Source organism: Emys orbicularis, chromosome 8 (assembly GCF_028017835.1).
Source record: "Emys orbicularis isolate rEmyOrb1 chromosome 8, rEmyOrb1.hap1, whole genome shotgun sequence".
In the NCBI taxonomy this organism is placed as follows: Eukaryota; Metazoa; Chordata; order Testudines; family Emydidae; genus Emys; species Emys orbicularis.
In genome coordinates, this window is record NC_088690.1 from 104,673,001 (window position 1) to 104,807,724 (window position 134,724).

Below are 134,724 nucleotides of genomic sequence, written 5' to 3' on the forward strand. Positions count from 1 at the left end.
CCGGCTCTGTTCAATATCTTCATCAACGACTTGGATATTGGCATAGAAAGTATGCTTATTAAGTTTGCAGATGATACCAAACTGGGAGGGATTGCAACTGCTTTGGAGGACAGGGTCATAATTCAAAATGATCTGGACAAATTGGAGAAATGGTCTGAGGTAAACAGGATGAAGTTTAACAAAGACAAATGCAAAGTGCTCCACTTAGGAAGAAAAAATCAGTTTCACACATACAGAATGGGAAGAGACTGTCTAGGAAGGAGTACGGCAGAAAGGGATCTAGGGGTTATAGTTGACCACAAGCTAAATATGAGTCAACAGTGTGATGCCGTTGCAAAAAAAGCAAACGTGATTCTGGGATGCATTAACAGGTGTGTTGTGAGCAAGACACGAGAAGTCATTCTTCCGCTCTACTCTGCGCTGGTTAGGCCTCAACTGGAGTATTGTGTCCAGTTCTGGGCACCGCATTTCAAGAAAGATGTGGAGAAACTGGAGAGGGTCCAGAGAAGAGCAACAAGAATGATTAAAGGTCTTGAGAACATGACCTATGAAGGAAGGCTGAAAGAATTGGGTTTGTTTAGTTTGGAAAAGAGAAGACTGAGAGGGGACATGAGAGCAGTTTTCAGGTGTCATAAGGAGGAGGGAGAAAACTTGTTCACCTTAGCCTCTAAGGATAGAACAAGAAGCAATGGGCTTAAACTGCAGCAAGGAAGGTTTAAGTTGGACATTAGGAAAAAGTTCCTAACTGTCAGGGTGGTTAAACACTGGAATAAACTGCCTAGGGAGGTTGTGGAATCTCCATCTCTGGAGATATTTAAGAGTAGGTTAGATAAATGTCTATCAGGGATGGTCTAGACCGTATTTGGTCCTGCCATGAGGGCAGGGGACTGGACTTGATGACCTCTCGAGGTCCCTTCCAGTCCTAGAATCTATGAATTGACCGGGCATGCTGCAGCTCCTTCTTCTCTTGGGACTTTAACAATCCACAGTAGCCGAATGAGGCATCTCTTGGTCTGTTTCAGCTCACACATACAAGCCAATTCCAACCCCCAAGCAGTTGAAGGTTCGACCGACTTTTAGCAAATACCTGGCATTCAATAGTAAAGGACTGGATGTGAAACCAGCTTTCTCACCAGAAGGAGAGTTTGAACGGCTGGCTGCTCAGTCTGGACTGTATGAAAGTGATGAACTTTAATGTGAAAAGAGGAGGAAAATGCACTTATGTAACAGACCCATATCCTAACTCCACATATATGCAGTTAAGTGGCAGTTGCTCTAACTAGCAAACATACCTTCATATTTTATTTATAATTTGACTCGTGCACATATTTCCTGCTGTTCTGATTTTACCAAGGTAGTACTCTATTTGTATGGATTGGTGACTATAGCAGATAACGCTCAACTGTTGTATTTTAACTGTAAAGCCTAAGAAGCCAGGGCAGCTGGTGATTGATGAAAGTGTAGGTTTAACTACATCTATGCTCAGTTACAAGGAAAAGCATGTTTATTTGTACTGCTTTAATATCACCACTCTCAGTAACACAACTTTGTGCTGCCTGAATACTAAAACCAAATAGATTTGAATGTTTTTATGTGGATTTATGTCAAATGCAAATAAAGTACTAAATATAAAATACAGCTTGATTATTCTGCTTTATTAAAACCAGGAATTTTAGATGTTCAGTATCAGACAGCTGGTAGGCTTGCAAGGATGGAATTTTTATCTTTTATCCCCACAACACTGTAGTTTCTCTTGGGCAATACAAACTATCTAGTTACCTGCCTTCTGACAGTGTTTGGTAAATAAAACTGCAAGCACAGTATTTGTGAACATTTGTTCAAGTAAAAAGCCTTCAGTATTCACACCCCTTCAAATTTGTTTTCCTTGAACGTTCACAAGTGACCTGGTCGCAAAAATGTTTGTGGAAAGTGGCAGTCTCATAGATTTGTATACCTGTTAACAAAGGTTAGAATTTTAATGTAAAGTATTTGGGGGCCCATCTTGAAACCTGTTTTTGCTCTACCTATTTGAGTTTCAATCATCCAATAAAGAAGCAGAAACAATATACCATGCGACTTGAATGACCAATCTCACACTCCATAAACAGAGAGGAAATAACGGATTACATACAATAGTTGACTTGGATAATTCAAATAGCCCACAGGACTGAAACATGTTGCACATTGTTCACAACTTGTTCAATAAAAAACACGTTTCATGCCTAATTCACAAACTATTTGAACTTTGCCCATTTCAAGCTATTAACTTTTTAATAGCAGCTGTCTGATTTAAATTTTTTTTCTTCTTAGATATGGAGTAGAGCTAGACTTTGTACTCTGCAATTTTCCTTTAAACAGATGAACAGTATTTACTGGAAGCGGGGAGGCAGGCAGTCAAAACTACCCACAGCATAGAATATATAGCAACCAGGAAGTCTCCACAGTGGGCTGCATGCCCAGTAGCCATAAAGACCACCGCACATGCTGTGACAACAGCACCACCGTACCCTTCCCTCCACCCCATTGAACAGGCTGTTAGGTTACAGCAGCTCAAGGAAGCCATTGTTCTTTCTGTTCTCTCTTCACTACGGCTGACCCTAGTTGGGGAACTAATCTAGTGTAGACTGTTGTGTATATGGGACGTGTGTGTGTGTGGTTTTTGTTTTTGAGGGGAAACTTAAATCTTGCTGTGATTATTATTTGTATTACCATAATTCCTAGAAGCCCCAGTCATGGATCAGGATCCCATGGCACTAGGTGCAGTACAAACAAAGAACAAAAAAAGATAGTCCCAGGGAGTTTATAATCTAATGAATAAACCACTTTTTAATCTAACTCTGTCACTGCAGGAGAGATCTCTGCCATCTGTAAGACATTGTTCATGTCCCACTCTAAACACCGCAGTCTCTCTGTTCTGGTTTATACAACCCTAACACGAAGGGCTTCTGGTCCATGACCGGGACTCCTAGGTTCTAACTCAGGGGTAGGCAACCTATGACACGTGTGCCGAAGACAGCACACGAGCTGATTTTCAGTGGCACTCACACTGCCCGGGTCCTGGCCACCGGTCCGGGGGGCTCTGCATTTTAATTTACTTTTAAATGAAGCTTCTTAAACATTTTAAAAACCTTATTTACTTTACATACAACAATAGTTTAGTCATATATTACAGACTTATAGAAAGAGACCTTCTAAAAACGTTAAAATGTATGACTGGCACGCGAAACCTTAAATCAGAGTGAATAAATGAAGACTCGGCACACCACTTCTGAAAGGTTGCCGACCCCTGTTCTAGCTCAATACAAATAAATAAATAATAAAATGAAGAGCCTGCACATATCTATATACACACAATTTCTCTTCTAGGCCAACTATTAGACATCGTCTGATCCTGCTATAGGAAAATGAGATGTCCTACCAATCACCAAATGTTTTGTTGGAATTTATTAAAAATAGGCAACTGCCAATTCTTGGCTTTAGAACTGGAAGGGCTAGTTCTGCCAAACTCTGCTCCTACATCTATTCAAACGGTATTGAGGACGCTGGAGCAGGCACCACAGTAAACAAAAACCCCTGTTAATGGTGCTCTACTAGGAACAGAAGTTGCCAAATGTGGAAAGTGTTTTTAACTTTCTGAGGAAATGACACACTAATTGTGTGTGTGCTTTTATGAAAAGGACAAGCCCAAAGCAATGGTTTGTATATTAAGAACCCTTAGCTCACACTGAAGTCCACTTGTGTTCTCCTCTCCTCCCCAGCCTGCCACTACACAGGATTTTCATAAATCCTCTGACTTTCTTGAAATTGAAAAAAAGTCAACCAATCTTAGTCCTTCAGGCTAAGAAATAGTAGGTGCTATGCTGAAGCTCAGATTAGATGACAATAATGGTCCCTTCTGGCCTTAAATTCCATGACCAAAAAAAAAATCTTTATTCCTCTTTTCCTGTGATATTGCAAATACAAAACCAGACACCCACCCTAAAAACAACGTAAAATCAAGTTTCATGCTAACATTGACCCCTATTTCACTCATTAAAAGTAAATGCTGGCTGGAGCAGGAAACTGGTGATTTTATCAATTGCTATTCAACAGGCACATTTACGCAATAAAAATTCCAAGTATTTTGGTGCCCGAATAACTTTTCCGAGAGAGTGAGCTAATGCTCTGTGTGGGGTATCATCATCTTGGGCTAGCTCATTTTTATGAATGTCCCAGAATAGCACGTTTTTTTTTTTTTTTTACTGAGGATCAATTATTTGGATTAAAAAAAAAAAGAGAGAGAGAGAGAGAGAGAGAGAGAGACCGACCAGATAGGGACTCAAACCAAGATTCTCTCTCACAACTGGTCTTCTACCATTAGAGATGGCTGTTGCAACAGCATACATCGGATAGACAGAACAGTGATATCCTAATAGTGCAGCTTATATCAAACTGAGAAAGAAGTAGCCTGGAAACAAAACTGTAAGAATGAGGGGTATTTTTGTGGCACTAGCCTGTACTGTGGAGTCCAGGCCAGACTGGGCTGTCTGATGGGGCATCCAGGACTGTATGAAAATTCCCAATTGTACATTTTTATTTATTGTGCTCTAAGCACATAAGCCACGGGCGCTATGTATTCACCCTTATCGCAGTAACTATACCAGGACCCTGCATGCATTACAAAGTGCTTAAGCTCAGATTTAAATACATTCTAAACAATAAGGAAATAAGCTTGTTAAGCACCAGATGGGTGTATATTTTCCAGTCGCTTTGTGACTTTCATCTCAATTCATTTTATTGTTATGGTCCAGAGTCTGATGATACTCCAAGTGTTATTTCAGTTTCACAATGGAGTAAGCAAGAGCAGAATCTTGCCCTATACCGTAACCACTGAAATTAAGCCACCTCTGGAGTGAGAGGGCAGACAAGTAACATGCTGCCCAACAAGGGAAATGGTGACTAAGGACCCTGTGGAGAACTCCAGTCTTGCAAGAAGTGCCAAATGTCCTTAAAAGTCCACAAAGAGCCTCACTTCTGTTTAGGGTGACCAGATGTCCTGATTTTATAAGGACAGTCCCGATTTTGGGGTCTTTTTCTTATATAGGCTCCTATTACCCCCCCATCCCCGTCCCGATTTTTCACACTTGCTGTCTGGTCACCCTACTTCTGTTTCATCTGAAGGATCCACAGCCAAGAAAGTACAGAGCCTTCAGCTTATTTACCTTGGCAGCAAGAAGGACAAAAGAGCGTGTCTGTGCTTTGATTTCCACATGTGGCAGCACATGCTCAAAACAAGGCTGCTTCCAAGCCAGCATGACACAGTGACAGCTGAGTAAAGCTCACGACCCCAAACACCATCCAGGCCAGAACTACTGCAAGCAGGGAGCAACTTCTCCCCATGCTTAATAAGATAAAGGGGGCTCTGTGCAGGAAGCCACCCTGACAAGGGCTAAAGTCGCATCCTGACTCCCTTCGGCCCCCTCTCTGCACGGCTGGGTTCCCCCATTGCTACTGCCTGGGTGTGCTCACTGGACAGCCCCAGCTGGAAGGGTTCCCCAGAGGTCAGGCGGGACCAAGCAAACCTGGCCCATCCCGGACAGGTGTTTGCCCAGCCTGGGCTTCAAAGCCTCCAGGCCTGGGGGATGCCAGCGCCTCGGGCGGGCCGTCACTGCTGGGGCGGCCCCGACTGCCCCCGGCCCGCTTCCCCTCCCGGGTCTGTTGGGATTATTACCCCACTGCCGCCCCGCCCGGCGGCTCGCCTCGCCGCGGAGCCGGGGTCGGGGCCCGTTTCAGGCTCGGACGAGCCCGCAAAGTTCGGCCCGGCCGCAGCGCGAGCCGCGGGGCGGTTCGGAGCCGGGCGGAGCCGCTGGGGGCGGTTCGCAGCCGAGTCGCCGCCATGGAGAACCCGAGCGGGCCGGTCGGCCTGGAGGCGGCGGAGTCCCGAGCCGAGCGGCGGCCCTCGGGGACCCGCAGAGTGGGCGGTGGGTGAGGGACGGCGGCGGGGCGGAGCCGGCGGGTCCAGCGTCCCGCGGAGCTCAGGTCCCCCCCGCCCAGCCCCCCCCCCAAACAGTCCAGCCCCCCGTGCACCCCGGCCCCCTCCATATACCCCAAGCTAGCCCAACCCCCCCCCGAACAGCCCCAGCTCCCCCCACCAACCCAGCCCCCCCCCAACAGCCCAACCCCCCGTGCACCCCCAGCTAGTCCAGCCCCCCCCCAACAGCCCAGCCCCCGTGCATCCCCAGCTAGCCCAACCCCCCCAAACACCCCAGCCCCCCCTGCACCCCAGCCCCCCTCCATATACCCCAAGCTAGCCCAACCCCCCCACCCAGTCCCCCGTGCACCCCCAGCTAGCCCAACTCCCCCCGAACAGCCCCCCGCAAACAGCCCAACCCCCCGTGCACCCCAAGCTAGCCCCCCCGAACAGCCCAAACCCCCATGCACCCCCACCTAGCCCAAACCCCCCGAACAGCCCAGCCCCCTGTGCACCCCCAGCTAGCCCAACCCCTCCACCAAACCAGCCCAGTCCCTCATGCACCCCAAGCTAGCCCAATCCCCAGCCAGCCCAGCCCCCCCTCCATATACCCCATGCTAGCCCAGCTCCCCTCCCCACCAGCACTGACCTAGCCCAGCCCTGGCCCCGTGCACCCCTAACTAGCCCAGGCTACTGTTCACCCATCTAAACCAGCTCATCCCTGCGATGGTTAACATGTCCCTTCACAACCTGTGGGGTCTGTCCCTGCACCTCCCATCATTGTGAGCCCAGCTCAGCCCAACTCTGCCCTGCTCAGTCTAGAAAGCGCAACCTACCCATCCCCTGCTCAGCTCATCCAGTGCCCTTCAGACCCGATCTCGCCCGTGGCTCCCTCTCCCCCATGCCATTGGCCATTCCAGGCCTTGCGCAGTCCAGCCTAGTCCCCCCAGGGCAAGCCTGTTATTGATTATTGTGTTTGTACAGCAATAACAATGTGGTAGGCACTCCCAGCTAGGTCCCTGACTAAGTTTAGAGGGACCGGGATGACTTATAAACAAAGAAGAGGGGATGGGATTCAGCCAAAGCAGTGTCCACCCCCTTCCCATTCCTGCAAGTGCTTTACCCGCCATCCCATTCTTTGGACAATCCCAGAAGCTCTCACACCGACTTTCTGCTTTGTATTAGCAAGAACCCAACTCTCTACTGCAATGTCATGGCACTAAAATGTCCTTAAACAAGCCAATAAGGAATCAGATCCTGAAAAAGCCCCAAGTACTGCACCCAACACTCAAAGCAAGGGAAACTCCCCGATCATGCACATTCCTCTGATTTGAAAGCCCCTTCTTTCACTGCATATAAGAATTTGAAAACATATTTGGGAAACCTCAGGGTTAAAAGGGGTTTCACTTTACAAATGCTAAAAGGCCTGAGGATTTTCCCTGCATAGTTGGAACCTGGTTTTAATTTTATATTTCTGAGAATATGTATGCCCCTCCTCTACTTCCCTGCATTATCTTTTTCATTCTGCTTTTTATTTCACATGGTTAGGTATTGTGAAACCTCGTCTGACCTATAGCAGAGAGCTAGAAATTAAAACTACCCTTCAGGAACTGCTAATCTACATCATTTTCCTTACAGATCTATGTATATGTAAGTCCACCAATGAACTAAATGAATTGTAATGCATTGTTTTCAAATATTTTTTGGCTTACAAAGAGAGCTACGCCTCTTTCAGTGTATAACATTGGGATAAGAAGGCTGAGAGTTACCACCACCTAGGGCTGGTCTACACTATTGTTTAAGTTGATGTAACTTGCATTGCTCAGGGGTGTGAAAACCACATCCCCGTGAGCGACGTAAGTTACATTGATTTAAAGTGCTGTCCATACCACACTATGTCGGCGGGAGACTGACACAGCTTCTGCCTATCACCAAGGTGGGGTAATTATGCCCATGGGAGAGCATTCTCCCGTTGGCAAAGCACATCTTTACCAGACGCACTACAGTGGCCCAGCTGCACCGATGTAGCGCGGTAGTGTAGACATGCCCTCAATCTCCCACCCCTTTGACTTTCAGCCAATGGTGTGGTTTCATTTGCAAGTCCCCCGACAAAATTTTTCTTCCAGAATAACAGTTAATGAAGATGGTACCCCATTGTAAAACTGAAGTAACGCTTAACTGAAGTACCATCAGAATCTGGACCATAACAGTAATATGAATTGAGATGAAAGGCACTAAAAAAATTGGAAAATATTTTAAGCACCAGAGGGGTGTATACTTATTTCCTTTTATTTAAATACATTCTAAACAATGACCTTTGGCACCTTGTAATGCATGCAGGGCTGCAGTATAGTCACTGTGATAAGGTAAACAGGTACCCAAGGTGGCTTATCTGCTTAAAGTATATTAAATGAAAGTGTATAATTTTCATTTGCTTTTAACAGACCAAAAGTACCCCCATTTCTAGATTGTGTTTCCAGGCTACTACTGTTCCAGTTTGATGTAAGCAGCACAATCGGGATCTCACTGTGCTACTGGCAGTTGTCTTCATCCTCAGACCTCATTTTACAATCAAGCCCTTTCTTTCTCGCTAGTGACATTTGGCATGGTGAACACAGACATGTATTACTTGAACAAAGTTATGTCAAATCTCTTTCTGGAAACTTCTGTGTCTGAGACAGATAGAACTTCCTTCAAGAACATAGGCAGCATGGTTGATTTCTGGAAGGTAAGCTTCTAATTTGAATTGTTTTGTTGGGAGCTGACTAGGAGGGCAAGCTTTTAGTGTTATTGTGCAGCTTCAGAGGTGTTAGCAACAGTGGAACATTTTGTATACAAGACTTATCCAGACCAGAAGAGGCATTGTGGTACAGAAACCAGTGTAGTGTCTCACCAGCTGGAGAAGGGTTGAACAACACTAAGTTTGTAAAAGATCTGAGTACAAATATAGGCATTTCTGATAGTCTCCGAACAAACAAACACAGTGAGGCATTGATAGACTAACCTAACTATAGGAGGGGTGTTCATCATTGTTCTTTACTGCTCTTGGTCTCAGGATTGGGATAATCAGAGGAAAACAGAAAAGGGATTACTTTGATTTTACAGTTGTCTCAATTTTCAATTGCAAAGAAATGACTTTCCTGGGGTGGGTTAGCACAGGACAGGTCCTACCAGCTCAGCCAAGAGGAACTTTCCCCTTGATTACCTAGTTTGCCACTGGAATTCCACTTAGGGTATGTCTACACTGCAAAAATAAATAAATCCCTGAAGCAGCGCGTCTCAGAGCTCGAGTCAACTGTCTTGGGCTCTCACCATAGGGCTAAAATTAGCTGTGTAGATGTTCCCTCTCAGGTTGGAGCCCAGACTTTGAAACCTGGTGAGGAGGCAGGGTCTGAGCACCAAAGCTGTCCGGCCTGAGCGGGAACTTCTACACTGCTACTTTTAGCCCCATAGCACAAGTCCAAGTCAGTTGACCCGGGCTCTGAGACTTGCTGCTGTGGATTTTTCTTCAGTGTAGACATATGCAGTAAAACACCTGCACCTGGCCCTTATCAGCTGACTTGGGCTCACAGGGCTTGGGCTGCAAAATTGCAGTGTAGAAGTTTGGGCTCGGGCTGGAGTCCAGGCTCTGAGCCCAAACGTCTACAGTGCAATTACATAGCCCGCAGCCTGAGCCCTGCAAGCCCGAGTCAGCTGACACGAGCGAGCCATGGGTGTTTTATTGCAGTGTAGACATAACCTTTGAGTCAAAGCTTTGGTATAAAGCTGGGTGCAAGATGTTCACACAGATTTTTACCACTAGATGGGGGACTCAGCTCAGTTTGCTATAGTATCCAGGCAACATTGGAAGACACAAAGATTGTAATTCTAGGACAATTTTTTTTCCTAGTTAAGATTTAAAAGCAGTGGAATCTGATTACAAGAGCAATCTGGGGGACCCATGCCCCCCCCTTTGATCACTACAGTTGGAGCCGTAGAATTCTGAGCTCCCCCAACACATGTATTAATGCAAAGTCTCCATCTTTCAAAAGACAGAGCAAATTGTAATATGCATTCTAGTGCCAAGCTGCATCAATCACATTTTTATTGGTTCTGATTAGCACTCACCCAAGCTGTAACATTCTTTATCAGCAGCCAAGTGGCCCTTAGAAAGGGAGGGGGGCGAACTTCTTTCCTGCCTTCAAAAACAAAGTCTGATCCATTTGATCAAAAGCTCTATTGATCAATGTAAGCCAGGAGCAAACCCTTAAGTACATATCAGAACTGGTCTTTGGAAAGTCAGATTTGATCCAAATAACCAAATGGTCATTAACTGTCACAGTTCAGGGCAACTGCACCCATTTCTCTCTCCATGGTCCAGCAAGGGCACCCACTCTAGGCTCCCAGCCATCATTCTCTCTTGAGCGGAAACCTGCATCTTTCTCCCTCCTGACAGGGTTTTTTTCCAGGCGGCACAGTTCCCTACCTACACTGTGATATTCCCAGCAAGACAGTATGCCCAACCATGCCAGCAGGGCCGGCTCTAGGCACCAGCAAAGCAAGCAGGTGCTCGGGGCTGCAAATTTGCAGGGGCACAAGAATCCAGCATGGGAGCTGAGAACCAACAGGGAGCCCTGGGAGCTGTAGTTCCTTGGTTAGCTCCCTGCCTATAGAGCCAGCCCTGGAGCAGGGAAAGAACTACATTTCCCAGCATTCCCTCGGCCGCAATTAACAGGAAAGGGAAGGAGTGTGGAACTGAAACCTCATGCTGCAGCTTGCTGTAAATGGTAGGGACAGAGCCAGCTCTAGGTTTTTTGCTGCCCCCCACCCCAGCCCTGGGCTCCCCCCGCACACCTGTGTTGCTCCAGCCCTGGGCTCTCCCCCGCCCACACCCCCTGCTGCCCCAGCTCTGGCCCCCACCTGCACCCCAGCCCTGGGCTCTCCCCCCACCCGCATCTCCTGCCGCCCCAGCCCTGGGCTCTTCTCCCCCCCTGCACCCGCACTCCCTGCCGCCCCAGCTCTGGCCCCCACCTGCACCTCCTGCCACCCCAGCCCTGGGCTCTTCTCCCCCCCCCCGCACCCACACTCCCTGCTGCCCCAGCTCTGGCCCCCACCTGCACCTCCTGCCACCCCAGCCCTGGGCTCTTCTCCCCCCCCCTGCACCCACACTCCCTGCTGCCCTAGCTCTGGCCCCCACCTGCACCTCCTGCCGCCCCAGCCTGGGCTCTTCTCCTTCCCCCCCCCCCCCCCGCACCTCCTGCCGCCCCAGCCCTGGGCTCTCCCCCAAAGAAAGAATTGGGTGGACTAAATGGACATTGCACCTCTCTATCTGAAGCCTAGCAAGGCAGGTACGTGGATCCCACTAGAATTTAAAATGAAAAGTAAGGGAGGGGAGGCTCTACTAGACTGGGCAGCTTTAGATACAGTACCAGGCACGTAGGAGGATTTACACTTCTGAGCCATGGAAGCAGAAATTGACTTTTCTTTTCCAGATTTAGCTAATATTCAGAAAGGGAATCCAGCACCTGCCTTCCAGATTCGAACACCCTCAAAATTCAGGAGTGCTCAAGCTCAATTTGGGCAGCTGTTACTTCATTTCTCCCAAATCAAATATACTGATCCACTGTAACTTGCTGTAGAAAAAGTAGAATAAATTGAGCAAGAAATGCTTCCCAGTGATTATTAGGACTGGAATTGCTATTTTCAACAGTTTTTTTTTTTTTTTTTTTTTTTTTTTTTTAAGGTTTAGTTTTATTTGTTTAAAAGGAAGACAGTGATATTGCATTGGCAAATTCCCCATAGAAACAAAGAATGGAACAAAAGAATAATAAAGGCACCTCAACTTTTCCTCATTTATGTAGGACAGTCTTATAATATGCATCCAGATATCCTGCAGTCACACAAGCTGAAAATTGTTCCACTTTACTGAAGTTCTGTAACCATATGGGAACCAATCCTGTCTGTGTTCTGTGCACATCCAAAATTCCTGCTGAATGACTCACCCTGGGAGCGAGTTACCAGTGACCCATGGCTGGGGCGGCAGGAGGGTGCAGTGAGGGGGGGGGGGAAGCAGCCAAAATTTTTTTTGCTTGGGGCAGCAAAAAACCTAGAGCCAGCCCTGCATGCCAGTGTCTGCACTTCGCTTTCTCTTCAAAGGCCATGAACAACAGGATTGCCAGAAGCTGGGAACGGGCGACAGGGGATGGATCACTTGATGATTACCTGTTCTGTTCACTCCCTCTGGGGCCCCTGCATTGGCCACTGTCAAAAGACAGGATACTGGGCTAGACAGACCTTTGGCCTGACCCAGTATGGCCATTCTTATAACCTATCACCCTTCACTGTTCTTAGCTTTTGGAGAACAATTAGGTTTTCTGCCCTAACTTGTAATTTCTAGCCTTTTATCTGAGAGCCCTATAAGGAAGATTGATATCTTAAAAAGCTTACACTGAAAGTGGCCTTTCCAGCTTCTCTTATCTAATCTCATTATGTTATGTAGTTTGCAGAAGGACCCCTGCTTGACGGTCTGTACTGGGACACATGGTACAACAACAAGACATTGACCAGCCACAAAAACAGCAGTCATGTTTACTATGAGAACTTACTTTTAGGAGTGGCCCAGATTCGTCAGCTAAAAGTCCGCAACAACACGTGCGCCATCTATCCCTATTTCCGAACATTTCTGAAAGAGTGTTATCGCGAATACCGCTATTTAGCTGAAGATAAAGCTGATTTTGGTCTAAAGAATGGGTCTGTGTAAGTACTGTAGTATTCCACTTTGGATTTTCTTACTATTTACTTTGGATATACGTTTATAAGACATGTAGGGTTTTTAAAATCCCATGACTTTCAATGGGAGTTGAACACTTAATTAAATGTTTTTCAGAATTCTACCCATAAAACCTGAAAAATGCTCAGTGCAATTTCCATTGTCGTTGCTTTACTGCACAGATTATCTCAATGATCTAACCTTGTTATTTCTGAGTTGATACAATTATACACACACACACACAATGGGACAAATTCTTCACTGATTTACATTGGTGCAGCCCCACTGATTTGGGTGTACACCAATGTAACAGAGGAAATTGGCACTATAGATGCACAGTTAAAGGGGAAAAAAAAAAAAAGACTAGGGACCAAATTCAGCACTGGCATAAGATGTATGCAACTCCATTGATTTGACTGGAAAAGCACCAAATTATGGGAGGCCAGAATTTGAGCTGACCTCTTCTGGTCTGATACTAATGCCATGCAGACAGAGGTAAAGCAGGCTTTTCAGACCTCCAGAAGAATTCTTCAGCCATTACTACAACTTTTACTTAGGATCATTTAAATCTATTTAAAGAGAATTTAAACTGGATTACTACAATAGCAATAATCTATGTGTAAACATGAGATGTTCCATTTGGATATAGAAGGTGTAAGCTATTATTTCATCTGCTTTATCATGGGAGAAATTCAAGCTCATAAGTAGATCTGTCTTTAATTTGGGTAGTCAACACATTCTTCAAATATATGTAAATCTTCCAAGGTCAAGTCTGTATTCCATCTTTCCTAGTGAGGAAAGGATCATTTAAGAGCCTGGACTACAGTCCAAAATACAGTAGTGGTTGAGTGAAGCATAGGAACTGGAAAAGAATTGGATACATTAGAAACCTCTTCCAATCCAATTTCCCCATGAGGTGAACTCCTTTATTTCCTTGTCTCCAACAGATGGACGTATTCCTCTGCCTCCTCATTAGCCCCCTGGCACTGGGGAGCCATTGGCCTTTACAGCGGCGGAGGATTTATGTTCACCTTACCTAAATCAAGGAGTGAGAGCATAAGGAAGCTTGCGTTTCTCAGACGTAACGGCTGGCTCACTAGAGGGACAAGAGTCGTATTTATTGACTTCTCAGTGTATAATGCCAACATAAACCTCTTCTGTGTAGTCAGGTCAGTGCTTACATTTACTCCATCTGAAATCCCATTTACTAAGGCATTATGCTTCTTTAAGGGTGAAATAAAAGGCTGTTTACCTCCAGCACACCCTGTTCTGTGTTTCTCACCCAGCAGTTGGCAAGACAGCTAATTCTTAAAACAAGAGCAAATGTTTCAACCCAATCCTTCAGAGGGTTATGCCTAGCTGTATAGCTGATTATTCCTATGGGGCAGGACTTGACTGAGTAAACTTTTGCCCCATCAGAGCCTTGGGTATTAGTCTTGTCATCAGCTACTGAAGGAAAAACACAGAATCCTGAACTTAGGGCTTGGCCGAGTGTCTGATCTGCTCAGACACCATTTAATTAAGATCAGTGCAAGCAGATGGAATATTTTAACTGACAGCACCTATTTGGATTGCGTGCCACATGCTTTTCTTGTTTTGTCTTCAGCCTATTCCATTACACTCCCTCTAAAGATAATTCTCAGTCATCCAGAAAGGAAGAGTTAATGGAAATGGGGGTTGTTAAGCTTGCTATTTTTACACAAGCATTTCCCCTCATTGGATCATGTTTTAATTTTAAGGACAAAGACTTAAAGTGATGCTGTCTGATCACTGAAACCAGCAACCAATACAATCCTGTCTAATTCACTTCACAGGTTGGTAGTGGAATTCCCAGCCACTGGTGGTGCTCTTCCTTCGTCGCAGTTTTACTCAGTAAAGCTTCTCAGATACGTCACTTATTACGATTATTTCCTTGCCTCTTGTGAAGTCATCTTTTGCCTCTTCATCTTTGCTTTCATCATCCAAGAAATTTTAAAAGTTAAAAAACTGAAAACAGAATATTTTAAAAGTGCCTGGAGCTGGCTGGACATGCTGCTGGTATCGGTGAGTACTGCCCAGTCCTGGCTTCTACCTGCAGGTTTGAGATTTCCATCAAATGGCCATTGTGAGATGGGACAGAGATGGCCAAGAGAGAAAACAGCCCTGATTCAGTTCTTGGTCACAATGGGTCTATCCAGTTTAATACAGTGACAAGGCCATGTTGTCCAGTGCCCTACCCACTGGATGAGGGCTGGGGTCTATACCCAGCTCTGCCATGGATGCGCCAACTGCGGGCAAGTCACTTCCCCTCCCTGTGCCTCTCTTGTCTATTTCAACTGCAAGCTCTTCAGGACAGGGAGTGTCTCCAAGGGTTTGTACAGCACCAGGGGCCTCTTGATGCTACCATAACGTAAATCAGTGATACCTCATCTGCGGCTCTTTAATGCGTCTCCTATGGCTGCTTGCAGCACATGATATTAAAACACTGTGATTTAATTAACAACCAATCTGGATGCTTTTACTAGATTATTAACCAATTGTAGTTGATAAAATAACAATACTTGGTCAGTCATTTTACTGTGAGAATTTATATTTAATATATATTCATTCATTGTTTCATTTACTATTTGTATAATTATATTTATAATATATTATAAAAATAGTAAACGAAACAATGAATTCACACGACTGTGGCTCTTCTGGATAATGTTGATCGCTAATTTGGCTCTTGAACCACTGAGGTCTGAGTATCACTGATGTGAATGATTAAAAATCTAACAATATAGTTTGGTCATAAATTATGAAACTGAACTAGATGTGGTCTGTGGGCTTCTGAAGCCTGATCCAGACGTCAGTGGGAATTTTCCCATTAAGTTCAGTGGACTTTGAATAAAGCCCCTGGCGATCTGCCAATGCAGCCCTAAGGCGGGAAAATTTGGACATCCTTAACATACAACCAGAATGTTAGTTTGTTGTGGGGCTGAATCCTGAATCTGTGCTCAGGGCCGAACTGGCCCACGGTGTGGGTTTTCATCACCCATAGGACAGGAAACACAAGTCTCCGCTGATGGAATTTCCCTTAAATAGTTCTGTTGAAGAGGTGGTTATGGGGTGTCACACCCCCACCTGACTGGCAGGGAATTCAGCTCCTGGAACTCTCAGATCCTACACACTGTTTCCTGATCCAACCCAAGCCCTCACGGGAACCTGGCTCTGATCGGAATCAGTCTCATATGGCTCCCTCACCCCAGATCCTCTATCAGAAGATGGTCCCTAGCAGACAATTCAAGGGGGAAGTAATTGAGTACAGCCTACTTACTCATCCCTTATACGGTTGGTGGGGGACAGTGCTCGGAATCACGCCTGTCTGACCCTACAGAGCCTGGTCCTGTTGGGACATCCAAGGAGGGGCTTTATCAAGGTCAAGAAGGGCAGTGGTTAGGAGGAGATGGCACAGAGGTGACCCCTCCCCCCTTCAATGGGCTCCTTCCCTGAACATGCCAGCTTGACATCACGCTTCCCACGCTTGTAACACATTCATGTACTCACTTCTTCACTCAGTGTTCCTGATTACTCTTGCCAAGCTGTAGCGAGTTTTAGGCTAATGATCATGCAACTGGGCACGATTAGAGCACTGAAGATGAGAGGGGATATCTGGACCGTAGTCTGACTAGCCTCTGCTTTTATTCAGCTGTCTATCTTTGCCATTGCCTTCAATATGTACCGTACTATAGAGGTGTCCTTGCTGATGGAAAGCCTGCTCTCTAATGCCTATGTGTATCCAGACTTTTATTTCCTTGCATACTGGCAAACCCGTTACAACAACATGATTGCTATCAATGTCTTCTTTGCATGGATAAAGGTACCAGTTCTCCATTTTCCTATCTTGTACACCAGAATCTTAGTACTGCTAAGTGTATTGTAAATCTTTGCTCTTACATCTTCAAGGCTGAACTGCAAAGGTAGAGCTAAAAGCGACAATTCTGTTTATAAGATTCCAGAAGAGGAACAGGGTATCTGGCTGTTTAAGGAACCATCCCCAAGGGCAGTCACATGTCCAATCCTTACACAGCCGTAGTCCTTCTAAAGACAAGTTTCACATTTTGGACCCCATGGCTAAAAGCCCTGTCTCCTATACAGAATCATTGGCCTGCTAGACTGAGTGGGGAATAATTGTGCCCAAACAGTGTTTTAAAATTCATTTATTCCCTAGACCTAGTTTAACAAGGCTCTGACCTGGTCTATACTGATGACACAGCCATGATAGCTTTTAAATACAGTTTCAGCTATTTAACAACAAAGTTCATTTTGTAGAGCACATAAGGTCTACTACTGGGCACAGTGCTTTAAAAGAAAGATATGGACAAACTGGAGAAAGTCCAGAGGAAAGCAAGAAAAATGATCAAAGGTTTAGAAAACCTGACCTATGAGAAAAGTTTAAAAAATTGGACATGTTTAGTCTTGAGAAAAAAAAGACTGAGGGGGAGACCTGTTAACACTCTTCAGATTAAGGGCTGTTACAAAGAGGGTGGTGATCAATTGTTCTCCACCTTCACTGAAGGTAGGTCAAGCATTAATCAGCTTAATCTGCAGCAAGGGAGATTTAGGTTAGATATTAGGAAAAACTTTTGAACTATAATGGTAGTTAAACTCCGGAATAGGCTCCCAAGTGAGGTTGTGGAATACCCATCACTGGAAGAGGGGGGAGGGATAGCTCAGAGGTTTGAGCATTGGCCTGCTTAAACCCAGCGTTGTGAGTTCAATCCTTGAGGGGGCCATTTAGGGATCTGTCTGGGGATTGGTCCTGCTTTGAGCAGGGAGTTGGACTAGATGACCTCCTGAGGTCCCTTCCAACCCTGATAAAAAAACAAAAACAAAAAAAAACCACACAGGATGGACAAATACTTGTAAGGGACAGTCTACATTTAGTTGGTCCTGCCTCAGCATGGGGCGGATGTGGGGAAGGGAGGATGGACTAGATGACCCCCTGAAGTCCCTTCCAGCCCTGTATTTCTAGGATTCTATTATTCTAAAAGTGTCTGGGCCAGATTCTGTGAGGGCCCTGAGTTTGGCTTCCACTTGTACAGACAAAAATTACTCCTGTAATTTTCACTGATCTATATTTCTGGCTCAGGCATTTGTAAAGTGCCCAGCACTGTAGTAGATAGGTGGCTACAAATCAGAAAAGTGCAAGCATAAGGGGAGGCATTGGGAGAATAGAAACTGCTTCCCCCCCCCCCTTTTTTTTTTTTTAAGTCAGGCCCCAAGCATTTAAATAAGCTACAGCAGACTGTAATTCATGTGCCATTAAGGTAAAGAGGGGAAGTTTGTGGCTCTTGGTGCCATTCAGTCTGCCTGGCTGCTGACCATCACACAAGAATGCAAATCTTAGACCAGAGGTGGGCAAACTACAGCCCGCGGGCCACATCCGGCCCGCGGGACCGTCCTGCCCGGTCCCCGTGCTCCTGGCCCAGAAGGCTAGCCCTGGCCCCTCCCCCTCTGTTTCCCCTCCCCCGCAGCCTCAGCTCGCTTGCTCCGCCACCGGCGCAGTGCTCTGGGCGGCAGGGCTGTGAGCTCCTGGGGCAGCGCAGCTGCAGAGCCCGGCCTGACCCCGGTCTCTGTGCTGCATGGGGGTGGCGGCGGCGTGGCATGGCTCCAGCCGGGCGGCACGGCTGTAGCGCTGCCAGCCACCGGTGTTCCAGGCAGCGCGGTAAGGGGGCAGGGAGCGGGGGGCACAGAGCAGGGGGGGGTTAGATAGAGGGCAGGGGAGTTTGGGGGTGGTGGTCAGGGGGCAGGGAACAAGGGGTTGAATGGGGGCAGTTGTTCCGGGGGAGGGGGGGGGAGTCAGGAAGTTGAGGGTTGAATGAGGCAGTCAGGGGCAGGGGTTCCGGGAGCAGTCGGGACAGGGAGAAGAGGTGGTTGGATGGGGCAGGGGTCCAAGGGGGGCTGTTAGGAATGAGACGAGGGGTTGGATGGGGCGGCGGGGGTCTGGGGGTGGTCAGGGGACAGGGGTCCCCGGGGGGGGGCGTGTCAGGGAACGGGGGGGTTGGATGGCGCAGGAGTCTGGGGCGGGCAGATAGGAGGTGGGGGCCGGGCCACGACCCCTCCCCTAACCGGCCCTCCATACAATTTACAAAACTCGATGCGGCCCTCAGGCCAAACAAAAAAACAAAAAACAACCTTTGCCCACCCCGCTCTTAGGCTCTCAAACATTTGGGGGAGAAACCTCCTTAACAACATCCCCTCCATATACACACTCATACATGGATCGACCCTATTCTGGAGGCCTTGAATCATGGCTGTTAGCTTGGCTTGCAGCAGCTGTCTTAACAGGGGTCACCATGCGCCACAGACTTGATTACAAGCCTCAGCATCCAGTAGAGGCGCAGTCCCCCTCGGTGAGCTTTACTGAGCAAATGTATTTGGCCACAAGCCCACAGAGCAATCCTTTCCCCACAAACACGTTCAATCCAGCTCTAACGGAATATTCATGCTATTAATATTGATTGGACACCAGACTTAACCTGTAAGTAACTGTAAACAGGCAACACTCCAAGTATTGTATTAAAGAATGTACAATATGTTTTGGTCACCTCCCAGTAATAACTTGATCTGTTCTCTTCCAGATCTTTAAGTTCATAAGCTTTAACAAGACGATGACTCAGCTGTCTTCCACTTTATCCCGCTGTGCCAAAGACATCATCGGATTTGCCATCATGTTTTTCATCATATTCTTTGCATATGCACAGTTAGGCTACCTGGTCTTCGGGTCACAAGTTGAAGAGTTTTCCACTTTTCAGAACTGCATGTATGCAGCTTTCAAACCTTTGCCGTGCAGACACCCCATTTCTTGGGCAGGCAAACAGCCTCCCCCCAGCAGAACTTAAAAATACAGGCCCCCACCACTTATGCTATTACAGTAATTGTACTCTCTTCAGGTAATACGAGTGCTGCAAAGCTCAGGGCCCTGTAGCCCATCCACAACCCCTTCCGGATTTCCTCTAGAAAGGTATTCTCAACGATCTTGCTGCTGCAGCAGCAGACTAGGTCAGATTCCAGTTGGCACCTGGAATCAGGTTTACTGCCTCCAGTACCCAATATGCTTCCATATCAACGTTATATGCAGAGTCTTGACTGAAAACAGCCCTCATTCCTGACAGCAAGAATAATTTGTGCACGGGCATGTCGATAGGACTATTGCCTGATCTGCAGCCCCAAATGAACTCAGAATCACACAGAACACATTCCCTGACCTCTAGGCCATGCTCCATTATGCCCTGTGGGTAAAAGTCAGAGAGAACCTGCTGAGTAATCATTCTGATTTTACAAGCGGCAGAATCTTGGCAATGAGTTGCCACCCTGCACCGCCTGTACCGGCCATAATTTTTATTGCATGGGCATATGCACAGAGCTAGCCAGTGTTTGGCTTGTGCCTTTCTAAACATTTCTCTTCCAGAAGTTCTTTAATCAGTAATCATACTTCCTACCTTACAAAATAACCCCTTTAAACCTTTAAAAGAAGGTCACGCAGTCACAATATTTCTGTTATTTTTTTCTCCAAGTTTTACGCAGTTTCGCATAGTGCTGGGTGATTTTAACTTTGCGAGCATAGAGCAAGCCAACCGAATTCTCGGCCCCATTTACTTCATTACCTTTGTGTTCTTTGTGTTCTTTGTATTGCTGGTAAGTGGTGTTTTAATTATGAATAATAATAATACATTTACACTAAACACAAGTCATACTCAACCCTCTCCTTTCACATAGTGATGTTTGTGCATATCAGACTAGGCCACGTCACTCTTCTAGAGGGTTGTCGTGTGATTGCTAGGGCCTGCTGTCTTCGCTTCAGTTAGCCCAGGTTCTTACCCAGGTGTTGCCTTTAACCCTTCTCCCATCTCACCTGAGTTTAATGGTGGTTTCAACCCAGGCTAGCTAGCCCAACTGGAGGCATGGGTTAAAACTCTGGATCCCTGCTTTCACTTGGGCTGGTAATCCACCCACTTTGCAGTGAGTGGACACAGATTAAATCACTTGAGTGCCGATAGTCCTCCAGTGCCTTCGCACAATTGCCCCTGTTCCCAGAAGGAAAGACAAGTTCTCCCACAATTCATGGGGAAAGAATCACAGAGTGCCTCAGTTTACTGCAGCACAAAGAATCATAGAATGTGCTGTCAAAAGTCTATCAACACACGCAGATAGTGCAGCACCAGTGAGGACACAGTAACTGATGTAGCTTTGCTGCTCACACCTTGCTGAGCTAGAGCTGTCCTCCATCAAAGAATACAGGGCTAGGAGGATGCAGTCTGTAGTTCCATCTAGGGTGTCACACCCTTGGTATGATTCTCCTTTCCTTGATCATCTAGATGCACCTTTGATTGTGTCAGTTATTTACACCAGTGTAAATGTCAGCAGAATTTGGCCCTTTTTTCTAACCAGTAATCCTTAATACAAGGACACCAGTGCCCAAATGGGCACAGTTGCTATGCCTAGTTTTCTAGAGCTCTGCTGCCGTAGCATTTGAGGCTGACTTTAGTGCGTGTCCCTGCCATGCTAAGCACAGAAGCACTCATGAGCAAGTCAGGGAAAAAGAGAAGCGGAGTCAGAAGAGGGAAAGAAGGGTGCTAGAGAAGAACCTGAATAGATGTGAGTAGATTCAGAGAAGCAGAAATAGAATTTACATAGAGATTTTTCTCCAAATGCTTCCTTTCTATGCAGAACATGTTCTTGGCTATTATTAATGACACATATTCAGAAGTGAAAGCTGACTTTGCAGTGGTACCGAGTAAAGAATTTGAGATCAGTGACCTCATTAGACAGGTAAGTACATGCCTCTACAATGCTCTCGTTTAAAGGGTCACACTCACAATAGAAATATATTTTCCAAGGGGAAAAAAAAAGAAAATCCACAGAACTGATTAAATGCCTGTTCTGAAATCAGTTCGTCCGTAACTATTTAAGAATACTCTGAATTTGTTTCTGCAGTTTTAACCAATAGATGAAAGTTCACAGGGTACATCTCGGAGACCTCCAACGAGGGTCCTCCCGGAAAACTTGGGAAGACCAAACAAGCAGAAATTAAAACCTTTAATCCCCGCCCTCCAGCTTTCAGGCCATCTTTATACAGCACAAAGGAGCAACAAGGGGTATAAACCGCTTTCTGCTTAAACTTTTCAGGTCACCTTTAGGCCTGAAATTAAGACCTCATCCCGTCCCAAAAAGGATGCATGTCTAGGAGAACATGCTGAACATTAAACAGTTGTCTAGGGATCCAGTAGAACAGGTGACCCCAGGAATGGAATACAGCCATCCTGAGATCACTCCTTTATCGGAAAAATCACTATCCATTGGGATAAGGTTTGGGGTCTGCAATTGAGAATTTGGTCAATTGGATGTGCATGAAAGCCCCAATTCTGCCGGGATCTGCCCTGGTCCTGCATGGAGCTCACTGCAGGACCAGGGCTTCCAGCCGTGTTTGCTTGAGGTATCTGCCTATATGTGCAGAGAGTGAATTACTAGGCTCTTGCAACCATTCCACTTTCCTCTGGGGTTTTGTTGGCTTGAGTCACTAATTTCCCTAGAGCCTGATTCCAAAGGGGAGCTGGGTGCTCAGTTTTGCTGAGGAGTTGGCCCATAACGTGCAAGAACATTTTATACTAGGTTGTACAGGTCCCACCAAGATAACTTTGATTTATAAAGGGGTCTAGTTTTCTCTTTTTCTCTCTAATTATGAACCATTTTAAGATTAAATCAAACATAGCAGAAGAGTCCAACTGGATTCACTTGTATATTGTCTTAGTGGATCCCATGAGGCTTTTGAATATAAAAGGGTAAATTTTTGGAGCTGAATGCAAGGTACTGGGAATGTAATTTTCATTAACACTAATAGGACTCATTTCTAAATTGCTGATGCCTCATGTTGACGGGGTGTCCCTTAAATTCAAGCATTACAAAGCTTTTTGTGCCATGGCTTATGGGAAAGCATTTCTCTCTGTAGAAGACCTGATTTGACATTTAACTCACTTGGTGCATTTTCCCTTTTTTAAAATTGTGCTCAGAGTTACAATAAAGCCCTTGTGAAACTCAAGCTGAAGAAATCGAAGATGGAGGATTTGTATCCGGCAGGTGGAAGCTTGCAAAGCATGAAAACGTAGGAATCCAGCCCCAGCATTTTTTTCTTTAAACTTTCAGTAAATTACTTTTAACCCATCTACTTAATTTTCAAATACACTCGAATATCTGGAGAATGGTGCAGGAGGTAGAGCGAGTGAACTCTGTGACCCAGATCCTCAAAGGTATTTAGGCGTCTAATTCCCATTGATTTCAGGGGCGCCGTGTGCTCGTTTCCTGGGTATAACTCCCAATGATGGCAGCAGGAGGGCGGAATGGAGCTGTATAGTGCTTCGTACTGCAATTTGGTGATCATAGAAGTCAGAGATGGGAAGATCCTGTCCATCCCCCTTAGCATGGGCAAGATTGCTCCCTGGAGTATATTTTCACATGGTCTAAGCACCTAGCCCTAAATCAGCCTTAATAGTCTTATTTAAAATAAAAACAATACTTAGCTCTGATATAGTGCTTTTCATTCTGCTCTCGCAAAGAACTTCACAAAAATGAAGTGGGGAAACGTACATCAAACATTAGATTGAATGAGTTAACTAATGAGACTATTAAAAGCTTTGGTTAAATTGCAGTGGTTGCCATTTAAGAAGTAAATATTTTCATCTGTTGAGAACAGGAAAATATTGTGACTTATCTGCACAGAGTCAGTGCTAGGGGGAGAAGAATGTTCCCTTTTTAATAGCAACCTCTGCATAAATACTGCAGCAACTATTGCTAACCCATGCTAAGGGGGATGGACAGGATCTGCATGGTTCTTCAGTCATTACAAAATAAACTACTGGTTTTCATCCTGAAGAATCTTAATGCTCGAACATCCTCACTGCCAGGCGTGAAGGCAAGAGCTCCCAGACTAGTTATGGGGTGTTTTCTTTTTTCCTGCACAATAAAAAGGTGAATGGAGCATCAACTCTCTCGCTCCTGAGCGAAGGCTCATTTCTGCCCCGAGAAGGGACAGCTAATATCCATCTCATTGGGGAGCTGTTAAATATTGTCCCTTTCCTGGGAGTTTCTCATTAAAAGACCTCCTTAGCACACTAGATGGATTGGAGCCATATTATTTATGTGGACCCATAGCCAACCAAGTACTAAACACTCCCCACCCACCCATGCCCTGATCCCCAAGTGTGGGACAAGGCTGTGATGTTGACATAGCTTCACACTTAGCTAGTCTCAGCCTATGCTCACTTCATGGACCACCGATGATCTGCTGGCCACAGGGTGTTGGCTGTCCTTCCAATTTCCACCTGCTAAATTGGACTAAGGGAGCTAAATGCATGTCAAATGCCTTCTTAATATTATTCTGCCACACAAGCCATTGTGATGGTTGCCTCAGAATGGTCTGTGACTATGGGATCCATGAGATCACAAAATGGGAGAGAAAGCATCCACAAGACACTCTCTCTCTAGCAAATGGTAAACCACATTATGGGAAAACTGAGAACCGCTGACCTAGCTCATGGGCTGTCAAACTGTGGGGGGTCGGGACCCCAAAGTGGGTCATGACCCTGTTTTAATGGGGTGACCCAGGCTGGCTTAGACTTGGTGCCCAGGGCTGATGCTGACGCCCAAGGGCTTCAGCCCTGGGCAGCAGGGCTCAGGTTACAGGCCTCCTGCCCAGGGCTGAAGCCCTGGGGCTTCGGCTTTGGCCCCCCTGCCTGGGGCAGTGGGGCTTGGGCGGGCTCAGGCTTCAGTCCTTCTTCCTAGGGTCGTGTAGTAATTTTGTTGTCAGAAGGGGGGGGGGGTCGCAGTCCAATAAAGTTTGAGAACCCTTGAGGGAGGTGGTTTTAGCTCATGGCTCTTCTCTGTCAGTAAAGTCCTCCCATTGCTACTCTGACTGCCAAATTCCCTTCATTCAATGGACCGTTGGCTGTTATGAGGATTTACAAAGGTCCGTCAGCGTGTCTTGTCCATTACTCTCACAAGACGAATAGTCCGAGCCATCAATCCATCTCACAGACCCATCCTTTTTCTTGCTAGAGAGATTTCCCCTACACCCTCACGAGCCTCAAAGACCTACTCTGACATGATTTTCCATTCTTTGTATGATTGATAGCAAGGGACATTCTGCCTCCAAAACAGACGATGCTTTGAAGCTTTCCAGAAGATCTAGTGTGGACGAGAAGGTAGACTTTGTTTCTCTTTTTTTCTTACCAAAAGGCACTGACGTTATTTTAGATTTTACTCGCAATGGTCACACAGGGGAGAACACCAGGAGGGTTTCCGTTGTACGTTGATGTAACAGGCTAACATTTTACATCATGGAAGTAGCGTTCAAACTTGAACGAGGCGATATGAGTTAGCTAGTTGTATTCTCTAGCCCGCAGAGAAAGGTCGACAACAGTGCTGCTCTGTTCAGGGGAGGCCAGGCCTCAGAAGAGCAGAGCTGCTGCCAGTTTGAATTAAGTGCCTTTGCAGAGACCCTAGGCAGTGGGATCATTTAACCAAGTGTTGAAGCAATACAAGAACTAGAAAACAAAATGCTATACAAGGGGCCTGATTGGGTCAGAGACCCCATCTGCTTCCAAGCATCAGAGAGAGCAAGTACTTCCACAGGTTTTATTTTGTGCTACAGAAGGAAGCGAAGAATTCCCAGGGGGCTTGTGAAGTCCATACTGAGGCAATAGAAGGTCACTGCTTCATTGCCTCCCCCTTGAACTATTTAAGAGTCCATAAAAATGGAGCTTCGACAGCTGCATAGTGGAAACTGCCTTGCCCTGGGAATTCTTTTATTGTCTCTACTCATTCTGTAATATTCCCTCTCCAGGTAAAGCCATCTTGGGGCCTCCCCTAACTCTGAATCAATATTTATACTCTCCCCCTCCCCCAGTTTTGGAAGGAGCAGATGCAGGATTCCCTTTAAAATGAAGAGAAGAGACCTCCAAAAAGCCAGAGAGCATTTTCCCCCCCTACAGTTGCATCTTTCCCCACAGCTGCATGCTTCCTAAAGTACATTGTGTGAGTGAATGTGTTACCTACAATGTGTGCGTGGGAGACAGCTAACTCTTTATACAATATGGGGCTTTTCTTCTGGAAAACATACCCTTTCCTCTGTTGAGCAGGGTTATCTAAAGTCACCACAGCTACAGAAGTGGAAGGAGAAGCTTGACCAGAAGTATCACTCTGCTGAGAATAAGGAGTTGGTCGTGTCTCCTCAGGACCAAGTCTCTCCTCAGGAATTTCAGCAGTAGGTCTTTGTCGTAGGTGGACAGAGTAGCTACTGTGTCTGTTCTAAGTGGGTGGAGGAGGTAGCAGGGCTGGCCCCTTGCAGATCGGGCTGGCAGGCAGTGGGGAGAAATCAGCTTGGCTCATCTCCCACCTATTTAATATCCATTCTGCTAAGATGCAGCAGCCTATTCTCAATGGACACCTGTGCCACTTTTTAACTGGGGTTTCGTACCGAGTCACCTGAGGGACAAGCAAGCAGGTCAGCACCGGTTAGAAAGAGATTGTGCAAATGCACACAGGCCGCCTGAGTTTGGGTGGAAGGGGCAAGTGGGAAGATAAGCAACTTCTAAATCCGGCCCTTCTTAAGTCTGTGAGGATCAATTGACGTGTACTGTAACCAACACGACCAGGACGGGGATAGAACCCACCACCTTCACTTACACAAGCAGCGGCTTCTAATCACTGAAGTTCCAGGAGAACTACCATAAGCAATAATACGTGGCTGTGCCAGTGGCTAGACACCCAGCTTTGCATAGGGGTTTGTCTACATGGGAAAGTTAATTAGTAGAAGGTAAGGGGTAAATTTAAAAAACACTAACTATTCCAGAATAGCTCCCAGGGAGGGAATGATTCCAGACTAGCTTATTCTGAAGTAGTTACTCCAGTCAGTTTCCTCAAGTCTCTTCCACCAGCAGAAGTTGGTGCAATAAAAGATATTACCTCACCCATCTGGTCTCTCTACAGCCCTAACTTTGAGATTCCATCCAGCAGAGGGCAGGGCAGTAGTCTCACTGCCAATCACACCCACACGGCTTAGCTACACGAGAAGGTTTTGCTTCTTTAAGCATACCAGCATTGTTAAAGCAGCAATCCCCTCTAGCATGCAGGCAGTTATGCTGGTGCGTTTAAGGGGGTTATACGGAGCATGGCTTATTCCGGCTCAGGAATCGAAATCAGCTATACTCGCTATAAGACACCTTTATACTGCTATAACTGCATCGAGAGGTTGGGTTGTACAAGTAAATCAGTTAAAAACACACACACCCTTATCCAAAACCGTTACACTGGTACAAAATCTGTGTGTAGAGCAGGCCTCTGCTCGTTCGTTGGAGTCTGAAAATCATGCTGCAGTAAATAAGGACAGTAGTGAGATGGCTGAAGAATTCACCTCACCGTGGACCAGGTCCAAAGCCCACTGATGTTAACAAAAAGAATCCCACTGGTATCAGTGCGTGGGGATCTGGCTCACTATTCCTCATTGCCCATGTTTCACGTTTAGTGGTGGAGAACAGCAAGTCATAGGGAGTGAGGAACAATATGGAGAACACTTAACTTATTGGGAGTAAATAGCTGTCTTATACCTACTGTATCGAGAATACGGGGCACAGGAGGTGACGTATGCCCAGTCTCTGTGCTGAGGTAACACCCTCCCTTCGCCAGCCCTGGCACACCAGGCTCAGCGGGGGCTGTGCAGTGAGGAAGTGGCACAGAAGCTTGCTCTCCTGCCAGGGCCCCATCAAGTGTGGTGGGAAACAGCACAGGGATCCATATGCAGAGGTAAAGAAAGGGGTCGCGGTGGCATTCCCCCACATTCGCTTGGGAGAGTCGCAGTCGCTGCCTGGAGAGGTAAACTGAGATTGTAAACTCTTTGGGGCAGGGAATGTCTTTCCACTCTGCATTTATACAGCACCCGGGACAGGTCACTTACTAGGATCATCTGAGTATCTTTCACTTAATCAGTTCCCTGCCACTGTAATACTGTGGTCCAATTATGGTCTATGGTAGGCTTGGTGTGGAGGTGGCTGCGTGGCCTGTGATATACAGGAGGGCCCGTCTGGCCTTGAATGCTACCACATTGGGGCCCTGGCCTGTGACTGGGATAACCACAATACAGATAATGGAGGAGGACTCTTCCAAACAGGGTTCTAAAGACCAGCCAGTGCCCACTGGGGACAATTCATCAGTGCATTTTTATTCTGTTCTAGACTTTTCAGATACGCGACGGAACTGGAGAAGCGACTAAACGAGGTTAATGTGAAGCTGAGCAGAGTTCTGAAAGGCATGCCTGATCTGAAAGGCTCTCCAGACAAGAAACAGAGATAGTGAGGTATAAGGGATGGGCCAATTTGTAATCCCCAGATGAGCTTTATTTCCTTGCTGACTGAATTTCTGAGTTATCCACAGGAGTCTCTGTCTCCTAAGCTCCTGCGTTTCTGGACAGGAGGAACAGGGACCATTTCTCTTAACATTTTTCTTAAGTTGAAACAGAGGAATTCAGTATTAAACACCCTCCCACCCCCCGTAATTGTGAACCAATGTGTTCACCAGGACCCTCCCCCGACCCCCAGTCCCACTCCCACACAAACACACCAAAAGCCAGAGTTATTCCAGCTCTGTGCAGGAATCTCTGATCCCCAAGCTGCAGGGAGACTGCCTTCATGGGGCAGTGGCTGCAGAGACTTCCCAAGTAGAGCTTCACCACTTATAGAGCCCCTGGTCTGGGACTCAGAGAACCTAGATTCTTCTCCTGGCTCTTCCATAAGCCTGCTGGGTGAACTTGGGCAAGTTGCTGCAGTTCTGTGCCTCAGTTTCCCCATCTGTGAAAGAGATAATGATGCTGACCTCCTTTGTAAAGCACTTCGACATTTTACCGCTGTAAAGCTAAAAGCACCACAGTTTTTTCTGTGTTACGGCAGATCCTGCCTACTGATAAGGATGGAATCACTTGTTTCTTAACAGGCCTTCCTTTGGCTCCCACCTCTCACAAATCAGCTTTGTCTCACCTTATACAGCAAAATCTGACTCTGAAACCTATAAAACACTGGAGAACAAGAATTCTTGTTTTCCAGTCCTCCTTCAATTGAGCCAGTAGGGGGAGCTTTCCTCTTCGCTTACCAAATCAAAGCAGCCAGCATTGATTTTAAACAGAGCAGCCTGTCTTGGAAGGTGGATTAGGGATTTTTTTTTGTTGTTGTGGGTCCCCGCCCCCCATGTATTTGAGGCTCATAGGAAGTGCTAGATTGATAGTCCTGGGGACCAGAGGTCTCTGTCCATCCACTAAACACACACCGCACAGGCAGAAGCAGCCACTCCGCTCTAGCCCAAACCTAATCTGGAGGGACCAATGCTAGAGCTCAGAAGATGCTTCCCCACCCGCCTTCTCTTCCCCCTCCCTCTCCCCCCAATGACTCATTCAGATCTTTGCCATCAATGGTACCCATTGGGGTAGACGGACATCACCAAGACATTCCCCCATTGGATGGCTCAGGTGCAATCTTTTAGAAAGAATCCAGAGGTGGCTCACTTAAAACTAGCTGGTCATTGTGAGGTTTGTTTGTTCCTGATTACAGCTGCAGAGAGACAAGTTGCACAAAACAAATCCTATATTCCAAAGCTTTCCAAGCATGCTGGCAACTGGCTCCTCACAGCTAGCTCTGAAAGAACACAGACGCTAGGGAAGATGGAAGGCCATTCAACTACAGTGCCAAGCTCTCAAATGTCATGGGAAAATAAAAATCAGCTGATTATATGCCTGCTAAACGACTGGCTTATTTGGAGTACAGGATTCTGGCAGGCAGTAAAGCTTTCTATTGTTATCGAGCATCTAAATTTAACACGTTCTGACTGCCACCGGCTTATAATTCAGAAAAAGGCTAAAGCACTATAAAGGGTGGAAAGGATTCAGCTCCAGGGGTGATTGCACTGGCTAATCAATGCAAGTTACACCTTACAGATTGTTCAGCAATCATGTCCTCTCTGACACGCAGTCCCCAAGCCAAGAGAGTTTATAGACATCTCCATTATCACCAGTCTGTGCAACACCTAGCAAAACGGGGCCCTGATCCTTGCCTGGGGGTCCTCAGGCTTCGCTCACCCCAATATTACAATCCCTGTCGGTTAAACACGCTCAGTGGTTCAGGGACGGGAGACAGAGGCAAAGCACATTTTAGAAACATTTCTCAATTTTATCTAGAGCGGAAATCCTCTTTACAACAAGGCTGCTGCTTCTGTTCTGCCTGGCATTGAACGAAGGTTTCAGGGACAGCCACAGTTGGTAAAATAGGGACTAAAAGGAACGGACCATCCATCTTCGTTCAGATTAACTGAGTGTTTAAATGGGCAGTTTTAGTTCCCTGCTCCAAGACCCACATTTCAGATGGGAGCCTGGGGAGAGAAACCAACAAGGAAACTTAAGCGAATGTCGATTCACATTTCTCCTTTGCTGCCATGGTGGTTATTGTCTGTCTGATTAACTGGGTGACTGCCAGGAGGAAAAGCTGAACTCTGGTCACCCTCCGGTAGAAAACCAATTCTGAAGCAATTGGCAACAAGGCTATGAGGGCATTCAGCTTCTTCCACTTGCACAAAACCCAGAGGGGCACTGGTGCAGAGACTGGACAGCATTGTTGTATTTTAATTCCCCAAAGATCAGTGCACATCCCACCTGCAACCCAGATTTGTTCTAGTAAAGACAAAAGAGGAGAGATGTTCTAGATTTTTGAGAGCCAGGTGTCGGTGTACAAGGAGCTATGTAGCAGTGTTGCCTAGTGGCTAGAGCATTGGACTGGGACTCAGAAGACCCAAGTTCTACTCCTAACTCTGCCACTGGCCTGCTGGGTGACCTTGGGCAAGTCCCTTTACCTCCCCGTGCCTCAGTTTCCTCTGCTGCAAAATGGGGATAACGATACTTACCTCCCTTGTAAGCGCTTTGAGATCTGACGTAAGTGCTACATAAGAGCGGGGTGCTAGCATTATTATTTCAAATTTATTTACCCATTCCTTCCATGCAGCCAGCTGCTTCGTCAGCACTGCTCTGAGCCTCTAGCCCAAGCACCCACTCTCGGCTGGAGACCCAAGCTGCCTTCCCCTTGCTGCAGGAAAAGGGAGCTCATCAACGATGGGGCCAGCCAGGAAGAACAGAGGCTGGTTCCCAGCAAGGGAGGGGTGAGGATGGGCAGGACCCATTGGAAGCAGGATGTCCACTCCCATACTTGCTTCCAGCCACACATGCAGAAAATCAACCGGGCACAGCTGTAACCGTCTCCATCCCTGGCACAGCCTACACAAAAGCTAGTCTCTAAGGCTGCGTGCAGTGTTGTTGTAGCCCTGGCCATCCCACAATATTAGAGAGACAAGGTAGGTGAGGTAATATCCTCCCACCTCACAGGGTCCTACAGCCCGAGCCTGAATCTCTACCCCACAATTAAACAGCTCGAGTCAGCTGGCACTGGACAGCCGTGTGTTTTTAACTCCAGTGGAGACATCCTCTGTTTCTTAAGGGTTCCCATGCATTTTTCTCCTGAATGCAGGAAATCCTCATGGCCAATGTTCCCTTTACAGCCTGAAGAGAGACAAACAGAGCAGTTTCCAAGTAGGAATTCGGTGACTGACTCCGGCCAGACAGCAAGCGCACCAGGACCAAGCCAGGCTCAATGAGAACGTGATCCATTCCCACTCCACTCCCTGGTGTATTCTGGCCCTAGGCTCCTAGCCAGTTGAGAGTGCCAGTCGCCCCAAGGCCTAGTGAATGAGTGATGGAGACAAGCAGCCACAGTCAGTAGAAAGAGGGAAAACACCAGCTTCAACTTCAGTTCTTACCTAAGCTAGATTCCAGCTCTGGCCTCCAAAAGTGAAAAAAATTAAGCACACAAAACGCAGTAAGTCCTGGGAGCTGCCAGCAGACAACTGCAACTCAGTACTGGATATTATCTAATCAGAGAGCCCGGCGAATATAGAGTCAGGAAAACTGAAGACCTACTAGCTCATCTACTCTATCCCCCGACATTGCAGACTTGTTGCCTACAATGTGTTTAGTAGCACTTTGTCATCTAATCATATATAAACCTAGTAACCATGTTGCTTGGGTCAATGAAGCCCTGCCCCTGACACCTTATCACCATGCCATGGGATTCCATGCCCATTACGTAACCTTCAGAGTTTTAGATCTTTTTTCACTGTCTCTGCAAACTTTCAGGGGTGCAGTGTCACCAACCCAATGTAAAAAAAAAAAAAAAAAAGGCAGACCCCAATTCTGCCCCCCCAAAAGTCATAAGATTAAAAATAAAATAAAAGCCAAAACCTAAATTGATTATTTGCCTTCTGGTTTTTGAGCCTTTGGGGAGCTCGAGGATCATACCCAGGGGAGCTAGAAACTGCCTTCTCTTTTTAAGCAGAGGAGATTCTCATGTATTCCTGTCTCCTCCAAAAAAGTCAAAAGTTAATTTGCACCCAGATGCCACAGTGATGGATAAGCACCTGAATTAGGAAACTAATTCTCTTCCAGCTGTGGCTGATGGATGGCATGGTAATGGCTAAATAGTGATGTGCTTGATAGCAGTTTGTAATTATAAGAATTATTAGAGAAGAATTAACTTTGCTCTCCTGTGGAGATACATCTTGTATCCAGGAGAGAGACTTACCCCAAGTGGCCTTATGAACAGATACTGTAAGTGCACATAAATCTGCCTTTTATTTCAGTTTTCTGCTGTAAAATGCAGTACTAACCCATTTAGAATAGTTTTAGGTCTAAGCAAGAAGAGGCTGCTCATTAATCACATCTACCAAAATGCACCACTGGTTTGCTGGTTCCTACCTGAATATTTATGAGCAGAGTGGTGTTCTTGCTAAAGATTGTACGGTACCAGCTATGGAGACTGCTCACACATTGACCCACCTGTCACATTTCCCCACCTGTCACATTTCCCTGCCCCGCCCCTCCAAGGGCAGGAACGTTTGTGAAAAGGAAAATCTATCACTAGTTAGAGCAGATTTTAATCATTCTTTCTTCATAATTCTGCTGACCTAACATATCTTCCTAATGCCCCACTGCGTATACAAATACTGATGAGAATAAGGAATGGCCTATCTCAAACAAGTAAAGTCTTCAGCAGCCCCGTCAGCTGTCTGGTGTTAGTGAGAATCCCACCATGCCTGACCAGTAGGAGTAAAATCCAGTCATGCTCATCAGGCATTTCTGTTCACTCTCCCAGTGCTTCCTGTTAGTGAACCAATTCCCGTTATGAAGAGTCAGCTCGACAAGGAATGCTATTCCTCCTAACAGAATCACAAACCCTTTGAAATCTACTCTGTGTTTGTGTATACACACACACACACACACACACACACTGAACGAACATTTACTGCCTGTCTGGCCGTCCTACAATTTTCTAATTTGTGAGCGAAGGATGCACATACACCCCTTGGCAGCAAGATTTTCCTTTTCAGACGCAAACAAGGCTAAGAACCACCATTAGCAATTTGCTGGGCTCAGCTGGAAAGGAAGGCCCACAGCTGTTTGCTTCATATAAATCACTGCAGCATGGCGGCTCAAAGCAATCAATAGCAAGGACACCTTCCTGGTCATTGGGAAGTGTCATTAGGGTTAACAAGCTTTGGCATAGTGCACCTGCCCTAGAAAGATTTGCAGTGGTGTGGGCATCTAGGAGCTGAAACCAGCACTGGGATTAGTAGCTAAATACCTGAAGTACCAAACAGCAGACAGCTGAATGCCAGGAAGTATCATTTGAACCTTTAGTTTGGTTCTTGCCCTGCTCCCCGAACAGCAAAAACACTGGAAATGGCCCAAACTCCTCTCCCCAGATTTGTCTTTATTACTAACTTAAACACTGCCAAAAACCTGAGGCCAGCCATTGTCCCAAGCCAGACTGATCAGGGTGAGGGGTTGTTATCCTCTACTGGCAAGGGCCAGATGAAGATTAGCTCACATCAGTAACACCATCACCAGCCCAGTTTAAGAGGAAATTTAAGACCCCAAACCCGCTCTGTTACCACCATCCACTGGGTTTCCCACTTAATAGGTTCCTAGGGACAGGACCTGCATGTTCTTTCCATCTTGCCCAGGGCTTAAAGAATACATAGCAGGGCCTGTACTGTCTATTTCAGCACCTCATTACTGCTGTAGAACTGCCTCAGCTGTGTCTGGAAAAGCACACAGGAGAAGCAGCTATGCATTTTAGTACCATATTACAGAGTTAGGAAGGCATCTGCGATAGAGTCACTTACTTCATCCTAGTGTCAGGGTCGAGCCATGCCTCAGTTTCCCCTCACTTTGGGTATTCCAGTGAGTTGATGATTCCGGCTCAGGCTGAGCTGAGACTGCCTCTCCTTCTGGGGCAGAGGTAAGAATCCTCCATAACAGTCCTTCCCCTTTGCTACAAGGGTTCCCCACCTATATGTGGCATCATAGGTAGGGACCAGCCCATAGTACTAAATTATAGAGCAGCTGTCAGCCTTAATTCCCAAGTTGTGTTGCTTTGCTGATTCCTGGGACTACTTCCTACAACAGCCATCTCCATTGTAGGCCTTCTTTCCCAGTCCTCTGATCTACAGCTCTCTCCAGGCCTTTGGCCACAGCTACTTTCACAGGGCTCTTAAGCCCCATACTGAGAGGTTTCCAAGCACTCCTGCCACTGTGGTTCTCCAACTGGTCTGAGCAACACACAGATCTTTTTATAGCCTGGCCCCCTTCTCCCAGCAGCCCCTGCTGTAGTCTTCAGTCACATGACCTCCACAGATTACAAGTCCCCATAGACCTTTAGAAGCTTAGAACTTGCAACAGGCTATTTATTGTATTGGCCCAGGTCTGCCTTACTGTGACTGTCCCCTAGCAATCCCCCGCCCTCAAAAAAGAAAAAAAAAAACCTGAAGTGGTAGATTTATAGCTGGGGATTTCCCTAGCCCTGGATGCTTGCTCCTAATCCTTGGCTATGTTCATTTTTTCCCTTCTTGACTTATTTTGCTTTAATAGAACATTGTTACTCCCCATCTCAGGTGCTCTCTCCTCACTACATCCCCCAAATAGTCTCTCACTGCAAGCTGCTTGGTGCCAGGGGCCATGCCAGAGCAGCAGGCACTATTACTGCCTCGTATTCAAAATACTGCCCTAAACACCACATGTTCAATCATGAGGCAAACAGCCTAGGTTTTATTAAAGCTCATGATTTTTAAGCCAATCACATTTTTTTTTTAGATTTTCCGCTCCACTTTTAGGGGAAGTCGCACAGCTTGTGTGTGATCATCGCAGGGTCAATCTGCATGCAAAATATGCAGCCTCCCTGTTCGTTGATCAGCTGGGAGGCTGTGACCTTCTCTGACCCCCTGGGCAGTGGGAACTGCCATTTGCTTGCTCTCTCGCTTTCCACAGGCAGGCAGAATAGGCACCTGCTCCACTCATTCTTCCTGCATGTTGTTTCAGTCTTTTGACCCATACTTGGCCTGTTTTCCTCCCCACTCTCCCTCTCCACCACACATTCCTCTGCATGCCCCCTCCAACTCCTCAATACACTCACTCAATCCCCAGCATTCCTCTTCAGTCTGCCTCCCTGCCTGGCCCCAATCATGTATACCCTCCCTATTGCCCCACAGCCCCATCCCTGGCACCTCCACATTCCCCTGGTCCTTGCCTGGCTCTCACATGGCAATTAAGGAGTCGTCATCTGTCCTGAATTGAGCCCTATTGGAAACAATAGGTGATGGTATCAGTCTTTGCTGGACAAAGCATCACTTCCATCCACTGACGCCAGAGGCCTGCCCTAGCATGGACAGGAATAGGAGATAGCAGGTGTTTTTGCAAAGGGTAGCCCCTCAGGGTACATCTATACTGCAATAGGAGACCTGTGACATAGCCACAACCGGCTCAGACCAGCTGAGGTTCTCATGGCTGGGGCTACAGGGCTAAAAATTGCCATGTACACATATGGGCTCACCCCAGAGCCTGAGCTCTGACACCCAGTGGGAGGGATGGGTGTCAGCCCAGACTCCAGCCTGAGCATCTACCCGGCAATTTTTAGTCCTGGAGCCTGAGCCCTGCAAGCCCAAGTCAATTGACCTGGGCTCAGAGTCATGGTGCTGCTGTTTTTTTATTGCAGTGTAGTCATACCCTCAGTTACACTGTTGCCTTTGATGGGTTTTATACCTGTGAATGTCCGCAGAACATGGCCATCATCACTGCTGTAACTAACTGCTGCCCTTCAGATCTACTCCATCTTTCCTGCTGTCATTTTCAGAATATCACGAGTATCCAAGAATAATTTCAAATAAACGAAGACAACAGTCAACGTAAAGCTCTTTTGTTTAATATATTGCCCGTAGTCAAGATCTTTCTAAATACTATGCATTTTGTACTTCAAAGGAAATCTGCTATAGATTATGGATACTATTAAAGCTTTGGATTTTCTTAATATAAAAGTATTTCAGTTTTGACAGAACACTTTCAGAAAAGTGTCCACATTAATCTGTATATATTTTATGAAGTTAAATTCATTCAGCATGTTACTAAAACATTTTCAAAGCAAAATTGAAAACACAACGAAGTCTTCTGGAAGTCAAGACTATCTCAAATATTAATTTGGCAGCATGGTGCTAGTTTTTTTTTAATGCTGTTTACCAAAAATGGCAAAACAATGTTTTTATCCTTCCGACAGTTTGCTTTAATTGGTTTCTCATTTATTAAGTACTGTACTTTAAGTGTAATCAAGGAAGGTTTACTATGTGAACAGACTTGTATAAGTGTATACTTATAAATACACTTATTTGACAGTGTATTTCAGAAGTTTCATAGTTGATTTAATTAGTGTCAGCAGGACTTCAGAAGTTTAAGGTGGGAACCAAGACAGTAGGTGACCTATTTCCTTAAGCCTCAAGATACATGAAGAGGTCTGTATCATTACAGAAAGAGGAGCAAGTGTGATTCTCGAAGACCATGATCAAATGGTACACGTCCTCAGAGACAAAATCCAGGTTTGATTCATAACCCCATGCAACAAGTATAACAGAATGGCTTCTTCAAAAGACCAGAATACAGTCAAAGATTGTCTTAGGTGTGATCATACACAAACAGATGCTATTAGAAACCATCTCTGTAGAAAAAAATCCTTATGGTGCTTACGAAAATGTATGCAATGGCTGTATTTGCTGGCCATGATGAATACAGGAGTGAGTAAAGTTGGGAGTGCATGTTTTATGAGTGAATACTATTTCTGACCTAACTGGCAGGTGGTGAATTGTTTGACAAAACTATTTTTTACCAAAAGTCTATCTAAGATTAAGGCTCAAGCTAAGGAGTGAATGAGAATACAATATGAACCCAAAGGAATTTTAAAGGACCCCACATTCTTTTTAGGACCTTGTATTGAAGAAAATATCATGAAAAGAAACTACTGCAATGAAATATGACAATACAGGTTAAGGTACTTTTATTATAAAAGTCTATACAATGAATGCCAGACATAGCAATGCAATTATATCTGGTTTATTTATATATATTTATATATATCTATATATCGATATATAGATATATCGTTTTTACTTGTACCAAAGTAAAACTATGTTATATCACAAAATGCCTAATTCTACCATTTATTTATTGCTCAACAAGGATGGCACAAAACACACTTGTAGCATAACTCTTGCCATGCTCATCTACTCTACTGAATAAACAGCCAAACACTGCATAACACACACAAAGCAGCTGTTAATTCTGAATTGGAACCAGTCTGATCATTCACTCACTTATAAAAATATTGGAATCATATAGATTTAAGCATTATAAAGGAGGAATATATTATTTAAAACATTTAAATAGTGCATATTGACATTTTGCATGTGGTATATATAAAACACAAACATTCATGTACAACACCATACAGTACACATTAGTTTCGATGTTTGGATACACCCGCGTCTGCAGACTGAAGAAAAGTAACTGAAAGTGTACATTGCACAATGGAGTTGAATAAAATTGAGAAATGGTCTCAAGGCTAGTTTAACCTCACAATTCTCTAGGGTCCACTAAAAATCATCTTGCTGTATAAAAAGGCAAACCACCAATGCACAACTAGTTTAGTGCTTTCTTCCAAATTCCAAAGTTACATGCCAATAATCACGGTGAAAAGGAAAAAAAAAAAAAAGCTATTTTACAGCACACAGATGACCTGGTGCACTAGAAATCCCATTCTGAACCTACTCCATATGTTTACATGACAGAACAACTAATCTATGAGGTTACATGCTAGTCAGTTCTTAGTAACTTTGTGAAAAAAATCATTTTTGGTCTTTTATTAAGCAGTGTGAATAATATTGGTGTTGGCATTAGCCAGTCATAAAAACATGCAGTGAGAGTAGGTGCATGCAAAACATGGCCACAAACAAACTGATGCACACTGAAAAATCCAAAAAGCACCAGTTAAAATTAACACTTAGTTTTTGCCGGATCAAAAACCGTTGTTGATGGCGGTTGTATTGTATAGCATAAGCAAGCTACATAATCATTCAACACAGTGGATGTGATAATCAAAACATTGTTTTAGTATCAATTCTGAAGCTGAATCATGCGAGGCCCATGTACTATTTGCTTACGTCACAAGGGTTAAACCATTTATTTTTGTTCCCCAGCTGCATAACGCATTGTGATATACAGCAGTAATTTTTTCCCCCTAAGACTGACACTGTCCATTCTCAGATGCATTTTAACTACAGTGATTTTAGCCCTTCATAAATTTGTTTCAGATACAGCAAAATTATGTAATTGACCTAAACCAGCTCTTATCTGCTGGAGCTGCAAATGTCTGAGCACCATCAGATTTCCCATTAACTGAAATGTTTATTTTGTTTCTCAAATTTTCTGAAGGGTGAGATGCAGTATCCAATTCAGACAAAACACTATGTGACCACTATTTGATAAACAATAACTGATAAAATGAACAACAGTAACATAAGTCCTGTAGGCAGCATGTGATATAACTGTTCAGTTTTTCCAAGTTTTAAAAGTACACTAAGCAAGGTCACTTTCTGGTTTGTCCATTGTCATCCTTATCAATGAGGAAATGTGACCTCTAAGTAGCAAAATCCATTGATCATAATACATATTACCGTGTGACAGATGTAATTTAGAATACCAGAAATCAAACAAAGGTGTTCCACAGCAGTTCTCTGAAAGGAATTTCTGTTCACTTTTGGTATTCCAGGAAAAGAGTCGGGTGTGGAATTTTGTGTCATGTTTTCCATAATAAAAGGCAACAGGAGTAGTTCAGTGTAGCATTAAGATATAGATATATACCTTAATTTCTTCAGTAATGCAAACAGTTGGTAATAACAAAAAGTTGATAACAAAAAGATGACTCTCCAAAGTTCTTGAATGCTTAAAGGACAAAATTCTATAGTCTTTCTGGAACAAGATGCATCTGTAATATAAAACGTTGAAGGAAACTATGTGTTTGCTAAAGTTGGATAGCGCAGTCTCTTAATTTAGAACATTTTATTTGCTCTCTAGACAGGACCTACTTACTCTTCAAACATTTTATAGTGGCACCATAATAAAGTGCACAAACTGGGTTCTTTCAACAGTGCATGACAAAATGAACACAAGCACCTGATAAGTACTATGGTAGTATGAGGAAACATGATGTTATTCAGTGTTTTTAAGAAACAATCTATATTGATTTTGAAAAATCTTGTTTGCTGATTAGGACTTCTAAAAGCCTAAGCTTGGCCTTAATTTTCTTGTACTCCCTGTACTCATCAAGCATTGGAGCCCGATCTTCTTTCTGTACATTCCTGTAAAGAGAAGAAAATATTTAAATTCCAAGAAAATCCTGTACATCTCAGAAAGTCAAACATCACACACTGAGGTAGTATGAGTTAGCTATATGATTCTGGGTGACCTTTTTGGCATGCAGCCTGTTGACAACAGACATACTGCAACTGCCCCAGGGCTAAGGGATTAAAGTTAGTAGAATGACTGACTAAAAATACTTGGGAGAGAGAAAAATCTGGAGATTAATTCAGCATAATCACCAGCAGCATATTTACAAAATGTCTCCAGCTTTTCTGAAAGTTTTTTCCATAGGTGAATTTTTTTTTAATCATATTGGGAATAAATAACTTCATGGATAGCTACAAATTATAATCCAATTCTGAGGTAAGAAAAAATAATAAACAGATCTAAAACTATAATTAAATATTTAAAAAGTTATTTGCCATTCACTATAGACCTGATCATTCACTCATTGAAGTCAATGTCAGTTTTGCCACTGACTTTAATGAGCACACAATGAAGCCCTACTAATTGAATTTGTATCTACAGCTGCCAGTGAGTTTATAGCTGGCCAAAAGGTAAATATAAATCTTAGTTAAGCAAGATAAATTATGTTCTATTCATATGTGGGTGTGGATTAACTATTACCTTGAAAAAACAGCTAATGCATTTAATATATGCACAGTAGCAGGTTATGCCAAATTTGCAACAATAGACACCTAAGAATGAGGACTGTGAGGGACTAAGGAATATATATTAAAAAAAAAAGGTACAAAAATATGCCCCCCTTCTTGTTTATGAAGCAATTACCCTCTGTTTAGAATGATCTACTGGAACACTAGAGAAGTAGATGTTTCTTAGTAGAAAAGTTTCACTAGATAAAAACAGAGGGATTATCCTGGTTTTATAAAATGAGATAAATTGTTCTTTTGATTTCCATTCACACTTTACAGGGGGGGAGGGAAGACTGAAGAGTGCATCACCATCACTATTAAAATGCACAGAAGAATCTGGATTATTTTATTACCTAGTCCAGGGGTGGCCAACCTGTGGCTCTGGTTAATATGCAGCTCCTTGTACAGGCACCGACTCCGGGGCTGGAGCTACAGGCGCCAACTTTCCAATGTGCCAGGGAGTGCTCACTGCTCAACCCCTGGCTCTGCCACAGGCCCTGCCCCCACTCCACCCCTTCCCGCCCCCTGCCCTCAGCCTGCAGTGCCCATGCTCCTTCTCCCTTCTGCCCTGAGCTTCCTGCATGCCACGAAACAGCTGATCAGGAGGTGCGGGAAGGGAGGGGGAGGCGCTGATTGCTGGGAGGCACTGATAGTGGGGGGGAGGAGGGGAGTTGCTGACCTATTACTGTGGCTCTTTTGCCATGTACATTGGTAAATTCTGGCTCCTTCTCAGGCTCAGGTTGGCCACCCCTGACCTAGTCCTATATTAAAAGGAGTGTCCCTCATGAGACTATGCATAATGAAAGAGTACATACAACTGGATTGTTGATACAAAACAGATTAAATTCCGTTTGCTAGGACTCTTGGTTTAATATGGAAGGAGTGGTAAAACATTTTGATAATGAATACTGTACTGAAGTGCACGAAGGTTGGTCATATTTAAGTGGACATTAAGATGACACTGCTACAAAAATTAGTGCCTCAGTTTCCCAGAGTAAACTTTTTAAATGTATGATAAATAAAAAGTAATAGTAAATAAAAAATGAAGCACCAGCCTGATATTCATTGTTCTGTTAAACTAACCTCCCATTCTGTTGATAAAACCCCTCTTCAAATTCTCGTAAAGTTTTGCGTAACTTCTTTTTTTCAGCTCTGGCTTTCCAAAGTTGCTCTAATAATTCAGGCCTAAAAATTAAGAAAGAAAGAAAGAAAAAGACATTGGCCAAGTAATAAGAAGGAAACCCTCATCTGCCCTCTTAAAAACAAAATGAAGAAACTAGGTGGACTGATATTACATTGATTTTGCTCAGAAGTAGTTTGGTATCCAGGATACGTTTTATGGGAAGGGGGGGGGGGGGGGGGAGACCAACATAGGCTAATCATTAATAAAAGAGATACAGTTCTTCAGTCATCAACCCAAAATAATTTGAAACAACTTACTAAGAGAATTAAACACTTAGCTGAACAGTAGACTGGACACTCAGATGAATTCCTTTTCATTTGAATCACTCAACAGACACATTTGTTGAGAGATACAGAAAGACAACTGCTTATATTAAGAAACTCCACATTTGGTGTTATAGGTCTTAAGTACATCAGTGTAACTCTCACAATAGTACAGCACTAATCACGTTCTATTCATACGCACATAGAAGCTGCTCGGATACTTGATAGTCGGAGGTCCCGAGTCAGCTTTTCTTGACTGTCTTCAAGATCAGACTCCGAATTTTCAGCTGGGCTTGAAATAGACTGTGTTTGGACAGCAGTTTTTAAGAGATCATTAAATTCTGATGACAAACTATCAACATCCTCCTCTTCTTCCTGCATGGTGATAAAGTAGAAGTTTACAACACAGATTTAAAACATTTCTCTTGAATATGCAAGGAGGAACTGAAATATTTGATAAGTGTTCTACTTACCTTAATTTCTTCAAAGAAGTGGGCAGTTTCCCCTTCTATAATGGGCTGTAACATCTGACTCCGCCTCTTAGTTGATGGTGACCCCTGCAATATTCCACATTTGCTTTTTGTTATATACAAATGCATGTTGAGTATTCTAAGCTCTTACATAAAGGAATGTCAATCAATTAATCTCGTTCAATTCCATTTTTGCACATTACTGGAATTTTCACGTTTTGTTATAACACTAACAAAATAAGATCAGTAAATCCTAAAAACAGATGTCCTATAATGAACTATTCCAAGCAGATAATTGAATTGCAATGGATGTTACTGTTTTAAGTCATAAGTACCTCTTTTACAAAGATCAATGCTTACTAATAAAATACAGTCTGTGCCCATCACTCCATTATTTAAAATAAAGTAAAAACCATATCATGCTCTCTCTCAAACAATCTGCATAAAATTCAAATATTTTCCTTCTGAATTTCCATTCACACTTTTACTCTCGATACACGTACAAAATCCAAAGTCAATTAGGGAAACACTCTCTATATCGGGCTGGATCCTCAGCCTTTGGAAAGATTACTTTGCACCATCTAAGTGGCAGAAAGGAACCTTATGCCAGCCCTAAAAAGGAGGCTGAGGAGGATTCCCCCAGAATGGACAACTCCTGAGCTTGCTAAAAGCTAGCACAGCCAGCTTTTCACCAGCCGTTTCTGGCACCCTGGTGCAGATGGCACACTCAGGCTAGGTACAGTGCTCCAGGAAGAGGCAGGAGTGCAATATGGCAGTCCCCAAGGGTTGGGAATGTGTAACGGTGGCTTAGAGCTACCATCTCACCCTTCAACAGCCCTGAGCACGAGGATTGTGCCCTATAGTTTTTAAAAGCATGGAGCACTTTTATTCATGATATGTTTTGCAAATTAACTATTTGAAAACATTTGTCAGGTGATAGTCTGGTTAACACATGAAGAAATATTTGCTTTACTTACAAGGATGGGAGTAATGCTTGCTCTAGTCAACATTTGTTTCACAAGTCTGTATCTGTCATAGAGAGGTTTAACAACATGCCTTTCTTCTCTAGTAACCTAAAGAAAGAGAAAGAAATATGTAACCGAGTAGCATACTTCACATGAACAGCCATCAGCTCTGACATCCTGCTCAATTAGGCATTGTAATATAATGTGGTTTATTTTTAACCTAATATAACACTTAAGAGAAACACACACCAAATAGAAACACAGCTCTCAGGAATGATTTAAAGAAAAACTGATGGGAAGAATTCCCAATAGACAAGGCAGCTCACATAGAAAAGTAGTTTCTCACTGCAAAGAGCCATGGGAAAGAGAAAAAGGGACCAAGATTGGAGCAGTGGCTAGTGATAACAGCAGAGGCAGGCTGAGGATGGATTCTGACAATTCTCTAGAAATGATAAGCAAAGTAAGAGAAAGATGCTATTGTGGTAGAACATCTGGTTTTACTGCAGATTCTCAGTCACTACTCTGACAGCATAAAGAAGCCAGAAAGCTGGTATAAATGGCTAGCTAAGGATTCCCTCTGTATGGGGAAATCCCTGAGTGATGTAGGGCCAGCATAGCTAAACTTCTACACTATCCCCTTCCTGGCCTATAGCATAAGCACACTGGGATATTGGCCCCTTGAGATAGAGGATAATAGCAATTTGAAATGGGCTTGGGAACATCCAGTGGTTGGACAACTAGTGATATCAATCAGGGACACATATAGGGAGGCAGGTTAAAGGCAACTGGATTGGAAGAAGATCCATCAAGGACACATTTAGAGTAATTAACTATGAATAAGTGGAGAGAAAAATACTGCTGCTGAAATCATCTAGCAAGAAAATGCAATAAATACAGAATTTTAGATCCAAGTCTTTCCAAGGTTATAAATAGAGTATACAAGCCCTCTTGTATTGTATCCTCAAGTACAGACATTCAAAACTAGTACCTTTTACAGTTTTCTTGTTGCGTTTCATTTTGAACATTTACTGTATCTTAAAGAACTTGGGAGTGGTTTAGAACATATTTGTATCACTGTTTCATCAGCTCAAACTACACCTCTTCCAAAATGCCAAATAGAGAATGATGCAAGAATACTGCTTCCAACTTGTTTCAGTTTGGTTTTCAGCACATCACAATTCTGATAGCCATTCCATCATTGCTCGTGATAAGCTAAGTTCATATATAACTGGACATATGAAGTAACAACTACAAGCAACAGAACTGTTTCCAGTACAGTAGTTCCATTTCACAGCTGAACTGTAGGTCATGAGTTTTGTTGTCCTTAAAGTCTTCCAAGCTAGATCTAAAGTCTTAATGTTATATTTACGCAAAGCATTGTGTCACGTTAAACGTAGTATGCAGGCTGAGAGTTATATTGCAAAGCCAAGTCACAGATCTGTTTTAGCTTCTATATGGGAATTAGATAAAAAAAATATGCTATATACTTATAGTCAGCAAGACAACAAAACATTAAATGCGTGCACCTTTACAATTTTCTATTTTTGTGAAAAATTTAAAAATATTTTGTCATGCAAATTTAAGTGAGAAATTCAGTGATCTGAATCACAATGATCTGATTTGAGTCCTGGCAAAAAGGCTTGAATCCCCAAAATACTGGAATGTGTTTGCATAAGATTTCTCTTTTCTTTGTAAGTCAATGGGCAGAATTCTGCAGCTACAGAACTATACATACAATCCATTCCATAGCCTGCCTTCAACATTAACATTTTGCTTTAGAAAAAAAGCCCTACATAATGAGTAAATGTGATCATGTTAATTTTAAAACTATGTACAACTACGCGAGAAGCAATGGTAACATGGAAATTGATTAGCACAATTGATAGATTATATTATTTCTTGGTAAATAACTGTGTTAACAGTCGGTGTCCTCACTGCATACCAGTTATTGCTGCCTAGGTGTATTTTAGAGTAGTTTTGAGGAAGTTAAGAAAAGATTACCGGCCGTCCATGTTGACTTTCATAGTACAGAAGACTTTTTTGGAGAGATGTTTTCTCTTCTGCCAAATGGTCTTTTGTCATTTTCTGTTAGACAAGAATAATTCACATCTATGTCAAACATGCAAGTACCTCTTTTCAATAGCTTCACTACGTTAGGCAACTTGGTAAATGATAGGCATCTTAGCAAATCAGATAATTTAGTTATATTCCATATATTCTGTCCTTATCTAAAGAAACCGAAATAACATACACTTGAATATTTTGGCAAAACAAAATAATGTGCTGCAATGATACATTTTTGTAAGCCTAATACATTAGTGGCTTAAAAGTGGACATTCCTGAGAAGTATTACAACCATCTCCTTTCCATCGCAAGTACAAACGAGACTATACTATAGTTAGAAGACAGTGAAGTTCTGAATAAAACCATGGCTTTACTCAGAGGCATCCTCAAAATTAAATGACATCTGAAATAAATCTAATCTTCTTGCCAGACAGATAAGCTCACCTACTGATAAAATTACATCTCAGATGACTGATGTTTTATTGCTCTTTTAGACAGTATTTGAAGCTGTTGTTTCTAAGAAATGCCAGTTTAGACTTACTTTTATGTCTTCTGGCAAGCATCTTTCAACTCGTTTCTCCTTCAGTCTTTTCAAAATGAGTTCAAGCGTAGCCTCCTTGGTAGGCTTCTTCTCTTTCTGCATAACCCGGGGCTCATCTTCATTTTCTTCATCTTCATGGTCAAGAGACGAGCCAAAGCTTTTTGGAAGAGTGTTACTTCGTGGACGTGTTTGAGGTATGAATTCTCCATCTGAGCATTTGTGCTTTTCATCTGGATTAAGAAAATTGCCCCATCCCAAAGAACAAAGATTTCAAAAACTATTTAGAACTAAACAGACAGATGACAAAAGAACTGATGGATGACATAATAAATTTTATTTATACAAACGATTTTCAATTAGCCCTTCCTGAAGTCCCACAGACAAGTGTAAACTACTCCTGGTTTTGGAGAACAAATCAGAAGGATCCAGAAGTTAAATGATTTCTACTACCCCCAGGGTTGTTCTTGAATGTGTAAATTATTTCAGTTTTAGTGTGAGGCAATTTATCTTTGTCTGAAAACAAAACTTGTGCAGCATTCCATACCTTTTATTTGTTTTCTCAGTTTGGTAAGCTCTGTCATCCACTTTAAAACCTTTGGATTGGCTGCAATATCACTATAGGAGGGCTGGAAAAAAAATACATAAACTACATTTGCACAGGAGCAAAGAAAACCACAGCAAGTTTGTTCTTTAAAGCTTGTTGAGTGAAATCTTTACAAACATTTGACATTTTTACACTAGCCAGAGCATTCTAATTAAGTTGTTCTTGTTCCTCTCCTTCTCCTCCACACCCACATTATCTCATCTGACAGCTCCAACTAACCTGCATGCAGGTCAGTGCTGGACCTCCTTCGGTCTCAGCACTAGCAGTATGCTGCCTACTACCAATGTTTTCCAGTCTGAGGCAGGAAAAGAGGGGCATGGTTACAGGTAACATCAGGAGAATAGAGTGGAGAAGATGGGCAAGTTCCAGTAGGAGAAAGCCCCTGCAGGGACTCACTGAAGGATATGGTCCCGAATTAACTTCTTTCCATCTGCCAGAAGCCCACCCTCCCATCATAGCACCCCCTAACATAGCCCCTACATAAAGGCTGGGCACATATGGCCAGAATGTAACCCTTATTCACGTTGGAGTCATACCTTACTCCACAAGGAGATGTTAATTTTTAGTGGAACTCCTTGTGGAATAAGGCAACTTTCAACGTAAGTAAGGGTGACAGACTCTGGCCTTGAAAAATTAAAAAAAAAAAAAAAAAAAATATGGGATTTAAAAAAAAAAAAATCAAACATTGTTAGGATGTTAACTTGCAGACTACTAACTTACTTTACTATTTTTGTCCTTTTCAAATTGTTCCTCAAATTGTCTTATTTTTTTCTGCAACTTCTTGACCAGCTGATAGGGTGTCCTGTCTTCCCTTCTGTCATCTTTTGAACTAAAGGATGCTCTTCGTGTTCTGAATTAAAAATTTAAAAAAAAACAGTCAAAGTTTTGTACGTTTTAAAGACTGTAGCACAGCAGTTCCCAAACTGTGGGCTGTGACCCCAAGTGGGGTCACTCCATCAGCAGATGGGGTCATAGTAATCTTGAGTGTGCGGGGGATGCCATTTTACAAAATGGTGTCCTCCACACAGCATGACTTCACATGCACAATACATGTGTGGTCATATCGCATGGAGGATGCTATTTTGCAATACAAAATGGTGCCATCCATGTAGCATGACCTCACACACTATACCTGATGTCATGCTGTGAGGAGAATGCCATTTTATAAAGCAAAATGGTGCCCTCTATGCAGTGTGACTTTGTACATACAGTGCATGCAAGGTCACGCTGCATGGAGACACCATTTTTAACTGGTGTCTTCCATGCTGTCTGGGGTCACAGGAAGCAATACACGTGAAAGTGGGGTCATAGAGGGAAAATGTTTGGAAACTGCTGCTGTAACCAATGCAAGCAACTGTATATTTACATGCATTTCACAGGTCACACGGAATTCTGCAAAAGGCACTGATCTGTTTTTATGACTAAGCAGAATGAAGAGGAAAATGTTCCAACCTATTAACTTCTTTTCTCTGACATTACATTTCCACTAATCATCACTGTAAAGTTGTACTCTGCTCAAATGAAAACATGGGCAGCTGGAAAAGTTGCCATTCAAGTGGGGAGTCATATATAAGAGCCACCCCTTCCTCTTGCCACAAGATGTTTTCAGCTAAAAAGCTGCAAACTATGACATCTAAAAACTATTATGCTATTACAAAACCCACTTCTACAAGGAAAACCATAATCTTTCCTTTAAACACAAATGTAAGGATCAGGCTGGTGAAAATGGTACCTCTAAATAAATAGGCAAGACATTTCATTTATTCACAGAGAGCATGTCCATCAATCCTCCCTACAGAAACAAATTAATAGTAAAACCACAAACAGGGAAATAAAAGAATACAGAAAAAAAATTCTTATTCCTAGTGAGTTCAAGAGATTTTCCCTTGACCAACAAGTTGCTTCAATGCACACTTACTACTCTCAGGGTGGTGTCTGCTACAAGTGTTATTATTTTAGATTGCCGGAGTGCCCAAAACGTACTAAATTCTTTATAAACACAGAGGAAGACATCCCTGCGTCAAAGAGCATATGTTCTAAAAACAGTTCCTTTGATGGATTTTGTAGCAGAGGCCCCTGCAGTAGTGTTCCTGGCTTGTCCATAGCATCAGTGATTCAGAGACTGATTGAAACTCAGATTAGAAAATACAGGTTAATTTTTTGTATGACCAACTGTACAGAGAAACATCATGAATTCAGAACAATTCAGGTGTGTGCACATGTTTAAAAGAACAACCCCAGTCTCTGGAGATAGGGATTCTCTTATCTTGATGCCTTGGATAGTGATAAGACATCAAGATAAGAGAATCCCTACCCCCAAGTACTGTAACACTAGGGTTGTTCTTTTAAACACACCCACCCCTGAACTGTTCTGAATTAATTCAAAAATAACGATTCTGTAGTATGCTACCCACTCTTCCAAAGCACAGATGATCACTCTTCTAATGGCTAACTGAACTCCTAGATGAGAGATGATCTGACTGGATTAAAAAACTTGCTTTCTTCGTATTATCAACAAGCCCATTCATCTCAAATCCTAGATTATTCTTTGGAGTTATTTATTCTCTGAAGTTTTCCTTAATCAAGATGCTAGTTAAAAAGGGAAAACAAATATTCCCCTTTTAGACTCAGTGATAGCACTAATACAAATAGCCTTTTGGTGAAAAACACAGAGCTGCTGAAAATAAGCTATAAAATAATATACTAGTAATGATTTTACCAATTAAAAACAGCTTTTAAGTCTCACAAGGCTATGAAGATACGCGTCCACCAAATATATAAACCCTACAATCCCTACGGTTTATTAATGATAGATTTGAAGATGGAGTCCTCAGGCTGAATTTGGATTTCCTTGTGCATTTGTTCAGCTTCTTGGGATCCAACACGGCTGAAACTCCTCCACATTTCAAGACCAAGAATCAGTAGTTACAGAATTTCCACTAATGCACCTGTCTGTAATATACCGAACAGGGTATCATTACACAGCTAGCAATGTTTGGGATACCTGGTCCTCAAAGAGCTCACATGCTTGATTAGTGTTATGAAGGGTATATGCAGAATAAGAGTATAGAGCTTATGATCTGATATGCACTTTTCTGAGATTGTACTCATCAGTTTGCCCCATGGTATAGGTCTTTCCCAAACTTTTAATTTTCTCTTGACTTTGGTGAGGGAATGGGAAGAGACAAAACTTTTCATGTCAAAACATTTAAAGCTGAATGAAGAGTTAGAGTCCCATCTGGTCTTTCCTGTTCCCAAATTCTCCAGTCCTGGGACAACTATTTTCAACACACATTCAAGCACTTTTTTAAAAGTGCTTTTCAGAGTAATAGTATCGGACAGAAAAGGACACTGAATAATTGGCTATCTTTGAGGGTCATGTTCCCCTAAGCAGATTATTACCATATAGAGAATTTGCAACTCCTTGAGTTGAAACTCATTCTTCACAGCAGAAAATACTAGGGGTTCAGACCCCTATAGCTGAAGATCTTAGGGATCCAGTGGAAGTAAGGACACCCATACAGAACCTGGGTGCCTTCACATTGCTGGCAGTCTCCCATCTCCCCAGTATCTGCTTGACAGCATGACTCCTTCAGAAACTGTAGTGTTAAATGCTCCCCCTAACCACTGCTACCTTCCAACAGTTCTTGGGAGCAAAGGCTTTTCCACAGCACAGATGCAGAACCTAAGCTGCTATTGCAGGCTTGGGCTGAACAAGCTTGTACCATTTTGCTTTTCATGGGGTGTGGACGGATATGCCACATAAAGCAGCTGTCATACAGCTCTGTCTGCTTCCAACCTGTGAATTTAGCTAGACTCCAGAGAATGCCTCTGCTTCCATAGGGTTTTGGGCAAGTAAGGTTCCATGCACTAAAGCCGGCTTTCCTACCTTCCACACTTCCTTGCCCAGTTTGTGTGCAGGTTTTGGTTCTCCTTGGCTCCAAAAAGCATAGGAGAGCAAGAGGCCCTTTGGCTTTCAATGGACAAAACAAAATTCTAACTCAAACACCTTTGCCTGAAATTTTTTCAACAATTTTCTTTGATAAATTCCCTCTTGAAAGTTTTGCTAGTACCAAAAAAATTCTTCGCACACATAATGCAGGGTTCAAAAGAAAGCTCTAGGGAGTACCTTACACAAAAGAACCTGCCAAGACTAACTTATCTCTTCAGAAAGGTCTTTTCAGATTGTTCCACCAAGCTACCATACCAAAGCCCTTGAAAATAAAGGAGGGTATAAAAGTCTGTGTTGCTGCTGCTTCAATACTTCAAGGACAAAAGTCTTCAGTCTTCATGCATATCTCATCCTCAAGGCTAGACGTTCTTTGCTGATTGCATCCTTCTCCAAGGTTACAACAGTAGCATTCATTTTAGATAACTATATACAATGCAACTTCTCCTTTGGAGTTTACAAAACATTTATTATCTATTCAGATGCTAGCCCTCTGAAGCTCTCCACTCTCAAAGACTAGATTAATAGAAAGAAGCACTTTTCCTAGACACTGAAAAAAAGTACTCTGGTGATTTCTTTAGTGAACTCAGGACATTTCTTTGCCTGCTTCTGGAGACAGGTAAAATACATCTCTGTTCCCTCTAACACAGAGTTGAAAGATGCTCTGCAATCTAGAAGATTTGGGAAAAAGTGTTATTCTTCACCCAAGATCCCAAAGAAAGGAAATAGTATCTTCTTGTTAGATTCTAATAAGACTTTTCACTGTAGTCAGAAATCTTAAAAACTAAAATAAGCTTCACAAATATAGCAATTTTAAACTGCCTTTACTGTCCATCATGGAGAGAGCTTGTGGTAAGAACAGGAACGTACAGGTACAAGCGTCTTGACTGAAAACTTTTTTCTAAACCGCTCTTCCATTTCAGCAGAGCTGGAAGCAACTTTATAGTGATGATTGGTCGGCCAAACTATTAGGGAACTCTTCCCACTTAAAACAGCATCTCTCACAACTACAAACTACATCTTTCAAAACCTCCTGTACTACAAGGCACATTAGAGCTAAACTCCGCAGCAACGGACAGCACAGAGGAAACCCCCACTCACTACGATGCCACGAACCTCTCTACCCTCCAGAGACTAGCCTAGGGCTGCTCTCCCCACAACTAGCCTGCTACAAGTCTCATCCAAACTGAACTCCCGTTCTTCCCCAAGTGACATGAAGTCGCAGCTGGGAAGGAGGTGGAAAGTCTCAAAGTCAGATCTGTCTGTGGGGAAGTCCGAAGGAGATAGAGTTGGGGAGCTGTTAACATTAAAATCAAGCTTAGGACCTACACAAGGCAGACACATCCCCAGCTGTGGGGATCCTACAGTGCACAGAAGCGTCAGCCTGCCCTGCCCCTACTCTAGAGGAGCTCCAAAGTGTGCAAGAGGAAGTCCCTCTTTAGCAAGCTCCCCAGTTAGAGGAGAAGCCTATTCTACAGAGCTCCATAGCTCAGTCTTTGTAAGAACTCTGCAGGACAAGCACTTCTTCAAAAAGCAGCACCCCAGCACCTGATGCCTTCTTCAGTTTGGTCCCTTAAAACAAAGCTCCCTGACCAACTAATTATGGCATGAGGAGGCACTTATATAGCAGTTTTACAAAAGGGAGAATTATGTCATCATTTGAATGGCCACATAATCACATGGTACACTTAGACCTTCAATTAGTCATCCAAGTCTTGAAAAACACCAGGATCTACAACAGAAAGCAGAGATACAACATCATTTATTTTCATGCTAACAGTTTTTTCCAAATTGCACTAATGTACACACCTAACAAAAGAAAGTGCTTTTGATGAGGAGTCTAATGTTTCTGGATCATGCAAGAAACGCTGGCTTTGTCCAAAATCCAAACTACGATGCGACAACACTGGATGACAGTCCTCCAAAGGATGACTATTCATTCTTCCAGCTTGTGGGGAAAGCTGGGCTTCTCCAGATTCACTGTCCTCCTGCCAAGATTTAAAGGCAGGAAATGGCTCTACAAAATATAAACAAGAACACAAAAATGGCACTAGTCTATTAAAAGAGTAATAAAACAACAGTGTCAAAAGGAAAAATAAATGTGTATCCAAGGCTTAATCTTGAATGCTATAAACAATGTGTCACACACAAAGTGAATAAATATAGTGAAATACATTAGAAAGCTACAAATTCTGTCAGGTATTTCAAAGTATATCTAATGAGTATGCATTTGTTTTGCACAAATCACCAGCACATTTGTGCATTATTTCTAGACTTAAGCAACTTGGAGACTATGGGAAGTATGCATTTTCGGTAAGAGTTGCAGCAAATTACAGAGCAGATGGATTTCCAGAGTACTTGACCAATTTATTTATATAGTTATCCTCTTGACATTTGAATAGTGCTAGGTAAAATGGACACTATCAATTAGGAGCAATGTTTGTTTACTTAAATCCATCTTTACAATGATGACGGTGGGGGGGAAATCAATATTTGTGTAGGGACTACACAACTCAAGACTTCTCCACGTGTTGACCTGCAGTCACAGTTCAACACTACTCCTGAAGCTGTGCTCTGCTGGCAAAATTGTTTTTGTTGGTGAACAAACAAGGAGGTAAACAAAAAGGAATTACACCGTCAAGCTCCATTAGAAGCAAGGAAACTATTTGTTGGGAGAGACTGCTTTTAAGCAGGGGATTACAAAACAATAGAGAATCTTTAAAAGGTTTAAAGTTAGTTAAAATCTTAACAAGTCAGTTGATAGTGTCCTTTAAAATTCTGAAATATGTTTTATTGCCCAGCAGTTTGCTTATATTTCTAAAAAATAATTCATTTCTCTTTTCAAAAGGTAACAGAATCTGTATTTTCCAGTGAAAGTCTGGAATTTGAAAACTGAGTTCAAAGTGTGCAGAATGACAATAAACCCACAATGTAACATTAAAAAATAACCCTTGTACCTGCTTCCCATTGAAAAAGAAATTCATAATTGTTTAAACAATTGACTTGTAAACATGAGTGTAAGACAGAAAAAGGGAAGCTTTTTCACTTGAAGATAAGAATTGTCCCAAGATATGGGAACAGCAGGTGAAGGGCTAGTTAGAAAGCAAACCATAAACCATCAAAAAGGAAGATAACTGAACATATGGTTAACCATACTTACCCTCCCCTTCTCTCTGCAGATGCATTGTTTTGAAATCAATGAGGGGGAAAGTGATAGGGCATGACGCTAATAAAATGAAAAAGAATGGCAAAAATACTAAAGTGAACACACAGCACAGTCAGAACAAACCATACATAACATGTAAAGCAGGAAGATACAATACCACGGGAAAGCATTCCCACTACTCAATTGCTCATTTTGGGCCAGGTCCTGAGCACTCTCAACTCCCAGTAACTTCAATGGCAGTTAAGGGTTCTCAGCACTTGCCCGACGAGGCCGTTAATCGAAAGACTTTATAAAGTTTTAACGAACGAAAATCATTTTTGACTGCAATTCAAATAAAAACCCGCATGGCATCTCCAAATTTTAACAAACACACTTTTTCAAAATGCAGCTTTTGTTCACAACTTGTAAGTAATGGAGATCAGTAATCCTTATACACACAGGATAAATGTGGAAAGCTGCTTCTTCCCGCTATCAACCTCCAACGATAAGATTAAATGATTTGTGTCCCCGCATTTGCTTTTTTCACTAGTAGAAGAGCAAGCTTTTAATGCCATTTACATGAGGCAAGAATCTGATTGGTCACAAACCTTTTAAGATTCTGCCAACAAGATATTATAATGAAAATTAATCCCAATCTTGCAAACAGTTGCACTAATGAAGACTTCTGCAGTCACAGGGCCTGCACTCATTGGCTTAAACAGGATGCCAAAAAGGTCTGCATCAGCATGAATGCTTGGAAGATTGGGGTCCTAATGATAATTCTAAACAGGACTGGAGAACATCCAAACCTAGAATACTGCAGCAATAAAATAAAGCAAATTATCTTGCATACAATAGCATCATGAGTTTACAACCCAAAAACATGTAAAGTAGACAATCCTCGTATCTTAAAATAATTTACACAAAACTGATCATTAAATTATCTGAAGAACTGGATATATGAAATCAAGGTATAATCTACATGTAGAGAATTCATGAAAATAAAGAACAATGAAAGCCACATAGGTCTTATAAGAATATATAATGAGAACAGATTAACACTGACAGTCTACAATATAATATAAATAAGCTATTGCAAATGAAAACGTGAATTACTTTCTTTAACTATGAACAGGCCAAAATGTTCAAACTTGGATGCGTAACTTTGAGCAGACTGAAAACTTGGCCTCAGGGTTCTCAACATCCTGTGCATAGTTACTCCTTTATCAAATGTTGTGCCTTCCAAACAAAATTTTACTAGCACCCACGAGCATAAACTGACAACTAATCTAAACACATAAATAGAACAAACAGTTTCTTTTGGCTCAAAGCTAACCATTTTGCAAGGTATGGGAGGGAATGTGTGGATTCATGCAGGAAATTATTGTGGAGACCAATTATAGGCAAATAATATGCATAGGTAAAATCAGCATCATCATATAAATGACAAACTATAATAGCAATTTTCTCAAATGATTATCACTGTTTGATGGGGGGGAGGGATAGCTCAGTGGTTTGAGCATTGGCCTGCTAAACCCAGGGTTGTGAGTTCAATCCTTGAGGGGGCCACTTGGGGATCTGGGGCAAAATCAGTACTTGGTCCTGCTAGTGAAGGCAGGGGGCTGGACTCGATGACCCTTCAAGGTCCCTTCCAGTTCTAGGAGATGGGATATCTCCATTAATTTCATTTCATCTTCAGAGTATAACTTTATTTACTAACTGAGATGTGCTATATCTGCTTGATGTGTCACTAATTTATGTACACTTTAGGAATATTTCATTAAGGTTTAAGTCTGGTCACAGGGCAACAAGGGAAGGAACAGTCTTCCCTCTTGGAAGTTTGCAATCTATCAAAGATTGCTGGTGATTTATAAACCATTCAAACTTCGTTCTCAAAAACATGTCACCAGAACAGCTTGATGAAAATACAGCTTTACTTCCAACTGTTTGTATTAGACCTTGTACTAATCTGTAAAAAAATGCTATCTACTCTTTGGTTTTTAAAATAAAAAGTAGAAGTAAATGGACTCTGATTATTGATGGCAGTGAACAATATTTTCCCAGTGTCTCAATTCCATTTAGCTTAGGTGTAGGTGGTTTGATAAAAATTCAGATGTATCAACACCAGAGGAGGAAAACAGATCAGACCCAACTTAAGACAAATATTTCAAAAGGTGATGCATGAAAAAGTTAGGTTTTTGGGGTTTTTGCATTTATGATGTATACAGAAATCCTGAAAGGTTATTTCCAATCTCATGGGATGAGGAGTTAAGAACCTAAGTTAGGAATTTAGGTCTTGTTTATCATGTAAGACTATAGTGAACTGGTAGGACCATTATAGAGAAATCGAATTGAGAGAAGAAATTATATTTATTCATACATTTTAAAACACTTTTGTTAACCCCCTACAAAACCTGAACTTCTGAAAACTTGGAAGAAAACTTTTTTTTAAGAAGTTTAATACCTTTCTTCAACTGAAAGCTGAAAAGCTCTCAATACACAATTGTAGGTCTTCCAGTGGAACAGGGAAGACAAGACCTGACATTCCTGATATTTCTAAGGTAAAAAACAAGTAGACTTAAAAAAACTTTCAGGCCTAATCAAACGTAAATTGTGTGGATAGTGTTTAATACCTTAGTTTTGCAATTCAATAAAATGTAGAAATATTTATCTTGCCCTAAATCACTATTAAGGGCTGATGCGCTTTAAGTTAAAAAAAAATGTCATTCACAAAAAACTACTTTGCTTATATCATTTATTGCAGAAGATTAAAGCAAATATTTTCAAAGGAGCCCCAGGGACTTACGTGCCAAACTGGCACGTAAAATCCCTTAGGATCCTTAGAATATCTCTAGTCTAAACTTGGCGGTTTGCTGCTTGGCTATTTTTTTGTTTGTTTCTTTAAACTCCTGAGCAATTATTTTTTTCTTTTCAATTTCTAAAGGTCCTTTTCTTAACTGGGCTGTAGATTGGCAATGACCTCTTGGTTCAGCAGTTTAAAGTTCTATACATGGTGGTAGTCATACCCAAGTGTAAATATGCATTCTTCAGATAAAACTGAAGAAAACGCAAGCATGAGCGGTCAGATAGCTAGCCTCTAAATAATGAAAACATCTTACTTATTGGGCTGTCAATTAATCACAGTTAACTCAAGTGATTAATGCAAAACAAATTAACTAGATTGGTTAGATTTCCTCTGGAATGGTTGTTGAAGCATTAAGGAGCATTCGAATGTTTAGCATATCTGGCATATAAATACCTTGCAATGGCGTTTACAATAATGCCATCTGAATACCTGTTCTCATTTTCAGGTAACATTGTAAATAAGAAGTGGGCAACATTATCTCCCGTAAATGTAAACAAACTTATTTGTCTCAGTGATTGGCTGAACAAGAAGTAGGACTGAGTGGATTTGTAGGCTTTAAAATTTTACATGGTTTTATTTTTGAGTGCAGTTTTATATAAAAAATTCTACATTTGTAAGTTGAACTTTCATGATAAAGTAATTGCTCTACAGAACTTGTATGAGGTGAATTGAAAAATACTACTACTTTTGTTTATATTTTTACAGTGCAAAAATTTGTAATAAAAAATATAAAGTGAGCTCTATACACTTTGTATGCTGTGTTGTAATTGAAAGCAACATATTTGAAAATGTAGAAAAACATCCAAAAATATTTATAATAAATGTAAATTGGTATTATATTATTGTTTAACATTAATCACAATTAATTTTTTTAAATCTTGTGATTAATCACTATTAATTTTTTAATCGTTTGGCAGCCCTACTTATTTATTTTCATGATTTTGAATATACTGCAAAATCAGTGTAAAAATTACCTTCCCATTTGTCACCATCAGATACATTCTTCAGATCTAGATGTGGTACTTGGATACATGTTAATTCCTCAGGAACATTAACACTTCCATCTCCTGATATTTCTGATTCAGTGTTTGCATTCAGGTCACAAATCTTGCTACCAGAATCCTGTATTTAAATAAATACTACATTTTATTTTCATCATCTGGTAACTGGGCACCAGGAACTAGCAAGTGCCAATCCTAGCACTGCCATTAATTTTTTGTGTGGCTTAATGTCTCTCTGCTTCCCTACCTGAAAAATTAGCATATTGTCATAAACCTTCCAACTTCTTATAAGAGTAACTAAAATTTGTACAGCACTCTGTATAGTTCTTTATATTTTCAAACATTTTTAAAAAAAGAGTTAGCCAACCAAAGATTTCATTGTTCATGAAAGAATATTTCACTGCTAGAAGTCTATGCATAGCCATCTGACATGGTTTTCCACTAACACATACCACACACACGAGAAATTATCAAAATCCTAACCCAAGTTTGCTGACACAGTGGAAAAGCTGTTGAAAACTTTAGTTTACAAAAATAAGGAAAAAGCAAATGAAAGAAGCAATTTCTTACCAGAACCAATTGTGAAGACATTTTATCATTATCATCGACTGATTCACAATCTTGCCTAAAAATAAGAGACAGACTGGTTATTGTTTTAAATAAAGATTGTTAGCTGATAGTAGCGGCTGGTGATATTCTGCTCTTCGCAAGTAATGACAACACTACCCTATAGAGATGGAAGGAGACATCTAGGAAACTGGCAAATTGTTAGACATCTTTGTGTGGAGGACTTTACACCGATCATATAAAGACCTTCTGTTATTCTCTTGTTTGCAATAATTGCTAGAACTGTAGTGGGATTTCTGAAGAGAATATTCTGCTGTATTGGTGAAAAAAATTGGGTAGCAAATATTACTGAACTTAGTATTTTAATTCTTCATTCTGCTCTTCCCCAGCCCAGCACTTAAGATTTGAGCAGTAACAATCAAGACAAGTTAATTTTGAAAAACTTAAAAATATATGTCAGTTGTATTCCTGGCTGCACCAAGGCTGCTTCTGACACCTTCCCTCTCTCTCCTTCCCAGAACACAAGTTTGTGCGAATACAGTCAGACAATCATGGTTTTGCCTTGAATCTCTCTTTTTGAATGAAAAAACAAGTTCTGTGAATTTTGGATGCCAACACTACAGAAAGTTTTTCTGCCTCACCTTTCATATTTTAAGTGGCAAGTTCATAAATGCTCCTTTTTGCCTCTGTATGTTATTGCACTGTGACTAATTACCATAAACAAATTAACACATTTCAAAAAATAATCCACAACTTCCAACTGATATTAGTGAAAGTGAAATGCATACCTTTCACTGTTGTTTTCTTCATCAACTTCTGCATCTTCATTACATGGCTTCAACAATATGCCAACAGTCTGTGGGCAAAAGATTAAGTTTAGACATTTTTCAGACAGATATTTTGTAAAGTGAAAATCTTCCTATAGTCACTCTTTGCAAAAAACAAGCCAGAGCTTTTTGTGGATCATATAAGTCAGGTCCAATTGCATGATTTTTTTATATTCAAATGAAACCAGTAAACCCTTTTACACAAATAAATAAGGAGAGAACACACAGTGCACAGAACTAGAAGTACAGCAGTAGCTTTCCATTTTCAGCACATCCATAAGGTTTTTTTGTCCACCTATGTTTGTTTAGGATGTGGGCAGCATTATTCACTGGAATGTGCCAATCTTAGGCCAAATTTTGGGTCTGAATATTGTTAAGGCAGTAACATTACCTAAGTCTAAGATAATTATGTTGGATGAAGGCTTCTGTTCAGTATGTGTAAAATGAAACATGTCTGATGGACTTTCTAAAAAGGGACTATTAATCCTGGTTACTAAATAAAACTACAACAGGGCTGTAAAGAGATGGAGAAATCCTGGCAGTTACTGTGACACTATCTCAGAAAAGAATGTTAGATGGATATGCATCACCATTTTGTTTGTTAAACCCTAATGTAGATAATAAGACTGATTGCTCCAGCTTGGAGTTCACTGATTTTTAAAGAGTAGATGCTACTGTAACCAGGTAAAACAAAAACAAAAGTCCATGGATGGTACCCTTTTAAAAAGCAAGTGACATATTTGGGATGGTTATTCGGAACAGTATGAAATACAAGGAAGACCCTAAATTACCTTAGTGTCTGAAGCGCAAAGTTAATATGGCAGCTCTCAAATCAAATGAAAAATGTTTAAACAGCATGTTACTCAATACATCTAAATCAATACAAATTCATGTACAGCAGCCACTTTTGCAAATAGACAGCCTTCTATCAGATAGGGCCAATTCACCTTATGCAGTAACGGAGGTTTGATATGCGGGTCCCTGTGGGTGCTCAACTTTAGGTATCCATGCGCCCTTGCGCTCGTAATCAGAGATTTATGGTAGCAGTGCCTGGTTGGGTTGCACATGCACAGTTCCAGTCTCGCACTGCTTCAGGCAGTTAACTGGCGCTGTGCGACCAACCCCTGCTCTGTTCCTTCTCTACAGCAAGGCCTACTAATAAACTCCGAAGCAGAGGGGAGGCGGGAGGGTAGTGGAGCACTCACAAGGACACACATCTCGAAGAACCTCCGTTACTGCACAAGGTGAGTAATTTTCTCTTCTTCCTCAAGTGATGTCCCTGTGGGTTCTCCACTTTAGGAGACTTCAAAGCAGTGCCCTCCAGTGGAAGGAGGGGCTTCGGAGTTGAAGTTGTAGCAGATGAGAGTACAGTGTGACCGAACAGGGTATCGTAAGATGCATGTTGTTGCAAAACATAATGCTGGGTAAATGTGTGTAGTGAGGCCCAGGCTGCGGCTCTACAGATTTACGTGATGGGAACATTGTGAAGAAACACTCTACCAGAGCCCTATCAGCCTCCATAATGTGTGCGGATCCCTGTAGGGAGTTGTCAGTCATGCTGGAGGTAACACAGTTTTATGCAGTCTGATATTCATTTGGATAGCTGTTGTTTGGATATAGCATTGCTTTTTGATCTTTCGGTGATTGAAACCAACAGTTTTGGAGACTCGTGAAAAGATTTTGTTCTATCAGTGTAGAAGGCTATAGACCTGCAGACATCCAAGGAGTGTAATCTGGACTATCATCTGTCCATACGCGGTTTGAGAAAAAATGTAGGTAAGTGGATTGGTTGATTGAGGTGAAAGGATGAGACAACTTTAGGTAGAAAGTTGGAATGTGGTCTGAGGGACACTTTATCTTTGAAAAAGATTGTGTAAGGTGGATCAGCCATGAGAGCTCCTTGAGGTTTTTTGTTTCCACCCCTGATGGTCATAGTATCTATGGCGTTGTGCATACAGAGGGGGTCGGAATCTTTGAGGGGTTTGATAACTTCCCTGTCTTCTTTTGATCTTACGTGTGTGAATGTCCAGAGATCACAAGTCGCCCTCGAGTCCTTGAGGGTGTGTAATGACTCGTCTGTTTTGTCCGCAAAGAGTTTGGCTCCCTCGAATGGTAAGTCTTCTACAATCGACTGTACTGGCTTTGGAATTCAAGATAGAAGGAGCAAGGAAGCCCTCCTCATAACCATCGCGGTTGCTACAGATCTCACTGCTGAATCTGCCAAGTCAAGAACAGCCTGTAATGCTGTTCTGGTTATGAGTTGACCTTATGTGATGACCAATTTGTACCGTTCTTCTTTGTTGTCTGGAATAAACTCAGTAAATTCAGAAAGACTTGCGTAGTTATCGTGGTCATACTTTGCCAGTAAGGCTTCATAGTTGTCATAGGAGTCATTTCCAGTCTGTGTCATATGGGGTGTTTCTGGAGTATTGTTGTCTACCACATTCATTGACTGCGTCAATCACCAATGAGTTTGGCGTTGGATGCAAAAAGAGGAATTCAGTGCCCTTCGCAGGCACGTAGTACTTTTTAATCAGACCTCTTACAGGTAGGTGGAATCTTAGCAGGGGTTTGCCAGAGCCACTACACACGGTCCATAACCACATAATTCATTGGAAGGGCAATTTTAGATGAGGTTGATAGGTGCAGTATATCTACTAATTTATGTCCAGACTCCTGGACTTCTTCCAGAGAAATGTCCAGTGAGGTGGCAACTCTCTTGTAGAGGTCTTGGAATTGTTTGAAATCATCACCTGTGTTGGCAGGTGGGGGCATAATCGTGTCGTCAGATGAGGATGAAGAGAAGTGGACTTCAGGTGCATCGTCCTGGTCAGAGAATTCCTCCTCCTTTTCAGCCCCATTCTGAGGTGTCAAGCTGTGTTAATAAAGATAATTGATGTATGCCAGCTCTGGGAAGACTGACAGGTACACGTTGTTGTTGTGGATATGCTGCCCACAGGCTCCAAAATGGCCATTGTGGTAGGAAGGGCATAGTGGGCATCCAGGGTTGCCTGTACCAGGGTTGGTTCAGAGGGTTTGCTGAGTAGCCCTTGGATGGAGGAGCATGTGTGATGGGAGCAGCCACAGGGGAGGAATATTGTGGAGAGTGCCCGGCATCCTCATCTCCATCTTCATCCTCGCTCAAGAATTGTGGAGCAGAAAGAGGTGGAGAGCTGGGTTGACTAGCTTTTGCGAGGACCGAGGTACGGTCAGTGCCGAAGATGGGAGACTCCGGTACCAAAGAGACGGAGAGGTCTTTTTGGTGCAGGAATTGCTGCGAAGCACATGGCATCGGTACCAGTGTGGTAGGAATCGGTACCATATGCTGAAAATGGCATGTAAGTACCAGTGTGTGACTGGAGTGCATGATGCCCGCACTAAGTGGCATCATTAGCAGCGTGGGTACCGACATGCTCGGTATGAAGGGTTTATTCGTGTCTGGTGGTACCGCAGCATGGAGTTTCATTTTCCCCTTGATGCCTGTGTCCGAGCTCAGCTGCTTGGCAGCTTTAATTTTCTTGGTACCGACAGTGCCGCAGGGTCCTGCTGTTTCAGGCGTTGACATGGCCGGTGCGGGCGGTACCAGGAGTGTTTGCCCATTAGCACTGGCCCAGTGCACACATATCAAAAGGCAAAAATGGCCCAAAGACCTCCACTGTGCTGAACATCAGGCACAAAAACAAGAGTGCATCTATGTAAAAGGATGTGATTTCAACATATTTAAAAAAAAAAAAAAAAAAAAAAAATCAAGATTCCCCTCCAGGTTCTTAGTATCTGTACTTCTGATATTGAAAGGGAATGTTTACTCTTAAAAAAAAAAAAAAAAAAAAAAAGTACATAGTTACCCTGCAGTAACTGTTGTCCTTCAAGATGTTGTAGTCCATGCAGATCTCACTGTAGGTGCACATGCACCCCATATGAGCCAGACAAGATTCTTTTTGCTAGCAGTGTCCATCAGGGCCATGAACAAACCCTGAGTCTCCTCATACTCCTATAAAGGCATAAAAGGGGGGTGGGCTCTGAAACCTCCTCAGTTCTCTCGCAATTCCTGTGAGGCAGAGGACTCTGAAAAGCAGAAATGGATGGCAGATCTTGGAATCCACACTGACTACAAAATCTTGAAGAACCACAGCTACTGTAGGGAAGTGACCATACTTTCTTTGTCAAGTACAGTATGTGTCACTGTGGATCTCACTGTATGATATAGGCAAGCAGTAACCTTATGGGGATGGTGGGTATGAGGAGTATCAATTGTGTTAATCAAAGATTGATGCACTGCCCTTCCAAACCTGGCTGCCAAGTCAAGTGCAGAACATTTAACAAAATTCAACGGGTTACTCCACGTAGCTTCCTTACAAATCTCTGGAACTGGCACATTTCTAAAGCAGGCTGAGGCGGCTGCCTGTGCCCTGGTGGAGTGCAGCTTCACATTCAGAGAGAGACGTTCACAAGACAATTAGGAACAGGTGGAAGTGCACTGTGTGATGTACTTAGAAAGTTTGAGAAGAATGCTGAGCCTTTTGATACAGCTGATGGCCACAAAGAGATGGTCTGCCTGGATATTAGAGCAGAGTTCTGGAGAAGTCCAGAGTGTGAAGTTCTTTTCTTCTTGGGAAGCCAACCAGTAAGGTGATTGAGTCGAGTGAAATTCTGAGACTACTTTGGGAATGCACTTGGGGTGTGGTCTCATCACCACTTTGTCCCTGTGAAATGGAGCATAAGGCAGTTTAGCCATAACAGCTTAGATCCTGCTGATTCTTCATGCTGATGTATGACAACCAAGAAAACCATTTTGATGGTAAGGTGGTACAATGAACATTCTGATGGAGGTTCGAAATGAGGTTCCATGAGCCACAAGCGGACCACACTAAGGTCCTGGGTGAGAGTTGGGTCTCTAACCAAGGAATAGGCATGGAGAAGGTCCTTGATGAATCTTGACACCGTGGGTCATAAGAAAATAGAATGCAACTGAACTGGCACATGGTCCACTCATTACTGCTAGATAGACAGAGAGCGTCTTGACGGTTTCAGAACCAGCACATAGTCCAGGATCCTGGGGTTCAGTGCTTTGACTGGATTCACCTTGGTTTGAGTCACCCATATGGAAAACCTTTTCTATTTCCACAGAGTAGGTTCTTCTTTCCTGGTCTGCATCAGAATTTCCTGTACTTGTCTGGCGTACCTGTCAGTGATACTATTTCAAGCAGTATCCAGGCCATCAGGCGCAGGGACTGTGTGTCTAAGTGCAGTATCTGACCCTGGTTCTGAGACACTATGTCCAGGCAAATGGGAGGTTGGTTGGATATCTAGAATAGATCTGATAGTGTCATGCTGGCTGAGACAATTTTGGCTATCATGGTAACAGTAGCCCTGTCTCATCTGATCTGGGTAATATCCTGGGGAATCAGAGGAATCTGTGGAAATGCAATGGAGACTACTGTATATTCTTGAGGCAGATCGTCCTATTGTACCTATGAAGCAATGAAGCCACTTCTGTTTGTAAAAGGCTCTCATGAGAATGGTCCCTGAAGAGGCATGGGGAAAACTGTGGGAAGAGTAGGGAGAGGAACTGGATGGTAAAGTGGTCAGTGATATCTAGCACCCATTTGTTGGTGATGAGATCTGACCATGCCTGGTGAAATGAGGCAAGATGGCTTCCGAAAGAAGTGCTGCTCATTTGACTGGTCATGGTGCAGCTCTTGAACAAACCATCAAATTTGCTGACATATGGATGGACGATGTGCATGTGGCCTGATTTGAGGAGTGTCAACAGGCTCTACCATATCTCAGGTGCTTCTTAGACTGCTAATATGACTGTCTATGTTATGACTTGGTCCTGCCATGAGGGCAGGGGACTGGACACGATGACCTCTCGAGGTCCCTTCCAGCCCTAGAATCTATGACTTCATCCACTGTCTCTGCTGATGTTCTTGTTGAGGGCAGTATGGTTTGTGGTATATCGGAAATGTATAGATTCCTAAGGACCATTTATGGGGAGAGCAATGTTGGCTGGTCCGTGGATGGTTTGTCAATTTATGAGACTTTTTGGAGATAACTGAGGTCTGTGATCTATACCAGGAGATCTTGGAATACTTTAAAATCACCCCATGGATATTTGGGCTGGGTTGACTGTCAGCTGATGAGGAGGATAAATCTTTAAAGGGTAAAGACAGGAGCTGCTGTACTTGTACCCCCGACCCTGTTCTTCCTGGTAGTCAAGCAACAGTGGCTGAGCCAGTGATGCCATTGGGGAGACCTCTCTCTCTGAGTGGCTCTTTGATGCTTGGGACAGTAGGTGCTGGTTGTGGTCACACCTCTGGTGCAAGGGTTGGCGGGATGCTTTTGATACGAATCACAGTGCCAGTGTAGTCTGCTCCATCTCACTTGCTGCTGAATGAAGCCTAGGGGGGTATTGTCTGGGTCTCTCTGTATGAGATGATGTAGAGCTCTTCCTTGAGCTCCTTCCCCTGTTGTTCTAGGAGTTCCCTTCCAGTGCCTTGCTCTGAGATCTGGGGCAATGCCTTTGATGTTAAGCTTCTGGATGCATCCAACACCATGTATGACATCAATGTGGATGTCAGAGCCAGCTCTTTGTTCAGTGCCAATTTCTCTGTCAAAGTCTTAAGCATCAACTGCCTACTTCAGGCGTGGGGAATCTTTTTTCTAATCAAGGGCCATAGATCCACAGAAAAAATCATTTGCGAGCCCACACAGCCCCGTGGGGGGGCTGTGGTTCCTGGCCAATGGGAGCTGCAGAGCTGGTGCTGAAGGCAGAGCACGGCGCTTCCCTGATCGCTCCTGTTCCTAGGGGCTGCAGGGACATGCCAGTCGCTTCTGGGAGCTTGGCCTGGCAACCCTAGCTTCCCCCCCGCAGCAGCGTGTGCAGTTCCAGCCCTGCGAGGTGGGGAGGGCGCCAAGGCTTGGGGTTTCCAGCCCGCAGCACGGAGACTTGCCTCGCGCCAGATGAAATGAAGCAGTGCGCCGAATCTGGCCCATGGGCCACAGGTTCCCCACCCCAGCCTACTTGATGGTCCATTGGACTGTGCTGGCTTAACCAGTAAAGGGTCCTGGAACCTGGGTCTTCAAGGTCCAACATGACTCTTTTACGGGTTTAAGAATTGGAGCTTCAGTCTTGTCTCTCTAGACTTCTTTCCGGGTCTGGGTGGAGAATGAATAGCAGACTAAGTACTTGCTGGGTATGTTGGCTGAATAGGTACCTGCTATGTCAAGTCTTCGAGCAGAATTCAATTAATCACAGGATGTGCAAGGCTTAAAGCCTGTGGATTTTGAGTCCGCCATCTTGAGCCCTTGTACTAGAGAAGTGGGGGTGTCAGGTGAGCAGAATTCAATCCAAGTGGAGTTTAGTCAGTCCAAGATTTTAAAATGAAGAAACTAAAGGCTGTTCTGAAGATTCTTCAGAAGATCTGAAAGTTTTTGACAAGATAGCTGATGCCAGAGCACCAGCAGGTAAGACATTTCCAAGTTCCATCTCACTAGCACAGGTAGCAAGAGATAACTGAAGGAGCGACACAGATCCCACCTTTTATGCCCTCATGCAAGACACAAGGAGGCTCAAGGTGCATGTGTGGTCCCAGTGGACGCTGCTGGTGAAAATAATCTGGTTTCATGCACATAAAGCACATATGCACCTACAGCGGAACCCACACTGACATACACCTCTACTTCGATATAACGCTGTCCTTGGGAGCCAAAAAAATCTTACCACGTTATAGGTGAAACCGCGTTATATTGAACTTGCTTTGATCCGCCGGAGTGCGCAGCCCCGCCCCCCCGGAGCACTGCTTTACCGCGTTATATCAGAATTCGTGTTATAATCGGGTCGCGTTATATCGGGGTAGAGGTGTACTTGAAGAACAAAGCTTGCACTGAAATTCAATTTTTTAAATTGTGGATACATCTCTATTGATCTTCAATTTTACAACATATAGCTTTTGAACCTAATTTAAGACCCTCATACTGCAAAGAATATACACCAATGAATTTATATTTATGCATAAATTAAGCATATGTGTAAGTCTTTTCAAGTCTGGGGTCCTAACTGGCAATATTCCATTAAGATAGTGAAAATATTCTGGTCTCTAGAAAGTCCTATTTCATGGTCTGGACCTCACCAGCTTGAAAGAGAACCTTTGATCATATCAGTATAAAATTACTTTTTAGCAGTCTAGCTAAGATTTCTGGTATTAAAAGTTATTTTTTGATATTTTATGAATTTAAATAACTAGATTTACAAAAGCTCAGCCTGCATTTTACCAACAAAATCAAAGTGTTAAAACAGTCAATATCAGAAAAAAAACACTCCCTGGCTACTTTAAACCATCAATGACTTTGAATAAAAAAGGCTACCAGTGGGAAGGGGAATTAATCTGTTTATAAAAGACAAGAAGTTCACATTTTCCATCTGGCTAATTTTAAAATCTAATTTCACGTTTTAGTTTTTACTTCAGTGGACAGCACTTCACTAAACTCTTTATAAAGAGATTTAGTATTAAAACTTAAGGAAAGAATTTGGAGAATTCGTATGTTCAAAAATTTTAGTTGCCCAAAAATAACACACACTTTTTTTTATATTATATATATAATATAATAATATATCAGGATAATAATATATCAGGATTTTCATTCATTTTATATATATATATATAAAATGAATGAAAATCCTGATATCACTGCAACGACATACAGAGAGAGAAAATTAAGGGACATCATTTCATAAGACATCAAAAATAAATTCAGTTCCTTAGGTGGTTTAAGAGAAAAGTTATTGAACAACAGCAGTTTTGTGCGAGAACAGGACATTTAGATGAAGAATACATTCAGATATTTGATTACAGTAGTAGCAGTAGTTATTTATACTACAGTAGTGCTGAGGAATTCCAATCAATGGCCAAAGTCCCATTATGCTAAGACCTATGTGAACATGTAGTAAGAAGAGAGTCTTTGTCCAGACATTTTATAATCTAGATTTATATGGGAACAGGTGGAGGAATCCCACAGTGAAGAGGGATGGATAAACTAAAGTTAGCATATTTTTGCGTAACAAACAGTACTGTTTACCACCTATCCAACCATTTTCAGATAGTAGTACTTTTGCTTCAGAAGTGTTTATCATTTATACAGCCTGGACAAGTTATTTTCTGCATAGTAGAGTCAGCTGTTTTGGTTTTTATCAGTGCATATCTTTTAATAACATTGTTTGATCTCATAAGAATACAAAGGACAGGGGGAACCTATGTTCCACTGGAAACAAAACAGCTGGTAAGGTTTAGGATTATGAGTTTGGGAATTTCAGGCCATACACCAGATCATCCTTGATCCATGGTTTTGCATGTGTGTAACTAGAGATTTAATTTGCAGCTCATAAACCAACACAGGGTAGTATATGAAGCAACAAATACTTCTTCAAAACCTTTTCCATAGTGTTATGCTTCTGTTCAACTTTATACAGAGTTGGTTTTGTGTGATGAATTCAAGTGTAACATACAAAAAGCAAATGTTTAGTCTATTGCCAGTTGATGTCTGCATTTTATTTTTGAAAATTCATTTTTATAGTTACTTTCTAAACTTCCAAAGCCTACAGATATTTTAAGTGCTGTAATGTTTTTGAGCACAATAGTAGTAGGAATAAAATAATACTTAGGAACTTTTTTATATTGTATATATGCTATCAGAACATCCCAAAGCACTGTTCAAACACCTATTAAAGTGTGGCCTTTTCCCCTCTAGGATGGGAAAACTGCCAATCTTGGTCTGTTTAAAGGAAGATAATTTTATTTTATGTTAAGCTCTGGACCTTTTAGGAACCCCAACTGACTTTGCTTTTTCTTCCTCTTCACGGGTAGAATTCTCTCCCTCTGCACACCTAAGTTCATACATCAGCAAAGATGGGACCAGCTGCCACCACAGCAGCAGCACCTGGGGCAAGAGACTGACTGAAAAGAAACAGAAGCTACTTCAAAGAGACTGGGAGGAGTATCGGGGAGAAAAGGAAGGAACACATATCCCCACCACAAAAGTCTGTGGGAAGTGTGGGGGAGGGCTGGGGAAAAAATTAGGAGTGGGGGGATGATGCTCGGATAGGAGAACACAACAGGCCAGTTACAAACCCCCACTTTCCCCACAAAACCATACCAAAGGCCTGCCAGACACAGCTGCAGTGTTTCAACTTCTGCACAATTCCTACTGCTATCTAACACTTAGGACTGATGTTACTGTAACTGACCTAGTGGGCTCTTCTGCACTACCCTCCCCAAACAAACAAACAAACAAACTAACAAAACTCTCTCCACAGCCTTCCCCCTAAGTCTCCTAGGGCTGTTTCTTTTGAGAAAGGTGCATCTTCTTCAGGAAGCCTTTGCTAACCCAGGTGCTATTCCAGCTCGCCCTATCCCTGCTGATGCACAAACCCATATGAGCAAGAGATAGGGCTGCTATCTGTGAAAATGAAGAAAAAGGAAGTGGTGAGTCAAGGGCCCTTTAAGATACAAACAAATTAAATGTGATCAGACCAACCCACAAATACTTCAAAAAGAGACTGAGTTTGGCAGAAGAGGCAAGTGATTTTACCCAGGCAATACAGCAAAGCGAAGCAGTGTCACATCCATAAGTAGAACCCAGGTCTGCAGTCCAACTCTTGTGCTCTAATCACAAGATCATACTGCTCTAATATATAGAAAGCATGCCCTCTGCTCCTCTTACCTGGTCATTTTCTTCTTCCTCATATACAGAATCAGGCTGTATAACTGCACTGTCTAAATCAGTGCAAGCCAACGTTTCAAAGCAGTCTCTAGTATTCTCACTGCTATTAATATCATTATCTTTAGTAACATCATCCCTAAAAGAGACAGAAACAAGCAGCTCAGAAGAGCTTACAATAGCCTATGTCATGGCTTCACATGTTCAAAAGAGTTATTGAAAGTTATTTTTATTTAAAAATCCTGACATTTTAAATAATTTTGAACATTACAGATTATTTGCAACAAAACTATCCTGAAACACAAAATGACTGGCACTACCTGGAGAGTTAGGTAACATGTCAAAGGGTAATACATTTGGAGCTATTTTAATAAAACTATTTAGAACAAGGAAAAACAAAATTTATTGGAATAGTATTTATTTCATGGATATATATGTATTTTCTAATCAGTTGACATTCTAATGACCATTAAGTAGTACACACACTGGCATAGATGTTTCTTCTGTAAGAAGAATCTTACACAAGAATTTTGACCATACAGCCAACCATTTATCCATTGATTGAAATTTAAACCAATCATTTTAGGTTGGATAACAAAAGAAGTATCCTTCCAGTTATTAATGGTGAGATCCATAGTAGTAATCAAGGTACTGGCAAGCATTTTTTACATTAAGCACAGAGGCCAGTCAGACATTCACTACCTGCTACAACATGTTGCCATTATTCATTAGGACACTGAAGGCTAAGAAGACGAAGGGTTTGTATACACGGTGGATTAATTCACACCAGAGCGGTGTAAATTCTAGTGTGCACTAGCATGTTGTGCATTAACTGGCCGGTGTGGACCTTGCTGCTGTGCACTGAAATATTCCTAGTGCATATTAATATAGTACTGTTTGAAATGGAAACATTAACACTCACTAGGGAAACTGTCACATGGACCAGTTGGTGCACTAGTCTGCACCAGGAGGTGTAAATACCAGCGTGCACTAGCATGTTGCGCATTGTGTATACAAGCCCTAAGTTGCTGACATTCACTTCTTAGATATCAGTTTTTGGTTTATAATAGAACTGGATTAAACTAAGCAAACCATAGTTTAAAAAAATATCACTAGATGAAACCTTTTACTCAGTTGGTATTTGAGACTTTTATGTTTCACCATTTAGGAGATTAGCAGTTTCTTCCATTTCTACCAAATGTATCGCACCTTGTAAAACCCAGGCATGGAGTTTTGAGGTTTAAGAAAAAAAAAAAAAAAAGTCTCTCAAACAGAACAGGATCAAGATTTATCTGAGAGGATTGAGAAGATTAACTGTCCCCTCAACAGCATTATTAAAGCAACTGTTAATTACCTTAGCACTACACCCATTAAGTTTGCCATTCACAAAAATGGGGGGGTTGATTATAGACCAGGGGTAGGCAACCTATGGCACACGTGCCAAAGGCGGCACGTGAACTGATTTTCAGTGGCACTCACACTGCCCGGGTCCTGTCCACCGGTCTGGGGGGATCTGCATTTTAATTTAATTTTAAATGAAGCTTCCTAAACATTTTAAAAACATTAATAACTTTACATACAACAATAGTTTAGTTATATATTATAGACTTATAGAAAGAGACCTTCTAAAAACATTAAAATGCATTACTGGCACGCGAAACCTTTAATTAGAGTGAATAAATGAAGACTCGGCACACCACTTCTGAAAGGTTGCCGACCCCTGTTATAGTCCCAAAACTGGTAGATGCAAAAAAGCTCCCTCCAAAAAAATTCTTCTTACCTTCCTTCCATTTACTAGAACTGTGTGCAAAATATTTTACATATTCAGATATATGCTTCTAATAAATTGTGGAGAATTAATATAGAATTGTGAAACACTCCAGAATTTTTGAACAGAGACAATTATTTACCCCACATATACTGCATACATGGAGGCAGTATTCATGTGATAAACTGCAGCACTATGTGATAAAAATATATCATGAACCTTTGGCTGCTTCACCTTTTCTCTTTCTACCCCCTCTGCATCCAGGGGCTTATTACAACATACTAACCTGCTGAGCAGCTTCCAACAGCCTTTAACAAGCGCTCTCCCTGTATCAGATGTCCAACAAGATGGGTTGAAAGTTTAACAAGTAACTATTCTCTTCGTTTTTAAATTAAGCTTTGTGCCAGTATTCTAAGTTTTCAATAATATGTTCTCTGAATCATACACTTTTACTTTGCATGTTTTCTTTGTGTTTTGGCCTTGTACATAGTACAAATAATCCACTGGCTGCAGTTTTTAAAGGGCTCATGATGCCTCTGGAAGGAATGTTATCATAGAGTGTCTATTAATCCTCAGTGGCTAGGATGAATACAAGTGTTGAAATGCAGCACCAGTGCCAAAAACGTCTATCGGTTTCAAGTTTAAGATAAACAAGGGAGCCTGCACCCCTGAGATGCAAGCCTGGCCATCCACTAAAGCGCTCATGATGTATAAAAGGGGAGAAGCTTGTGGACAGAAGGACTTTCAGACAATTATACAATTTTACTTATAAACTAATCTATGGAACTTTTAGCTTATAAAACTAAAATTCTGTTATAATAATTTGTCATCTTTGGAAAATATAAATTACTTGTAATTGTTCTCTGAAGGTTTTATAACAAGAGTACTGAGACAGATATTGCACCACATGCAGTATCTTTGGGGTGCATTGTTTTAAATGAATGGTTTATGTATGGCTGTGTTCCACCCCACGGAGGAGGGCTACCATAGCTCCTCCTGGAATCAGAAACAGTGGGTGGTGTAGGCAAATCAGCCAGGTTGTAACCCCCCGCAGAGAGGTATCACCTCCTCGGGAGGTTCACATCTATACATTGAAACTAGATTCTCCAGAGAGCAGCAGACAAAGAAAGGATTTTTGAACAAACAGCTTGAGTTTAAACTGACTCAAGGCCTTCCTTCTCATCCAGCAAATGAATAGGACCTTCTGTCCAAAAGGCCAATGCAAGCAGAAGGGTTGGAAGGACTTGACTTTCTCAGCCCCATAAGACTGATGGGTGATATCTGGTAAGCTGTTTAGCATGTGTGTAGGTTATTTTGTTGTTTTAAGGTAAAAGAATTACAGCGAAAAACATATTAAGAATAAATGTGCTTACTTAGAAGGAGCCGTGTGGTAACTTATAACTGCAGGCAATAGACATGTCATAGACTTCAGAGAGAAAGGAAAGTGCACGCACTGGCCTGTTTAAGTGGTCTGGATTGGTGGGGATATTGCAGTACAATCCAGGGTCCTGTGCAGTCTTAAAACCCAGGCCAGGCGGGAGTGAAACATGGCGACCGCTAGGAGCCAGGTGCCTTAAGTGGGTGCCCTTGGCGTACCACACAGGGGGAATACTGGTGCAGTTACCCTAAAACTGTGAAAATTAGTATCTCCAGTCCCATGTCTCTCTGCAGGTTGTGATTTTTCAAAATGGGAGTGTGTTTTTTATAGTAATTTGATCAAAAAATAATTTTAGCTTGTGTGCGTGTGTGAGAGAGTTTTAAGTAATTTACTGCTCATGTGAAGTTCTTGATTAAGAGGGTGGGCAGAAGTGCAAGCTTCCACACACTGCCTTGCCCATCACCTCACCTGGAATCAAAAGAGACTTCTGCCAGGAACAACCAAAGCTAGGGGTGACAGAGCAATTTAGGCTTTATGCCCATTCAATCATTAGAACAAAAAAAATCTATGGCCGAGAGTCCTAGTGTCAATTATGATTTGTCTAGAAATCTAGAATACATAACGGCCTCCCCATTGGCTTGTGTGCATCATACCCTTGAATGCCTCTCACTTAAGTACAAAACGTGCAAGAAGAGATCTATTAAAAACACTTACTTTTAGAGCAAAGAACAGCAACAAATGGAATTTGAGTTCATTTAAGGCAAATTCAAGTTTATAAACATACAAAACTTCTATTGTGGCTTTTTAGCAAGTCTGAATTCAAATATATGTCCCTAAGCAATGCATTAGAGAGAGAAAAATTCTTACTGGTTGTTAGATCCTTCCTCATCCCTATTAATATTTTTTGCTTCATTGTTACAGACCAGTCTGTGTTGCTGTAAATTCTTAAGATCATCATCTATGCTGCTCTGCAGATCGAAAAGGTGCTGCTCCACAGCTGCTCTAATTGTTCTTTCTAAAATGCTAACAAATAAAAGTCAGAGAATTAATGTTAAAGACATATTTTTACTTTTCTTGGCATCAGTGGATTTGTGCGGGCAGAAAATAGAAAAATCAGACCCTTAGGAGACCCTAGGCTCCCCAATACAGCAAGACAAGACAAAACAAAAGAGACTCGCTAATCTCTCAAATACGACCACAGCTGTAACTGGAGTTATTTGTTACAGAGTGGTAGCCGTGTTAGTCTGTATCAGCAAAAACAATGAGGAGTCCTTGTGGCACCTTAGAGACTAAAATTTATTTGGGCATAAGCTTTTGTGGGCTAAAACCCACTTCATCAGTATTTGCTTACTTAATAGGATTTTAGTTACAGACAAAATGATAGGCAAGACATTTATATAATTTATTATATTTACAGCATGGTAGGGGCCAAGAGACCTCAAACAGATACCTCATAGGGCCAGACACTGTATAAACATAGGTTATGAAAATCCCAGCCAAAAGGGCTAATAATGTAAAAAAAGATAAGACATAACAGGTGAATGGGACAAATAAGGTGGAAAGATGGGAGAGTAACAAAACAGTGTATTTTAATACAGACTAGCTGTGGCAGCAAGTCTTTGCCAACTAGCAGAAGATAAGATGCAAACTTCTAAAGAAGGGCCCCTAGCAGGAGTCACAACAGTTTTTTCTAAACTCCTTCACTCCCATCTATTCTGGAACAATTTGTGTTTACTTTTGATCTGCAATTATATTTGCAACCCAGTTGAACTTGGGCTCACACTACCAATTAGAAGAAACCGTAAAACTGCAGGTATGAATGCAAGTACCTAATGACAATTTCGGAGTTACACCAGAGTTTATAAAGCACCCATCCAAAGAAAGTGGGGGGGAAAATGCAAACAGGATATTTAGGAACATAGGTATTACCATACCGTGAAAACCTATGGTTCCGTGTCTAGTTCAGAACAGCATGCATAAATACAATGAGCTTCTTTTACTTCTGAATGCTGAATTACATTTCATAAAGGGTATATTCAGTACTAAAAGTCTGGTGTATAAATTATTGTGGTCACATGTATTTGACTTATCTGTTTTGAAAGCAGGCATGCCAATTATGGCACAGACTGGTAAAAGCAAAACACTGGGATACAAAGACTTTATATATTAGTTATACTTACTCTGCAGAGGCTGGCAAGATGCTTATGGGAGAGAGATGAGCACTGTAATAAAGAAGAAGAAATTGGTTATCTTCACAAAGACGTTCAACACTACACAAATATTCTGGAAGACAAAAGGGAGCTTTGAGGATATTAAAAAAATTGAATCAGCTCAAAGAAATACACATATGCATGCAGTAAACACATTGGCCAGCAAGAGTATTGCTATGTGCCATGGTCCCAACCTCAAGGGAAACAAGGAAAAGCTGGACCAATATTTGGATAGAAGCGGTCTGAAACACCCATATATTGCAGAAAGTTGTGTCAGCAGCAATTCTGTAGTTGTAAGTAATTGAAGAACCCATACCCCAAACACTTTAGGGAGCAGTGAGCTGCTATACATGCAGTCTTTCATATGAGAGGTACTAATCATTTGCTCTTGAAAGATTGAGAGATGCTTTACATAATATAGATGTTAACCTCAGAGCCCACAGCAAATTCCAAAACATTCTGCCTACCTTGCTTCCCTCTACAGTTCCAGTTCACTAAGGTATTCTTCACTCCCTGTGAAACTATTGCATAATTTTACTGTGCACTGTGGGAAAATGCTGCAGCCCACCCCAGAAACAGCTGCCATTTAAGTGCAGACACTTACCTCACAGGTTTTCGAGGCTTAGTTACCTGCTATTAAGCACTTTGCATTTTGGTGCTTTTCATTCAAAGATTTCAAAGTATTACTGTGAGCATTGTTGAATTGAGAAGTATACTAAATGCCTGAGCAAGGTATACCACTCAACCAAACACAAAAACATTTTTTCCTTTGCAAATTCTAATTACAAAGCTTCAATTTTGCATACTATCACAAATAAAATGATTGCTCCAAAACAATTTTTCAGACAGACTTGCATAAATATGCTTGTAGTGAATTGAAACAAAACTAAGGTCTACTTTAAATGACAATGACAGTCACAGCCTTATACTTTTCTCATGGTCAGTGATAAGGATGTGATCACATACACAAACAAGACTAGAGAGAAATGCCAACTTTATTTAAACTAAAAAGAGGATGGGGAAAAGGAGGGGGCACTTATCCCAAGCTCTAGGCACTCCACACACCATACAGAAAAACAAATTCCAGTAGCTACTTCACCATATAAGAAAAATGAACCCGCAATCAGAAAAAAATTGGTGATCTGATGCCAGATACAACCAAAATGTACAGTGGAAACCCTAATGTATTAGTGGAAACATTAGTACCTCTCCTTGCAATTATATTAAGAAGATTCAACTGAAATCCCACCAACATTGGTCAGCATTATATGGCATCAGTGTTCACTCTTAGCTCAGGCTATCTTCCTATTGACTTTACCATAGGTTGAATACATCTGGGAGTGCCCAGCTCACACTTGTTGATACTGGCTAATCATAAGGTTAATATTATACTAGCTAGCTGCTCAATACCTACTGTCACATAGGTTAGTAAGTAGCTTGGATTAACTATCCAAACAAGTAAAGATTTCCTGTATTTCCTTCCCCCAACAGGATGTGGTGGAAAACAGGATTACATGAAGGAAAGGACTCTCTACTGATGGTTTCTGACAGAAGGAGGGGAAAAAACAAGGATGGTTTTGGCCTTATTAATAGCTGAGATTGATATGACTTGTATATTGTCAGTGTGTAAATATAACACTTCAATAAATTAGTTAGCACTGTACAAGGATGGGAATTTAAACAAGGCTGGTGCATTGACTGGCTTTTAATTTTTTATTAAAGGGTAGTCAATTTTGCAGCCAGTTTTTAGTGAAAGGAAAAACAAATCCATTTCCAGTATGCTTAAACAACACTGGTGGTTCTGAGGTACCATTTTAGACAGATACTCACGTTAAGCTCAGGAAAATTAAAACATACCTGCTTTACAGGCTTGATCCCGCATCCACTGATTTCAAAGATGCAGGAACAAGCAATATATACCCAAGCCTTCCAACATTAATTTCTTCCCAATGCTTTTGGGATGAAAGAGGCTAGTTTTGAATTTATTTTTTAGGTGCACAGTTAAATTTCATTGACATGAAGGGGAACAATAATTCAACTCAACCCTACCACCCACTCAAAGTGTTTTGAGTTTTTCTATCAGCAAATTTTATTTTGACAATATTTAAGTAGAAACATTTGGAAAACAAAGCAAAAATGACACAGTTGGGGGAGGAACAGGAGAACAAAATGGGGAGAAATTAAGACCCATGATAAAAATAAGGATAGGTGAGGAAGATAAGCAACAATTTCAGGGGTGGGAATGATAAGAAATAAAAAAAAATAAAAACACAATTAATATATTTTACTTGACAATCACTACAGAGTTTTTGTAAAAGCTATTTTACATGAACAGATTTAATTAGTAAACAGCTCTTTTAACAGATATTGATATATTTTACACCTCTACCCCGATATAACGCGACCCGATATAACACGAATACTGATATAATGCAGTAAAGCAGCGCTCCAGGGGGGCGGGGCTGCGCGCTCCGGCAGATCAAAGCAAGTTCGATATAACGCGGTTTCACCTATAATGCGGTAAGATTTTTTGACTCCCAAGGACAGCGTTATATTGGGGTAGAGGTGTATATTATATTCCATCCTTCATCTTGAAATGTTTTACAAATAATAAACAAATCAGTTCACCATTAAAATATAGTCACCTCTAGGATGGTGGGTAGCAGCTAAGGAGACAATCAGAACATAGCTCACTGCAAAACACTAGTGGGAGGAGGGAAGCAAGGAAAATTTTAGTCAAGGGCTCTAGTGCCAGTACCATCTTATGAAACTGTGATGACTAGAGATCTTTAATGTGCACACAGAGCTTCATATAGATTTTTGTCTGTCCACCTTCAAATTACAGAAGGCTGTGTCAATATTTTTGGGATTCAAACTAGTGATTCCAAAGAGTCCAAATTATTTCAGACATGATGCTGAGACCACCAAACCCTCCAGCTCTAAAGGGCAAACTTCACGTCCTCCACCCCACGCCACTTTATATCATTCAGTAGTGCTCTTAATACACATCTAGGATGCACTTGTGTTACTCAGCAGAAGATGTGCATAAATCAGCACTATTCCAAAGCCTGAAGAATCCTCTTATTTTTAAAGGAATCTCTTATGGCTCCAACTCTAATCAGTTTAGCAAGTTAGCACTTTTCAAAAAGTGTATCAATCTTAGTTCAAAATATATCACACTTCAGAACCTGCTACCACAGTCAAAAGAATTCTTGCGTGTTGTAAACTACATGATGGCTTGTATACAGAGTCTTAGTGCAGAATGACACAGCAAGAGACAAAAAGTAAACATATCTTTAGGTTTGAGTGCGCTACCATGTTTTGGCAACTAAGGAACGCCTAATAATTGATACCATCCCTCTGTTCCTGTCCACAAATAGCCATGTTAAAAAGATGCAAATTAAATAACTAAAAAAAAAATCAGATTTTTTCTTAATGCTTTTTAGTGATTGCATTTTTATAGTTCATTATGTTTACACAATATTGTTTCATACTGTTTTATAAGCCTCCCCAAGAGTAAATATTTAGTCTTTATATAGCATTTCTAACTTAAAGAAGTCTGTTATTTCGAATCATTCCAAACTAGCATTTTTAATTCATTTACCTGTGCAGCAGAACTTTGCAGGCCATTCTGATTATTTTTGCTATTCCAAACGAGCACTTCATGTAAAAATACTTCATTTGAAAAACAATAAAGTATGATGTTGGCTGTTGACTATGCATACTGCTTGTTCGATTTCTATGGCTGCTTGTCAGACGGTACTTCTGGAGTGCTGCACTAAACCCTGCAGTCTAAATAGAAATAGACTGCAACATGAGGTCACTACTGACAATAAGCTGCCCAATCAACACTTTAAAGCTTTCCTAGTGTATATTTCACACTACTTATTCTGGGCATGAAACATGGGCGTTTGTTGTATGTTGACCTAAATATTATAATCCATTTTCTAGATTTTTTTTTAATATGGTCAGAAACAGTACAAGTAGAAAAGCAAGACAATGTATTTATTCAATATGCCCTACTCCTCATAAACCAAGGGCAATATTAAATTGCTTTATTAAAAGTGTCTAATGTAATAAATACCACACAGTTTATAGGTACAGAAGAGTAACTTCTTTTTGAATTTTATGCAAAGAAGAGAGATGTTCTAGAACTTACTATCTTTCCTGCATCTCTCTTTGACAACCCCATGGAATACACAAAATAGTTTTTCAGCAGTAAAAACAGAATGAACCTAGAACTTTTAGGAATGAACTGCAAAGAGTAAACAGCAAGCATAACTGTTGAAAAATAAATGTTGAAAATTCTGCATAAATTTTAATAGATGAGGATTTTAGTGATTATCTCAGCAAGGTCTCTTTAAAATTAGTTTGTAAAAGTAAGTTAGCAAACAACTTATGAAAGTCAGCACTAGCAGAACAGATGAATTGAAGTGCCCTGGTGATAGGCTTCTGATGATACATTAGAAAGAATAAGAATAAGGCTTCTAAATATGTAGTGTCACCTACCGTACAAGTGTTCCTCTGACTGATTAATAACCCATTTTACCCAAAGATTATTTGACTGTTTAATCTAGGTACCACTTTCAAACAGTCACTAAATCAGGCTGTATTAGTGATGGCTGTCCATGTTTTCAAATAATAAACACACAGAAAGACCAGAAATAGCATTAAAGCCATACATTCAAAAGAAAATAGTCAAAAAGGAGTAAGAGGAGGAAAACAGTGCACAGCATTAAATTTAATTATAGCACGTTATATTCAAAATTATTAAAATGAATTTCCAATTAATGGAGTCTAACGTAGGTGCCACATTACCCTTAATCTGATGAACATACCACCTCAGCCTCCCTTTCCCTCTCAAGGAGTTTTTGCAGATAGGCTATAAGGCAAAATGTTGAGCTGTGATTGTCAGTCTTTGATATCTGGTTCCCAAAAAGCTAACAAAAACTCTCATTCAGAAGTTTATCATGTTTAAAGGTAAGTTTTTTCCCCTCTTAAAAACCTGATACAACAGTGAAGAAAAAATCTCAAAATAACTAAAAACACACACTTAATATATGCTTTAGATCCTCAAAAGAGGAAGAAGCCTAGGTATATCAATGTTTACATAACTACAACACAAGAGTACTAAGCACCAGGCAGGAAGAAAGGGACTGGGGAGTGATACATTAATTACTTGCACTTTTGATGATGAAGTAGCCACTAGCTAGTTTAGTATATTTATTATAAGCAGAGTTGGTAGCACTGCCTATTAAGTAGCAAAGAGTCCTGTGGCACCTTATAGACTAACAGACGTATATACCGATGAAGTGGGTATTCACCCACGAAAGCTCATGCTCCAATATGTCTGTTAGTCTATAAGGTGCCACAGGACTGTTTGCTGCTTTTACAGATCCAGACTAACACGGCTACCCCTCTGATACTTGCCTATTAAGTGTCATCTGACATTTGCCATTACAAGACCCTATTTTCAGTTGCTTATAAAACTTTGCCAAACTTTAATCATTTGAGCTGAAATTTTCCATTCCAGGTGTCTGCTACAGGCTGAATTATTTTGGAAATTTTCAGCCAAAATAGTTCCCATCTTTCCAAGAATGAGGCTAGGAAAAAATATGTTTTTGCCCATGTTAAAGAATTCTGGCAACCTTTTCTTTCGTAAGACAAATCAAAACCAATCTCTTGTGCCCCCATGATCTGGAGCAGGGACCTGAAATTTGGTGGTGGTGGTGGTGGGGGGGCTATGCATCAGGGATGTGCCTTTTGCTATTTCCACGAAAGTCTGCCCTAATTTGGGCACCTCAGAAGTATTTGAAAAATCACAGTTCATATATGCACAGTCGAGACTTGCTTAACAGCTAAAATCGCCCAAGATTCTGTCTACACAGGACATTCTCCAGCCTGGGGCTGAGAATTTCCCTGCAACTGCAGCTCTGGGCTGCTGAGGACTATTAGGTTCTTGGTCCTGGCATCTGAACTGACAGCAGGGAGTCAGTCTCTCCTGTGTTCTCAATGACACCATCCAGTATGGAAGAGGAAATTGCCTAATTCAAATCCAGAAGGGACAGGAGCTGGACCTACAAAAGGAGGAGTTGGGGTGGCTGCGAGCTGGATGAAGGGGAGAACACTAGGCACCAACAGGTGTGGAAGGTGGGACAGGGACTGGCTGGAGAAGGAAACTGGGAGAGAGAACAAGTAGAGCAGGGGGAAAAGGGGAGAGGAGACAGAGCTGACAAGGAGCTGGGTGCAGGGGAAGAACTGGGACTGAATGAGCAAAGAGACTGAGACAAGGAGCTTGGAAAGGGGGTAGAATGAGATTGAATGAGGATCCAAGCGAAAGAAAGATCGACAGATTGGGACTGGGAGCCAACGGGGAAGGAGAATGTATGTGAGGGGCATGACTGGAGGCCAGGGTTGTAAAGAAAGACTGAATGTGGAATCAGGAGGGAGATGAGACTAGGACTGGCTGGGCAGGAAGATTAGATTGAAAAGCCTGAAAAGTAAAGACTGTGACTTACTAGGTGGGGAGACTGGGACTATGCTGAGGGGCCAAGGGGGACAGTTACGCTGTTGGCAGCAAATATCTGCAAAACATGTTGCTAATCTGTTGCATCCCCCTCTAGTGCTGGTCCACAAAGAGAAAGACAACGTACTACTGCTATGAGTTACCTAAGGAAGAGCTCCACGTAAACTCAAAAGCTTGCCTCTATCACCAACAGAAGTTGGTCCAATAAAAGATATTATCTCACCCACCATGTCTCTCTAATATCCTGGGACCAACACAGCTACAATAACACTGCATATATCAGTTACTCTGTTCACTCAAGTAGTACAGGTCTGTGTGGTGGATCTGAAAAGTTCCAACCCTGCTGATGACCCATGCGAGGGTCAACATGATAGAATGTCTGTTTCCAATTTGTGTGGGTAATTTCCTAGGTCTGTTTTTTGTTGTTGTTGTTTTTAAGAAATGTTAAACATCAAAACTTGCTAAGTCAAGTTCTCAGAAGTTAGGAAATGGCAGAAGTAAGGTTACCTATGCAGCCTGGGTTTGGCCCCTTGTGTGTATGTAGTCTTTAATTACATGACCACACACTATTTTCCCCCACAAAGAATAGAGGGTTAAAACTGCTGCAAATTTTTATATCCCATACTGCATGAAAAGAAATATGGTGACTCACGGGGTCTCCTAAAAAACCCTCTTCAGTTCAACACTCAATGAAAGAACTGGAGCAAGTATTTTCTTTTAATCCCTGTACAATCTTTTTGAAACAACATTAATAAGCTAATATCTTGCACAACACAAGACACCTAGAATTCCTGTTTGTCTTTTAGTAACCACTTCAGAATGCATTTGCTTGAAATGACAGAAGGGTCTATATTCAGGAACGGTATTATCAGAGCTATGTTCTCCAGACTATGATGTTCAAATTGCCTCTTCACACAGACAATCCATTCCTTAGGTCCAGTTAGACTAACAGTTTAATAACCTCTCCAGTTTTACTAGAAACTGTACATTTTTAAATGTAAACTATGAGAAATTAGTTTTAAGAGTCTGGTTATTTAATTGCCATAAAAATAAGAGTTTAGAGGATGCTTCAAAAAGAAAAAATTATATAAACAATCCAAATGTTATCCAATATTAAAGATTTTATTTTTAAAACAAAAAAGACTAGTTAGCACTACTGATTGACTCTTAAATTTTAGGATTGCTTTAAAAATTAGATGGAATTTGGGAGCTAACACATAATAGCTTAAAGATAAATATATTATTACACTACCTTCATATTTATAAATTCCAAACACATGTGAATAACTTATGGATACTACTACAATCACTTTAAACCTCTATTGGAACAAGGGATATTATTGAAGAAATTAAAAGTTGCTTACAGTACTTGCCCAGTCAATGGCTTTGGGGTTGTTGTTTTTTTTGGTTGGTTTTTATTTTTGGGCAGAGAGGTAGGGGGGTTTTTTAAGCAAGGTAAGCAACTACAATGTGATGGATAAGAAATATTAACAGCACAACAAATGTCATTTAAATTACAAAACAACACAAATGGGTTTCTTTTTCATTTGGCTGTTTTACCCTCTTTATTAAAAACCATTTACTTTAGCACAAGCATTCTTTCTATAAATTACTACAGCAAGTATGTCAATGTAGTTAAAGTGACACATCAACCTGGAGCCTTGCCAGTTTCAAAAGGTCGGTTTCTGGCACTAACCCTGTACCTAAATCCCCCCCTTCACCATTCTTTTGTTTTTTCCTTTTTCAGCATGCTTTTCTCTCCCCTGCTACTATGAGAAATGTCCCAATGGAAAACTGAGCACACATAGGAAGTTGTAAAAACAACTGCACACATAGTGCTATCAAATGCGTAAAGTAAAACTGAAAAAGCACAGAAAAAAATCTTAGACATTACCTGTGACAACAGTAAGTAAATTTTCAGATAGAAGTGTGATTTTCTTTTTTAAGTTGATGCGTCTCCTTTAAGGATCTGTCTTCGCTAAATAAAGGAGGACTTCCAATCCATTTCACTGCCCTCTTGCTAGACTCTGCTCCCCCAAACTATAATATATTAAATCTATAAAAATATGAAGCTTCTATATCTAAAACTATATATAAACAAAACTAAAACGTGCAAATGAAAAAGCAACCATTTTTTTCTTTAATATCCCATCCCATTTTCTGTCATACTCTGCTGCACTGCTTCTAATTTGGGTCCAATCTTGCAAGGAGATCTGTGAGGACACAGAAGCCTGCCCGAACAGAGACTTTTGTAGGATCAGGGCCTTAGTTAATCCCAGGACCTTACAGCTCTCTGTAAAGTACCATGCACACCTATGACACCTGTAGAAATCTAAGTGTCACATTTCCATTATAAATTTGTTTTCAATAATTTATAACCAAAGTTAAAATTCAATCCAAATGAAGTGGGGCAGATAATTTTTTTTAAACTACAATAAGTTGGCCATTTTTTGATGGATGGCCAATAAAGAATTTACCATTTTGGCTTGAGCTTGCATTCGATGCAGGCAAAACTCCCACTGGCTTCACTGGGAATTACACCTATTTGGATAATGCAGGACTTAGCTTTGTGTGTGTTCCTTCCAGCTATAATTTTTTTTTTTTTTTTTAAGGTAGACTTAAAAAAAAATAATTTGAATTTTATAAAATAAACCTGTAATTGTTGGCAATCACTACACATGCAACTCCCAGAGGTGGGAGCATCATCCACCTCTGAAGTCTGTAACAGGGGCTAAGTACCTATTATTTTTGGCAATGTTATCATGCATATAGAGAAACTTTCCATGCTTTACAAATACTAATGAATAAAGCCTCAGCCTACTTCCCTACTTCACAAGGGTGTTTTCCCCTTTTACACTTGAGCAAACTGTGCCATGGACTAAGTGACTTGCCCAAAGGAGATACAGCAATTCTCTATAATGACAGGGCCGAGGTCCATTAACTCAACCCCACGCTTTAACGATTAAGATCTCCACCTCTTTTTCTCCTAATAATAAAACGAGCATATAGAAGTTCAAAGGAGTTCCCCTTGAACAAACACTACTCCATTTTCTTTTTGTACATGTACTAAAAATATGGAACCATAATATAACACTACATATCTTGCAATATATGCATTCATAACATTCCATCAGGGCATAAGAATGTATTTTAATGACGTGCAAAAAAAACTACATTAAAAGAGATTGTTAAGGTTGCAAAGTCAAGCACTCAAGTTTGGAAAAGCCAGAATTAAGGTTGCTCGTGAAACCTTAGTTTGGGACCCTTGAGCATATGCATTATGGCACAGTCTTTAATTACATGATCATATACTATTTTTTCGACAAGACTCCCACCTCATTCAGTGTGCAGGAGGGACTTGGTCTCAGGAGGAATAGGTGATGTATAATAAAGGAAGATCCTACCAACAACAGCCATGGCTCTGTTGTTGAAGTTGGAAGGTATGTAGTGAATGAGGCAGGGAACTGCAGGAAGAGAAAGAATAGTTTCATGGTACGGCAGTTGAATGCTGCCCTGGAGAATGAGATTCTCTCTCTGCCACACAGTTCCTATGTGAGGCAAGTCACTTAAACCAAATTTTCCACAGGTGGCCACCAACTGCATATTCCTCATATTCTGGGTATCCAAATTAAGACCAGGGGCACAATTTCAAGAAGTACAAAGCATTCACAGCTGCAAGTAAAGTCGATGGGAGCTGTGCTTTGAACACAAAGTGCTATATGATGCTAAGGATTCTGAAAAAATCAGGTCCTAGGCATCTCAGATTGGGTATCCAAAATCTGTGGATTCTTTTGACATTAAACTTTCTGTGCCTCAGCTCCCCATCTCCTAAAATGGTCACCTCCTACAGGTTTTGTGAAGACTATTAATTGTTTGTGAAGCCCTTGGCTACTATAGGATGAGTGCCATATAAAAGCCAATGAGGAAATTAACAATTCTGTCTACACAGCAGGGTATTTACAGCATGCAGTAAATAAGGCTGAGGGCCATACATTGAACAAGAATGAAATAATGAACAGCTGCTCATTAATTTAGCACCATCCAGCCTGCACCCAAATGAGGCAGGGACCTGTGAAAAAAAATGCAGTATGTGATCATGGAAAGTCTGTATAATGTATACATACAAGAAAATCTCAATTCTGACATTTCCTAGCATTTGAGTGCTTGATTTTGCAACCTTAACATTTTTTTAACATCATTTGTGGGCAATTTCCTAGGTTTTTAAAAAGCAAACTGAAAAAACAAAACCTAATTCCATCATGTAGCATCATATTGACACTGACAAGGTTCATTAGCAGGGTTAAAAACCTTTAGATCCACCACACAGCCCTCTGCTACTTGAACTACTGGAGTAACTGATAGCACTAATAGTTTGTCATCTTCTACATAGACCAGCACAAGAGGGAGATGAGCCACTTGCAAATACCTGTAAAACACTTTAGCTATTTATAACAAACCCTTGGAAATAGTTTTCCTTATTGGATCCCTTCTCCCCACAATCATATGGACAAAAAATTAACCTGGCATTTCTTACACACTATGCAGTCAGGTTTGGTTTTCAAATAATTTAACAGATACAAACACATACTTCTATACAGATGTTGTAAATAAACAAGAAAAAACGGGGCAGAATGAATTTGAAGCTATCGAACTTCAGATTTTTAATTTACAAACCATTTCAAATAAACATTCACTCTGAAAATACTAGTTTACAATTTCCCTCCATTTCCCCCCAGATTTATGGAATTTAGCCTAACTTTAGTTCCATAAAATCATTATGGTTGAAAATGTAGGAAAAGTTCTCATTCCCCCCAAGTTTTACCACTACCACCGGTAGAAACTGGTAGAATCTCAAGTCTCCTTTCATACACACTGCAAACTAAATGAAGTGTAAAGAATATCAAATTCCTGAAGTTTCAACAAGAAAACGTCATCAAATGTAACTATTAAAAAAGCCACCATAAAAATGTGAAGCTTAGATGATGCTGTGGGAAACATATCTCTACCTCGTTGATGCTGTAACACTGCTGGAGTCCAAGATGCTCTCTGTCATATCATGTACCATATCTGGCCTTTCCTCAGGTTTCTCTGTGCTATCTTCTGGAAGTTCTTCAGTTTGCTCAAGCTTTATATCCTCTTCCTCCTCCTCCAAGAGCTCATTTATCTACAGAAAGATTAATAGGGTTTTGATAATTATTAAAAAAAAAATCAAATAATTTTACAGAGCTGGAAATATGTGGTGTTATGGGATATAAAACACTTTAAGAGAAAAACATCTTTTCAAATTTTTTAAAAAGTTACAAAACAAACTAGAAAGGAAGCAGCCCAAACCACGCCTTTAAAAATATAAATGCAGAACAGTCTCCACTGCTAAATAAGCCACTAAAAATTTCATTAGAATATAAATTGAAAGAAAGCACTGTAAAGCAGTAAATCAAAGGATGAGGAGTCAGGAGATCTGGTATCTATTCCCTTATCTGCCACAGATGTAATGTGACACGGCGCCCACGTTTCCCATCCTCGAAAATGAGGATGGGAAAATGCTTACCTACTTCACAGGGTTTTTCAAGATTTATTCATTAGATGTCTGAAAAGAACTTGAAAATCCTAGAAATGCTTGGACTTCTATAGTACCTTCAATCTAAGGATTTCAAAATAGTGAGCACCCTTTGTAATACCAATTTCAAGTGCAATAGTATAAAGGCATAGATTTGTGCCCAGTCTGTTTTGTGATTTAGCAGGTTATCAAGGAACCCTAACCAATTTCTTTTTCTTTCCAGGTGCATAAGATGAGCATATTAAAATCTGGCAATTAAGTGTGAATATAAATAGGCAGCAGGTGCAACTTGCTGTATTTTAAAGACTGGAACATCTTAATCTATTGGCTTTTCTAATACTTGAATACGTAAACCTTGCTCTTAAAGAATTTCTGCTTTTTTCCACTCGATTGATACAGCGATTTCATATTTAAAAAACAGCCCTGTCAACCCCTATCCAAAGACACAGTTACTTCTTTTGAACTGAATATACAGGGTTAGATTTTCAGAGTTAGTTGAACAAAACATTTGCCCAATCAAATCACAAACTAATGCCAATATTTATTACTATGCATTAATTTTCTATTTCCTAAGTTCATAATATCGTGTCTCTCTGCCCCCCAAATATTTTCATGACTCTCTCAAAAACAGATTTTTTTCAATATCCACATATGCATATGATAGGTGAAAATGTTTCATTAAGGAACAAATATCAATCAAATTTCTAAGTTTATTCTGAACAGCTACTATGTGGAAAGTAAGGAGGAGAGTAATTATGAGGTTATTAAATTTTATATGGGACTATACTAATTTTTTTTTTAACTATCTCGCTCTTCTGTACATTAACAGAACTTATCAAATCAGTGGTAAAATGTGAGTGTATCCACAGCAATGACTGGCAGCCAGTTTTTCATTTACACGATGGGTAAAATGAATGGATCAAATACATAAGAATATTTGGGACGGCAGCTCAAGTGGATCTGCATTTGTTCAATAAGGGCAAATATGCAGGTATGTCGTTTGCTGGAACTTGGAGCAAAGTGACATCATCATTGGAATTTGACTAAAAATCATTTTTCATTTGCATAACACCACACCTAGATGCAATGGTGTTTACTATTGGCAAGGAACCTTTTACTGATTGGCTGGTGATCACAACGTTGTGTGTGTGTGCAGCCAGTAGCTTCTAAGACAAATAGGAAGTTCACTAAGCAGTACACTAATGTTACCATTTAACATGTTGTTGGAAAAACTATACAGGATTACTTCTCTCGAGAGCATCACTGATATATTATGGTGGTATGCTTTCGATTCTATATAAAAGAAAAATAGTAAGACTTGCTTCTTGATGGAATGCCTCCAGTAGTTCTTTGGAAAGATTCTAAACTAAAAAGCTAAGAATTTTGCTACTTCAGGGGGAAAATAAAAAAAGATGTAAGCAGACTAGTAAATTAGTGATGGGTAAAACTAAAAAAAAGGTTTGCTTCAATTTAGATACAAATACTCCATGCAGTCCTACAAGCGTCAATTTTCAGCACTGTTTCCTTTCTAGGTACTCCCTCCCCCATTTTATAAATAACTCAAACTTTAGTTATAATTTTTGCATTATATTGGTCTGTATATCTGACACCTTTAATAACTTTACACTCCATCTTCTTGATTAGGTAAATTTATGACTCAGCCTTTCATCTTGACCGATTCTAATTGCCTCCACTATGCCTAAATTTGGTATTCCCTAGTCATTCCTGACACTGAATTCTCCTCCTCCTCCTCCATCTATATCTACAGAGTTGCCTATCACCACTCCACCCCTACTAAAACCCTATTCCAAGCCAACATATTTTATACCCTTATTAAATTCTCTTTTCAGTGGCCATCCGTTTCAGCTAGCCAAATTCTAATATGTAAAATGCTGCCTTCTCCTACATATCAAGACTGCATCATCCCCACTGCTAAACAAGTGCTTTAGCCTCCACATTCATTTCAGAATATGCTTCAAAATTGCTCTCCTTATATCATCTCTAAACTACATCGAGGACCTAGGCCTGGTCTACACTAGGCTTTTATGTCGAATTTAGCGCCGTTACATCGAATTAACCCTGCACCCGTCCACACCACGAAGCTATTTAGTTCGACATAGAGCTCTCTTAAATTCGACTTCTGTACTCCTCCAAAACGAGAGGAGTAGCGCTAAATTCGAAATGGCCATATCGAATTAGGCTAGGTGTGGATGGAAATCGACGGTAATAGCTCCGGGAGCTATCCCACAGTGCACCACTCTGTTGACGCTCTGGACAGCAGTCCGAGCTTGGATGCTCTGATCAGCCACACAGGAAAAGCCCCGGGAAAATTTGAATTCCTTTTCCTGTCTGAGCACTTTGAATCTCATTCCCTGTTTGGACAGCGTGGCGAGCTCAGCAGCACTGGCAACGATGCAGAGCTCTCCAGCAGAGATGGCCATGCAATCTAATAGAAGGAGGGCCCCAGCATGGACTGATCGGGAAGTCTTGGATCTCATCGCTGTGTGGGGCGATGAGTCCGTGCTTTCAGAGCTGCGCTCCAAAAGACGGAATGCAAAGATCTACGAGAAGATCTCTAAAGCCATGGCAGAGAGAGGATACAGCCGGGATGCAACGCAGTGCCGCGTGAAAATCAAGGAGCTGAGACAAGGCTACCAAAAAACCAAAGAGGCAAACGGACGCTCCGGATCCCATCCCCACACATCCCGTTTCTACGAGGCACTGCATTCCATCCTAGGTGCGGCCGCCACCACTACCCCACCACTGACCGTGGACTCTGAGGATGGGATATTGTCCGCGGCAGGTTCCTCGTCGGACATGTTAGCGGACGGGGAAGATGAAGAAGGAGATGAGGAGGACGAGGCAGTCGACAGCGCTGGCACCGCTGATTTCCCCGACAGCCAGGAGCTCTTCATCACCCTTACCGAGATCCCCTACCAACCGTCCCCATCCCTTACCCCGGAGACAGAATCAGGGGAAGGATCAAGCAGTGAGTGCTTTAAATATCTAAACATTTATTTTTACAAGAACTGGAATATTTATAATATTAACAATGGCTGTTTATTCAAGTGCTTAAACATGTAAACAATTATCTGCAAAAAAACTGGAATATTTACAATCGTAACAAAGGGTTTTTCATGATTTGTCTGCCTTAGGCTCTTCACAATTTAGTCCCAAGTATTTAAAATTTTTTTTACAATGTCCGGTAAGTCATGATTATGCTGCCCAAGACGCTCCACTCTTTAGTCCCAGTGCACCTACGCGAAAATCCGGTCAATATGGCCGGGGATGGAGGCGAAATCCTCATAGGAGAACTCCTCGTAGGTCTCAAGAAGGTACATTTCCAGCCTGTTCATCAGGTTCCTGGGTAGGGCGATCTTAGTGGGCCCTCCGTGGTAGGACACGTTACCGCGCCACGACACCATCAGATAGTCTGGTATCATCGCCCTGCAGAGCATAGCGGCAAACGGCCCTGGTTTCTGAAGGCTTTCTCGAAACATCCTTTCCCTCTGGGACTCCGAGATCCTCAGCAGGGTGATGTCGCTCATTACGCCCTGCTTTGAATTAGGGAGGGGAATGTTAGTATTGGGACTGCTTTACAGCCACGCGGTGGAGGGAGAGGGGCAGCATACAGGGATCTTTCCCTGGAACAGCCGCGAGGGGGTGGGACAGGGGCATAGTTCATGCTGTCCTGATTGCTGGCAGCAGAGACTGGCATTGCTTTCAATGTGAAAGGAGGCCAGTGCTACTAGTACAGTTTTAAGCAGCCAGAAGTCTACGGCTTACCATGATTGCACGCTACAGAAGTTCAGGTGTCCTGCCACGCTTCTCAGATAACTGCAAGACCACTGCAGGACCCCAGGTACTGAAGGCGATGGCCGAAAATTCGACCTTGTCCTGAGTGCGCATGTGAGAGGTGCAGTGCATGGTCTTGTTCACAGAGAAAGACTAGGTTCTTTGTACACAACTTCATTTATCTGTCTCAGGAATTCACTCCATTTTTCCCATTCACACAGACACATCTGCGACTGTCTCCCAACCCAGCCTGTCAGCACACTCCCAGAGGCTAGCGCAGATTAGGAGGAGGAAGAAGAAGACGCGGGAGGACATGTTCTCAGAACTAATGAGCTGTTCCCGAGCCCAGGCAGCCCAGCAGACACAGTGGAGGGAGAACTTGTCCCAAATGCACCGAGCAGTCATGGAACGGGAGGAGAGGTGGCGTCAGGAGGACCAGCAGGCTACTGAAAAGCTGCTTGGACTTCTGAGGGAGCAAACGGACACGCTCCGGCGCCTTGTGGATGTTCTGCAAGACCGGAGGCAGGAGGACAGAGCCCCGCTGCAGTCTATCTCTAACCGCCCTCCCCCGCCACCAAGTCCCACACCCCCCTCACCCAAAGTACAAAGAAGGAGGGGCGGCAAGGGCCGTTAAAACTTTCAGTCAACCCCTGCAGACTGCTCTAGCACTAGAAGGCTCTCATTCCCCAAAATTTTAAAAGTCCTTTCCTACACACCTCACAGAAGCCCCCGTGCAAGTTTCAACCCCCACGTTTCATGTCTGGTTCATAATAAAATATTCGTTGCTGTTAATTACTGTTTCCATGATTTTATTTTGGAGGAGAGTATGTCTGAACGAGGGGAAGGGGCATGGTAATTGGACAGGACAGTCACCTTTACCAGGGTACAGAGGCGGGGTCAGGTCCAGGATCAGGACACATACCCAGTGCAGTGACTAGTGACCCTGTTCAATCTGGGAGGTGGTTTTCGTGTTCTGGGGGGGGGGGGGGTTGCTCTGTGACTTTGTGGCGGGGGAGGGCAGTTACAGATCTAATGCATCACAGAGCCCCGCAGCAGGGGAGCTGTAACCCTCCTCCCCCTGCCAGACAGTCACATAGCCGACACATACACGCTGTCCCGCCCAGGAGGGCTGGCAGGCTCTGTTGAAACAACCAGTCCACCGCTGCGGAACCCGTCATTCCTGGAGTTTAGAAGCATCATTTGCATCACAACAGTAAACCCGCACCCCGCCACAGTCTGCGTCCCAGGTTTAAAACATTCCCGCAAAAACAGTAATAAAGACAACGGTGTTCATTAACAAAACAGAACAGATTTTATTTTTTGGGAAGGGGGTGAAGGGGGTATGTAACTGGAGAGGATAGTCAACGGTAACTGGGTAAAGAAACGGTGGCAAGTTCAGGTTCTGAGTCCACAAACTTAAAATTCACTGGTGACCCTGCTCAGTCTGGAAACTGTCTTTCAAAGCCTCCCGGATGCACAGTGCGTCCCGCTGGGCTCTTCTAATCTCCCGGCTGTCTGGCTGGGAGTAATCAGCAGCCAGGCGATTTGCCTCAACCTCCCACCCCACCATAAAGGTCTCCCCCTTGCTCTCACAGAGATTGTGGAGCACACAGCAAGCTGCAATAACAATGGGGATATTGGTTTCGCTGAGATCACAGCGAGTCAGTAAGCTTCTCCATCTCCCCTTGAGACGGCCAAAAGCACACTCCACCACCATTCTGCACTTGCTGAGCCGGTAGTTGAACAGTTCTTTTTCTGTGTCCAGGGCGCCAGTATAGGGCTTCATGAGCCAGGGCATTAGCGGGTATGCTGGGTCCCCGAGGATCACTGTAGGCATCTCCACATCCCCAAGAGTTATTTTGTGGTCCGGGAAGTAAATACCTTCCTGCAGCCTTCTAAACAGACCAGAGTTCCTGAACACGCGAGCGTCATGAACCTTGCCCGGCCATCCAACGTTGATGTTAGTAAAACGTCCCTTATGGTCCACCAGTGCTTGCAGCACCATTGAAAAGTAGCCCTTTCGGTTGATGTACTGGCTGGCCTGGTGGTCCGGTCCCAGGATAGGGATGTGAGTCCCATCTATAGCCCCACCGCAGTTTGGGAATCCCATCGCGGCGAAGCCATCTATGATGGCCTGCGCGTTTCCCAGGGTCACTACCTTTGACAGCAGTACCTTCACGATTGCCTTGGCTACTTGCATGACAACAACCCCCACGGTAGACTTGCCCACGCCAAACTGGTTCGCGACTGACCGGTAGCTGTCCGGCGTTGCAAGCTTCCAGAGGGCTATGGCCACTCGCTTCTGGACAGTCAGGGCTGCTCGCATCCGGGTGTCCTTGCGCTTCAGGGCAGGGGACAGCAACTCACAAAGTTCGAGGAAAGTCCCCTTCCGCATGCGAAAGTTTCGCAGCCACTGGGATTCATCCCAGACCTGAAGCACTATGCGGTCCCACCAGTCCGTGCTTGTTTCACGGGCCCAGAATCGCCGTTCCACAGTATCCACAAGACCCATTGCCACCGTGATGTCCTCGGCACTGGGTGTCGTGGTTTCAGACAGGCGTGTGCTACTCTCGGAGTTCAGGTCCTGACCCCGGTGCCGTAGCCTCCTCGCCTGATTTCTCTCTATCTGCCTCAGTGAAAGGTCGATGATGAGCTGCGATGCGTTGACAACGGCCACAACTGCAGCGATGGTCACAGCGGGATCCATGCTCGCAGTGCTGTGGCGTCCGCGCTGTCACTGACCAGAAAAGTGCGCGAACTGATTTCCCGCCGGCGCTTTCAGGGAGGGAGGGCGGGAGTGACGGTTGGATGACGACAGTTACCCAAAAGCACCCTCGACACATTTTTTTACCCAGAAGGCAATGGCGGCTCGACCCAGAATTCCAATGGGCAGCGGGGACTGCGGGAACTGTGGGATAGCTGCCCACAGTGCACCGCTTCCAATGTCGACGCTTGCCCCGTTAGTGTGGACTGACAAAGTCGAATTACTGTCCTTAGTGTGGACACACACGTTCGACTTTGTAATATCGATTCCACATATTCGATTTAACTAAAATCGAACTACTCTCGTAGTGTAGACATACCCTTAGTCTCTTTTCCCACCAGCCTTCTCTTTATTGGCACAATCTCTCCTACTAAAACAACCTAGTTCCTGTCATCTGGAACAGTCTTGTGTCTGTCTCACTGACTCGCCACCTATTTTTAAGTCTGTCTTTTCCATGGACTATACCTGTAGTCTCTCTCCCTACATTTAATTCCAATAAGTATTTTAAGTTACAAATTATATGGAGTTGTCGGTACAAAATAAAGTTGGTCTCACAACCTCAAGGCTAATTAAGGGTTTCACTCCCTCCCCAATTTGCCTAAATCTGCTCACCTTTTTCCAGGACCCGCTAGAACACTTTTCCTAATGTCACAAGGTGTGCTGCCTTCTAAATCCTAAATTAAATACAATGAAATCAACCTAAAAATGAGCACATATTTTTGTAATTGCCCTTATGTGTTCTCAAAAAGAAGCGTGTAGCTGGATCTCTGCCCACCCCACTCATTTCTCCAGATCTGCAGAAGGATTCAAAGATTTATGCATAGGTGCACCTAATACCTAACTTGGTAAAAGACCTATATGCCAAGTTACCTGAGTACCAATTGTCTGTGCATGTCCCTTTTTTGGGCACAGAGTTTTGAAAGTTAAGTCCTTGTAGTAAAGCGAAACCACAAAGTTCTAATATCAAAAGATATACAGTACTAATGACTCAAGAACCCCTCAATGCCAACTGGCAAGGGAATTACAGGAATGTCCTGATTCTTTGTATGTACATTCTAGTTCACCAAACAATGTCATGTGAGGTCTTAAACGAAAGGAGAGGGTCACAATGGTCATTAATATCATTGTGAAATGTATATACAGATACTATATAAGGAGTTCTATATATATACTGAAAACATGTTTTTAGATTGTGTATCACAGCACCGGTGGAAAAAATAGGTTTTCTGTCCGACAAGAGATATTAATTCAGCTGAGTCTCTGTTGAAATGTTAATTAAGCATTGAAAGCCAACACAATGGATACCCATTATGCCTGGGGGAATTCTACACCACTGTGCATGCACAGAATTTATGTCTCCCGCAGATTTCTTTGCTTCCCCGCAGAAAAATGACTTTCTGATGGGGAAGCAAAGGGAAGTCACAAGAGTGGTCAGACGACCCTCCCCAGCAGTATGTTTCAGGTGCCCAGAGAGGTAAATAACTGTGGGGTAGGGTGCAGGACTGAGGAAGACCTGGCTGGTGGCTCCTACCCTGCACCAAGCTCAGCTGCTAGTCCCGGCTGGGCTGGGGAGGAGGGGGACTTCCTCTTCCCCTGCACAGCATCCAAGGCCGGGTTAGACCCAACCCTAGATTTCTCCTCCAGCTGCAGGAAGCTCTGAAAACTCCCCCCCCACAACCCTGCTTCCTGCACTCATCACTCCTCAGTGGCAGGGGGAGGGATCCCTTTACAGGGAGCTGCTCCCCCATCTCTGTGCATCCAGACCCCCTCATATCCAGACCCTCCTGCCGAGCCCCACTCCCTCTGCACCCGGATCCCCACCCTACTGAGCCCCACCCCCCAGCATCTGGACCCCCCACTTAGCCCCCCACACTGAGACCCCCCCTGCCAAGCTCTATCCCTTCAACACCCAGCCACCCCCCCACCCTGCTGAGCCCCAACCATCTTTACCTGGACCCCCTTGCAGAGTCCCATTACCGTTGCACCCAGAAACCCCCAACAAGTCCCTGTGTATCCACATTCCCTCTGCACCTGGATCCCCCACTGAGCCGCCTGCTCAGAACCCTCTCAACCCACACCTGGATCCCCCCCATCCCCCACTAAGCCCCTCCACACTTGGATCCTGCCTTGCTGAGCCTGCCTTCCCCACCTGGTGTACCAGGCACAGAAGGGCAGGCCCCTGGGATGTTTCTGGGGGAGGCCCAGTCCTTGCGCTGTGATGGGGTTGGGTGCAGCCTCACCACTGAGTCTGTGTCCTGGGGGGGGGAGAGGGGGGGGAAGCTGCACAGTGATTTCCCACTTCTGTGCAGCCAGTGGCCTGTGTTCCCCAATGCCATGCTAGAGCCTCCTCAGTTATTTGACAAATAAAATTTGCAGACTTTTAAAATATTGTGCACAGTATTTTTATTTTTTTGGCGCAGAATGCCCTAAGGAGTAACTCATTACATACAAAGTCAATAAAGATGTGAAGTCAGCAGGAAAGCAGCACAGAGGAAAATTAAGCCACAAGTGACTATCCTGCCTCTGAGTACAGACAATGAACTTTGAGGAGTATAAGCAGAAGACAAAGAACACACCCCTTTATCCTGCATCTAGGAAGTAAACAGGCAGTGCGTTTTCATTCATGAACATGGGATCTTAGCCAACCTTGGTTGAAATGCTGCAGAGGACTTTGGGGATGAAAAACTTCTTTAGACAGGGGAAGTTAACCTGTTAGTTAAGTTTAGTCTCTACAAAGTGTGTTATGATTGTTTTATATGTAAACATTTGTTTCCAATATTCTTACTCACTATCACTTGAATATTTGAAAATAAACTTATATTTATAGTGAAGACCAGAATAAGAGCTGTGATATTAAGCAAGGTGCTGATCCTGAGTTGAATCATATAAGCTAGTGTATATCCTGTTCCTCTGGGGACAGCAGACCTGTATTTCTGTGACTCTTCAATTCTGAAGGGGCTGAACATTACAGGAGAAATGCTATGGGGTACTAGAGTGCATCTACTGTTAACCTGCAAGGCAAAGTAAGGGCTGGCATAGCCCAGAGAAGAGTGTTCGGGTGGCTGATTAGCTGGGTGGCAGCAGGAATCTGATAACGAGTTAAACACAAGCCACACTCCCTCACACTGGAGGCAGAGGGTTAACAAGGTGACTCGCAGTCCTGGGTACCCCAAGAACCATCACAGTAATAAATCTTGATCAGTGCCTGGCGTATTTTTCAATTCTAGAGCATTACCTGCAGAATCCAACAAGAGCTGAAAAATTTCGTAACGGATTTTAACATTTTTTCTTTAAAATTAAAGTTTTAGCCCTTATGTTTTCAAGATAGTCTAGCTGTGAACAAAGTACAGACAAAGTGCAGGGATATCTTCTGGAGTCTGACTGATAGCCTAGACTAATAGCTGTGAGAGTATGTTAATTCAAATTGCACAAAAAATTTAAACGTGAACTGTGGAGGAGGGGGAGAAATTGCACAAGTTGTTGCTTCTGCAGGACAAGCTCATGCATACCCCCCACCCCACCCCCAAGCTCCCATACCTCTCTGTTTCAGTAAATCGCTGCACTACAACCCTCAAGCCAGTGTCTCTACGCAACCTCCTTCTCCCCCTACCCTCCATTCTCCACTTCTCCCTTCCATCATATACCAGGGTCCTCCATTGGCTTCCTACTATAGCTAACCCTAACCCCCTTTCCCCCCCATTACCAGGGTCTCCCTTTCTTAACCCCATTGCTAGGGGCTTTGCGTGTACCCGCTCATGTTCCTCTTATTCTTCTGACTTCTCTTTCAAGGTTTCAACTGTATTGGGAGGATGGCAGAGTTAAGATGAGGAGTACTGGTATGTTGAAATAGGTTAACAGCTGCCCTCAATCAAGAATTACAAAGGTGGTTGAAACTGGTAGCTCTGCTAACCAGATAGCAGGGGCTCCATACAGCCCACATTTTCCTCTTTCGTTTTTCCAATGTTCTCCAAAAATCAATAGGGTTCTGCCCAGCAATGACTATAACATTCCCTGAGATTTTGGAATTGATTAGATACAAAGTTCAAAAATTATCATGTCACATCAAAAACACAGTAGCGCCATCAAGCGGAGCATAAGGCCCTGCAAGTTTGGGCAATAAAAAATAATGCCACCAACTCACTCTTACACAGCACTTTTCATTCTTCAATCTCAAAGCACTTTACAAAGGAGGTATCATTATCCCCATTTTTACAGAGAGGGAAACTGAGACACAAAGAAGGGAAATCATTTGCCAGGAATAGAACCCAGGTCTGAGTTCCACTGAGGCCACACACTTATCAACATAATCACTAACTTTGTGGTTCTGAATCCATTTGCTAATTAGCTCTCCAGCTCTTTAGCATTACTGCTCCACAGCTAGTTATGCTTTATATTTTTCATTCAACATGACACGACCCACCTCTTCGTAAGGGTAAGGTATTATTTTAGTTCTAATTCTATGGTGCACCCTTCTCCTATAAATACGAGCTGTGAAACGGATCATTTCACAAACATAGCTACTTTAACTAAAAAATAAAGAATTAAGATAAAGTTTTAACGGTATGCACTCTAAAAGGCTATATTCAACAGTACATTAAAGTTAGTTTTATTCCAACACATCTTGAGAAAAACAAACTGCTGTAACAGAAGTTTAAAGTGACAGAATACTTCCACTTAAATATACTCACCTGCTCAGTTATTGAACTTAAATCATTAGTAGATGAAAAATCTTCCTCTTCATTTTCAAAGAATTCATAGTAGTTCTCCAGAAGTCCCGCCATTATTCTGCTAACTATTTCTTGCTCTTTCAGATCCTCCACATCTGTGTAAATGCTAATAAAGATTCCAAACTATCTTAGTTTAAAGACTAAAACCACCTAATTCTCAAAAAATTCCTGTGAATGGCTTTTATGATCGACTAGACAGCCATTCTTTAGTCTTTACACTGATTCTTGTTTCATATTCTGAACACACAGAATTACAATCTTAAGTCCCAACTTCAAAGATGTTCCATATGAGCTCTGCCTGCAAGGGATGCATTGTAAGAAGGGGCATTACGATTTTGTTTTGGATAGTTTATACTTGAAGGCTGTTTTAAACAAGCTTATGTAACTATTGCAATTAAAAATCGATCTTTATATAGTAAAGAATGGCACTTTCCTGATACAGAGAAACAACTACTATGCAATCAGAGTTAACTTAAACAACTTCCCTCCCTATGTTTTACACTATTTTAAATATTATTTGTATAAATACACTATATAAGACAATATTCTTATGAATAATGATACAACTAGAATAATACAGCAATTATGCAGAGTCACAGAAAGGATGGAATGAATTTGTCAAATTAACTTACTGGAAAACATCTGGACCAAAGACAGCAGCCAAAGAACTCGCAGACCAAATTTCTTCATGATGCGATGCTACATTGGCTAAAAATCTACACAGAAACTTTAACAAACTGTAATTAACAGGCGGAAGCTGCTGCAAGAGGAACCTCAACTTTCTTCCAAATTCATCTTCGTTATTATAATCTGTAAAATGTAATGAAAGGATTTTAATCTAAATTAATATATTTCAGATATTTTTCACATTTGATATTACTATGTATCTCAAATTTTGACTAAAACTAAGCCATTTCACCTCTGAAATTCAAACAGATATACCAATTTACAACCTGCCACCCCAGGATTTGAATTTCATTTGCTACGCCAGGACTTCTGACTCCATGCTCTTCCAAATGGAAGGGGGGGGGGGGGAAATCCATCCCACAAATTGGGGTGGAGGATGGGGTAGGGGCACTTTTACATCTTCCATCCTTATTACCAACATAACATTTCTCAATTGTTTCCTCTCTCTCTCAATTCAGTCTCTGTAGCTGTCCTTCCTCCTTACTATGTCAACCTCTCTCAGCAAGAACTTTCACATATTCCTCCACAGTTCCTCTTCATATAGTGGTGCCACCAGAACACTGAAACATACTAGTCTCCAGTCTACATTTATGTGATGCTGTCAGGTGACTTTTCTTTACTGTAAACTGGCTTTCTGCATCAAAGCATGTGATAATCTGGACCAGTGTGTTCCCCTCTGCTGCTTAATTATTCTACCTAGCAAGTCCAATCACCACCTTCCAAGGTATTTCCCCCCCCCAAAAACACTCACCCAGCTGCACTCCCCTCTACCGGCTAGCTCCTACCCTTTATTCAGATGTATTCTTCCTTAAATATTAAAACACTTGTGGACAAGTTCAATTAGAAACAAGAAACTATAATATTTTAAAAATCACAATGAAGTCTAACAACTAATTATCAGCATCAAGATATAAAACCCTAGCGGGTTCCATATTGCTGGGAAACTCCTTTTACAGATAGGAAAAGTCATATAGGAGGAGGAGGAGCAGAATGGGTCACATCTTGGACCAAAACAGGGTACTCTTTCTTCTCTGACAGAAACTCACTATGCCTTTTCTATTCTGGGTAGGGAAATAGAGGAGTTGTCTGAAAGTTAATGAATGGACACTCGGTCAGCAAGACAAAAAAATAAAATAAAATAGACCAAACACATTGGTCTGGAACATCAAAAATTAAAGCAGAAAGCACTATTGTGTAAAAGCATAAGTGCAGTGATGCCATTTGGTAATTCTGTAGGATTTTTCCATTTGGGGAAAATGAAAATGGTTAAGGGAGTGGTAAACCTATATGATTTGAACCCATATGCAACTGGCTACAGAAGAAAAATTAATCTCATCGGTGCAGTAAAACAAAGAGCTGAATAAAGTGGTAATACTTTCTTTTAACATATAACACACAGTCAACTTCACTTTAGACTAAGTTTAGGAAACAGAGCAATGCAAAGAAGAAAACACTTTCCCACAACAATCACAACTGGTTTTGCCCTTTAAAAAATGTGTTAGTCTGTCTAAAATTTAAGTTCTGAACAACACAGTCAAAGACCTGAAGTGAGAAAGTACTTATCTGTAAGTGAAGTCCTCTGAATGTAGGCCATGGATACACACTTCTGAGACACATGGCCTATGGCATCAGGGTCAAATTCACACTTCAATTAGTAAAGACACTTGCCTTCGAGGAACCACCATTAGGCCTGCACAGAACGAGCCTTAAAGGGTATATATGCCACACCTTGTTATATAACTGCAAGTTATGTTTACAACAACCTACAGAGCAGAGTGAACCGGTTCAAGAGCGAGGATGCTACAGAAAACCATGTACCAAAAGCCACTAACATCTTCTGATAATCCTACTTATTTCAGTCATTCCCTTTCCTAAACTGTAATTGATTTATAATCCTGGAAATTAAGAAGTAGAGATATGGTTCTATTAGACATTCAAAATGTAAATAAAGCATGATAAAAATGTTGTTAAAAACCTTCAACTTAAAAAAGAGGAAATCAATCTTTCTAGTTAAATGTTGTATTTCCTAGTGGTGTGTTTAGTTACATCCAGGAAATAAAACAAAAAACACTTTCAAGAGCTTCATGAAATCACTCCCCCCCCCCTTTTTAAAAAGGGGAAAATTATGCACTTTTTTCATCTTAAACATACAATTCTCATGCATGTGTACTAATATAAAATAAACTAAGTACCAAATATCCTGTAATACAACATACCCTTAAAAGTTTACACAAGATATGGGGAATGGGGAAGGTCAAGACATACAAGGATCCCAAACATATATAAGGATGGGAATTATGACCTCTGAAAATAGCCCATATACCACATAACCTGAGATGAAATCCCTCCAAAATCTGGCCCATGATGGGGGGGGGGGGGGGGGAGGGGGGGAGAGAGAGAGAAGAGTTTCAACTCTGTTAGAGAAACAATGAGAAACTGGGATGGACAGCTGTATTAGATAACAGAACTATAGCCACTAATCTTTCCCCTGTGACTTAACAATGCTTTGTTATGGAATCTTCTTTTGCAAAAATATAAATAAATAAAATAAAATAAGAATCCACAAGGTATATCTCAAGTCTTCCCAAATCATGTGATTCACCACTATGCTAATCTCTCACTTCACCAGATTAGCTAACACATTGAGACAAAATAGCAGTCATTGTAAAAATAAAATTTAGTTTACTGCTGTCCACCTCAGTTTCTCATTATTACTATGGGACTGTTGTTCAAAGGAATGGTATTATAGGTGCCTCATCTTTAGGACATCCATTCAAATCTGACCCAGATTGTTAGTAGCCAAAAGTTATGATCATCTCAGGGATACTGGCATCCTATATGAAATGAGTTGGTGTGCAGTTTCTATTAAACAGCTATCCAGATAACCAATGTATGTTCAACGTTTTAGTGAAGGTATCATCTAAATAGGCATGGAAACTGAACTACCTTCTCACCCTTCAGCATTAATACACGGTGGTAGAACAGTGCTGGGAAACTTGACCTAAAACCCTGCCCCATGCTGTATCCCACTATAAACCAATAGGGCTTCTGCCATGAAAGCTGTCAAGCCTACGCTTGTCATAGCATTAAACTCAAACATGGAAACTTAAATTAATTTACCCTAACAGAATACATAACAAACTTACAAAAGAAAAAAAAATCACACTAGAAAAGAACAAGGATAAACAACAGTGAGAAATCACGTCAAATTCCTACAGATGACATTGGGAACTATAGAAACACCAGTTATGTTACAAGGTGTGGTACAACTATGCCTATATACCCTTTGAGGAACGCACAATGTGTTACTAATAGCAGTGCTGCAAGACAAAAGCTTTTACTAGTCAAGTTATGAATTAACTCCTCCAACACTACACAACACAGCAAAGGCCAAGACCCAGGAGAGTGAATACATATGGACAAAATTTGGGAATTAAAAAAGGTGGCAAATATAGGTGGCAATTGGAACAAAAAGGGTTCTATGACGGACATAAAATAAAATTAGCCGTTACATGCTGACCACCACACCTTCTACAGGAATGGAATGTAACTGAAGAATACACTAAAAAGGTAAAATTCCCACTAAAGAGGGTCTGCTGAAGACTCCACCTCCTTGTCACTAAAGCCCTAAATCAGGAGCGTGGTCAAACCCCATGCGATCAGTGGGAAGGAAGCAGGGATGGGGAGAAGAGAAAAGGGTTCCATCCTGATTCTAAATTGATCATGATTCATAGATTCATAGATTCTAGGACTGGAAGGGACCTCGAGAGGTCATCGAGTCCAGAGGAGTGGGCTGTTTGGATTCAGTAGCCCTGTCCAAACTTACATATCCAACATCCCAGAAATCCATGCACAGGATGATGGGGGGGCTTGGAAAAAGGTTGATATGAAGGTTATGTGGCTGCTTAACTGTCTGCCTGCAAGCAATTGGTGAATTCCATCTCTCAGCCCATAAATAGTTATTTGAACAGAGCCTATTTACTTGGAAAGGAGAATTACATACAAAATAAAAGTGTATTGATATACATATAGAACACTAAAGAAAAATCTTAGAAATCACTTAAACCTCTTGATTTATTGAATGATGCCTTAAAGCCACTTGTTACCACCCAAATCCTATTCAAAATAATTCTCATTACCTTGAGAAAGTTGCATCAAATGAATATGCAAGCTGCCTGGGATCACCGGCTCTGGAAGTTCTTGAAGAAAAAATCTAAGAAGGCTAATAGCTGAGGGTACATCTGCTTCTTTAACCAAGTCCACGTCTTCTCCATTATCATATCTTTTCCGAAGCCACTCCACTGTCTCAGCATTCCCATTGACTTGAAAAAGTCCTTCTTGTTCCAGACCTCCTAATCAGTAGAAAGTTGCAAAAATAAATTCAGTCCCAACTCTTGTTTTATCTGATGTTTACTATAAATCCATTATTTTTATGAATTACAATTGATAATTGTAAAATGCATGTGTTTAATCATGAATCTACAAGAGAATGGAAAAGCAAGTTATTTTGTAAAATTTATCTGAAAACCGACACCCAAACATGCGTGTACCTTATTTGAAAGTACAATAGCCAGATAAAACATTCTCCAGCCCAAAGAGATAATTTCCTACAAAGTACTGTACTTGGTTGGTTACCATTTTTTCTAAATACTATGAATTCAATCAAATGTAACTGCAGAAGTAAAGGAGTGAAACACATACAACACGGAAATTAGAAACTAAAAAAAAGTTTGACCCATGAAACCATAATAGTTTCTCAAGGCCAGAATAAAACACAAAAACAGTAATGCTAATTAAAACCAATTAAGACGTGTTCCTCATTTAAAATACAGAGGATAAATACATACCATGTTCCTCAATATAGTCCACAACGTGGCGGACTATGAATGGAACCTCATTGTCTGGTTGCCCTTCTTGCTGCAGCTCATCAAGTGGAATTCCAAATATTTTGTTAGCTAGAACAGAGTTGCAGTTACTCAAGGAAGGGGAGGAGCTCTTCCTCATATCTTTTTGCAGCCAAAAATCAAAGCTGTCTTTTCTGTCAAATGAAAGGAATTAAAACTAAGAAAATGTTTACGATGGGACTAGAAGACTAAGAAAATGAGACACTGATATTTTACATATAAGTACATTCATTAGTATTTAAATACTTTCCAATCTCTGTTGGATCACAAGTATGAAACATTTTCATTAGGATCATTGATCCAAGCACAGTAGAACATATGGAGATTGTTCCTCTTGATCCTTAATTTCTGTAGATATGTTTTAATCAAATCAGATAAATCAGCAGCAAAGCTGGTTGACATTCAGGAAAATTCCAGTTACTGGACAATTATTCAAGTAATGTTCAACTTGCTTTAGATTAAGTCTGATTTTCCCCACCCTATTTCTAACTAAGCTTGTTCGTAAGCTTTGGACAATCCACCGCAGAGAATTTTCTGAGTGTATTAAATTGAACTTCCATGCACCAAACCTGATGAAGAGGAACACAGCTGGACGAGACTACCAAAACCTGCCAGTATAAAATAGTCTTGTCTAGTTTTGTTCTGTCAACGTAACTATGCAAGATGGAGCTATATGAAAAGCTAAAATCTGGTGTTCTACAGCTGCAATACCACCAGAATTTCTACGGAATCTGAAGACACCGCAGCCTATGCAACTCAGCTTCCACGAAATGTATTTGCAAAAGGCTTTAATGTTTAAACCAATTTCTAAACAAATTTTTAATGCCTGTCTCGCTCTCAAAATATTTTTACTGAAAATTCCCATGAAAAAGATCTCTCAGGTTGACCAATGACCTAGTGGTAGCATTCTTCCTACCATGCAGAAAACCAGTTGTTGCTTGCTGATCTTTGCTCCACTAGTGATCTAACAGGGATTGAAAATGTTGTGGAGGCAGTGTAATTCAATCCTAAAGAGCAGCTACTGATCCAACTCCTTTAGTTGAGTCCTTGACCAATAAGGCACAGAAGGATGGTGTCTTAAAAGAACACTAAAAAGTACTGGGAAAGATGTATATAAAATAGGTGCATACTATTGTTTCAGAGTTGCCTCAAAATAAGCTACTTTTGTTATAACAGAGGAAGTTGCCCTCTTCTGGAGAAAGAATAGCAAAAGAAAAAATATGCTTGGTTAGACTCAGGTGGCCACTCAAGTGCCCATTGGAAAATACTATATGTACAGACTATTATTAAAAGTATGTTTTACATGCAAGTGGATTATCCTTACTTTATGAGTGGATTGTCACACTGAAATGCACCAGGCAGATCAGAATCCACAAACTTTCCTACTTCAATTTTTAAAAAGCAAGACTGTTAATAGCAGTGTAAGGAAACTTACCTCACAGTACTTAAACACCCAAGTTTAAAAAATATTTTCTACGCCAGCTGCCCTCACTGACCAAGCATTCTTTTGTCATTTACGGTTGTTTGAGATTATGGCAGAAGATCAGCCGGTAGTTCCTCATTGAAGAAGAGCAGAATTCGATCAGTACTTCAGCAGTTAATCTAAAAATATGAAAAATATTGTAAGGTCCTTAATGTTTTAATTTTTTTAAAATACTTGCAAGTCCAAATATTAGTTTGGAAAGATTCTCAGGATCAAGATAAAACAAATGTGACTTTTAAGAACCAACTTCATGCTTCCATCAACCTGGCTCACACGCAGCAACACACAACAGATATGCATAATCCAGTTTGTTCACACAGTAGTTAATCGAAGCTTAATCATGTGCTACCTTAGTTTTAATAATCAGCACAAGTAACCAGAAACAATATGGACGCAGTGAGCATTACAGATGTGCCAGACACCTCCTAGCTGGAGGACTAAACTTACCAGCCGAAGTAAATATGAAAAACAGGATTAGTGAGCACAGACCACCTAGGTACAAGGACAATGCATTGAAAGACATCCAGCCCACTCTGCCCACTGCTTGGAAAAGTGAGGCTTTATACCCATGCTTAGAAAGTCCATCTTTCATATCTGCTTCTGGCTAGTAGTTTTCATGCATTTAAATCTCCACTTCCCTCCACCTTCTAAAAGGGGAAGGCAGTCAACCCTTCTTCCCACCCCCCACCTCTGCTTCTTAGCTGCTGGGGAAAGATCAGGGTCCTCCACTATTCTACTCCTATAGCCTTCATTTTATGGACCTTTTTTCTTTTAAAGCCTGTCTCTGCTGCTGTTCAGCTTTCCCAAGCAGCAGCTTGACTGCATCATGATTCTTGACAGTGAACCAACAGGTCTGGATAATTTTACTGTGCTGGTATTTAGCAAAGCAATGAGCAGCAGCAGAGATGCTGGAGCTGTCTAACGTCAGAAACATAAGTTTCAATTTGCAATAAAGTAGATAGGCTAGGGGAATATTTTTAAATGGAAGCTTAGCACTGCAGAAACTGATGGCTTCAGCACCTTCATTCACCAGGGAAAGTTCCCCACGCACCACTAACGAGCAGATTTTCCAAGCTCTGCACACATCTCCTTATATCACCATGTGAATGTGTGTTTCTGAAAGCCAGCTCAAAAAGTTCCTTTCCACTTTAACTCAAATAATATGAAAATGTTTGAAAAGCAGTCCACTCAACAATGATCCTTTACCAAGTAAGTACTTTATGGACATTTTTAAATGCCAAGTTACACAGGTTAAGAACTTTTTTTTCCCTTAAGAAGTGTTATCCATATAAAGATATTATCACTATATAAGTAAATTCATATTAAAGGACTTCTTTAAAGGCACATTTCCCCCCCCCCCCCCAAACTCGTAATGGAATAAACAACAATACATTAGGTGACCATTTGAAGTTATAGGAGTTGCCATGCACTTGCTAAATGAAGAATGTTTACCTTCAGCACAATGTGGTTATTCCTGTTCATGGTAAACTATTCACAGCTTAGTTCATATGTAATGTGCACAAAAGGAATATTTTGTAAAATGTGGCAACGTTACTGTAATTTTCCCCAAATAGAAAAAAAGCCACTAGCAAAAAATACAATAAAAACCCAGTGAAAAATGTCACTGAATATGAAATGAAACAAAAACCACTATGCAATGCACATTATAAGCATTCCTCAAATATAAAGTACACATTGTCTGAGTTGAAGATAGAAAAAACAAAACTGTGAGACTGTATTTAGTAGGCTGGGGACTTAATTGTGTTCTTATAGAATTGCAAGCTTTTCATTGTAGACAGTTTCACCAATTTATTCACTTTTCCAGCCCCCAATCCATTATGAAATTTCAACTAGAACAATCCAAATATGTTAAAAACTATGCTTTATTAATACTGAATTGACTGTCCTCCCCCCATGATTTTTCTTCTAGAACTTTTCCTTTTGTAAAGCTAGATTTGGGGTGGAAGACTGGATCTTTAATTCTGAATACACCTCTACCTTGATATAACGCTGTCCTTGGGAGCCAAAAAATCTTACCGCGTTATAGGTGAAACCGCGTATATTGAACTTGCTTTGATCCACCGGAGTGCGCAGCCCCGCCCCCCTGGAGCACTGCTTTACCGCGTTATATCCAAATGTGTGTTATATTGGGTCGCGTTATATCGGGGTAGAGGTGTACTAGTAAAGAAGAAAGGAAACTTCAGATTATGTTCCCACAGCCATGCTTCAGTTTCTTACTGTTCTGGGATTAACCTCTGAAATTGTTAGGGGGTCAGTCATATTACTACATAATGGAAAGGCTCCATAATTTTATGAATCATTTTTAATTCTGTCCTTATGCAGTTCTTAGTAATTAATTAGCTCAAGCCAGATTTCCACCAAGACAGTTACAGTAGTGTCATCCACCTGTAATGTATCAAATCCTTACAAAAACTCTTAATTACTTTTGTAAATTTAGTGGTTGTTTGTAAAATCCCTATTGTTGTGTAAAATGTATGTTTTGATCAAAGTCTTCCTTCTTCTCCATGTAAATTTCAACAGACATGGTAGATGGATGAAAACATACAGATGTAAAGACACTATCACCTAAGTTCTACCAAACGTAATTGGGAACATGGACTATCAATCCTTTTTCAGTCGACCAACCAAGAAGGTGAGGATAGTTATGGAAGCAGTTTTAAAATTTCAGCATACTTTAAAGCTGTGTTAGGTGGCATTTCTTTCTCAAAAAAATAAGAAATGAAATGAAGAATCAGGAGTTTCAGATGACTGCATCTGAGAATCTCTCAACTTTTGCATTCCATTTTTGTTGTCTGAGCAAACGACAGTCCTCCTGGTCATAGGTTTCAGAGTGGTAGCCTTGTTAGTCTGTATCAGCAAAAACAATGAGGAGTCTTTGTGGCACCTTAGAGACGAACAAATTTATTTGGGCATAAGCTTTGGTGGGCTGTTCTAGCCCACGAAAGCTTATGCCCAAATAAATTTGTTCGTCTCTAAGGTGCCACAAGGACTCCTTGTTGTTTCTCCTGGTCATAGTTCTCTCTGAATTCTTAGACAACATCATCAGCTTAGACAAAATATTCTGCAGTACTCCTTTTCAGGTGTAAAATCAGTAATGGTAAAGTGAGAATGCATTTTCTCCTGTATGGATGAATACCTTTAGGAATGATCTAGCCATTTCTCCTGTTCAGCCAACCATCTTTGAACTATCAATGCTGATTCTTATAGGTTCTTCCTTTTCCTCTATTTTATCACTTGCAGCAGCTAATGGTAATCATGCAAGTTTAAAAAAATATATCCAGGACAAAGCTTCAATCATCTCTTTATATTGCCCATTTTGTGCAACACTGAAAGTGATGTTAATATAAACCAAGGCTACATTTTTCTCATGTTCAGACCTTTACTTTTAAGTTCTAATCACAATTTTATTTGTCATTTTTTAGGTGGCCAAGACAAACAGAGGTTGCTCCTGAATGAAGCTGATAAAGAGTTGCCGAAGGCCTGGGAGAGGAACATCCACTACCAGGGTTATGTTCCAATGATGATTACGAAGCTGGCAAAGACAACTTATCTCAATTTTAGAGCCATCAAAAAGGATCAATATTCTCTGCTACATTTCAATAAACAAAGTTTTATCCAATGTGACATGTCTTGAAGACTCAGAAGAAATAAGTTTTCTGGCTCTATGAAATGAGCACAAATCCCTTCTGCCTTGCTACTTAGCAACTCTTAAAAATGCTAATATTTTACAGTAAAGTAATGAAAACAGACAATTTCTCAAGTCCATTCAGTTTTCTCATTTCCTACCAAGCATGTTGTGTTGGATAAATCCATAAAAAGATTCAGACTGCAACACCGGTGTTTGTTAATTAAATGCTAGTTACCTGTTTGCAATACTGATCAATAGCTTCCAAATTTACTTAAGTTACAATCATGAACCATCATCTAGTGCTTTTGACAAAGAAGTCTAAAAATTATTATGAGAAATCTAGCTTTATAGAGAACCATACTATCACATTCTCTGCCCATGTTCCAGGAGATTCTAGCAAATCAAGTCCCCTATCAGCTCACAACCCCAGGAACTGCCTTCTCTTTCTCAATCACCAATGACTGCACCCACTCCTCTTCCCTTGCAGGCTTCAAGATTCTTATTATGAATAAATTAAGTAATTAGAAATTATCTTGATGTTCTCCTCATTTTCCTTTCAAAGTTTTTTAGAATAGAGTGTTTCAGTGTTAAATATTCAAGTATGTTAAATTCATGAATCATGTATGTCTACTTTCATAGCACCTAGGAGCCCCAGACCAGAACCTCAATATACTAGGTGATGTACAAACACAGAAAACAGACAGTCCTGCCCCAAAGAGCTTAAAATGTAAGACGAGACACAATAGATGGACAGACAGACAGTGGAGTACAATGAGACAATACACCCATATCTCACAAACCTAATATGGCCCAACTGATATATTTATGTAGCCCACATGATATTCAGGCTCTTTAGAAACTAAGCTTTCCTTAAAAAAAAAAAAAAAAAAAAAAAAAAAAAAAAAATCTAGCCTTCATGATTGTGAAGAAAAAACTTTCCAAAGTGAACAGAGAATAATCCAAGGTTCCCAAACTGGACTACATGTACCACCAGTGATGTAAGCTTGTTGCAAGTGCTATGCTAAAAGCTCTTAAATAAAAAAATATTTCCATTTCAAAAGAACAGTTGTCGCATGCACTGCAGCATGCCAGAAAATGCCTGCGAAGCAAAATGCACTCTCTCCTGGCCACTTTAGGCCATAATGAACAACACTTGCAGTGTCTTATGCACGGCGGCAGCGCAGATGGGTGCTGTACTCTCAAGAGGCACACAGATGGCAGGCTTTCTGCTAGGCCTAGCCTTCACTTTCCATCAAGCTGCATAGTTCAAGATACTGAGGTGAACTCCCAAAGTTCCGTATCACGCCATCGGAAACAACCAACGGCTGCAAGCCCAGTTCAAAGTGGCTGAAAAATGTCTGGTTGCAGGCAGCCCCGAGATCAAAGGGCCCCCACACAGGAAGCTGCTGCAGAGCAGGAGCTCCCTCTGCACTACAGAGGCTGCAGCCTGGCCCCCGCAGGGCCGGGAGACAAGGGAATTCCCCAGGCACACCCCCTAACTCCACAGTGAAGTTGGGGCAGGGGGTGTCACAGTGAATAAAAATGTGGCAACAGAACTAAGGAGACACACCTGGTTCTTCAAGCAGCAGAGCAGCTGGCTGGCTGCAATTTGAGTCTCTTCCCAGGAGGAAAAAGAACGAGGAGTCCTTGTGGCACCTTAGAGACTAACAAATTTATTTGGGCATAAGCTTTCATGAGCTAAAACCCACTTCATCGGATGCATACAGTGGAAAATACAGTAGGAATACACACACACACACACACACAGAGAGAACATGAAAAAATGGGGGTTGCCATACCAACTCTAATGAGACTAATCCATTAAGGTGGGCTATTATCTGCAGGAGAAAACTTTTTTTAGTGATAATCAGGATGGCTCATTTCAAACAGAAGCTGTGAGTAACAGTAGGGGAAAAATTAGCATGGGGAAATAGCTTTTAGTTTGTGTAATGACCCATCCACTCCCAGTCTTTATTCAAGCCTAATTTAATGGTGTCCAGTTTGCAAATTAATTCCGGTTCTGCAGTTTCTCGTTGGAATCTGGTTTTGAAGTTTTTTTGTTGAAGAATTGCAACTTTTAGGTCTGTAATTGAGTGTCCAGATAGGTTGAAGTGTTCTCCGACTGGTTTTTGAATGTTATAATTCTTGACATCTGATTTGTGTCCATTTATTCTTTTCCGTAGAGACTGTCCGGTTTGGCCAATGTACCTGGCAGAGGGCATTGCTGGCATATATCGCATTGGTAAATGTGCAGGTGAATGAGCCCCTGATGGTGCGGCTGATGTGATTAGGTCCTATGATGGTGTCCCTTGAAAACATATGTGGACAGAGTTGGCAATGGGCTTTGTTGCAAGGATAGGTTCCTGGGTTAGTGTTTTTGTTGTGTGGTTGCTGGTGAGTATTTGCTTCAGGTTGGGGGGCCGTCTGTAAGGGAGGACTGGCCTGTCTCCCAAGATCTGTGAAAGTGAGGGATCGTCCTTCAGGATAGGTTGTAGATCCTTGATGATGCGCTGGAGAGGTTTTAGTTGGGGACTGAAGGTGATGGCTAGTGGCGTTCTGTTACTTTCTTTGTTGGGCCTGTCCTATAGTAGGTGACTTCTGGGTACTCTTCTAGCTCTGTCAAATCTGTTTCTTCACTTCAGCAGGTGGGTATTGTAGTTTTAAGAATGCTTGATAGAGATCTTGTAGGTGTTTGTCTCTGTCTGAGGGATTGGAGCAAATGCGGTTGTATCTTAGAGCTTGGCTGTAGACCAGGGGTTCTCAAACTGGGGGTTGGGACCACTGAGGGGGTCGTGAGGTTATTACATGGGGGGGTCATGAACTGTCGGCCTCGACCACAACCCCTGCTTTGACTCCAGCATTTATAATGTTGTTAAATATACAAAGAAGTGTTTTTAATTTACATGGGGGCGGGGGTCGCACTCAGAGGCTTCCAATGTGAAAGGGGTCACCAGTACAAAAGTTTGAGAACCACTGCTGTAGACAATGGATCATGTGATGTGGTCTGGATGAAAGCTGGAAGCATGTAGGTAAGTATAACGGTCAGAAGGTTTCCAGTACAGGGTGGTGTTTATGTGACCATCGCTTATTAGCACTGTAGTGTCCAGGAAGAGGATCTCTTGTGTGGACTGGTCCAGGCTGAGGTTGATGGTGGGATGGAAATTGTTGAAATCATGGTGGAATTCCTCAAGGGCTTCTTTTCTATGGGTCCAGATGATGAAGATGTCATCAATGTAACGCAAGTAGAGTAAGGGTGTTAAGGGACAAGAGCGAAGTCAGCCATAAAAATGTTGGCATACTGTGGGGCCATGCGGTGCCATAGAAGTGCCGCTGACTTGAAAGTATATATTGTCCCCAAATGTGAAATAGTTGTGGGTAAGGACAAAGTCACAAAGTTCAGCCACCAGGTTTACCATGACATTATTGGGGATACTGTTCCTGATGGCTTGTAGTCCCATTTTTTCATGTTCTCTGTATATATCTTCCTACTGTATTTTCCACTGCATGCATCTGATGAAGTGGGTTTTAGCCCACGAAAGCTTATGCCCAAATAAATTTGTTAGTCTCTAAGGTGCCACAAGTACTCCTCGTTCTTTTTGTGGATACAGACTAACACGGCTACCACTCTGAAACCTGTTCCCAGAAGGAGCCGCCCCTGTGTAGTTTTCCTAGCAGTGCAGACATCCAGGACAGGAACTGATGGGCAGCAAAAGACCTCCTGGAGTGGAGCTGCCTGATGCCCAAGTAAAGTCCCCCACTTTCAGCAGAGTCCCCACTCCCTCAAAGGCCCACTGGCCCTTTTACACACACACACACCCCACCCCCACCTTTAATGGCACTTCCTCCTCCCCCCCCCCCCCGAGCTACTCAAAATGTTTTGTATTTTTCTTTATTTAAATTTTGTAAAACAGGAAGCGAAGTGAACTTTGGTTTGTGTTCAACAATAATCTAGATAAGGAGGAGTAGGAACCTTAAATTTAAAATTAGCCAAGTTAAAAAAAATCAAGCTATGAATGCAGTTCAGCTACATACCAAGATATATCAAGATGTCATCTATGACATTTGTTTCTTGTAATTTGAATAATACAAAAGACAAATAATGATGTCTGCTTCATCGTGTTTCTTTTTGATGCACTGTCTAAAAACCAGAGATGTTTAAAAAAGGACTTTATAATCAAACATTTTATAGTAAAATAAATGCCTAAGGAAGCCTAAAGTCTGGAAATACATAGAATAAGTCTGTGAAGACCTAAAGTAAATGTGCACTAAAAAGAGAAGTTTGCTTGTCATACCTTCAAACATCATTTTTTTTAAGAAGGTGGTACATGAAGCAATAACTTTTGGGAACCACCAGAATAAGTTAATGCAATATTGCCTTTTTGAATATGTGGACAACCTGAAACAACAACCCAGAAGTGTTAACTCCCTTGCCCTCCATTGATCATATCAGGGTGTTGACCCCCAACGCCTAAAAATTACGCTTTAAATGCCTGTATTATTTAATTCCCAATCATTTTCACAGTTCAGATGGAGAAGGGAGAAATTAGGAGTTGAAGGGAAGAAAGATAAAGATGAAGGTGAAAAAGTAGCTGTGATCCTAAAGATGAAACATATTTCCCTTTAAGGGATGCCAAGGGACAAGATACTGAACAAATCAGTAACTAGAAATGTAGTTACCATACAAATTTCACCCTTGATTTTTGGGCAAACGTCCCACTGACACTAGCAAGAGTGCCACTGTGGATTAGGAACCAATAGTACCCTGACATTTTCACCTCATCCCATATATTAGAATTAAAATGGAATTACGTCCTCTTCAAAAAGGGTAAATGCAAATACTTCAGAATGACACACTAAAAACCTGTCAGGGTGTGTTTTAGTGAAAAAACAAATGTGGGGTTTTCTCCAAATCCAGAATACTTTCTATATTGTGAGGATAGGTTTTATATAAATCACCCAAAAATGCTAAAGTTTCACTTAATCATATAAAATAGAAAGATTCATCCTGACATGACCAAGTATTATAGAATATTAGAGTATTAGAGAGATGAAAAAACAGTAAGTCACATTAAATATATCAGCTACAATATCATATCAGCTACACATTAGGGTGAAAGTGTGTGTTTCATTCTGTACTTTGAACTTCTTGACTTTTATCTATTTGTATGTTATATTCCTTTTATGGTGAGTGAATACTTCACAATGTCGGCTAGGGAAACAGCATTACAAGCCTTGGTTTTTGTAATCTTAATGGCATTTGCTTATCTTGGCAACAGAATTACAAGTATTCCACACCCATCAATGAAATAATGCTTTTTAAATGAACTTCAAGTGCATAAAAAGGTAAGAACATGTTATTGTTGATTCTGTGTTTGAGAACTGAATAATAAGTTATGTTACTTACTGATCTTTTTAAAGCATTTTGAGATCTAAAGATGAAAAGCGCTATATAAGAGCGGATAGTATATTGTAACTATTTCCTATTTGCAGTTTCTGACACATCACCAGTAGATACTGGTGTAAAACTGAGTTAACAGGTTTTAAATTAAAGACTTGTGTTCAATTATAGTTGTAGATCTAACCGTTTGGTCTATTTTAAGAACTGATTTATTAAATTTGTGATGATCTGAGACAAGCAGTGGTACAAAGTCTAACGTGTAGGTTCGTGAGACCATTTTTATAACTTAGTCAGAAATGACTGCCTTATCAAAAAGATACTAACATTTCATTTCTCGCTCTGTCCCTAACCTGATGATTATTTAACTCACATGTTCCTTATCTAACTAGTTAACTGAAATACATTGGCTGTAAGGAAACAAGCCTCAGCAATTTTGCACATCATCAAAAGAACTAGAAATATTGACAGTGCTTGTTCTTTCATTATAAACTTAATATCAATATATACACAAGACTAGATTTCTACTGAATGACCCCAAACACCAGATTACGCTGCCATGAGTTTTTCCTGCATAACCAGACAGCCTCAGAAAGTACTTAAGCCTTCTAGTATTATAACAAAACAAATATAAACACAGAATATTTTGTTAGAATGATGTACTTGTCAGAAATAAAAATAGCATTCCCATAGTGACTCTTAGAATAAGCCAAATTGGCACTTATGTCAGTATAGGGAAGAAATTTAATGGAACAATTACATCGCAACCACAACCAACCAGTTTTTTAAACCACATATTAATAAAAGTATTATGTAATACTTGTTTGGAATTAATTTTTAAAACAGTAGACAAAAAACAGACTAATGATGGTGAGTGTTTCTATATGTATTTTCTCCTCTTTACAATTCAGTCTACAGTCATTTGATTTTAAGAGGAAGAATCCGTATTACATTTTCTTCACAAATCAAACAAAAACTGGTCTTAATCAACACTGCCACAACCTCTAGTGGCTATCATTACAGGTAAGCACTGCTTACAGTAATTACACTCAAAATTTAGAAAAATGTACAAGTCTTATCTCAAATACTTATTGTACGGTTGTATATTATATTTGTAAACTTAGTAAAAAACAAAACCAATACCGACAGATTTGATTTAAACATAAGCACTAGGTTGCAATTTTACAATCATTTTACAAAGAATACACCGATGAAACACTGCAATCTGTTAATCTGTTAAAGACTAGTCCAAGCACCACTAAAAATCAATCATTCTTTGAAAATATGCTCACTAATAAATTAAAGACATCATTTTATTCACTTACTAGCTCAAATCCAGAGGAATTTTAACAGCATATCTCAGCAACTTAAAAACAAGATTCCTATGTAATTTTATTTTTTCAATAAAAATGAATTAAACCACCACATATACCAGAAAACAAAAGTGGAGGTCTCTTGCTTTCTGCTTTACACACACCACTAAACACTGCCAGATTCTCTCTCTCAGCTGCTGCCAATGCTCATGTGCAGAAATGTAAAGAAACTTCCTGCTAGCACAGATCACATCTCATTCCTAACAGCCACTAGTTAATAAATAAAAAGCCTTTTGTATCTTGTGTAGGAGCTAATTATGTTTGTCTTACTTGCCCTACAATAATGAAAAACAGCACTCCATAAAACAAGCACCTGTACTTACCACCCCCATCAGATAATACAGACCTAATAAATGTAATGGCATTATAAAAAACGCACAATTGAGTAACTAATATATTAACAGAAAGAAAATATCAGTAGAGCTATGCAATTAAAGAGATTCACATTCTGTAAACAAGACTGTTTAACAATTATTGTAACTGCTACAGACTGATTCCTGTTCAGAAATCAAGTTATTTCACATAGCTTCCCCCCACCCCCCAAAAGGCAAATAATGCAAGTACATAATGCACTTATAATTATAAATAATGTTATCCCATTATAGAGATTTGTCTCTATTTCCCCCCCTCTCAGATAGGTGAACAAAAACACGTGTGAACTCAATGCTTCACAAAATGCGGTGCTTGGTCCACTTGCAACAGGCAGACTGCCTCTATTATGGTGATGACCATTTGAAACAAAAAGGTGGTCCTACAGTCCCAGAAAGTTTTGAACGGGCATGCATGCACTGTTCATACAGAATTCCATTCCACAGCTATGTCTATTTGAGCTGCTGCAAAGGAACGAACAACTGCCAATGAGCCTTGTGGTTCAGCATTTCTTAATGCAACTTCAACCACAACCAAATTTACAAACATCACTAAAACTGAAAGGGTAACAAATACACAGGATGACATAATCAAACTGAAAGCGACCTGGAAAGATTAGAGCAGTGAGGGTCTCAGGCAATGACAGACTGGATACTCATTAAATGTAAAGTCCTACACCCAAGCAAGAAAAAAAAGCAGATACAGTATAGGAAGTGGGGCAGAAGGGGAAACAAACCAGCTGCCACTCCAATCACAATACGTTTAGCTTTATTTTGTCCAAGTATTACATTATGTAATCAAACACACATGCAGTAAAGTTTTAATTAATACACTGCAGGGAAAGGTGGAATGGAAAGGGAATCTGTATGAGCAGAGAAGCTTGTAGGATAGAATGATCACTGTTAAAATCTTTACAATTGCTGTTTGCAAGTAATTAACCTGTCCAACACATTCTTATATTTAATAGAATTAAATGGGCTCGGATTAGGCCACCTGCCCATGTATAGTTTGCAGGAGCAGGGCCATAAACTTTACTGTAGTGACAAGAATTTAAATGTGATGCAATAATTACAGTTTAAATTAAAATTTTCTCCCTTCCAACACATATTCTGTACTTAAGACAAATACCCAGAATACCCAAAGAAGAGACTAGAACCCTTTATGCATACAGGGGTGAGGAATCATAAATTAAAAAGAGAATAGCTATTAATTACCATATCACAATAATGCTCCTTATTTGGCTACAGCCAGAAAGCAGACCTAGACACAACTACAAAATACTGCACACTTCTAGCATTACACTGCTCCTCCCACACACTGAAAATAAAGGATGTACTCACTGTACCCAGGTTCTAATGCATTTATCTCTTTATGAAACTGATATGACATACAGAAACTATATTCTAACTGCATAGTAGAAACTATATTCTAACTGCACTCCAAAGAAAATATATAATAGAAGTTGCACTGAAATATAAATCTGTGATTTGATCTCTATGTATTCTCAGAGCAGTGTGAAAGTCTGGTCAACTCAGATTCAATTACCAGCAATAGATCAAGAATATATTCCAGAAATCAAAACTAATCCCTAATTCTACCAAGGAATACACTATACCATTCTTTTTAAAGAAAATGTGTTGAAATGTGCAGAACGACATGTTCAGTGAGAAACAGGCACAAAGAGGGGTTGCAAAAGGTTAGCTAGCTTCTCACAAAGTGAAATAATACTTAGATTCTAGGTTGGATTCCAACTTCAGCATGAAAAATTACAAACACAGATTATTCAGCAGATCACTATTAGAACAGCATGCAAAAAAACCAACCCCTACCATATCCCTTCACATTCCTCAAAAAATATATATATATAAACAAACAAACATGTGAGCAGAGGGGAATATCAATTGTTCAAAAGGCTTGCATAAGCATTAAATAAAATAAGTTTCTAAAGAACAGCATCCATCCCTAGAGTGGCCAGCAAAAACATAACTGATTCTAAAATGGTACGCCCATTTTTTCAGTTATCATCACTTTCTTTCCTCACAATCCAAACATTTAGCAGCCTTGCAAGAAATAATTTCTCTCACCCTCCAATAGTGAGTTACTAATTATTTCTTTTAGCCAGGTGTTTAGCCGGCAGCAAAGGTTATTTGGTGGTACGTGTAGAATTTAAGTAGTTTGTCATTCCATACGAATCTCTCTTCTTCACATCCACAGCTTCCTTTTCAGAAAAAGGATTACCAGACTCACTCCCCTTTCACACCTTCAATTTTGAAAAATTCTATCCACCCACAGCATGGGAGTTTGCGCTGCCCTTTCAATGAGCCTCAGACGGAGGCTTGTGACCCAAAGGTAGCTCTTCAAAAGGTTGTGTATTCAAAGAGGAATGAACTCCCAAAGGAACTAAGGATCACCAAGCCTTCCCACCTTCTGTTCCAAGTGCAAGGCATACTTCTGCCACTTTGTTGTCTATAAGAAACACAAACTCTACTCATTCACTTGTCCAGAATATGTAAAACTTTATTTCATGAGACTATAAAATGTGTTACTTCTATTCTTGCAATTGTGTCAAGACTGGAGGAACAGATTTTGTGTCTGTTCTAATGAATTTTCATTATTTTTTCTAGATTGCCTTAAAAGAGGGGTGTGAAGCTTAGATTTTCAGGAAAGTCATTTACTTAAAACAGATATTATGAAAGTACACAAATCACTTTTTGCCTGACTAGTACAGCTTGCACTGATGTTAAAGACATGAAGAATCCTCATTTAAATTTCAAATATCTGTTTTTGGCAGGATGGATAGCTTATCTTTTCAGTACTTCCACTGTGAAATGTAGTTTTTTAAAATTTCTGTTTCTACCATTGTTGCACAGCCCAGAGTATTGAGGGGGACAAAAATACTTATGCAGACGAAATTTTTAAGTCAGGATGAATCCTGGATTTTTTCCATTTAACATTGACTATTACAGTGTAAAACTAGGGAGTGGTTTATACTGTATGTTCTCTGATGCAATGGTTGTGTCAGAATTTACTAAAATCTGCTGCAGAATTCTCCAATAACTTGAGTTTTTTTAATAAGCCATATTTCAAATATATGTCTTGTACTATTCACTATACATCAGAAATAGTAGAAGATCCTGGAAAACAAAACGTATCAGTTGCACCATTCATGCTTATAAGCAGGCAAGCCAGCACAAGTTATCTCAGTGCTCCTGGGCATCATGCCACTGACCTTCCTCTCAGAACTATGCATCTCAAAAGGTACAAATGACACTTATTTTCAGCATTATTCTAAATAAAACTTGTTTAAGCAGATTAGGGATTTGATATCACCAAAACATCTTAACGGAAGTCTTCAGATGCCTTTAAAAAATCCAAGACTTTGCCTAATGCCTTTTGTTTTGGAAAGACTGCCAAGATTGGTAGGTACAAAATCCAGAGGGCTTCAGATCCTGGGTTTTAGTTTATTTTAAAATTATCTCCCCTGCCAGACACCAGAAAACTATTCAGACCATGCTCCATTTATTGCTATTCCTAAAAAAGACTAAGCAAACTTTCCAGAGATGGGTAAGGAAGACACATTCATACACCAGAGCTTTGCTACTTCTCTTTTTCAAAATATTAATGCAAGTAGAAGTAAATCTTCCTGCTTGATATCAGAAAGGGACTTGGCCCAACAAGAAACAATGCACCCTTAAATTAGGGTGTCTGAGGATTTGTTAAATATACTTATTGAAAACCACCAAAATCTCAGTAAAAATCCAAGCAGGTGGACCAGAATGTCTAATCTGTCATTCATAGTCAGCAGGAGAATCTTGGTATTATCAAAAATATTGATGTGCAACCAAAAGTAAGAACAGTAAATTATTACTGGGTATCTAAGACAACCAGAAAAGAAAATATGAAGTAGCTAAATAAACAAGAATTCTCCATATTCCAAAGGACAAAAGGTATTTGCTTTCTTTCGGAGTATTGGCAAATATGATTACCTTTTAATGGAACATTTGCTGTAGGGGTCTGCTTTCCTCGCCTCCCACCACCTTAATTGCTCTAAAAATCATCCTGTTTAAAGTTTACCAGAATTTGGATGCCCTTCATTTTTTTGTCATATGTTCCATCCTTGAGTACTTCTCAGAAATATAAAGTAAAACTTAACAGCTAGCTTTAATAAGTTCAGTTTCACTTTCTATACACAGAAGGGGCTGAATGTAGCCAAGGAACAGTAGTACTAAACAAACCTCATTATGTATTGTAGTATATTTAATTTCCAGCCACTACACTCTCTTTCCCTTGTGCTTACAAGCAGTGTCAAAATATTTTCAATACAACATACTTCCCCCCCCACCCCCAAAGGCTGAGGAAACTGAAATAAAGATGACCTTGCACCAACAGCTTTATGTTGCAGCGCTGACTTCCCCATCACAGAGGAACATGCTACCATTGAGGGGCCACGAATATCAACTCATTCCAAAAGGAACACAGCACTTTGGGACCAAGATGTGCCTACTTGGGGCACATCTCCATTACAGATACTACAGTGAATCAGCTACAGTGCTGCAGCTGTGACACTGTATCATAGTATAGATGCTTCCTACATTGACAGAAGGAGTTTTTTTATCAATGTAGTTAATCCATCTCTCCAAGAGGCAGTAGCTAGGTCAATAGAAGAATTCTTCCATTGACTTAGCCGCATCTGCACGGAGGGTTAGATCAACCTAACTAAGCGGTCAGGGTGAGAAATTTCTTTACAGCCCTAAGCAACATAGATAGGTTGATCTAATTTTTAACCAGGCCTTAGTAATAAGTTTAACTCCCTAGGGAGCTCTCAGTACCAATGAAGGACCCACACTGACATGTTCCTTCGAAGCTGAATTTAGCATCAGACTAGAAGACTTAAATCTCCAAAACAACAGTCTCAGTGCTGATGAGGCCTCAGAGCCCATAGAAGACTTAGGCAGTACAGCCACAGAGCCCAGATCTATCCAGTACCAACTTAATCAGTGTAAGTCCCTGATTTGCCTAGTTTTGAACTCAAATGAAACCTAAGTTCCTTCACAGGAAGGAAGGATGTTGTGGGATGGAGGGATCAAGCTCCAAAGGCTGTCTTGGTGAAGAAGGCAAGAAGCCTCTGCTGCCTGTCAGTGCTGGCTTGAAGTATGAAGGCCGTACCGTGTGACTAGGGAAACAGACGTCCCACAGCAGAACAAACATCCAACACAACTTAAATTCTCTGTCTTCTCCCAGAGGCCAAGCCCAAACAGTCCTAGGCGCCACACTGCACTTCTGTAACCTTGGCGGAGAAAAAATTAGTGCTGAGAAAGAAGGAAGTGACATGACCCCCACGGGCTGCTTCCAGAAGGCTCCTGAAGCTCAGCAGAACTTCCCCCAAGGGCCAGTGTATAAAGAAGCTGCATTTCAACCACCCCCACCCCCGGATTTGGTCGATTTTATAATAGGCCGTGGACCTGAGTAGCTCCTCGGGCAGGTTCCAAACAGAACTCGGTTCTACCCCTCCCCCCACCTGACCTCGCCACAGCCCCCCTCCCCTCAGACCCTGGCAGTGGCGCATGCGCGGGGCCAGTCCCCTCACCGTTGCCAGGTGATGACTTTCCCTCCCCGCCGTTCTCAGCAGCAGCAGGTTCCTCCGCCTCTTTCTACCCCGGGGTCCGGTGTGGGCCCCGCCGCTCTTCTCGGCTTTTCCTCCTCCCAGAGCTACAGCTGCTGCCGAGCACGAAGCAGCAGTCCAGCCCCGACACAATCTGACCCGCGGGCCCCTCCGTAGCTGGAGCTCCTCGGCTAGTAGGGTCCCCAACGGATTAGCGGCGGCGGCGGCGACTGGCGGAAGTGACGCGCTGACTGACAGGTGCAGCAGCGCGCGCGCGCGCCGCCGCCCCTAGGGTCACGTGCAGCGGGAGGGGGCTGAGAAGGGAAGCAAGAGGCGGGCGGTGGAGGGAAGGGTTGGAAGGCAGGGGAGCGGGGACAGAGCAGAGAGGGGGCGGGGCGCGGTGGGGGAGCAGGGGGTGGAGACGGAGGGGGATGGGAGGCTGGGGTAGAGATGGAGGGGGTGAGCTGAGGGAAAGCAGGGGTGGGCAAGAGGGAGCTGGGGGTAGAGAGGGAGGAGAAAAGGGGGGGAGCTGAGGGAAAGCCGGGGAAACTGGAAGGTAGAGAGGGAGGGGGATGAGCGGGGGAAACAGGAGGGAGCTGGAGGAAAGCAGGGGGTGGACGATGGGGGAGCTGGGGCTAGGATAGAGGGGAAGAGGGAGCTGAGGGTAGAGAGGAGGAGGGGGAGCTGGGGTGGACGATGGGGGAGCTGGGGCTAGCATGGAGGGGAAGAGGGAGCTGAGGGTAGAGAGGAGGGGAGGATCTGGGGGAAAACCAGGAGGGAGCTGGAGGAAAGCAGGGGGTGGACGATGGGGGAGCTGGGGCTAGGATAGAGGGGAAGAGGGAGCTGAGGGTAGAGAGGAGGAGGGGGAGCTGGGGTGGACGATGGGGGAGCTGGGGCTAGCATGGAGGGGAAGAGGGAGCTGAGGGTAGAGAGGGGGAGCTGGGATGGACGATGGGGGAGCTGGGGCTAGCATGGAGGGGAAGAGGAAGCTGAGGGTAGAGAGGAGGGGAGGATCTGGGGGAAAACCAGGAGGGAGCTGGAGGAAAGCAGGGGGTGGACGATGGGGGAGCTGGGGCTAGGATAGAGGGGAAGAGGGAGCTGAGGGTAGAGAGGAGGAGGGGGAGCTGGGGTGGACGATGGGGGAGCTGGGGCTAGCATGGAGGGGAAGAGGGAGCTGAGGGTAGAGAGGGGGAGCTGGGATGGACGATGGGGGAGCTGGGGCTAGCATGGAGGGGAAGAGGAAACAGGGTGGAGAGGAGGAGGGGGAGCTGGGGTGGACAATGGGGGAGCTGGGGCTAGGACGGAGAATAAGGGAGACTTGGAGTGAGATGGGGAGAAAAGGAATAGATGATAGACACAATGGAAGCAAATGGGAGGATGGAAAACAGTAGAAAATGTGCTGTAGTGCATCAGTAGTGAGTTTCAAGCCCTTCTCTGTTTGTGCCCAGCAAAGTCCCCAGTCAGAAAGCTTTATTTCTTTTTAAATACTTCCCAGTCACAGAGTGACTTCCAAACATTTTTAAAATGTAAGGAATGCCGGAGGGAAGGAATCTACCTGATGTGCATGGCATGGAAAGTCAGAGAGAAGTGTGATTGTGGCATTCATCGTGTGTAATACAGGGCCAAGCACATTGCTAATAGCGCTCTGAGCACCTGTTTAGATTGAGCAGACTCAATTGTAATCTTTTAAAAAATGATTTGAAAGAACCTCACTCTTTAGGTAAACTACCAAAGCTCTGCAATGCCTTGAAATCAAACTAGGATTCCTGAACACACATGTTCAGGATGTGTCTATACAAGGGAAATTAACAAATCCATTCTCACTGAGTCAGGAGAACCAGGGGGATTTGGGGGGGGGGGGGGTGGTAAATTTCCCCAGTTTAGACAAAGCACAAAAAAAGCATGGCATTGCAGTTAAGATTACCCAGATAACTATAACATGGCCCCCTGTCACTGCTTTCAGAATGACCAGAAGTGTAGAGGTAGCATTATCCGTTGAAATTGAAACTTGGGATAATTTAAGCAATGACCCCATGAAGTAAGAATGCATTTTTCTGGAACACCTCGTTGTTAACCTTCCGGTGATTGTGACATCCAATAACTTCAGTAGGGTTCCATGCAGGTTCAAAGCTCCACTCACAAAATTGAGGCCCAAGGCCTCATTAAATGTATAAATTATTTATATGTACTTTACTGACACAGGATTTCTGCCCTTTTTGTATCTGTAGTGTACAGAAAAACTGCATATTTTACCATTTTCTGAATCAATTATCGAGAACAGTTATTCCTGAAAAGTATGCATGTTGCCAGATTATAAGAATGTTATTTGAACCAAAAACTAGCATATCTAGGAATTAAAATTTCCTAAACCCAAATCTCAAAGGTCCTTTAAATTAAGGGTTTGTAAAGATTAGTGTGGTGACAGAGGACCACACTGGAGACATGAAAAACAATACTCAAACCCCAGTCCTTTGTAATAAATAGTTGCTCTCAACACAAGGACTGTAAAAGTATAGCAGCTTCTCCAAGAGTAAGTTGGCTGTAACCATATGCTGCAGATTTATTAAAGTGTTAAGGAAGTTAACATTTACTCAAAAATCCATTCAGAAAAGTCCCTGTTCGAAAAGGACCTCATCTTACAAAGATGATATGAAAGGATAGGAAGTTAGCAGTACAGATCAGAATTAAGGTTGTTAGGGTGAGATCAACTGCATATTCCATACTTTCCACTGTTTGGGGATCTTTTAAAAAGGAATATTAATTTTAAACATGTATTTTTGTAAACCTGGTCAAAGTTTTGAATTCAAAATTGGACAAAAAAAGTCACATTTTCATGTGAAATTTTCCCATTTTTAATGCTCTGTCTCTCTGCCAAAAGTAGTAGTATGATATTATGAGCTCTGTTTTTAACATGAGGTTATGGTCAGGGAAAATGACCTCTTAGTGGGGTCTATATTTATTCACTGTCAATTGGCTTCCACAGCAGATTTTCCCACTTTAACAGTTACTAAGTTTTTCTCACTGTATAGCACTGTGCTCAGCCTGGTGTATGAAATTCAAGCTGTGCTCAGATTTTCTGATTTGAACCCCATAAGCAGCAATAAAGATATTGGAATCAGAACTTAGCTGGCAGTTTTGCTGATGATGCACAGGAGAGAGTGGACTCCAGCTGACTCTTCTGCAGCTAGATTGGCCAACTGACAGCAGTAAAACCAAAGGAAATCTGACAGAACAGGTGGGGAGGGAGACAGTGGAGGCTCCTCCTATCAGACAGGTAGGAACAGCACTGGCTTCACTGTTTTGGATCTGAAACAGTATTCTCCTACTCTAAACTGACTCTTAGTGCACCTTTTTGTGCCAGTTTCTCCTACCTTCTTTCAGATATCGCCAACATTCTCTGTAGGGGAAAAATATACGCAGACCTAGGCTGCTGCTCTTAGGCCTGGTCTACACTGGGGGGGAATCAATCTAAGTTACGCAACTTCAGCTACGTGAATAACATAGCTGAAGTCGATGTACTTAGATCGACTTACCGTGGTGTCTTCACCGCGGTGAGTTGACTGCTGCCGCTTCTCGTGGCGGTGGAGTACAGGAGTCGACTTTTCAACATGCTGCCTTGTGAAGTACTTTCCAGTGGTTTGTTTAGAAGAAAGAGAGGCTAAGTCCCTGGACTGAGTGTTGACTCTGCTCCTTTTATATTAAGATATAAAAACACTTTCCCAAAGCTTTCAATAGTGGCTTCTGATGCTGGGTGCTCAGTTTTTGGGTGCCCAGCTTGGGATGCCTTGGGCCTAATTTTCAGAAGTTCTGCAGCTCCTATAGTCTTCATTTATAGGTGTGGGTGCTCAGCATTTCCAAAAATCTGGCCTGAGGCATCTCAGTCTGAGCACCCAAAATTGAAGTCCACTTTTGGAAAGTTTGGCCTTTACTAACAAACTAAGCCCCACGACGTCCCAGTGCATAGGTTAAGTACATATTACCCATGCTAGTTGCAGTTCATTGTGCTGCTGTATAGCAACAGTGGGAGCCCAGATATAGACAGCCCTGGGTTCAGAAGATATTTGCAGGCTGTTTACACTAGTAAACAAGCTCAGAGCATGTCTAACTGTCATGGAGCTAAAAACAACAGCTAGAGCAGTAGGGCTGTCTACACTAGGGCCTGTTTTATTAGCACTAGTGGAGATGATAAACAAGGCTTACCAGTTTAGTCAAGGAAACAATAAGAGCATATACTGGAAGGCAAATGTCAGGTGATCTAGACATAGCAGTACTGCGACGTGACCAGCCTCCTGCCAGAGAGAGGGATTGTTGCCTCAGCTGCACACCCAGAATTCTTTGTCTCAGTCTGGGAACCTGTCTCTGTTCCCAAACATGGATATTTTTACTGGCAGCAAGACGGAACAAAAGGCACAAAGTGATCTAAGAAAATCCTTTCAGGGAAGCTCTGTTCTGTTTTCTTTTTCAATTCTGCCAGGGACAGAGCAATCCTGGCAGGTGCTGATCACCCTCAATTGCGTTGAAACCAATGAGAACTGGAGTACCGAGCACTGCAGAGGGTCAGGCCCAGCACTTCTGATCTTAAAAATAAAAGCGTATATTTCCTTCTATAATCTCAAAATTAATCTACCTTGAGCACCAAAAATACCATAACGTTTATGAAAATAAAATCACTTTCCTAGTTGAGTGGGTGTGTTATTTTGAGACGGCACTAACATGATAATAAAAATCAGTTGTCAGTTTATTGGCTCAGTTACAGACTTTGATCTGCCACAGCATCTATTCCTCTAAAGTGCTGCACTCTTAAGGGTACCTTGTCCCCTTTCCTCTCCACACAGAAAGGCTAGCAATCCAATTTCCATACTCATATCAACCTCCTCTGCATCCATTACCCAAAGAGAAGCTGTCCATCTCTGTTATACTGAAACTTGGTACCTCCAGGCCTCATGTCTGATGGGACGAAGAGGGCTGAACACAGCATCCTCCAGGGCCTCTGAATGCTACAACCCAACTAGCCAAAGGAGTCAGTACAGGGTGTCTCCCACAGTGACTGAGTTCACCTGTTCCAAATCACTGCAGCCCAGGAAACAAGCCCAGGAGCAAAGAGACTGCCTGCCTTATCAATCCCCCCTTAAACTTTCCTATTCATTTGAGCTCTCTTTAAACCTTTCCTTTTCCCTATTACTGCATCCTGATAGTCTTTCCAAGTAGCCTTGTGCGGGAGGTGATGGCTTAGTGTTGTGAGTATCACGAGAGCTATGATGCACTGGAACCTAGGCAGGGTTGACTCCATTTACCACAGAAGGATGACAGTCTAAGTAAAATGCAGTTTTTGCTGTATAGGAGGTGGTTTTTCCTCAAAACCTTATAAATAAGGCTGTAATCAAGTTTTTGTGGTGCATACAGTTCCCATGGTTTGGTGCATGTGTTTGTTTTAAATAAGAGGAGGGATTTGCTCTGTTGGGCTTGGCAAAATTTCTCCTGTCCCTGGTTTTTGCGGTGTTCTGTGCATTGGTCAGCTTACACTCTGCAGCACAGAGATTGCTACATTTCACTCCTATAACAATAGTTCTGAGAGCTGGTAATTCTCTGCCTCTGTTTCATTTAAACTATTGACTCTGAAGCCTATTGATGATTTCTCATAGCAATATCATTAACTATTTAACTGCTGATCATATTATCAAATACAACCAACTCCACTGGGATTGCAAGTCTCATCATTCAGCTTCCCTAATATAACCCCTGACTGTACCCAACTCTGTGCAGTGCACTCTGGTCTGCCTGTCCCTCAAATGTTTTCTGACAGACTGTGCACAAAGATTTCTATGGGAAAATAAGTGGCATTGTACTGTGTACAGCATCCAGAAACATGAAAGTGATGTTTGAGTCCAGTACATTATTTCACCATAGTGAGTAATGTCCTAACAAACTGTGGAAACTTAGCAGAGGCAACATGCAACAGCAAAGGTGTTATCCCTGCAGGTGGCTGATGATTTGAATTCACAGTAGGCATGTTTCTTCTCATAATTACATAATACTACTAGCTAGTCCTGCTACAACCAAAGGGAAACCATCAATTTGAAGTCCAGTCAGCTAAAAAAAAAAAAAAGTACCTGAAACTACTTTTAAACTGCCCCAAAATTCTCATACCAATTTGTGATTTTACAGTCACACAAATAAAACAACTCTCTCCTTTTGCTGTGTGCAAGACCCCTATACAAATAGCATGGGTGAGACTGGGGGTTGACTGACTATGCAAGGGAAACAGTGAAACTGACTGTACACAGGAGACCAGATTCTTCAAAGGGCTCAGCCAGTTTTTCAGAAGACCTCAGTGCCCACAACGGGGGCCAGGTTGTCAAAAAGCTCCCATTTCCCTAACCCATTGCTCTGCATGTGAGCTTCTGGTTGCTCAGCACTTTTGAAAAATGTGTCGCCTCTCTTTGGAAAGTCTGGCATCTCTCCAGGGTGCTGAGCCTGTCTGAAAACTCTGGCCAAAGTCCGGTCAGATGCAGAACCCCAACAATCTGAAAAACCAAAGTGTTTTCCCCTCATCTCTTTTAATTGTAACAACCGTAACTGCTACTCGTTACAATAGAAGTAAAATATTTGCGTGATTCATAGATTTTCATGTCCGAACGGACCATTATGATTATCTAGTCTGACTACCTGCATAATAAAACGAAGTTGATGTGTCCCTTTAAAGGGACAGTCAGGTTGTTCAAATGCCAACTCTTAGTTACCATATAATAGTGAAGATTCCAGCAGCCATCTGCCTGTTCATTCCCACCTGATAGAAAGATACATTGTCAACCCCAATAACACCTATATTTTCGGAGGGAGGGTGGGGGTGGAAATGATAACTGTTGCTCTTAGGTTTGGTTCTACATGTAAAAGTTGGACAATGCATATACAGAGCACCCCTCTCGGTCTGCTAATTGCCAGGGCATACCTCAAGGCTTAGCTGGTTCCTGAGGAGGGGGGAGAAGAGGATGCATTAAAGAGGGTGGAAGTAGGTTGGAGAGCTGTAATACTGATCCCAGTAGGTAAAAGGGGGCACTCATGAGGAGTTTATTTGGTATATTATGGTCATGATTTTAATGTAGGTGCATCTTGGCCAAAAGGCCAGGAGGCATTCTTTATAAATACACGTTAATTAATTTTCCTCAGTGCACAAAGGGAATTAGCATTAATGTCAGTCTCCAGACTCACCCAGGTCTGATCCAAAGGCTACTGAAACCAATGGAAAGACTCCACATTGACTTAAATGGGCTTTGCATCAGACTCCAAACAGCTAGGATTTCTTTTTTTTTTTTTCAATAACTTTAAAATAACTGGACTGAGAGTAGCCAGATTGAACAGCAAAAAGGATTACGCTGATAATCTTGCAGCGTATGTCCAGGGGTGCAGCTAAACCCCCTTGACAGTAGGATTTATCATCACAGAGATGCTGACGAATTGAGTGCAGTGGCATTAGCAAACACTGCTGTAATGCTTGGGACTAGCTGCGTTCCACATACTGTGTGTTCTCATTCAGCTATCCTATAAGATAAAATGCATTTCAAGGCTAAGCAAAGTACACTAAGGAGTTACCAACCACTCTTAAAGGTTCTGGAGGGGTGGGAAATCAGTAGTGCAGAGACATGATATTCTCCACGGTATTAGTTTCTCTCTGAAGCTAGGGAGTTCCTCTGGCAGCAGAACCAGTGGGATTCAGTTGCATGAGGGGGGAAGCAGGGGAAAGGCTCTGCAAGGCCTTCTTGCACCGAGTTAGGGTCTGCTCATAGGCAAGTCTCCTGTTCTCCTTCAAGGGATGGTGGGGATCTCTCCAGAGATTAGGTTGAAGTAGCCTCCATGTAGCTTTGTAGCCCCTCCATGACTGGGAGAGAGATTCTTTGTCCCTCCTCTCCAACACATATTCCTAGCAGCCCTACTCAGGCCATTGCTGGTCTCTGGATTTGGCCCTAATTTTTTCCTATATCTCCAATTCAGCAAAGCATTTAAGCATGTGCTTAAGTTCCATTGCCTTAAATGGGATTTAAGAATATGCTCAGGTGTTCTGCTGAGTTGGGGCCTAAATACTATACTATGGTACATACCCCTTTAACTGCAAATGCTAGATTATAGGATAACTCATGATCCGGGCCCCATAAAACAAGTGAAGGATGGGGAGAAAACTTTAGCTCTATATATCCTTGGTCGAGCGGCTTAAAAAATCAGAATTGAATCTCATTTTTGTGCAGGTTGATTTTTCCCTTAATGTCCTTCATCTCTTTTTTGCAGCAATGGTCAGTGGTTCGCACAAGGGCTGAGCTAGCCTAGCAGCAAACTAATCAATATTAATAGAGATGGGACGGAGAGGAGGGATTAGCATGACTTTCTTAACCCCAGACTGGCTCAGTCATGAAGCGGCTGAAGAGAGAGCAGCAAAATGGTAACCGCATATGGCTTTAGTAGCTTTTCCTTTGTTGCGCCTGTGAATATTTACTTCTGGTGCTTCAATGCAGATTGCAGTAACATCAGACAGTTTGAAGGAAGGGATAAGGAATCATTTTATTTGCAATCTCTGAGCCAAATCCATCCATGAGGGAAGCTCTATTGAAGTCAGTGAAATTACATACAGGATAACTTTTATCCTAAATTTCTACTCTAAAAAACAGCAGTTAGCGCAGGAGAGTGTTGACAGCAAAAGTGTTTAATACAGGTACATTTGCTGGATTTTTTTAAAAGGAAAATCTAATCAAAAACATTGAGCATGCAACTTGAATATTGAGTGCAAGAGCTAACAAAGCATTCTGTGAACCAGTCCTCCCATTGTTAAGCAGAACTATTCACACCAGCTAAGCCAGAAAGAAGTGCATGTATATATTTAAGGTGTGCTTCAGGCAAGTGGAAACTTTTTGTTTTTTTAATTCCAGTCAGTAAGAAATCATATTTCAAATTATTTGCTCCTATTGGATTTGTGGCTTCACTGTTGGTTTACTGGTTGCAGATATTCTAGAAAATATTGGTGTGTGCTAAGTGAGAAGGGAGTTATTGTAAATTAATGCATTGTCTTTCATTAAATAGAAAGATATTCTTAAATTTCCATTTTTTGAATACTTTCTTTACACACTGATTCAGAAACAGCCAATACTTTCTCCTGCTGCTTGTTTTGAAAAATTGAACTCTTGGGAGACTTATCCCAGAATGACTCACATTAGATTGGTTTTAAAAGTTAGTTTTCAATTATTTACATTTTTAAAGCAGAAAATGTTTTACAGTGGCTGATATAGCACCAGCTTGTTTTTTCTTCCTTCGTCAGAACCCCTCATGTCTGACAAACCAGATTTTGCAGAAAGTGAAATGTAAAGAAAGTGAATGCATCTGAGGTTGATTGGACACAAGGCAACCAGCAGACGGTGTATTCCACTCAATATACAAAATGAATACTAATCAGGGGATTAATGGCCCAAATCCTTCTCTGGTTTAACTCTTAGTGAGAGGAGTTGCACCAGGGATTAAGTTGGTCCTCTGACTACACAAGTCATTAACTGATTTTATGTTTTGTCTGCACTTACGTGTTGGTATACTCACTGTGAGATTACTCCTGCTCTTATTGAAGAGAAGGTTACCTATATAGAAGCAGGATCAGCCCCTCTGGGTTTAACTTACTTTACCAGTCTCTTAAGAAACAGATACATAGTTGGATTCTAGTGTTAAAACCCCTCACTGAATAGACTATATACTGTAGTTCCCCAAAGGATAGGCACATACAGTCTAATCATGGGTTAGCAGCAAGTGTGTACCATTGCCCTCTCCTGGCTACCATGTGTCAGACTTGCTCAAGTGTAATTCTCTCTCTTGCCGTAGATGGGAGAAGCCTAGATTGTAGGTGAAACCTACTCCGACCCTCAGCTAACCAGAAGTCTTCTTTAGCTCAGTGGCAGTGCCCTGTGTGGCTTTTTTGCCCACCCCCCAGAGCAGAATTCTGAGAGCCCTCTCCCTGCATGTGTGTGCTTGCTTGTAAATGTGGTTTGTATATATCTTTAAACTGTTACAATGGCAGCCATGGTGCACTCCAGGGGGACCTTGGTGAGTGGTTCTCTTTAGAGGGGGATGGCTGGGCAGAAAAGTAACCAAGGTCTCCTCTTTTGCAGGAAGTGTCCACCTAACAGCATCCAGAGACACTATGGTGGAGCCAGACTTTCTTTTAACAGATCATCTGAATGGCAGCACTTCCCCTACCACCAAAAACCTTCTGTCTGGATATACAGCCAAGTCCTGGCTTGGGACAGGGACCTCCTGACATGCTGGTGCAGTAGGGCTAGCCACCACATCAGGCTTAATCCCACCAGCCAAGCACTGTCTGGAATCCTGGCCTCCTCTCTCCACTGCAGTTGTGGTTCAGTTGCAAGAGGAAGGATGGTTTGTATATCGCACCCTCCATTCTGAGAGGCACTGCTTTGTGGCAGTATGGGGGACCTGGGGAGGAGATTTAGGGGTAGGGAGGAATGCCCAGTGGGTCTGTGACTGCAGAACTGCATGGCGGGGGAGTGGCAGTGCCTGGCCTCCTATAACAGTGGCTGCCCCTGCCTAATGAGAAGATTCATTCCCCTCCAAACCTACACAGCGATCCCCTGCTCAAAGCAACCGGCACACTGGTCCACAAGCCTGTATAAAGAAATAACATGAGCTCTATGGGAATGGAAAGGACTCAACGTCATCATATCAGAAGAAAAGGAACATATATCCCCTCTCGAATAGTTTCTGTACAAATCTGCATTTTGCAATCTGATCAAAACAGGACTTTATTGACACTTGGTTTTGTTCTCGAATCTGGCAGCTTTGAACAGAAAAGCAAAGTAAGCACATCCTGAATGTAAAACTGAAAAGATGACAAGCTTCTCATTCAGGGAGGGGTTGCTCCTGTTCGGTTTTGTTTTTTCAGTTCACTGTTAGGCGCCGGTTTAATTTTTTTAACAAATGTTGTTTATTTTTTGGTCTCTGGGGGGGAAGTAGGAGTTTTAATTAAGTATTCTGAAACCGATGAACTCTTGCTTTTGCAGAGTCCTAGAAGGACTGTGACTCAAAGTCCTGTATGAGCCTTCTTACTTGCCAATAGTGTATGTTTCCATGTCTAAGAGAAAATATTGCTCTTTGAAACTTACCAACACAATAGGTTTACAACTCTGAAATCCTTCCAAGTATTATTAATCATTTGCTTTAAACTAGCATCTGCAGGCCTCAGCCAGGTTGGAGCCTACCACACTCTGAGCCCTAAAGAGCTTACTGTATGTAGCAGCTGAGTGAAATTCCAGCTATAGGCTATCGTCACAGTATACTGACATCTGACACAAAACCAAGCCCCAACCCCAACCTCCCCAGCATTTCCGCCAACATGGTGCCTGCTTGCACAGCTCTCCCACTGCCTGTGCAGAAGGGAAGGAATGCCAACCATGTGGCAATTTAATCCCCATCAAAATCTCTTAGGCACTGCAGGGTTTGAGGCAGGGCTGAAGAGAAGCACTTCATGGTACCATCCCTTGTACTGCTGCATGGAATTCAGGGAGGGAGTCAGCCTGGCTTAATAACTCCTTCTGGGATTGCATTCCTCCCCTGGTTGAGGAGGGAGCAGTACCTAGGAGCTTCCCATGCAGACAACTCTGCAGATGTGGTATTGCCTTTACACCTAGATCCCCTGGAGGAAGAGCTGGGAGGCCTTGTTCTTTTCCCACTCAAGCACTCCCAACTCTCCTCCCCCGCATGGGAACCATTGGGCAGTAACTCCATGAGTTAAATTTTGCTGCCTCAATGGGAGGTCAGTCTGACCTAACATTGTGGGAGGAATTGTTCTCCAATTCTGCATTGTTGCTATACCGCTCACTGCATCACTGAGAACAAGCATACCCATTGGCCCATGGATGGGTTACTGAGGTGGATCCTGGGCCAAGTTCTGGTCTCATTTACACTGGTGCTGTGACTTCTCTGGAGTTACTTGAAACATAGACCCATTCAACAAACAGCATACAATCAGCCCAATATCTGGAAAGCCTGGATAAAGTTACTGAGCAGGCAGGGAGCTGGGGCGGGGGGGGGGGGGGTACTATTTAGTTTCAATGCCTCTAAAATAAATCAGCTCCATGAATTATATTCTTGGCCAATAAATTTCCATTGTAGCCATGTCACAGATTATCTCCAGCGACAGCAGAAAACCAAACAATGCACTGTCTAAGGAGGGTATGGTGCTCTCTGTCTTACAACACAGAGGTCCAGGGATCTCAGTTATACCAATGTAACTCCACTGACTTTCATGGAGTTACTCCAACTTAACTGCTGTAACAGAGCGGAACATAAACCACTATTGTCAGTAGCACTGACATTTTCTCATGAGCCATACATTGCTATTATAACCAAAAATCTCATACACCCTCCTCTGAAGACCACATTCCCCAGAGACACCTGACTTCGGGGTTGTTTTCCATCTTAGCTGGAGTTTAGGATAAGCAACTATTCAAAGCAGAGATGGGAAACTCGGGAGATCAAGAAGTGAAGCAGAGGAAAGCCGTGCGATGTTAGAAAATGAGAAAGCAAAAAAAGTCACTATCTACTTCATTCCTGGTTAACAAGTCACAAATATCTTACTTTAAACATCCACTTGATGCTCCATATGAGGATTCCTCAGTGTGACATTACGTTTTTCTACTAGTAAGAGAAGCAACAGCTCCCGGAAACTCAAACAAATCCCACTCAGCCAGATAAGCCATTATAGTTCTCTGAAATTGCTTAGGCAGCATATCACAGTCCTTCTAGTGGGAGGCAGGAGGGAAGTTAACTCAGGACTTTTATACATGGGGGAAGTGACTGGCATAGCTATGTCTATCAATGTGCCATTGGGGAGCAGAGTAATTCTACTGCATAAGAGTGATTTGTATTCCAGAACAGAATATCCATGTGGTGAACTATACCAGTATAGTTCTGTACCTCTAAAAGCCATGCCAGTCAATTCCCAAGCCCTTGGACTGAGTTTTATTTCAGTTGACAAGCCCTTCATTCTCTTGGCAGCCTGGAGATTGTATCCGGAGCTTTAGAAGTATTTGTACTCTTCAAATTAAGTTGTAATCACAAAAAAATTCCTTTGGTGCCACTGACAGTAGCAATTCTCTAAACATTGCAGGAAAACAGCCTTCCCCATTCCTCTGGAGAAACCCAC

At 42.0% G+C, this 134,724-nt stretch overlaps 3 protein-coding genes across 4 annotated transcripts in view; 2 read left to right on the plus strand and 1 right to left on the minus strand.

The window, feature by feature from the left end:
* MYOT (myotilin) overlaps positions 1 to 1,195 on the plus strand; it is a 16,765-nt gene extending 15,570 nt beyond the window's left edge. For both annotated transcript variants that reach the window (XM_065409885.1, XM_065409886.1), the window contains exon 9: positions 1,023 to 1,195. In XM_065409885.1, coding sequence (XP_065265957.1) covers positions 1,023 to 1,195 — 173 coding nt within the window. The remainder of the gene's footprint in view (positions 1 to 1,022) is intronic.
* Positions 1,196 to 5,875: 4,680 nt separating this feature from the next.
* Positions 5,876 to 28,064, plus strand: PKD2L2 (polycystin 2 like 2, transient receptor potential cation channel). Its single transcript, XM_065409994.1, has 14 exons — positions 5,876 to 5,960; positions 7,499 to 7,600; positions 8,545 to 8,678; positions 12,429 to 12,685; positions 13,646 to 13,867; positions 14,513 to 14,741; positions 16,369 to 16,539; positions 19,304 to 19,485; positions 20,240 to 20,360; positions 21,393 to 21,494; positions 22,733 to 22,824; positions 24,850 to 24,919; positions 25,856 to 25,980; positions 27,947 to 28,064. The coding sequence occupies exons 1-14, from the start codon at positions 5,876 to 5,878 to the stop codon at positions 28,062 to 28,064; spliced, it is 2,010 nt and encodes a 669-aa protein (XP_065266066.1).
* Positions 28,065 to 39,409: 11,345 nt separating this feature from the next.
* Positions 39,410 to 121,588, minus strand: FAM13B (family with sequence similarity 13 member B). The gene is made up of 24 exons (XM_065409044.1): positions 121,521 to 121,588; positions 105,100 to 105,266; positions 103,608 to 103,798; positions 102,900 to 103,112; positions 98,706 to 98,883; positions 98,035 to 98,179; positions 86,237 to 86,394; positions 74,675 to 74,716; positions 73,362 to 73,517; positions 69,352 to 69,487; positions 58,594 to 58,661; positions 57,809 to 57,863; positions 57,212 to 57,359; positions 53,387 to 53,452; positions 52,036 to 52,243; positions 46,998 to 47,127; positions 46,218 to 46,299; positions 45,674 to 45,903; positions 45,070 to 45,153; positions 43,081 to 43,176; positions 42,107 to 42,190; positions 41,836 to 42,008; positions 41,271 to 41,372; positions 39,410 to 39,533 (listed from the first exon to the last, which is right to left on the minus strand). The coding sequence occupies exons 3-24, from the start codon at positions 103,762 to 103,764 to the stop codon at positions 39,410 to 39,412; spliced, it is 2,835 nt and encodes a 944-aa protein (XP_065265116.1). The 5' UTR covers positions 103,765 to 103,798; positions 105,100 to 105,266; positions 121,521 to 121,588.
* Between the last annotated feature and the right edge of the window lie 13,136 nt (positions 121,589 to 134,724).

Bases quoted from the DNA above. Each gene is read 5' to 3' on its own strand.
- PKD2L2 (XM_065409994.1), top strand. From the start codon at position 5,876: ATGGAGAACCCGAGCGGGCCGGTCGGCCTGGAGGCGGCGGAGTCCCGA. The intron at 19,486-20,239 runs GTATGCAGCTTT...TTTTTCTCCAAG, and splicing joins TCCACTTTTCAGAACTGCAT to TTTTACGCAGTTTCGCATAG. The intron at 25,981-27,946 runs GTAGGTCTTTGT...ATTCTGTTCTAG, and splicing joins TCTCCTCAGGAATTTCAGCA to ACTTTTCAGATACGCGACGG.
- FAM13B (XM_065409044.1), bottom strand. From the start codon at position 103,764: ATGAGGAAGAGCTCCTCCCCTTCCTTGAGTAACTGCAACTCTGTTCTA. The intron at 57,360-57,808 runs GTAAGAAATTGC...ATTTAAATACAG, and splicing joins TGTCTTCACAATTGGTTCTG to GATTCTGGTAGCAAGATTTG. The intron at 53,453-57,211 runs GTAATTTTTACA...TCATTTTATTAG, and splicing joins TGATGGTGACAAATGGGAAG to CGTCATGCCCTATCACTTTC.